Source organism: Canis aureus, chromosome 31, assembly GCF_053574225.1.
Source record: "Canis aureus isolate CA01 chromosome 31, VMU_Caureus_v.1.0, whole genome shotgun sequence".
Classification (NCBI taxonomy): domain Eukaryota; kingdom Metazoa; phylum Chordata; class Mammalia; order Carnivora; family Canidae; genus Canis; species Canis aureus.
In genome coordinates this window covers 21,760,795-21,896,426 of record NC_135641.1, presented here as the reverse complement: position 1 = coordinate 21,896,426, position 135,632 = coordinate 21,760,795, and the positions used below count along the sequence as shown (strand labels likewise).

Sequence of the window (135,632 nt, the reverse complement as noted above, 5' to 3'; positions counted from 1 at the left end):
AAAAGGCTCAATTCCTCACTATGCAGATCTCTCTATAGGGATATTTGAGTATGTTTATGACATGAACTGCCTTCCTCTAGAGTGAACTATCTGAAAAGACAAAGCAGAGAGACTATAATGTGGTTTTTCTTTTTTAATGAACTAGCCTCCAAAGTTACACACTGTCACTACCATCATGTCCTATTGGACTCACAGACAAGCCATGATTCACTGTGGTGGAATATTACAGAAGGATATGAATACCAGGAGGTGAGGGTCAAGGGGAACCATCTTGGAAGTTGGCTACCAGCAAAATTGGTTTATCATTTTCTTTTCTTGACCTGATCTTGTTTGGTTAGTATCAAGAACATACTAGCCTCAAAAATTAAAATCCCTGTTTTAATTCTCTGAAGCAGTTCTTTAAAGCATCAGTAAAACCTTCTATAAAATTTATGTCTTCTGAAGGGGAGATGTTTGATTAATTATACAATTATTATTGGTTATTCCAAACTTTCTATTTCTTCTTGGGGCAAGTTTGATTATTCACATTTTTTGCAAAAAGCATCCATTTCTTCCATGTTGTCAATTCTATTGACTTAAAGTTGTTCTATTGTTCTCTTACTATCTTTACATTTTTCTACTCTACTTCTAGTTATGCCAACTTTTGTTTCTAATATTGCCTGTTTGTGATTGTTTCCTTTTTTCCTTGATATGTCTTGATGGAAGTTTATCTTTCTGTTACTTTTTCTTTTTCAAAGAGCTACCATTTGGGTTTTGTTTCTTTGTTTTCTATTTTGTTAACTTCCATCATTTTTACTCTTCTCCCCACTCTTCTTATGTTACTCTCTTAGACTTTTCTAGCTCCTTGTACCGATCGCTTAATTCATTCTAAATCTGTCATTTGTAATAAATACCTTAAAATTTAGAATTACCTCTGTTTTATTCTACAAGGTTTGACATGTAGTACTTTTGTTATCATTTAGTTCTGAATATTTGGTCATTTCCATCTATTATCTTTTCTAACTCATTTACTTAGGAGTGACTTTTTACAGTACTAAACATGTGGGAGATTTCATACTATTTTTAATGTTAATCTCTAATTTACTTTAATTTACAAAGAACACAATTTGCATGATGTTGACTAATATCCTCTTTATTGTGGCATGCAGATACTAGTTCATAATTATTCCATGAGTACCTTAAAAATATATTTGCTCTGAATTTGTTACATATATTAGACTAAGCTTAATCATTTTGTGGGAAAATTATCCATATACTTATTATATTATTGCCTACCCAGATGTATCAGTGTCTGAGAAAAAAATGTGTTCAAATCTCTTATGAACAAAAAAGAGGGGAAAAAAAACAAAAAAATATATTTTTAAAAAATTTATAAAAGGAAAAGAAAAAACAAAAATGAAATAAGACCTTCTGTTATGAGTTGTGTTCATTTCTCTTCATAATTCCATCAATCTTTGCTGTACTGTTAATAGAGTTTGTGATTGTTATATCTGCTTGGTGAATTGTTTCTTTCCTTATTGTATAATAAGAAAATATAATGTCCTTTTACTCCTTCATTATTTATGCTCTTTACCTTGATTTTGTCTGATATTAGCATGGCTACACCAACTCCTTTTGAATAATATTTGCATAGTACATGTTTGTTCATCATATTATTTTTAACCTTTCTGTTTGGTTCTGTTTTGATGTGAGTCTTAAAAACACCTTATGTTTGGTCATCTGCTTTTACCCATTCTGATCATCTCTGAATTTAACTGGCCAACTTAATCCTCATATATAAAGAGTGGTTACTTAAGTATTTTAATGTATTAATATCTTTTTTTTTTCTGTTTAATAAATTTTTCACCTTTTCCCTTTCAAAAATTTTTACTGTTTTCTGCTAGACCAGTGAAATTTTTTATATTCTCTTACTTTTCTTCTTGTGTTTGGAAGGTATATATTGTATTTTAATTCTCCAGCTTATCCTTAATTCTTAACTTTTATATCTAATCATAGTTTATTCTAACAAATTTAAACTTGTTCCATTTTCTTCTTCCCGTACATCAAGGACACTATTACACTTTACCTAATTATACACACATCCTTAATCTTTTGTTATCTAGAACACTGTTGTCCCATAGAAATGGAAAACAATCCATATATGTAATTTTATATTCTCTAGAAGCCATATTTTAAATAGTAAAAAAAAAAAAAGCGAAGTTAAAGTTACTAATATATTTTATTTAACTCAATATATCTAAAATACCTTAATTTTGGGCAGCCCCAGTGGCTCAGCGGTTTGGCGCCGCCTTCAGCCCAGGGGGTGATCCTGGGGGCCCAGGAACAAGTCAGGTGTCGGGCACCCTGCATGGGGCCTGCTTCTCCCTCTGCCTGTATCTCCGCCTCTCTCTCTGTCTGTGTCTCTCATGAATAAATAAATAAAATCTTTAAAAATAAATTAATTAATTAATTAAAATAAAATACCTTAATTTCAATATGTAATCAATACTGTAAAATACTAATGATATGTGTTACATTCTTTTATTCATACTCCATCTCCGAAATCCAAAGTGTATTGCGCTCTAAGTGTAATACATCTTATTTTTGACTAGCCACATTTCAGTTGTCCAATAACCATATGTGGCTAGTAGCTACCATACTGAATAGTGAAGGTCTAGGTTTTAGTTTTACCAATTGTTTAGAGAAAGATAAAAATTGCAGATTTTTAGTAATGCTAACTCCTTTCCCAATCTCTATTTCAGAACCTTTTAAAAATAATTTTTCTAGAAAAATAATAAATTAAAAATACTTTTTCTTTTATTAAGATTTTACTTATTTATTTGGGAGAGAGTGAGAGAGAGAGAGAGCATAAGCAGGAGAGAGGAGCAGAAGGAAAGGGAGAGGCAGACTCCCTGCTGAGCAAGGAGCCCAGTGCAGGGCTTGGGGCTCGACTTAGACTGGCCACCCAAGCCAATTAAGTAATTTCAGAACCTTCTAAAATTGTTTTTTAGGAGCATAGAATCACAAAAGTAGAGAGACAAAAGGCTATCAATAATTTGGAATCTGAAAAGCAGGTGGACAAGGAGTAGCAGACCCAGTATACCAGAAGAAGCTGACACCAAAGCCAACCATATAGGAAATGCAGGAGCAAATTGAAACAGTGTATGCCATCCTGAGAAGTCCCAGGAACTGGAGACACTAGGTGTCTGAGAGTAAGGATGTGGGTGGCACTAAATACAGGACGATTGGTTTAAAATCTGTATGAGAATGATTATCCCAGCGGGCTACCAGAACATGGCAGACAGGCTGTGATATCTAGAAGACTCCTGTCTGGGGAACTGCTCAACCACAGAGAAAAGATTTATATATTAACATTTCAGGCTCATCGGAAAACGGCCCAGTTAGACATTCAAGAATGAAACCCACCTGGACAAACCCCACCCGTATACACAGAGCCTCCAGTCAGCTGTTCAGTGCTTTATCCTAAATATTGGCAAGGATTACCAGACATTTGAGCTTCCTCTGTGAAGACATATACACACATACATAAATGGAATTTGGGGAAATAAAGGCAATTGGAAACAGAGGGAGACTGCTTTAAAAATCTATAATTTGGGGACAACCCAGGTGGCTCAGCGGTTTAGCACCGCCTTCAGCCTGGGGTGGGTGGGAGGGCGGGGGTGAGTGGGTGGGGGGTAAGGAGTGATCCTGGAGACCCGGGATCGAGTCCCATGTCAGGCTCCCTGCATGGAGCCTGCTTCTCCCTCTGCCTGTGTCTCTGCCTCTCTCTCTCTCTCTCTCTCTCTCTCTCTCTCTATCTGTCTCTCTGTCTCTCATGAATAAATAAATAAAATCTTTTTTAAAAAATCTATAATTTGGGGCATCTAGGTGGTTCTGGAGTTGAGCGTATGCCTTCAGCTCAGGGTGTGATCCCAGGGTCCTGGGATCAAGTCCCACACCGGGATCCTTAAAGGGAGCCTGTTTCTCCCTCTGCCTATGTCTCTGCTTCTCTCTGTGTGTCTCTCATGAATAAATAAATAAAATATTTTTAAATCTATAATTAATATTCTTAGAGAGATAAGCAGAGATATGTAAGTAATAAAAATATAAGAGGAAAAAATAAAAAATTGAGAAGGAGTTTTAGAAATAAAACCTAGGAATCTCCCTGAAAGTAGAATAGAAAAAGAGAGAGTTTAAAAATAGGAGAGAGGGGTGGGTGACCCTGGGTGGGTCAGTGGTTAAGCATCTGCCTTTGGCTCAGGTCGTGGTCCCAGCGTCTTGGGATGGAGTCCCACATCCGGCTCCCTGCAGGGAGTCTGCTTCTCCCTCTGCCTGTGTCTCTGCCTGTCTCTCTCTGTCTCTCATGAATAAATAAATAAAATCTTAAAAATAAATAAATAAATAAATAAATAAATAAGAGAAAAATAAGATGATTAAATAATCAGTCCACAAGATCCAACACCCAAATAATAAGAAATTTCAAAGAGAAAATGTAGAGAGAAAAATATCAAGGAAATAATTCAAATAAAACTTCTGAGAACATAGCTTTCTAGAGTCTCCATGTCCTGAGGACAATTAATTTCAAAAAGACCCCACCAAAGCTTATAACCATTAATATAAAAACAGTAGGAATAAAAGAAAGAACCTAGAATTTTTTCAGGAGGGAAAAAAAATATCCTACATAGAAAATCTGGAATCAGAATAGCAATGGATTTCGTAGCTGTAACACCAGAAGCTAAAAGATAATGGAGCAGTGCCTTCAAATTTGAAGAAAATTATTTCTGACCCAGAAAATTATATTTACAGCTTAACTGTCATTCAAGTGTCATTGTCCATTGTCAACAATGGACTAGACCTTTTGGAGATGAAAGCTCTCAAAAAATGTACCTAGGTCTTATGCACCCTTGCTCAGAAAGCCACTGGAGAATATACTCCATCAAAATGAGGGACTAAACCAACAAACAGGAAGACACAAAATACAGGATGTAGGCTAAGGGATTCCCCAGGGAGATAGAGGATGCATGTTCCAGGAAGACAGCTGTACAGCCGACCTAGTGTGCAGCCAACCCAGAAACAGGAGAACAGACAGTTCTAGGAGATGTTCCCCAAGAAAAAGAGGAAGTTCATACATTACCTGACATGTTCAGGCATATTGAGAGGAAATGAGTCACTCATGAAATCTAAACAAACGAAAAGATAGACCATTATTATCACCAGAGAAAACAAAAAGTTGTACAAGAAATGTAATCATAACACAATATAAGGTTTGCAAATAGTATTGATATGGTAATAACAATATTAGCACTGAATAACTAGAAAGTATGAAGGAATTACTTTGAAAGGGAAAGGGTGGGGGATATGGGAGAGAGAAAAATAATATCATCTTCCATAATAGGAAATCAATATCTAAAATGAAAAAATAGGGGCACCTGAGTGACTCAGTCAGTTAAACGTCTACCTTCAGCTCAACTCATGATCTCAGGGTCCTGGGATCAAGCCTGCATTGGGCTCCTTACTCAGTGGAGAGTCTGTTTCTCCCTCTCCCTCTGCTCCTAACCCCTAATTTGTGCTCACGCTCTCTCTCTCAAATAAATAAATAAAATATTTTAAAATAAAACAAAATAAAGTTTAAAAAATAGAGGTGCTTGAGTGGCTCAATCCATTGAGTTTTGGCTCTTGGTTTTGACTTCGGTAGTGATCTCAGGATCATGAAATTGAACCCTGTTATCAGGCTTCATGCTCAGCACGGAGCCTGCTTGAGTTCTCTCTCTCCTTCCCACCCTTTCCCCACTCTCGCAATAAACAAACAAACAAACAAATAAATAAAGTCTCTTTTTATTTCATTAAAAAATAAATAAAATGGAAAAATATAAATAAGGTATATAGAAATACAGAGACAAATAACGACAGGGAATCCCTGGGTGGCTCAGTGGTTTAGCACCTGCCTTCAGCCCAGGGTGTGATCCTGGTGTCCCGGGATCGAGTCCCACGTCAGGCTGCCTGCATGGGGCCTGCTTCTCCCTCTGCCTGTGTCTCTGCCCCTCTCTCTGTGTCTTTCATGAATAAATAAATAAAATCTTAAAAAAAAAACAAATAACAACAACAAAATACTAGTTAAAGAGTTAAAGCTGTTTGCCTTTAGTGGTTGAGAACTAGGGTGGGGGTAAGATGGGACAAGGAGCTGCAGTTTTTTTTATAAGCTGTATTAATCATCTATCATTTTACAACAAAACTCCCAAAACAAATCAGCTTAAAATAACAATAAGCATTTCTTATCTCATTTAGTTTTTGTGAGTCAGAAATTCAAGAGGTTAGTGAGGTGGTTCTGGCCCAGAGCCTCTCCTAGGTTTGCCAGGACTGTAATCATCTGAAAGCCTGACAGAGGCAGGAGAACTCCCTTCTGAAGTGGTCCACTAACATACCTGGCAATTGGTGCTGGTTGTTAGCATGAGGCCTCAGAGGTCCTCACCATACAGGCCTCTTCTTGGAGATGCTTGAGTGCCCTTACCTCTTGGCAATTGCCTTCCATCAGAGAAAATGAGCCTAAAGAAACCAGGTGGAAGTGGCAATGCCTTTCATCATTTAACCTCAGATGTCACACACCTGTGATATGTAATAAGCACTGTTTTTGTGATATCCTATTGATCACACAGGTCAGCCTTATTCAGTGTGAGAGGTACAACACAAGGGCATGACTACCAGGAGGCAAGGATCACTGAGGGCCATCCTTAGAGACTTAGAGAATTCAGTGACTTAAAAAATGTGTATATCTTTAATAAAAATGAGATTTTTTTTGTTTTTTGCTTATAATCTATGCTCATTTAGATTTGTCAACATATTTTTATCAATTTCTGTACTTACCATTGTTTTTTATATTCTTTCTTTTCTTTCTGGGTTTATTCTTCTTCTTGAAGTACATCCTATAGTAATTCCTTCAATGAAAGTCTGTACTTTTTATGTATGGAATGTTCCTTTTTGCCTTTCATCTTTACTATAAGTTAGCTGGGTATAAAAGTCCAGTTGGCACTTTGAAGTTACTACTCCAACATCTCTGGCCTTGGTTTTGGCAGAGGCCAGGAGTTCCTCTGTAAGTGATCTGTCTTTTCTCTCTAGTCTATTGTAAGGTCTTTTTCTCTTTGCCTTTGATGTTCTGCAATTTCCCGAAGGGAATTTCTCTGCTACTTCTTCCTCATATACTGCTTCACTGTGGCTCCTTTCATTTTCTTCTTCTGAAACTCCTATTGGACATACATTGTCTTGCATGCAAGCTCTCCTTGATGTTTCATAACTGCTCCTATATATATTTAATCCTTATTTCTGTGTACTGCATTAGAGTTAATTCTCTAATCTTTTCTAACTCACTAAATCTCTCTTTGTGTCTAGTCTACAGTTTATTCTGTCTGTCCTGTTTTTTGGTGATCAAAGTTTTGATTTCCAAGATTCTAATTTATTCTTTTTATATCTACTTGTTCTCATTTCATTTCTATCTGCCTCCTTCAAGTCTTATTAATTTCCAAAGGATGTTGAGCCTTCATTTGCCTTTTCAAGCATCCTAAACATTATTTTCAATTCTTTATGAGACTTTCACAAAAACAATTCCATGTAGAATGAATTCATATTCCAAAAGTTGATTCTGTTGACCGTTTTTCTTACCAAAAGTATTTTTCATATATTTTGGTTTATAACCTCAGTGAGTTGGAGAATTTTTTAATTTTGTTTTTACTTCAGATTTTTCTCTGTCTTTGTCCTGAGCTGGGACCCCAGGCCCAACTGAAAACCAGGTCCTGTAATAGCATTTCAGAGCTCCCACTCTGTTGTGGTATGAGATCACAAGTCCAGGCACGTAGCCAGAGGGTGGCTTGGCTCAGTTCCTAGGCCAGAGTCTGCCTTAGCTTCCCACATTTCAAGCCCCAGGATATACATGGACAGCTGGTCTTTTTTTTTTTTTTTTTAACTTGCCTCTTTTCACAAGCAGAGGGAGACTTACCCCACCCGTGGCTTCAAGGAACCTGGCTGGTCTCTATCTTGCAGCGAGCATTTGAGCTCATTACTAGGAGCTATGCCTCTGGCAGCTATTGCTGCTTCTAGACCCCAAGTCCACCTTGCCCTCAAACCCCACTCACTACTTTGCATTTCTGATCTGCCTCTGATATTTGGAGATATCCATCTTGGTTTGGGGCCCAAGTATGTCCTTTTGTTTATCTTTTTTTCTATTTTATTTATTATTGCTATGTATTTAGAACAGAGGAAGCAGGCCACACCATGAACTCACAATGCCATCTCAGCTAGAAATTGAGAACTGAACTGCATGATTGCCATACTTATAGAGAAATCCCATGCTTCCTTCTTTTAAATGTAAGAGGAGAGGTCATTTTATAAAAACTCAGTAGGGTTTTATACATGAACTTTGCTAGGAATACTGTCTGAAGCAGTAGTTCTGAAAAAATACATTTCTTCCTCAAGTTAAAGGAAGCAGAGTCCATGTGTTCCCAGGTCACTCCTATGCTCACTCCACCACACATACTCTGGAAGTCGTTCTTTGAAAGGGGAGGCCACAGGATGCAGATGAGGCCTCATCAGCATCTACTTCTCTCTCCTCAGAGCACAGGGGGCCTGAAGATAACTGCAGGGAGTGGCCCTGGGACCAGTGGGCCACTGAAGAGGAACCAAGGTACATGTTTCCCTGGTGGCCATGAGAGGAAGCTGCAATGTCTGCAGCCAGGGAAACACTCACAGGAGTTAAGGTTTTCCACCCACTTCCTATCCAGGCGGGCCTGGGACCTGTGGAGATGGCAAAAGCAGCCCCAATATCTCAGTTAAGGCCCCAGGGTGGAATTCTCTCTGCTATCTCCCGTGCTGTGCCAGAACATAGCCCATCCTACTCAGAGCTGTTTTGGGAAGGTGTCTACTTCCTCCTTGACCCTTTAGAGTATCAGAACCTTGACTCTAGGAGATATTTGGTCTAGAGAACTCTTTGAATGAGTTCCTTAACTCAAATGTCCAGAATCTCCCATCAAGGCCACACAGAGGACTGTGGGAATGCAGTCTGCACAGTGGCCCAAAACATGGGCTTGGGAATTAGATAGACCTGACTCTGAATCCCACCTCTGCTACTTACTAGCTGTGTGTCTCCAGGTGACTTGCTTAACCTTTCTGTGTCTCTATTCCTTCATCTGTAAAAGAAGGGTGATACTGTATGTACTTTAATGGGCTGTGAGAATAGAACCAGATAATCAAATAACTCTCTGTCTCCTCATATGCGACCCCTGTTTCAGAGGTGCCTGGGCTCTTATAGCCCCTTCCTCTCCTGTTCCTGAGACCTGTGGGCTTGGGTCTGCTTCCTCTGGGTCTTGGGTAGCAGGAAAGGGGGGAATTTTTGAGCAGGAGCCAGGCCAGATGGAGTCCACATGGCAGAGGCCCCACATGAGGGCCAAAGTCCACTAGCCTAAAGCTGTCCCTAAGACCCACAAACTCACAAACATACCCCTGACTGCTGGTGCCTCGGTGTCCTCCTGTTTAACTATTTTCCCCTCAGGGACTGCCAACCATAGTCTCAGAGAATACACAAGGAATTCTGGAGCCCCTGACAGAGGTGCAATTCAAGCACAGCCAAACTGGGCGTTCAGCAGGTCCGTCAGTAAATTATTAGGCACATGCCCTGTGCTTGGCTCTGGGGCTCCAAAGGAAAGAAGGTGATCCCTGCCCTCAAGGCATTCACAGCAGGGTGAGGACACTGACTCAAAGACTCTCTCTCTCTGTAAGGCTCTTTGCTAACTGCTTTAAAGAGAGTTGTGGTGAGCAGTAAGAGCACAGAGATCAGGGCCTGCTGGGATAGTCAGGCACAGCTTCCCTGAAGAGGGGCTTCTGACTTGGCACCTCACTGTGGAATAAGAATTTGCCAAAGACAAACATCACCAATTCATTCAACATGCTTTTGTTCAACACCTGCCTCCTCCTCCTCCAGTTTCGGTTCTGTGCACGAGGATTCCGTGATGATGAAGAGAAAGGCAGTCCCTGGCATCTTGGCCTGGCACTCATAGCTAGGCTATGGTGTTCTCCTGTTGAATATAAACAATTTCACAGAACATGAACATCAGACAAGGCCACTCTGTGGCCATGATGAATCTAGACAAAAACAAGCCCAAACCCTATGAGCCCTTTCGGACATCCCCGTACTGAGAAACCGCATTCCCCATGGTATGTGTTCTCCTTCACTGCAACCAGCCATAAATCCAACTTGCTCCACTGCAGATGGGTTCCTGGTGGTCTTTGGGTAGAGGGCATTGACAGTGATGACCAAGAGGTAGGATCTGAGTGAAGAGAATGACATGAGGGCCAGGTCAGGTGGAGACATAGGGGAAGAACATTCCAGGCAGATGGAATAGCTAGTGCAAAGGCTCTGAGGTGAGAATATGATTGGCATGTTTGGAAAATAGCCAGAAGGCCAATCCAACAGGAGTAGAAAAGTCAGAGTCAGCATTCCAGGCACAAGTAATAAACTGTGCAAAACTTCATGTAAAAGAAAGTAGGGGGACGTCTGAGTGGCTCAGTGGTTGGGTGTCTGCCTTCGGCTCAGGGCCTGATCCCAGAGTCCCAGGATCAAGTCCTGCATCGGCTCCTTGTATGGAGCCTGCTTCTCCCTCTGCCTATGTCTCTGCCTCTCTCTCTGCCTCTCTCTGTATCTCTCATGAATAAATAAAATCTTAAAAAAAAAAAAAAAAAAGGAAAGTTGGCCATTTCTTGGCAAGTATGGGCAGTTCCATGTGGCCAAACTAGAATGTCAGCATGTTTTGTTTTGGGAAGAGGGACAGGTACAAAGGAAAGACAGAATGAGCAGCCTTCGTTGCCTTTTTTGAGAGAGTCTTAGTAAGATAACCATGCGTCCTAATGTTCCGCTGGAGCCAGTCATGATGGCATTGTTTCTTTGGTATGGTAATAAGGTACATAGATGGAGGCATAGACCTTTTTGAACAAGGTCTACCAAAGGGAATTCCTCTTGATCTTGATTACCTGCTCATGTTATCACCAAGGGAGAGGAGAAAATAGATGCCGATTCTCTGGGCCTTTTGAGTGATCCTGTCAGCTTATACTGTGGATGTATGTCCACTTAATCACCTGTCCCCCTGGTGTAGGTCTAATAGGATTACTTAGGCCAAGCATTTGTGTGGTCCAATGTGATTTAATAGTGAAGGACATTGAACAAATTTTATCACCAGCTGCAATTTATGCCCTGGAAAGAATACCAAAAAAAAAAAAAGAGTCTGCCTTCTTGTTGCTGGCAATGTGAACCGGAAATTCCCTACAGTAGCTCAAGGCCTGCAGACCACAGGTGTGAAGACACACACACTACACCATCATTGAGCCCCAAGCCTAGCCAGCCCAGGGCTCAGGACTACTCAACAATTAGTTTCCCAGAGAAAGGGGTCTGAAAGTGATGAGGTTGTAACCAATACTGTTTTAGCATTAGCATTTAACTGAGAACAAAAGATACTGATGTATGCCTTCTCTCACCAATCTCTTCCTCCTGACTCCTGTGATTTTTCCTCCTCCGCCCCAGGTATTTTCTGCCATCGTGTGTCTCTTGCCCCCAATTCACCTGGTGTGTAGGGCCAGGCAGGCACACAGGCACAGCATGCAGGCCTTGGGTCCCAGGGGAGGCAATGAATATTCAAGGTCAAGATGGACCGAGCCACGGGGATGAGGGGCAGGGCCTATGGTCTTTCAAGTACTGCCCAAGGCAGGACCACCCCTACAGTATGCAGACCCTGGGCAAAGAGTTTTTATTTCCCAGGACCTGCCTTGTCTCTTTATGTGGTTCATGGTCAAAGTTGTCATTACTGGCTAACTTCATGAATCTTACTGGGAGGAAAAGGTAGCAAGGTTGTTACTACTCACAAGCCTTGGCTCTTCGGAACCTGTTTATATTGAAACGATAGAAACCTTCCTGTTTCTGCCATTCCCTAATACCATTTATTTAGTGCCAGCTCCATCAACCACACTACAGCCATGAGTGCTGGCTTCCGATGACTCTCTCAAAGGTTGTAATGGTGCTTCCTGGAAAATGGTCACAAATACAAGTCTCACCCAGAGTATGCAAATATATATATATATATATAAGCAACTACTTATTCTCAGATTACGTTAAATTTACCACTGGGGATTTTATAACATAAACAAAGAGCAGCACATCTTGGAACCATGACTTCTCTAGAATTCTTTACACCATAATCACTGAATTCCTAGAATCATATCTTTTTCCTGATTGGCCTTTCACAGACGATGGGAAGAAAAGGTGATGGGAAGAAAAGGCCCCATGGCCAGAGTGAAAAGAACAGTCTCATTCATGCTCACCATAACTGTCACAGCACATAAAGACTTCCACAGAAAAGATTCCTTGCTGTGAGCCAGTACTGAAAGTCCTTGGAGGAGATGAATGACACCAGAAGACTGCCTGACATGGGGTGTGGAGGCTTTGGAAGGCTGGGATGATGCCCTAGTGCCATTGGCAGGGTGCCCAGAAACACTTACTGCCGCTCCCGCCACCCTGGGGTGCTGCAGCCCTGAGGCAGCTCTGTGATTGGAGAGCTCCTAGGCAAGAGCCAAAGCAAGGACACAGACAGGTGAGCCCAAGGGTTGGCAGTTGACCATAGATGCCCCAGAGCCTTGAATTTGTCCTGTCTCTCAAGTGGCTCAAACTCATGTGATCACATGAGCCCACAAAAGAAAAAAAAAAAAATACTGTGCTGGCTAGCAGGAGCAATCCACTCACCAGGCTGCCCTCCTAGAAGTGAGGTCCATAGGACAACATCATTGGTATGAATTCTGAAGCTCTTCAGGGCCTCTGGTTCACCCACACCTGGAGTAAGGGGTCAGAAATACCCCAGGGGCAACCTGGGTGGCTCAGTGATTGAGCATCTGCCTTTGGCTCAGGTCATGATCCCAGGAGTCCCGCATTGGGCTCCCCACTGGGAGCCTGCTTCTCCCTCTGCCTATGTCTCGGGCTCCTCTCTGTGTCTCTCATGAGTAATAAATAAAATCTTTTAAAAATAAGAAAAAATAAATACCCCAAAGGAGAGTAATAAGATCCAGGGCTGGCATGGAGTCTCCAGGAGGGCAGCTCTGGCTACTTTTGATCTTCAGAGGGGAACGGACTTCTGGATACCATGATCCACACAGGCCTTATCCAGGCTCAGGGCACCAAACCCAGCCCAGACATCAAAGGAGGGGTTAAAACATTCTGAGGAAAGCACTAGGCCCTCTGCAGCCCCACCTGGGCCAGGGACCTGCTTCCCTACATCTAAGGGCAAGAACTGGCCCGAGAACACAGTTTACCTCCCAGTCAGGCTTCCGTGGCCTGTCTAGCCAACCTCATACCCACCTCATATCCCTTCTCCAACCCCAACTCCCCCTTGCAATTTTCCACCCCAGGGCCCTAAGGCCTTCACTTCACTTGCAATGTCTAATGCTTAAAGATCCTCCAAGGCTCAGCTCGCTCCCTGCTCAGTGTCAATGGGACTTTAAGCACACCTCAGTCTTTCTGCTAGACCATTAGAACCCAACATCTCTAACTGCGCAGGGCCTTGATTAGAATGGAGAGTGGGGAAGAGCCTAGGAAAGGAGCAGAAGGGCCCAAAGGAGGAGTCAGGAGGAAGGGCCCATAGTGAAAGACAGGTCCTGGCATCTGCAGGACGTCAGAAACCAAGGTGTCAATGGCACCAGTGCCACTGCTGCCCACACAAAAATGTGCCCATTGCACAAGGACACTTTGGCCCCTAAGAACTACCTCTAGGGTGCCTGTCTGGCTCATGATAGTCCTCTCTGCCTGTGAATTTCTCTGCCTACCTACTTACTTACCCCAAAGAAGTGGATCTCCACCAGCCACAATTTTCCTGTGTGACTCCATTCTCTGGCTGAATTCCCTCTGCAATGATTTGGGGGCTCAAACACTGCCAGGGAGTCTCTGTGCACGGCTAGGACTATTTATGAACCCCCACCGCCCTCCACAGTGGGTACACCACCCGTACTTGGAAAGACAGCAAAGACCAGTATCCAAAAGAGGGAATTGGAGCAGATGGGCCAAGATCGGGGGTATCAGTCAGGTCTCATGCAGAAACAAATACTGGAAACCCAGTTCAAACCATCTGGTGCAAAAGGGACACCCTGGCTCATCAAGTGCAAAGAAAAAGAATGATTTGCTTCAGGCGCAGCTGTATCCATGGGGCAGGGCTTTGTTCCTCTCTTCACCTCTTGACTATTTGGCTCTGGGTCTTCCCCATCATAGGTGCAAAGGTCCTTGAAAGTGCCAGGGAAATGTGGATTCCTCTCCTCGTGTCCACAGATCTGCCCACGGGACACCAGCTGACGCTGCTGGGACCTCACCGGCCCTGAGCAAAGAGGTGGGCCAAAGAAGGCTGGTGACGCTCTCCTCCCATGTCCCCGTGCATTTGGGGTGGAGTGGGCTGACATGCCATTGCCATGGTAACAAGAAGGCGTGGGTCTGGGCAAGCAAGGTGAGCAATCTAAAGTCCATGGACCGCAGACTGTTCAGAGCAAGAGAGCTGTACCTGGTTCCTCGCAGCCTCAGAAGGCCAAGCAATCCCCTCCACCCCCAAATGCATCTTTTCCTTTTAGTTAATCTTATTGAGGATGATCTCTGGTCTTTGTGACCAGAAGAGCAAGACCACCACATTCATTTGTTTTTTAAGATTTTTTTAATTTATTCATGAGACACAGAGAGAGAGGCAGAGACACAGGCAGAGGGAGAAGCAGGCTTCCTGTTGGGAGCCTGATGTGAGACTCGATCCCAGGACCCCAAGATCACAACCTGAGCCAAAGGCAGACACTCAACCAGTGAGCCACCCAGGTGCCCCCACCCCAATTATATATATATAAACATATATGAAAAATATTTTCATATATGAAAAACATCTGTTTTTCAGCAAGAATCCTGACACTCATGATTATTAACATTTTGGCTTCTTACCTTACACACACACACACACACACACACACACACATGCATACTGTGACCTGTGGAGTTAAGTGACACCACCCGGTAGGTGTCCTTGGGCCAACTAGGTCATCACAAAATACTTGAAGATATTAAAAGAAGTGTTTTATACCCCATGGGAAATAACTTGAACTCTAATCATATTTGGCCTTTACATATGTATTGTAGGCCATAACGCACAGGTGGGTGGGTGGCAAAGAGATCCCATAATAACAAAGGCTTATAAATGGAACCCCAGGAAAGAAATCACCACGAAGGAGGATGTGGACCAGATCCCACAGCACAGTGAGAAGGTCGGGGAGCATAGTGAGATCAAGGAGCCTGGGAGGCTGTACCTGAACTCTCCAAACTCCCCTCCTCCTGCTGGCATGTAAAGATCTGAGGTAAAAGGGGAGGAAGGGCATCTCATGAGGAACCTATTCAGCTGTGTTACTTTGGAAAGTTGCTTCTATGTACCTCGTTTTCCTCATTTGCAAAAGGGAAGTAGGATGGTAACACTAATGATCTCATGTGGTAGTTTGGAGGACCACATGTATCTTAAGCTTTCACAGTGTTCCTGGGTTCATGCTAAACATTCAGTAAATGGTCATGATGGTGACAATGAAGGAGAAGACCTGCCTCATCCCAGAAACTATGGAGTGAAACCGGGGCCAAGGGTAGGGAGAAGAAACCACTAGTAGGAACTCAACCTTGAGACACATACATAGACTTCCCCTTAAAAATGCTAAGCTGAAATGGGAAGATTGGGAGCCCCTTAGATCTGGGGATAGATAACGAGGGACTCTTTGGTACGGGCAGAAGAGTGAGCATTGCCCCATGACCCAAAGACAGAGGATGAGAGTGGGCCCTCTTCTGCCCATGGGCAGCCAACACCCAAGGTGAGACGCAGGAGGAGCCAGAGACCTGTGCTCACAGGTGCCTGGCAAGGAGCAGGGCTAGGAGCCGTGGCAGGGAAGGGGGGACAGAAGACAACAGAGCAGAGAGGCTGTGCAAGTGTCAACAGAGAAACAGGAGGCTGAGCTGCAGGGGGCCGCTCTAATTTAGTCAAGATGCACACACCACCCTCTGGACCCTAGAGCACCTGGAGAAACACAATAAGAGGAAGGCTTTGGCCCTACCTTTTGGCAGGTGATGGCAACTGGCCCAGCACACTGGGGGGGACAAACCAGTAGTCTTGCCCAGAACCCACAGTGTGTGGGGTTTAGGAGACTTTTGTGGGAGATCCCTGAGCGCTCTGAGCACCACTCTAAGATGATCTTTGCATGGACACAGACCACAGACCGTACCGTCGCTCCTTACCGTGGTATACCCAGATTATAGCACCCTTCCCTGGCTGGCTGCTCCAAGGACAGCTCTGCACTGAGGAAAAGCCAGCACATCTGCTGACCAGGCCATGGCCTGCCTCTCTCCTCATCCCTCACCTGCAGCACAGCGCCCTGGGGAGCCTTTCAAAAATGTTGCTGCCAGGATCCTCTCCCATCACCCAGAGACTCTGGTTTAGGGGCCAGGCATAGGTGTTCTGTAAAAGCTCTCAGGTCAGAACTACTCCTCTACATGATCTGTAGCTTACAGACCCTTGCAGACTTACAATGAAACAGATACGATTCACTAGAGAATGCAATGAACTGGATGAGGCCCTGTGAAGCCCTCCTTGGGGGACCTGGATCCTGGGCACTGACATCCCTTAAAACTGAAATGATCCTTAAACCCATGTTCCAGGAGTCACATCTGCAATCCAAACACTTGCTTGGCCACTTAGGCCACTTACTAACCATGCCTTGCCTAATCTCTCAGTTTCCTCTTCTATAAGTGGTAATAATAGTATCAACCCCAGGGCATGGTGGATGAAATGAAGAAAGCATGCATGGCACAGGGCAGGCACCTAATAAGTGACAGCCATTGTTATTCATGGTGTCTTTACCCCAAGCCAGGAAGATAGAATGAGCACATGAGCAAGGCTGCCATAACAAAGCCCCAAGCGAGGCGCCTGGGTGGCCCAGTGGTTGAGCATCTGCCTTTGGCTCAGGTTATGATCCCAGGGTCCCAGGATAGAACCCTGCACTGGGCTCCCTGCTCATCGGGGAGTCTGCTTCACTCCCTCCCTCTGCCCCTCCCCCTGGCTCATTCTCTCTCTCTCTCAAATAAATAAATAAAATCTTTAAAAACAAGCAAACAAAGCCCCAATTCAGGGATAACAACAGTTGAGGAGTCAGATAACACTGCCTGCAATGGCTCAGTTTCAGAACCAGATGAGACACCCTCCACACCCTCCTTTGTACCACTGACGGGCTTGCCCTGGATTCATTACTCATCTCTGCCTGCCTCTACTAACCTTTCTCTTCTGGTTCCTCCCTTCGCCATCTTTACTTCTACTTTCTTCCTTCTCCTCATTTCTACCCGCTCTTACCCCTTTGGTATCATCAAGTTTTGTGAGTTGTAAACTAAAGAAACCAACTCTTGTCATTGTAAGCAATACAGAAATTGGTAGGATAAGGAGGAAGAAGCAGGGACCCTCCAGAGAGCAGTAAAAAGGATGTCAAGATCTTGCCACCGACATCTGTCCACGTGCCACCAATGTTGATACAATGAAACTCACCTGCCACTAGCCTCAAACCTTTGGTCACGTAATCACAAGACTCAAAATCCCAGGAGAGGTTATCCAATCGGTTGAGCCCAACTCTCTTGCCCATTCACAGCTGTTCCAAAGAGGACAAGCGGTCCCTTCGGTTGACACAGTGGACCGTGGGCATGCCTTTTATCAAGACCTCTCTGAATGGAGAACTCAGAGATGGTGAATGATCTCCAAGCTGAATGATCACCCAGGTAAGCTTTCCAGGAGCAGAGAGGGCTAGGAGTTTTGATTGGTAGCCTCAAAATAACAGGTAATCTTCCACTACTATTTTTTCTCCCATTTGTATTACAGTATAATTTACATACAATAAAGTTCATCCTTTTTAGTATTCAATTCTGAGAGGTTTTGACAAATGTATACATTCAAGTCAACACCACCACAATCAAGATATAGAATGGTTTCATCATCCCCATAGAATTCTGTTGTTTCTGTGTGGTAAACCTCTCCCTTAGCCCCAGTCCCTGAGAACAACTGTCCATATAATTTTGCCTTTTCTAGACTGTCATATATGTAGAAACATCCAGTGTGTAGCCTTTTGAGTCTGGCTCCTTTCACTGAGTATAATGCAGTTGCGATTCATCCATGCTATTGTTCTCATTAGCAAGTCATTCATTTTTATTGCCGAGTAGTATTGTCCCATTGAATGGTAGACCTTGTTGTGCATCAAGTCACCTGGTGAACACATTTGGGCTATTCCCAGATGTTGACAGTTATCCATAAGGCTCCTATAAACATTCACGTACAGGGTTTCGTGTGAACATAGTTTTCATTTCACTAGGTAAATACCTAGGGGTGCAATTGCTCCATTGTACAGTAAATATGTGTTTCACTTTATAAGAAAGGACCAAAATGTTTTCCATACTGGCTGTATCATTTTTCATTCCCACATATGAGTTCCAGTTGTTCCACATCCCCACCAGCATTTGTCTAAAGCATCTTTTTGGTTCTTTCCTCACTTCATCAGTAGACTATCATCACTACAGACAAACATTCCCTGGACATTAGCTGTGTACAAAGCCCAGAGATGGCCACGTGCCCCCGCTTCTCACTTTCTGCTCTCCCCTTCTATCCAGGGCACAGAGCTCTGGGCCAGGCCAGGTCCTGAGGATGCTTGGGTGGGAGAGGGAACACTCTCCCCAGGGACCCTGAACAAGGACCCCTGCCGCCACTGACAACTACTTGCTGGCCCTACTCCTTCCCCATGAAATGCAGCTCCACGAACTCTAAATCCTGACCAGCCCAGACACCTGGTGGCTTCATTCTCAGAGATTTATGTTTAAGAAATACAGTTTGTGCCTCTGGATGCAACCCAAAGGGAAATACAGAGCTCCCCTATGAAATAATCCTATGGAAAACCTGAACCATAATCCAATCAAGACTCTACTCAGCTTTTAGTTTTACAAGAAATATAGGGGACGGTACTATGGTAAATTAAAAGGTACTATGAGGAGGCAATAAATACATCTAGATTGTGGATCATTCTGTAGAGACAAATAGTCCATTGTCTCCAACAAATCAATGGCAGGGGGATTGAAATAGAATGAAAGGACTGGAGAAATAGAATAAGAACAAAAGATACTCAGCCAAAGGCACTTAAAGAGGAATTCCAAAGTTAAACACAGAATTATATGACCCAACAATTCCACTTCTAGATACATATCCAAAAAATTGAAAGCAGGGACTCAAACAGATACCTGTACATCAAAGTTCATAGAAGCATGATTCATAATAGCCAAAAGGTGGAAACAACCCAAATATCCATCAACAGGTGAACAGATAAACAAAATGTGGAATATACCTGCCATGGGAACCTTATAACTTTTATGTTAAGAAGGGGATAACTCGGTGGCTCAGCGGTTGAGCATCTGCCTTTGGCTCAAGGCATGATCCCAGGGTCCGCGATCAAGTCTCGCATCGGGGTCCCTGTGGGAAACCTGCTTCTCCCTCTGCCTATGTCTCTGCTTCTCTCTCTGTGTCTCTCATGAATAAATAAATAAATAAATAAATAAATAAATAATATATTTTTAAGAATTTACACTAAGTAAAAGAAGCCCCACACAGAAGGCAACATTATACGATTCTACTTCCATAAAGTGCCTAGGGTAGGCAAATCCAGAGAGACAGGAAATATAATTAAGGTTATCATGGATGCGGGGGGGATGGGAAGTTATTTTTCAGTGGGTACAAAGCTTCTGTTTGGGATGATGAAAAAGTTCTGGAAATGGATGGTGATGATGGTTGCACCACACTATGAACATTCTTAATACCACTGAGTTGCACACTTAAAAGTGGCTAAAATGGGGGCAGCCTGGGTGGCTCAGCGGTTTAGCGCCACCTTAGGTCCAGGGCATTATCCTGGGGACCTGGGATCGAGTCCCATGTCGTGCTCCCTCCATGGAGCCTGCTTCTCTCTCTGCCTGTGTCTCTCCCTCTCTGTGTGTGTGTGTCTCTCATGAGTAAATAAATAAAATCTTTTTTTAAAAAAAGTGGTTAAAATGATAAATTTTATGTTATATATATTTTACCACAAAAGAGGATTTCCATTTTTTACTCACATCTTGAAAAATATTAAAAGATACCCATAAACACAGTCAATGGTAACATGTTAGAATCTCTGCTCTCCTGGGGCACCTGGGTGGCTCAGCGGTTGAATGGCTGCCTTTGGCCCAGGGCGTGATCCTGGAATCCCCGGATCGAGTCCCACATCAGCCTCCCTGCATGGAGCCTGCTTCTCTCTCTGCCTGTGTCTCTGCCTCTCTCTCTCTGCGTCTCTCATAAATAAATAAATAAAATCATTAAAAAAAAAAAAAAGAATCTCTGCTCTCCTTGTGCACTTCTCTCTTACCCACATACCACTTCTCAACACTTACTACCTCCAGCCCTGGAGCCTTCACCCCTGCACCCTACTTCTCCCACCAGGTGATTGGATAGGTTGGCTTAGCCTCACTCCCAGCAAGAAAGAATGCCTCCTCTTGGGCTGGAAAGGGGAAGGAGGATTAGGCTGGCTATGAAGAACTGACTTTCTTTGACAGAGGAAAGGCTGTGGTCACACCCACAGTAATAAGTCTTGTCCCTTCACGTAATGGATGCCTGAGCACTCCGTTTCCACCACCCCAGAATAACCTCACTGCTTCATTGGCAAGCAGAGTACTTCACACCTCCCTAATGATTCTCACGCCCATCAGATCCAATCATAATGCTGTCCCTGAGTGCCAACTCTATGCCAAGCATGTCACATACCTTTCCACAGTCCTTTTAACCATCAGGCAGATAACCATTATCATCACTGCTTTGAGGAATTGAGGCTCAGTCCAAAGTCAAATGACTTGCCCAAGGTCCACACAGCCAAAAAACGGCAGGCCTTAGATTCAAGCCACTATACCTAGCTGCTGCTAGTTCAAGACCCACCATATTTCTGAGAACTTTTCACAACCAAGTAACCTGATGAGATGGAAGTCAAGTGACCAAAAGGGTCATCAACAGAGCAGGCTTTTCTTGCTCCTCAGGTCCCTCCTCCCTTCACCCTCCCTCCACAAGATGTCATCTACTCCTCACAAAATGTCATCTACTGAGCCCTTCTCACAAAATGTCATCTACAAGCCCAAATCCACTCAGCTGAGTCTTCTTGGCAACTAAAATGAATACACACATTGCAAGCCATTAAGGTAACCACAGCTATGTGGAGAGAGCTGGTCCGGCTTCGGAGCAGCTTCTGACTGACCTCAGGCGGAACGGCCCCTCCTCCCTCAGCTTTGCATCCTGACTCTCTCTGACTGCTTATTTTCCAGCTCCTCACGGCTCCCAGCCCAGCTCCCAGCTGCTCCCAACTGTGGTTCATTGTAGGTGTCCCAGCTCATTCCTTCTTCATGAGAGACCCTGTCGCCAAGTAGCCACCCGACCTTATCCCGAAGGACAGGACAGAGAGCCAAGCTAGTCCCAGCAAGATGGTGCTCAGACCTCCACCTCCGCCTCCGGCTTCACCCAGATGAGGAAAAACAGGCATTGCCTCAAAACTCTGACAATCCAAGGCAAAGCTCACGAGATGTGTGATAACAGGGCCAAGAGAAGAAAAGAGGGATATAAAAATATAAACAAGGGTAAACTCAACAAAACACACACAAGGAGGAAAAGACTTCAAAAAACTTTGTATGCTCTACAGAGGATTTTTCCTAGGCTTTTCTTTAACCAAATTTTCTACTTCAAGCAACATTATTTTTATAATTTAAAAAGATGGTTCACTAGAAATACCATCTGCAATGTTCAAATAAATCATGGTATATTAATGTTCAGAAAAAAAAACTAGGGAAAAAAATCAAAGGTAAATGAGGATTATTTCTGAGTTGGCATTTTAATTTTATTAAGCAATTGACATTAAATTTCCTTCATTTTATGCTGTTCTGTTTGCCAAAACTCTTCCAGTGGAGAATCATTACATTTACAACCAGACAGAAATAAAACATTACTTTCTTTTTTTTTTAAATCCCATCAGGAATTCCCCCTCATTCATCTATCTCTGGAGGGAGGAGGGAAAATAAAAAAGCTGCTTCGGAAGTTCTCCAGCGGTGCCACTTCCATTGGTACCTCAATTGGAATCTATGAGAAAAAAAAGTTCCTTTGTAATGACCTCAGCCATGCTTTAAAAAAAAAAAAAAAAAAAGTAAAAGCCTCTAAAACTCATGAAAAACACAGTTGATGTGAATCATATGTCTGAGTGGCGAAGTTCCCGCAAAGCCGGGAGGGTGCACAGATGTGCAGAGCAGAAACTCCCCTCACACAGCAACTGTTCCTCCACAGAGCTAGCAGCTAAAGGTAAATAGCTCGGCCCCGTCAGCGTCCCTGCCTGGGAGGCTGCCTGGCAGGTCCCCATTCTCCTCCCTCCTCGCCCTTCGGTCACCCATCCTCTACCTTTTTATATACTCTCTCCTTGTCCAAAAGGAACAGGATCTGACCATAATCACTCATATTTGTTGACTGGTAGATTATACTCTAGCAGATGACCTAATATCTTAACCAGTCGTTTGCGTTTTAAAACTCCCATCTTCCAGTTGTGGAAAGAAAAACATCTACTAAAGGAATTTCAGGCATCAGCCAGCAGGTGCAGTAATGTCTGTGTCAACGGGAGAGGGGGACGAGTGTTGGGAGTAACTCTGGTCTAGACCTTCCGGGACCTGGTGTGGGCGGCCAGAAGGAAAGGTGGTGGTGGGGCCTCCCCCAGGTGGGCTCCCCACTCCCCTGGGAGGACAAGCTGGCACTGGTCTGGTTCCAGTTGCTGGAGCTGCTGGGGGAGAATGAGGTATTTTTCATCCTCCAACATCTGGAGTCTGCCCTGCCAGGAGGAGTCCACCTGGTACCTCCCCCCACCACCACCATCTTTTCTTTGCTCCCCTCTCACACTAGCCTCTTTCCTCAGAGTTTCCAGGAGCCGGTTTCAGTTTTCTGGCACGGAGCTTCTTTAGGTGGCATTCGGAGAGGTTTTCAAACTCCAGCCTGCCTTGTCTGCCAACCTGGAAACCTCCTATGTTTCATGTGACATTTTGGCCTCTAACATTTCCAACCACAAAATATGTGCTTGAATCGCAACCTCTGCCTTGGTAGAGATTTTACTGTGAGGTTCTTTTCCTGAATAGAACCTCTTCCCTTCCTCCTCCTTTTCCAGATTCGAAAATGCCTAGGTGGGTTGTATCTTGTAAGCAAACTCGTGCAGGCCTAACTGACCCATTAATGTATGTGACCTAATTGTACTCGGCAGTAGATATTTCTTAAACTCTTACTCGACTCACATTTCATATAGTATATAATTTTCTATAGCATATAATTCAAGCGTTAGACGAAATTTAACACAATTGAATCAAGAGACCATCCTCTATTCTTGTGGAGGTCCAGTTCTCTCCCTAATATTCCAAGGGACTTTTTTGTTGTCAGCATGCCTCTCACCTGGAGTTTGGATATCTATAGGCGTACAGATTTCACATGTATCTCACAATTATGGCAGGTCTCTTCCCTTCTCCTCTCCTGATAAGGAACTTAGCCCCATTTATAGCTTTATAAAAATCAACATATAGTTCCATGGTTCATTCTGTCCCCTCTTTCAAGTCTTTATCCAAATGTCAACCTCACCAGAGCATTCTGTGACCGTCCTCAACAAAATAATCCTCAGGTCCTCCTCCCCCACTTTCCCTTCTCCTGCTCTATTCTTTTTTTCCATAACACCATCTTCTTCTGGCAAATTACATATTTGACATATGTATTGCATTTATTGACTGCCTTCCTCAACTAGATTATAAACTCCATTTGGGCAGGGGTTTTTTGTCAGTATAATTCACTGCTGAGTCTCCAGCACCTAGAACAGTGACTGGCACAATAAAGATGCTAAAATAAATCTTAGTTGAGTGGATAAACTGCCATGAGGCATTGGCAGCCTGGCAGATGGGCTGAAAGTGTGGCATGACGGGCTTGTCTCTGTCCCTGCTACCTACAGAGCATCCTGGACCAGCAGCAGCAGCAGCATGGCTTAGGAGTTTGTCAGCAAGGCTAAGTCCCAGGCTTCATGCCAGCCCTGCTGAATCAGAATCTGCACTTAAATGATAGCCCCGGACGATTCATATGCACATGAAAGTTTGAAAAGCACCAGTCTGTATCACAATAATGCAAACAACTGAAACTTGGATCTTACACAGCTGTGTTCTTAAAAGATTTCCTCATACGCAAGAAATAGGTAGCAGTAGGGCTCTGGGGAGGGAACCAGGTTGCCTGGGGAATGAGGATGGATAGGAAGAAACTATTCCCTAGGAATCATTTTATGCTTTTTGCATGCAATTAGTAGCTATTTAAAAGTGAGTAAATTGATTACTTGTAAGAAAGAGTACATAATTAAAGGCCTTCTGCTCCTTCTCCATGGGATGTTTCTCCGTGGCCTCCTTTCTCTATAGACTCTTCTTTCTGCTTACCATCCCCCACCCTGACTCCCTTTCCAGATCAGTATAAAAAAGAGGCTTCTACTGCTACCCACTTAGCAAGCAGAAAGGACTACAGAAGGTTTGAGTTTTAAAGAACAAGTTCCTTGCTCCTTTAGATTCATGTAAGGAAGAATGAATCAGAAATAAAAGGGAACTGAAAACTCCATGATCAAACAAACACAGATGTAAGTGACAAATGCAGTGTGGATGCTTCACACTCTCACATATAACACATTTTAGATGGGTGTGTGTGTGTTTGCACGCACATGCATTCACATGCCAACACTCCCCAAAACCACCTGAAAAGACACAAGCTTGCCCCTGCTTCCCTCTCACTTTCTTTCATCTCCTCTCAGAGTGAGAGCTAGTCAGGACCCAAGTCTCTAGAGTAAACACCAGGGTTACCCAGGCCCACCTGGGTAGCAGCAGCAGCAGGTAGCTCCCAGGGTGCCCTTGCCATGAGAATAGAAAGTCACAGTCTTCCTGAGCCAGTCTCATGCACTGCTTCAGCAGCCATGCCAGGCGTATCTGGTCCACCAGCCATTGAGCTGAGAGAACTTGTCCATGGCAGAGCCGTCTTCCTAGTACCTGTGCTGAATGGAGACAGCAGCCTCTGCCCCCATGTGAATGGAGAAAGACCCAATGGGGTGCTCATTAGCATCTCCTCCTCCACTGTCACCTGCTACTTCCCCCATCCCCCTTCTTGTCCCACCATACAACTAGATAGTGAGGAGTCTCTGTCCCTGTGGTAGGATGAGGAACTCAGCCTGGCATGGGGGACTCCAAAAGAGGAAGAGGCTATGTCTCAGCCAAGGAGCCAGCCCAGCCAAGGCAGGAGAACAAGAAAACATGGTGAATGACTCCTCCCAAGGGACAGCTGGGGCCCTGGCCGGTCAAGAGACAGCTCAATTGGCCAACCTCTGCCGCCCACATGAGGATGGGATAGGCTTCTGTCCCACCCAGGACCCGTGAGCTGAGGAGCTGGACCCCACTCAGGGGCTCTAATCAGTTTGCTGAAGATAAAATCACTCAATGGCAACTTACCAAGTTCTCTGAGTTGGTGAGGATTTTTTCAAAATTTCTGGGGTTTTGCCTCCCCTAGCATTTTAAATGCAAAGGATCAGATTTCCCTTAAATGCAATCTCCTGGTTTCCCTATTTGAGCACCTTGTATTCCAGCTCCAGAGGTCATCATGCAAATACTCTCCACTGGGTCAAGGACAGCCATCACTGACTTCACAAGTGGGGACAGACGTGCTGCAGGGACAGGACCCAGAGAGGAGGCAGGGCAAACTAAAACTTAGAAAAATACCCAGTGATTTTCCCCCCTCCCAGGGATTTTTAAAGAATTGGAATGATTGGGATTCTTTCTTGCTGGCAGGTGACCTTTTCTTTCTTACTCGCACATTTGTGTCTTACCATCATTGTTCACAATGACTTACTTCTGTAATGAGGAAGAGCAACCTGGCAACTCCTTTTGTTCATGAATGCATATATCAAAGGCCAACACTGTTATAAGGGGGTGGCTCCATTCTCAGAGCGTAATCATCACACAATCCCTAAGAATTCCTCCCCCGTTTGTTGTGTTCTTTTTTAATTGAATTCTAACTGCACATGATATTATATCACCTTCAGGTGTACGATACTTCTGTCGTCTTCAGCGATGTATTTCCAGTATTCCGTACACATTCTTTTTGCTTTTGTCCTTCCCAATTGTCTCTGACTACCTAGAATATAATGAGCTAAAATGTGTCCTTCGCAGACCACCTCCTCATGCCCACTTTATTCCTTCATGAAACCTCCCCCTCTGCTACTTCCGTTGTGTCAGAAGAGTCACATTTTTTCTATTTCCCATTATTGTTTTGTAAAAAAGAGATGGAATGCAATAAAATAGTTGTTCTGAAACTTTTTTGAAGGCAACCAGTTCTTCTCTGGAATGCAGGTTTTTGCAGAAGTGGCGCCCAAACGGAAGGAGAGTAGGGTCTGGACTCCCTACTCCCAGGAGGCACCTGGGCTGCCCTGCCCTCCCAGCCCCACTGCTCCCTGTGCCCAGAAGGAGGCGCCTTCACACGCCAACTGGCAGGGTTTGAAAACCATGTTCCTAAGCCATCACCATCAAGTATTCAAATACCTGCACAGACACTGCTTGGAGGCTTGGCCCAATTGAGGACCAATGGGTGGCTGCCAGCAGCGCCACCATGCGATAGCTCCAAGTGGCTGTTCCTCACCTGACACCAGAATCTGGATGTGACGCATGAAAGCCGGCAAATGATGTCACTGCAGCCCTCATAAGCCACCATTCACAAGTCAAAAGTGGCAAAGTGGAAGGCTATACATGAAGGAGCCTTCTCCTCACAAAAACAGGTATGTCAGAGCCACCTCCATTCCTCCTCAGGCCAGACAGAGCCCCTGTATACTACCTCCCATCTCTTTTTAGCCCTGAGGCCCTGTCAAACCCTTTGCCAAGTAGAAGGCCTGACTGACGTAGTTAGAGATCAAACTTTAAATCCCACCAGCAACTGTTCTGAAACACTCTCCTACTCTACCCAGGAAAATGGGCTTCTACTCAGGTGGTGGTGGTAGAAAGGAAAGGGCCCTCTGAGTCTGTGCATTCGCCTAGAGGGGAATGGCTGGGGTGCCCTCTTGAGGTCTCTGCAGGTCAGGGCTTCCAGTCTGTCGCCGAGCTCCTCCTTGCTGTGCCCGGCTGGACTTCCGTGGTCACCACCACGCCATCTCCCTGGGGCTCGGCAGGGCCTTGGGGACTAGCCAGCCATGGTGGGAATGCGGGCTATGATGGGAGAGCTGTTTCAGGGACTGTTGTCTGAGGAGAACACTGCTCCGCCTGGGCACTCGGCTGACATCCCCTGACCCTGCTCTGAAGCCCTAATGGGTCCCATCCCATGGGGCAGGATCCCTGGGGCAAGACCGTTGAGCCACCCTGTGGATGTTCACTGGCTCTGCCCTTCCTCCCGTCTTGTGAGCATCAGTACCAAACTCATGTTAAATTGAAGGATCAAAATTTTCTTTTCAACCCTTCTTCCCTCGAAACTCCCTCGCCAGGGAGGAACAATATCATCAGCACAGGCATTTCTGGGCCACATCCTCCATCCCACCACACCTGGCCCTGTACTTTGTTCCCTGTGTTTCACCCCATGCCAACCCTGCTGCTGTCTTCCCTATCTGACCTTCACGATCCCCCCGGCTGACAAGCAGGGCTCTGGGCCAAGTCCAGTTTCCCTCATTCCTATCCTCCCTTCATCTCCAGCCAGCCTTCCCTACTCCCCCTGGCCATTCAGCAGCATATCACATCATTGAAACCCTTGGTCACACTCTTCCTCAGACTTCTCCCTGCCTTCCCTTTCAAACCAGCTCCTGGAATCCTACCCCAGTCAGAGTGCCTTTCTGACTAATGTGTGCCAGGCACAGAGCTACGGGAGTCACACGTTCTGATCAAATCTTGTGAGGGAAATACTAGTTTCACAGAAAGGAAACAGGGACTCCTGAAGGTTAAATACCTCAGCCAGTTAACAGTGGAACTGGAGCTTCCAGGGGCCAAGACAATAATTTCTTAAGCACGCATGGCATGCTTCACCCTAAACAAGAAGGCTATGATTGCCCTTTCCTGGTACTCGACTAGGTCATAAAATTCCATATTCACTTAATCCCATGCTGTTTATACAGAAGATAGATCTGCAGGTACATATATTGCTAGCTCGCTATCCTGACACTCCTTCCCCTCATGCCCCTGAGCTCTGGGCATGCCCAGTTGCTGCTGGCAGGAAGCGGGGTGGGGTGTAGGGAGAGGTCCTATCTTATTCCACATACATCACTTGGTACCAAGATAAGCTCAGCCAAGAACTGGGCAAGGGCCAAGTCCACTCTGATCCAGATTTGCCCCAGAACTGGTCCAGAACACAATTCATTTCCAGAAAAGAATAACAGAGATGTGGTTGCCTCACTTGAGACAGAAGAAGATAAGAGGCTGGGGGCACTTTTGTTTCTCTCTTTGGAGCCACTTCAAACATGGGGTCAGCAGAATGCCAGCCATGCATAGGCCAGTGGAAACCACACTTGCTTTGGCCTGCCTGAGTTCTTCAGGCTCTGGCCCATCTCAGGGACAGTCTCAGGCCCCACTGCGGAATCCCAGCAACCAACAACTGTGCTGCCCCTCTCCCTCTCCTGGTCTTTGCACGCTCCCCAAGGCTCAGAGAGAAAAGTCCCTAGAGCCAGGGCTCCACTCTCAGACCTTCTCCACTGGGGCCCACTCAGGTCCCTGGTCACAAAGACAACTTTTAGCACCGAGATTGAAAAAAAAAGTTTTAATAAATACAAAAATCTCCAATAATGACTCTGCTCAGCTCAGGGGCAGCAGGAGTGAAGTGGGGGGGACCCTTGGTGCTGAGTGAGGATAAATTAAAAATCCCAACAAGCCAGTGACATTATGTACAGAAAGAAAGGGGTTGGGCTTCCAGGGCAGAGGCTGGAGGGTGACGGGGCAGGAGCCGGAGTGGCCATGGCCTTGGTCTGCCCTGGCTGCCCCTTCCCCTTGTGGAGTTGTGGTTCCCAGAGGTAGTGGGGGGAGGGAGAAGAGGCAGAAAAGAGGAGCCAAAGGCACTGGGTTTCCCACAGGAGAATGCAGGGTCCTTGGCGCCACTCCTTCCCCCAGCCCAGGCCCCGTCCTCTTGGTCATGCGGTCTTCTGGAGGCTCCCTAGGAGCCTTCAGCTTCTTTCTCCAGCTCTGGAACTGTCCTGGTCTCTGGGGCTGCTGGAGGCAGAAGGGAGTCAATTTTGGAGCCACGTGATCTTGGTCTAGCTGCCTAACTCCTCTGAGCTTCAGAAATCTCATTTGTAAAGCAAAAGCAATCGATACCAAGTCTACAAGGCTGCTGTGTGGTGGAATGGAATGGCACTCGTGAAGCAGATGGCATGGCTCCTGGCAGGCAGCGGGTGCCGCCTTCCCTCCCCAGGCACCCACCGACAGCCCCCTCACTTACCCCGCCGAGATGCGCAGTGGGAGCAGCAGCGACTCTCCTTCCCTGGGCCGCAGGACAGTGGCAGTGAACAGTCATCCCGCTCACAGTGGGGCACCCCTGCCTGGTGCAGGACAGAGCAGATTTTGAGGGTACCCACAGGCACAGGGACACAGCAGTCTTCAGCCCCTTCAGGGAAGCCCTCTCCCAGGAGCCTTCCCTCCCTGGAAAGGTCTCCCCATTCTGGGCCAGGCCCCCAATACCCACCTCACACAAAGCACACTCCCCACTTACCCCGCATCTGCAGGTGATACAGCTCATCTCCCCAAAAGGAGGCACCGAGGGGTGCCAACTCTGGCTCTCTGGAAACCACTGCCCTGCAAAACGGCAGCCCCGGGGCCCATCGGCCTGCATGGGGTCCCCCAACTGGGGGTGGGCTCCTGACCCCACTGTTGGGGGGGGGAGGGAGGAAGAGTTCAGCAGATGTGAGTCCTGTGAGGGACACCAGGGTTTTGTCTTTGAATCTCCAACACCTAGCAGTTTCTGCCACTTAGTAGGTGACACGTTTAGATGAGAGGATGGATGGACGGATGGACGGACGGACGGATGGATGGATGAATAGTTGGATGGTTGGATTGAAGTAAGGCAGGGAGAGAGAGGGGATAGATGGAAAGGGCAGAAACTGGAACCCATTATAGCCCTCTAATAAATACATGCACCTTCTTTCCAAATGCAGGCTAGGCACGGAATGATGCTCAGTGAATGCTGAATGAGCTGAGAATTCCCTTCCGTCCACCCTCACCACACATCCCCTCACCCAGGACAAGGCAATGGGGTACCTCATCTGCCCCAAGAAGCCTCAGTGCCCACCCCCCTCACCTGGACACTGTTTGCAGCAGTCAGTGGGGTTGGCACGGATGGGCTGGGCACAGGCCAGCCGAGGACAGTGCACCTTCTCACAGTGCACCTCTCCAGTGCCCCCCTGCAGGGATCCATTGAAGGAGGGTGTCAGAAAGGAAGGGGAGCCTCCTGCAACCTCCCTTTCCTTTTCCATCCCTCAAATGTCATATTTCAATGACCTTTCACTCAGAGGCCCTGGACTGGTGCTTTATATACCTGAACTCAAATGCTCATGGTAGCCCTGCAATGTAGATGCTCTCCTATCTGCTTATAGGAGTGGAAAGGGAAGTTCGGGGAGCAACAGAAAATGCCAGGGCTATATGGAGCGAGTCAGCGAGCAAAGCCAGAAATCACACCCACGTCAGCCCTTCCCTTTTCCTGCAGGAAGCTGACTCTCAAAGCTCAAAGGACTTTTCACAGTGTTCTCATCCTTGAGCCTTCCGCACCCAGGCTGGGCTCTCCTCTTCTGGCAGCCCCCTCCCCATTTCTGCGGACCCTGCTGGGTTATGGCACCAGAGAGGATTGGGCAGCCATACCTTGCAGGTGCAGACAGCACACTTAATTAAGCCAAATGGGGGCACGACGGGGTGCCACCGGGTACCCGCTGCCCGCCAGCTCCGGTCACCATCAAAATAGCAGCCTGGGGGGTGGGGGGGACAGTGCCCAGCTGCCATGAGTACTGAGCTCATTGGCTGGGCCCACAATCAGGGCTGGAGTCTCAGGACAACCCCACACTAGTCTAACCACAGGGCCCATTTGTGGACCAGTGACTCAAATGAAGCCTAACATGTCATTCGGAATCTGTGCCCCTCAGCCTCCCTCTACCCTCTCCCCATATATAGTCTCACCCTTTTGTTCCTTTCCTGGTCCCACCCAACAGCTCCCCTGGATTCCCCACCCTTGCTCGCAGACTTCCAGCTCACCCTCTCCAGGGTCTCTGGTCCGTGACAGCCCTGGCAGGTCTCTGACATCTTGTTTCTCTGTGGACCCAAAGAAAGAGTGAAGGCAGAGGAAGACCACCGCCCTTCCCTCCCTAGAGACTTCATGCTACACGGTGGACCTTCCACTACACCCTGTACTCAGGCAGGACCCTCACCTGGGCACACAGGGCAGCACTGGTCCGGTGCCTGCACGGGGGTGGGACAGCTGGGTGGCGGGCACACCACCGGATCACAAATCACCGTGCGCTTCTGCAAAGAGAGGTGGGGGCTGGGGGCTTGACTGGGACCCTTGCCCCAAACCCAGATTTCAGTGCCCCCTTCCACCAGCGGAGCCCTACCTGGCAGGTGCAGAGCGAACAGAGCGGGTCATAGTTAGGCGCCCAGCGGGCCCCATGGGGGCGCTGCTGCCCCTCGAAGAAGCAGGTGTTGGGGTCTCGGGGCCGCCCGGGGCCGCCGGGTTTGGCCGGGGCGGGGGCGGGGGCGTCGGGGCCGAGCACAGCGGGCACCCCGGGCAGCGCAGCGGCCGCTGCATCCGGAGACCCGGGCGTCCACGCTCCCTCGGCCCCCGCCGCCGCCAGGCGCAGGCCGCCCACCTCGCACTGGTTGGCGATGTGCACCTGGGAGGAGAGGCGGGTTGAGGCAGCGCCCGGGCTCCCCCTTGCGTCTCCACCAGCCACGGCCAGCCCGCCTGCCGGAAACACCTCGACCTCTGAGCACCCCCACACCGGGGAAGATGCTAATAGCAGCAGCAATCACCCCCAACAACCAGGGACAGGATGGTCTGCTGCCAGCCTGGTCATGAACCTTCTCTGGCCTCCTGCTCCCAACCAGCCAGGGAATGTGATACTACCACTCCCAAGGCTCAGAGAGAGCGAGTGACTCGGGCAAGAGCACCCAGCCCGACTCTGAACCACCCCCAGCGGGCCACACCGCCTGCCTACCTGCCCGCGGAGCTCCCCTTGGGGGCTCCCCTTGGTGGTGATCAGGAGGGAGGCAGTGCCCTGTGCCAGGTGCCGCAGCAGCTCTGGCTCCAGGTCCTTGACCACGCCCTGGGCCTGTATGAGACAGGATAAGGGGTAGAAACAAGGCGTTCTAGGGCTGTGCCCACCATTCTTAATTCACAGCCGAGAAACTGAGACATGGGAAGGTTAAATAAAGTCTTCAGGGAATTGAAGCCCACTAGCCATGGTGTCAGGTCTCTCTGACTTCCGAGTCTGGTAGCCCACCCCATCTGAGGAGGCTTGCTTCATCCCACCCACTCCTCTGGAGGTCTAGGACATCACATACTATCCAAGAGAGCCCGCCAGACAGGGATGCAGGAAAGGAGGATGGATACTAGGAGGCTGGGTCAGATTCATAGCCAGGTGGCCTGACTCCCGAGCCCGTGTCAGCTGTGCCGTGCCAGGCTACCGGCTCTCTGCTTCCCCCGCCACAGGCCTGCACAGCTCTTCATGCTAACAAGCAGATCTTTTCCAAGCTGCCTCCACCAACATGTCCTCACCTCTGGGCCATAGAATCCCTTCAGCAGCCGCCGGGGCCCTGGCATCCCAGGAGGCCCGAGGAGGTGAGCAGTGACAGTGCCCTGTTCTGAGCCACCAAGCCCAGCCAGCAACACTTCATAATGCAGGTGACAGTGAGTGTCCAGGGAGAGCCAGGCATGTCCTGCTGCCTGGCTCTGCACAGGGGGTAACACCAAGGCTCCTGCCAGGGGCACGGGCAGTGCTGGATCCAGACAGAGGAGAGGTGACAGCTGAGGAGGTGGCCTAGAGCAGCCACTCCCTTCATCCCGGTATTCCCCATCTCCCCCAATACGCATTCCACAGATAGGCAGACACTGTCCATAGGCCCAGGCCTGGGGGGCAGCAAGTTTTAGACTCCTGTACCATGGAATCAGAGTCTCCCAGCAGGGCCAGGCTATACATCCCCACCTTCTCCAGATGCCAACCTGGAGCTCAGGCACAGAGAAAGACACACCAGGCCCTGGCCCCCTGGCCCCATTCCTCCCATGCTTGAGTCACAGATTAGAGGACACCGGAGTGCAGGCAACCCCCCACTCACTATCATGGCGTGCACTGTGTCCACTGTAGGGCAGGGCAGCCACATGCCCCCGCAGTTCTCCATCTGGAAAGTCCTTGGTGCCCACATTCAGGAACAGCTCATTCTGCAGCAGCATGTGAGCCCCTCGGGCACCCAGTCCAGGGCAGACACCCACAGCCTGGGGAGGGGAGGGCAGGGAAGGATGAGCCCTGGCTGTAGCCTGCTAGATTCCAGATGAACCCTTCTCAGCTTTCCCACAAGCCCAAGATTCTGAATGCCTTTCCATGCTTTGTGCACTCATTACGCCCAAAGCACACATGCATAACTGAGCAAGAACCTCGCAAGCCCAGGTCAAGTCCCTCCTCTGCCACTTCCTACCTATGTAACAGTCTTAACCTCTCTGATCCTTCACTTCATCATCTATAAAATGGGAACCATGGGGCACCTGGGTGGCTCAGTGGTTGAGCATCTGCCTTCGCCTTGGGTCGTGATCCCCGGGTCCTGGGATGGAATCCCACATCAGGCTCCCTACAGGGAACCTGCTTCTCCCTTTGCCTATGTCTCTGCTTCTCTCTCTGTGTCTCTCATGAATAAATAAATAAAATATTTTTAAAAAAAAACAGGAACCATGAAGGCCAAAAATAATATGAGAAAGGCAATCGGTACAGTATGTAGCACATAGAAAGGCTCAGTAAGTGGCACTTGTTGCTGACACATTTATAGTTATGTGGTCTCCCTGTTCAACTCCCTCTTCCATTTGATGTATGGTTGCTGAGGACAGGGGCACATCTGCTTTTCTTCGTATTCCAGTCCCTAGCCTGAGGCTCACCAAAAATGTGTCCAGGAAATCAATGTGCCAGTGAAAGAACCTGGTAGTGAGTGAATGATTCTCAACAGCTCTGCTTGTCCAACCTGGCTTTCCACGCCCCTGCATTGTTATTAACTCTGGTGCACGGGCCCTGTGGCCTGGCTCTGCCTGAAGCACTCACCATGTGTCCTCCCGGCTGGAGTCCAGCCATGTGGCACAGGACAGTACGCTGGTTTCTCCTCTGAGGCTTGGTCTCCAGCGTCATGGCCACCACCTCACTGCCTGTACCTACCACTTGTACCTGGTGGGCAGGGTTGGAGAGGGCAAATTGGAGTGGTAGAGAAGGCCTGAGGCCTGAACCCTGCAGGCCAAAGCCCCACCCTATCCTGCTGCCCTCTCCCTTCTTCAGCCCCTGACTCTTACCTGGTAGATCAGGGAGCCATTTCCTAGCAGTGTGAGGCTGGCTGAGCCGGCTCCACCCGTCTGAACTGGAACCAGGGCATCAGCCCCACAAAGGACACTTTGCAGGACTGCAGAGGGACAGAAAGGTGGCAGTGGGCTTGCCTCACAGCCATTCATACCCCAGGCCCCCAGGATTCCTCCCACACCCACCCTGGCCACTTGTCTGTGCCTCTCGGTTGTGTGTGCCCGGGGTGCCAGGCCCCACCCTGCCTCACCATCACAGCTCTGCCTGGCAGCAATGTGTCCACTGATGCGCAGCCCTGGCCCACCTGCCCTCTCTAGGGCCATCTGTAGTTCCCCCAGCACCAGCCAGTCCATCTCCTGGGCTGTCAGGTTGGGCAGGACCTCAGCAAAGCCTGGCTCCTGGAGACAGAGCAAGGTATGGTGGGTGCAGCAAGAGGCCAGAGCAGGGGGCAGCAAGAGCCAGCCCCTCACTCACCTGGACTGAGGCATTGGCCTGCAGCTCTCGTAGTAGCTGCCCCTGGTGTAGAATCTGGAGCCGCAAGGGAACCTGGGTTGGTCCTGCAATGGCCACGCATGTGGATGCCTCAGAGAGAGGTGCTCTCCTTACTCTCCTCACACCTGCCCCATCCCACTTACCCCCACTCCTGGATTCCAGCAGTCCACGGAAGAGCAACAAAAAATGCAAAGAGTCCTCTGTGTCACTGAGAGTGAGTAGGGCAATGCCCCCCATGCCAGGCTGGGGGGGGCCTTCTAGGGTCAGGATGGCACTGAAGGTCTCTGGGGGAGGGAGGACCAGGAGAGCCCATCAGAAAGTCCCCTCCTCAGCCCACTCCATTCCTGGGAATAGAGAAGACTCAGAACTTCACACCCAGGGACCCATATGCTCCCCTCACCTGCAGCCAGGGCCCGGTGTCGGATGAGAGGCCCCCAGACCTCCCCTGAAGGGTGAGTGGGTGTCACAAGTGCCACGTGCAGCTGTTCAGCCCTAAGGAGCCGCAGAGACAACCGAGGCACTGCCCGCCACACCCCACAGACCTGGAGCAGAGAGATAGGAAGGCCCTACTTAGACAGCATGCAACACGGGCCAGCAGGGAGGCCCAACTGTGGTGAGGAAGGACTATGGGAAGGGGCCCCCAAGCCCTCCTAGGAAGCTCAAGAAGGGGCCTTGGAACCAGATGCTGGGGTCCAAATCCTGGCTCAACCACTTACTAGCTGTGTGACCTTGAGCAAATCACATTCTGCTACTGAGCCTCAGTTCCCTCATCTGTAAAAGGGGCATCATAATGTCAGTGCCTTCCTCTCACTGGGCTGTTGTGAGGACCAAAGGAAGCAATGCAGAACACACTCTCAGTACAATGCCCAGACTGGATAAGCACTCATAAATGGCATCATCTCACCAGGCCATCTTGAGTGGGGGCTGCAGGGTGTTCAAACAGGACGCTGCCAGCAGAGTCTGAGAAGCGGATTCGAGTAGGGCGGTCCAGCCTGGGAATGAAGGTCGTGTGAGCATGGGCTCTGAGCCTAGTCCAGGAGCAGCTCCATCAGCCTTTCCCAACTCTCCTTCCCCAGTCCCCAGCTGACCCCTCCTCCCACCTTCCCCTTTCTCACAGCCTGTAGGAGATGGAGAAACGCAAGCTAGAGCGCAGCAGAGAGACTCGGGCCCGAGCCACGGCCTGCGACCTCGGCCCCGTCAGCAGCGCCACGAAGTCTGCGAGGAAAAGATGTCCCGAGTACCGTCACCCGCTACAGCAGGCAGCCCGGGCCGCATCCACGAATCCAGCTGCTGCCTGGCCCCTGCCTACCCGTGTAGCCATCTCCACGCGCCCGATCCTCGGAGCCCGGCTCCCCGCGGTCGCTGTAGCTGCGGTGCTCTGGGTCCCGCGGATACTCGAAGGCCAGGCCCGTCGGCTGCCTCTCGGCACCGCTGCGCTCTAAGCCGGGCAAAAGGGAAACACGGGCTTCGGCTGGGCACTCGGAGAGCCAGCTGGCGGTTCCATCTGCTCCGTCCGCCCCAGCCGCGTGGCGCAGGACCAAGTATCACTGCCCTGCGGTCCTCCCCTCACTGCGAGCGGGTCTTACCCTGGGGGCAGGTCTGGCAGCAGTGTCCCGGCAGCTGACGCGGCTGCACGCAGGCCAGGGTTGGGCACTCGGGTTTGATGTTCTTGCAGCTGACCCTGCCCGGGCCCCTGGCGCGGCGACCCCACTGAGGCTGCTTGCAGGGAAGATGGGAAAAGCGAGTGAGTGCAAGACGCCAGTTGGTGGGACCCAGGGCGAGCGGGGGAGGGCCACAGGACCAGAGCGAGGTCATCCCATGGAGTGAGGACCGCTCTGCTTCTTACAAGCTGCGTGACCCTAGACAAACTACTTAACCTCTCTGGGCCTTAAGGTCCCTATCTGGAAAATGGGGGCAGTAATAGTGTGTAATTAGTAGGATTATTCTAGGAGTTAAGTGAGAGACCAAGGAAACCGCTGGCAAAGAGCCTGACACATAGTGGGTGATCAATAACAGTCAACACCTGAGACTTGAAGGGGGCGCTTCCTCCCCACTTTCTCCGCCAGAAGAAAAATATATATTATACATTTGTGTATATACCTGCAGGCTCGCTTCCTCCTCCTCAGCAGCGCCAGCCCACTCCGACATCCCGGACCCGAGCGCTCCCCACCCCCCAGGGCCCCGGCCAGCTCCCCGGCAGTTGGATCCACTCACCGCCTCGCAGGCGCACAGCACGCAGCGCATCACCCCGAAGGGCTCCCCCAGGTCCGGGTGCCACGTCTCGTCCAAGGCATAGACCTTCCCGCCGAAGGAGCAGCCTGCGGGGACGGGCTTGGCTGGCGGCCGCTGTCCCACTCCCGCGGCGTGCCCGCCCTGGGCACCGCCGGCCGGGCCCTGGGTGCCCCCGCACCACGCGCCTCCCGACCCCCGCCCGCCCCCCCGGGCCGCCCGCCGCGCTGAGCCACCTGCGCCCGGCGCCCCCTCCGGGCGGGCGCGGACTTGCCCCGAGCGGGACTCTGCCCGCGCGCCCCCCGGGGCGCCCACCTACCTGCCGCTCCGCGAATGGGCAGCGGCTCCTTCTCGGGCCGGATGGGCAGCGCCGGGGGCTCGGGGCCGGCGCCGTGGGCCGGCCGGCAGCCGAGCAGCAGCAGCCCGAGGAGCAGCAGCGGGGCCGGCGGGGCCGGGAGGCTCGGCATGACGCGAACGGGACAGCTGGGGAGGCGGGAGGGAGGAGGGCGCAGGCGAGGGAGGAGGGAGGAGGGAGGTGGGAGGAGGGCCGGGCCGGGGGCGGTACGGCGGGAGGGGGCCGGGGCCAGGGCCCGGGCAGTGCGGCGAGGGGCTCGTCGGGCGGCGGGAGTCGGCGCCGGGCCGGGCGGGGCGGGAGGAGCGGCCGGGAGGAGCGCGGGCGGGCGGGCGCTGACCCGGGCCGTACGCGGCTCTAGTGCCCTGGGCGCCGGCTCTGGCCCGTTTTATGCCCCGCGCCCGGCGCCCCGGCCGGGGGCCTCCTCCTCAGCAAACGGGGCGGCGGCGGCGGCTCGGCGAGGGGCCGGGCTGAGCCCGGGGGGTCCGGCCCAGCAGCAGCGGCCCGGATCGCGAGTGGGGGAGGGGAGGGAGGGGCTGGGACGGGGCAGGGGAGGAGGGAGGGGCTGGAGGGGAAGGGGGAGCCAAGGGGGTAGGGGGAGGGGAGGGACCAGGGGGCGCGAAGAGGGGAGGAGAGGCGGGTCTGGAGCCCCCCGCTGCTGGCGGCCACAGGGCGGCTGCACCGGGAGGTGCGTGTCCGGCCCAAGACGGGAGCCCCAGGCCAGGGAGGGGCAGAGGCTGGGCCTGAGGCCTGGGCCGGCCACTGGGCTAGTGCTCGGTTCCTGCCGGAAGGATGAAGACTCCTCTTTTAAGGATGACAACGTGCAGGAAAGGCCCGTCAACTGATCTCCCCTACTGTGGGCCCACAGCACCTCTCAAACCCCATACTACCCACACTCACTGCCTGGCCTGTGTCCCTACCTCTTCGCTGAGATCTTTCCTCACTCTACTCTTCCACAGGACAGGGACTTAGCCAGAAAGAGTCCCCTCTCAGTCTGCGCCAGTATTTCTTTCCCTGTCGGTAACCTGTCCGCAGGCCCATCCAACCATCATTGTCCCCAGCCTGACATCCTTTCTCACCCTCTTCCCATCACCCCTGAGGACCCTCTGCCTCTCCACCGCACCCCCAGCCTCCTTTGTCTTGGTTGCCTGGTCATGACTGCCTCCCTGTCCCCTCCCACACCCATTTGCCCACCAGCCTCCCAACCACCCACCAGCCTCCCAACCACCCCAGCACCCTCCTTCCTAATCTTGGGAGGCATCTTGTCTGGCTGAACTGGAGAATTCCGGGATCTAGGCCATACTCCTTAGCTGACAGCCCCATCCTTGGGAGGAGGGGAAGAACTGGGGTGGGGGTGATGGGAACAAGGTCAGGCCAGGAGGCCCCTGAGGACAGAGACTGTGAGGAGACTGGGACTGAGGGGAAAGCAAAGGAACTAGAGCCAGGGCCAAAGGAAGAGGGGGGCCAGCAGGAGGTATTTGCGGGGGAGGTTCAGCAGCTGTCTTTCCTAAGACAGGGACACATGGGCCTGGTTATTCCTCTTGTCACATATGGAGTGGTAGGAGATGGAAGAGGGAGAGAGAAAGGGCAAGCTCAGGAGAGCTCGGGCACGGAGGTAAGTGGCCTTAGCTGTCTGAGCCATTGGGCCCCTCTGCAGAGGGGCACCTGAGCCCAGCCCAACCACCCCTAACATGCACCCCTCACCCTGCAGGCCTCTCAAAGAGTCCAAGCCCTTTTTCCATGACACCGACCAATGACAGGGTCTTTCTAATACAGGCAATACTCACATTCCCACTGGGAAAGGGAGAATAAGACTTGATCCCTATGGGGTTATATGAGAGAAAGGCAGGAAAGCAAGAGCCCTGGTGGCTCTCAGCAGCAGGTGTGTTGTCCAGGAAAAGAAATTTGGCCAATCAGGAACTGAAAAACCCACCAATCTAAAACCAGAACCCGATCTCTGTGCCTCTTCTGCAGAAACAAAAAATGTCCTGCCAGATTTCTCTTAGGAAAAAAGACCTGTTCCCCTCCCATCCAGGTTTCCCATCTCCTAGAAAAAGATGGATCCCCCTGTTGTAATCCTCCCTGCGGTGTGTGTGGGTGGAGGAGCTGGGCTCTGCTAGTGGACCATGGTCCAGGTAGGGGCTCCACGTTCAGTGCGGGTGGGAGGAGAAGCGTCACTTCCGGGAGCCTTCACCGGTATCTGGTGGCTCCCTGCTCTCTGATTGGGCAGAAGTGTCCCGGGGCAGGCCTGTGACCCTACTGCTGTGGAGGGGCTGTGCCCCAACACTATGCGTCTTCCTACCCATCGGATCCCCAGAGTGCTGCCTGCTATGCACCTGGGTCCTGGAGCCCTTCTCCACCGGGTGAGTGGCAAGCAGGGTTTGGAGTTAAGTGAGGGTAGGAAGGACAGGAAAGAGGAATTGGGCTCCCAGCTGGGGGAGGGGCAGGCAAACTGGAACCTACAGGCACTGACCTTTGTCGAGAAGAGTGTAGCCTTCCCAGAATGGGAGGAGCAGGACAGAGCAGGGGTAGGGGGTGGGGTGCTGGGTTCTGAAGGACTGATCACAGATTTAGAGGAATACAGCACTGTCCTGGCTGGCCCTAAGGAAAGGGAACATGTGCCCAGGGAGAAAATGAGAAAGGTAGTGCAGTTAGGGCCTAGGACGTATAGCATCAGGCTGGACACAGGCCCAATCCCCATTTGTACCCTGCCATTTCTAGCTAGCTTAAGGTTCTAAATCTCAGGACGGGAGACGCTGGACCCAAGAAGAGAGGAGTGGGAGGAGGGTTCATGCATGTTGACAGACCTACAGGAAATCCCAATATTGAATCAGGTGCAGGCCTCTTTGCACGACTTGTCAAAGAAGGAGGAGGCCATGTGGGGGGTCCTGTGAGGAACTGGAAGGGGTCTGCAAAGGGGGCAGGGAGGAAGATGTGAGCTATGAGATGGATGCAGTGGGTGTTCAAGGCGAGGTAAGCCATGTAAGGTGGGTGAGGTGCCTCACTCAGCAGGTGCCCATTGCTAGGCAGCTTGCCTCAAGTGGGAAGCTCCAGGACTATTAGCCTCTCTCTTTGCCTTGGATAACCCACTATTTTAGAACTGGAAGTGCAAAGAAAAATTCCAAGAGGCTTATGGGTGGGGGTAAATGGAGAGAGAATGAGAGGTTAATTGCTCCCATACCACTTTCTCATAATCTTGTAATCGCCAACCCCTAGTAGTCCAGTTTTGTTTTTGCCCAAGTCTCCTCCCCAGCTCCACTCCCCGAGCTACCCCTCAACACATAACACAGATTTGCTAGCTCCTCCTCCTGACTCTATATCCTGCTTTTTAACCACTTCTCCAGGCTTATGCCACAATACTCCTATTCCCTATCCTCATCCCATATTGTCTCCAACCAAAAAACCAAGGTTGCTCAGAATTTGAGGCCAATGAATGTGTGTGTGTGTGTGTGTGTGTGTACATATTCTGTCCACAGCCCCACATCAGAGTCACTGAGGAACCCTAACAAAGAGGAGACACTATATGCTGCAGTCACAAGGAGACCCAGGAGCAGAGCTTCCGCAGTTCCAGGTTGGTCAGCATCTCATGCCCTCCCAGCAGCTGTTCCCCCCCACCAGGCAGCCTTTTCCTTGACACCTGATTAAATGTTCATTATTCCTGTCACTTGCAGAATAGATTCCAGACCCTCTTCCTCAGCCCACCTGTGCCCCACTGTGCAAGAAGTGCCAGAGCCCAAACCGCCTCCATGGCCCCAGGAAGGATTCAGGGGAGAGGCCCCAACCAGGGAGCCACTCCTACCAGACAGCCAGGCCAGAATGGAGCTGACTGGTAAGGAACACCTGAGGGCCCTAGGGCCTAATCAAAACCTGGTTAAAGAGGAGAGACAAAGAAGAGGTGCTGCCAGGTGGGTGGGTGGTGGGGCGGACAGTGGGAACCCAATCTCCAGGAATAAGGCTTCTGAAAGGCAAATTCCCTGGATTTCAGGTCTGGGTCCTAAATGGGAATTCCTAGACTAGCACCTGACAATGGTTTCTTCCTCATCCACTCTTTCAACCTCACTTCTCCTCACCTAAGAGCTGCTCCTCGTGGTCATGCTTCTCCTAACTGCAAGACTGGATCCATGCCTCCCAGCTCCTCCTGCCTGTGACCCCCGTCTCCTAAATAAAATGCTTCGTGACTCCCATGTACTTCACAGCAGATTGGTGAGAATCTCCTGGCACTCTACCCTCTCTATCCATTAACTGGTTAGATACCCTTCCTCCCATCACTTCCTCTCATTCCCTGACCCAATCACTGTTCTTCCCATATTGTCCACCTCCCCATCACCACTCCTTGACAAGGATTATGATTTGCAATCATAATCAAGTCCACTTTTAAAAGCTCTAGTCTGAGGGATCCCTGGGTGGCACAGCGGTTTGGCGCCTGCCTTTGGCCCGGGGCGCGATCCTGGAGACCCGGGATCGAATCCCACGTCGGGCTCCCTGCATGGAGCCTGCTTCTCCCTCTGCCTGTGTCTCTGCCTCTCTGTCTCTCTCTGTGTGCCTATCATGAATAAATAAATAAAATCTTTAAAAAATAAAAAAAATAAAAGCTCTAGTCTGGGTATACAAGCCTATCCTGTCAGTGTGTCACCATACCCTCCCCTCCTCTTTATTTGAGATCCCTTCTCCACCCCGCCCACCCCACCACCCATCTTTTTCAATAGAGCCAGTGTCCAGACATTTACCCTTTGTCCACACCCGTCCTGCTGCCTGCTGTGGACTTTAGCTTGGGAGAATGGAAAACCCAGAAGGTAAGTAAGCCATCGCTTCCTTGGCCTCCCTAAATCCTGTCTTCATCAGTTTCCTCCTACTTTCCATGGATTCTTCAAAATTCCTGAGCTCTCTAAAAATATCTCCTCTTCTGCATGGCAACCCTAACCCAATCTACATTCTGCTGTGATGATATCCTCTAGACAAGATGACTTGCTGTCCCAGTATGTTAAAATAGGTTCAAAGCTGACCACCAAGAAAAGCTAGATGGAAGTCTCCCATGGCCATGCCATTAACCTATTCCTGTGCAAAGTTCTTAAGTTGGCATGAAGAAGTAAGACTGATCTGTCATCCTCAGATGACACAAAACTGGGAAGCACAGCTAAAATAACAAAAGACAGGATCAAGATTCAAATTGCTGAAAGGCTATATCAAAAACAAAGTAAAATTTAACAGAGATACAAAAAATCCTACATTTACTCAAAGTAATCGAGTAAAGTCCTATTCCAGCTTTCAAGCCACGATGCTCCCACTTCCCTTATATAAGCTTGTGGGCCTAGAACTGGAAGAAGATTTGGGAGGATTGAGTTGACCTCAAACTTAGCATGTCACACTATTAAAGCAGCTATTTTAAAAGCTAGTGATTCTAGGGACACCTAGGTGGCTCAGCGGTTGAGCGTCTGCCTTTGGCTCAGGGCATGATCCTGGAGTCCCAGGATTGACTTCCACATCAGGCTCCCTGCATGGAGCTTGCTTCTCCCTCTGCCTATGTCTCTGCCTCTGTGTGTGTATGTGTCTCTCATGAATAAATAAAATCTTTTTAAAAAATAAATAAATAATAAAAGCTAGTGATTCTAGGTGGCTTTATATGTTTAGCAACCACCTCATGGAAATATTCCTAAAAAACTTTTCTCTAAGTGGCCTGCACTTAACAGTTCTGAAGGAGTACTAGATATCCTCCTCTAGATACACTGCTGATTTATTCAGAGGACCATATAAAACTAGCATGTGTCCAGAAGGAAGAAGCAATCTGAACAGTGAGAGGATAGAAAACATGCTATGTGACGAATGGCAAAAAAACAAAAACAAAAAACAACAAAAAAAAATCTGATTAGTTTTGATTAGTTTGGATGAAAGTGATAGTCTTGTGGTATAGCTGGAAGTGCTTTAGTCTGAGGCTCAGGAAACCTCCTGGGAGGTCAGCTCTTCTCCCCTCAAGATCCCTAGAATCCCCCTTTTTCCCCTCAGGTCTTCTAGGGGAACTGGGCCAGGGACAAAGGGCAGTTCCTAGGGATCCCTTGCAGTGCCAACTCTGCCATTTATCAGGAAGCCTCTCTTCATCATCTTTATGATCTCTCTGATGGTCTCATCTCTACGTTAAATTTGTTAAAATCCTACGATCCTAAGATTTTGTTGCAGAAAGGTAGACTGGCAGCACTGGAAGTGAGAGGTAGCACAGATTTCAGCATAGGGTAAGGAGGAGAAAGAACTCTTCTGACTGAAATTAAGTGTAAGACCAGGCTGGGTTACCGGACACTGGAGTTGTTCAAGCAGAGGCCGATGACCAATTGTCGGGAGACTGTGAAGGAATTCCTGTGCTGGGTGGGACCTTGGTCCTGTCCAATTCTCAGCTCCTATGATTCATTCCACTGGCTACTCCTCTGGGCTCCCCACCCGTTATTAGCATGCCCTTTGAAGCAGGCCGCTTCTCCCTTCCATCTCTTTTGCAGGAGCAGACCAAGGCACAGGACGTTTTGGGAGCTGTAGCCCTTCTGCTAGATGGCGTCCTGGCAGCGCGGGGACAACTGGGACCCTCCTGCCTCTCTTCCCTTCTGGGACAGCTTTCTGGACAGGTCCGCCTCCTCCTTGGGGCCCTGCAGGGCCTCCTTGGAACCCAGGTAAGTCCTGAGTCAACAGGACTATATACAGAAACTGTCCTTTGCTGACTCAGTCCCTTTAGAAGACCTGAGGGAAGAAAGGAGAATTATGGGAATCATGAGGGTACTAGCACAGCTGACCAACTAAGGAGCGCTCTCTCCCAGCCATAAAGTCTGGGTGCTGGCGCCTTATCTTTCCCTGGAGATGTGGGAGCATGATATCTGGCCCAGGTCTCTGGCCTCAGGCCCATCCTCTGCCCTCAGCTTCCTCCACAGGGCAGGACCACAACTCACAAGGATCCCAATGCCATATTCCTGAGCTTCCAACAACTGCTCCGAGGAAAGGTGCGCTTCCTGCTGCTTGTAGCAGGGCCCACCCTCTGTGCCAAGCAGAGCCAACCCACTACAGCTGTCCCAACCAATACCTCCCTATTCCTCACACTGCGCAAGCTCCCAAACAGGACTTCTGGGTTGTTGGAGACAAACTCCAGCATCTCAGCCAGAACTACTGGCTCTGGACTTCTGAAGAGGCTGCAGGGATTCAGAGCCAAGATTCCTGGTCTGCTGAACCAAACCTCCAGGTCCCTAAACCAAACCCCTGGACACCTGAGCAGGACACATGGACCCTTGAATGGAACTCATGGACTCCTTCCTGGACTCTCACTCACGGCCCTAGGAGCCCCAGACATCCCTCCAGGAACTTCAGATATGGACGCCCTGCCACCCAACCTCTGGCCCAGATACTCTCCTTCCCCAATCCATCCTCCTCCTGGGCAATACACACTCTTCTCCCCTTTACCCACCTCGCCCACCCCCCAGAACCCGCTCCAACCTCCACCTCCTGACCCCTCCGCGACAGCCAACTCTACCAGTCCTCTTCTAATTGCAGCCCACCCTCACTTCCAGAATCTGTCTCAGGAGGAGTAAGGTACTCTAGCCCTGCCACCATCAGCACTGTCTCCATTGCAAAGTTCCCTTTCCAGGAGGGGAGGCCCTGGGAGTCAAGTTATACCAGATTTCCTTTCACCTGAAACCCAAAGCCCTGCTAAAGGGGGATACACGGGACAGAAAAGGGGATTTTTCACTGTATATTGTAAAACTTCAGAAGCTATTTTTTTTAAGCTATCAATAATATTCACCAGAGCAGCTAGTTATCTTTGGTCTATTTTCTGCACAAATTTACAGCTTACTAATTCTCTACATGCTCTTTTTCCTATGATAATTCTGCAAAGGGCTAGACCAGCCTAGCTTCTGAACAGAGGCAGAGACTAACCTTATGGCAGAAAACAGGGGAAAAAGAGCTTTGGTTTTCTACTCAGAACTAAGGTTAGTCTCTTTATTCCCTTTACTATCATTCTCAGTCAGTGGGACTCTGATCTTTTTTCCTTAGGAGATTTTTACTCTTGAAAAACGAATGAAAAATTGTTTCTCAGAAAAGCTGTCTCTACACAATCAACAAAACTGAACCTGTATAAATAAAGAATAAATAAGAACACCCGGAAGCTAACTGAAAAGCAAGGGAAAGATGTTCTTCAGGGGGCAATAGATCTCCCCCTTCCCTCCCCTCCAAAAAAAGTTAACAGGAAGCCTCAGAGAGCCTCACACCCCAGGTAAGGCTGTGCAGACAGTTCAGTCAAGACAAAACCTGGATGTGACAGCTGAGCAAACAGCGAGAGCTTCAGCAGCTCAGCAGGAAGCTTCACCAGGCACGGGTTCCTGCCTCCCTCCTGTGGAGGTCAGGGGGAAGTGCAGGAAGCGGCAAGAGCCAGTCTCCTAGGGCTCACACAGCGGGAGGGACAAGTGCAAGTTGAAGGCTCATTTCCCAATTCCCAGAAGTCCACAGTATCTAAGATGCAGCCCTTTGTGACCACCATGAACTCTGCTAAGGATTCTCTAGAGAAGAAGCCAGGCTTACAGGTCTTGGGTCTCTGCAAATAAATGCCCCCATGGTGCTTAGGGAAAGGTTTAAATTGCCCGCAAGCAAAAACTCCATTGCAAAGGTCAACCCTACCTCCAGATGCTCCTGTAGGAAAACTAACAGAAGGTTTTTTCCTCTTCCCTCCCTCCACGTCCCCAAAGGAGAGAAAAACTACCATGTGGGTAAAAGAGCTGAGATCCCAGAGTTTCAAACACTGCCACAAATACCCCACGATCACTAAAGGTATCCCAAAATAGAAGAATGAAAGCCAGTGTGCCAGGAACCTCCTGCAGGTTACCTTTTAGAGCACTCACACACCTCTACCAGGTTGGGATGATACCAGTCTAAGAGAAGCCAGACATGTTCTCAATGCTCACAGCCAGTGAGCAAAAGAAACAGCCTGGGCTGACTAGAGCCTGTACTGTCCCCAGTGTGGTGCACTGTGCAATAGATCACTCAGTAATTCTACTTATTAGAAAAGATGTCCAAGTCCTGAGGGAGGAAATACACCAACAATTAGAGTTCTGAGTAGAAAACCAAAGCTCGTGGACAAGGGTGACCAATTTAGACATCTCCAGGTGTCCTTCTCTCCCATCATGGCAGAACGGTTGCCACGGAGAAGGAATCGACAAATGCACAAAGCTCAAAAGTGTTCAAATCTCAGTGTGTCAGTTTTTGCATGAGTATAGTTCTTCCACACTATAAATTCCAGCACCTGGTCAAGGGAACTGTAAGTGGAAATTGTAATTTACTGAAATACTAAACTAAGCTAAACGTAATGATCAAATGAAGAACTTTATGGCACATGAAAAGAGTCAGCACCCAGAACAAGGTATGCCAAAGGGACCAAAAGGAAAGGCTTTCAGGGTTCTCAGCAATCAGATGAGAGACAAGGACAGCAAAACTGCAATAAGTATATGGCCAGTAAGTTCCGGGCATCCTGTATTGGCACTTGACTCACTTTAGGGCAAATGCAAGTTAACTCATGGGCTTCTCCAGTGAGAACTAATCTGTCCCTGTTGAGACTTTAACTAACCCTTCCCAAAACTTCCTCAGGCTGATTCTATCCCTTCTTCCCTTTACACAAAAAGCAAGACTGTTAAAACCAGAAAACTCTTCTCTATTCAACTGCATGCCAGTTCTCTCTTCTGCTACCCCGGGGCAGGCAGGATAGCATGCTATGCTACCCCACAAACTACCACTGGTAATTAGGTTCTCTGACTCTTACCTAAATCCATCTTTCTCCAACACCCCCAAAAATCTGACTCCATGTAAAAGTCCTAGGATTCCATAAAAATTCATCCCAACCCCCACTGCTTCTTCTATTCCCCTCCCACATAGTAAACCAAAGAAACACCTTTTCCTCCCCCCTGTAGAGATCATTCATTTTCAACCCATTTCCCTAAATACTGTTTCTAACACCTCATGTAAAGACCTGAAAATGATGGGGAAGGAAATATCCCCGGGCATCCCAGCAGGGGGACAGGCCCCCAAGGCAAAGTCAGGAGATCAAAAGAGAAAACTGCTTAATACACATTCTCAAAGAGAAAACTGCTTAATACACATTCAAAATCTTTCTGGATTGCCACCCTGAATTTCCCAAGGGAACTCAGAGTCCAGTATACTTTCTCAGAGACCTCAAAAGCCAGGCTGGAGAGCCAGTTCATATGCTGGAGTGCTAGTAGGCATCACCACTTCCGCAATTTTGTTCTTGCCCAGTTATAAGTTAGTGACTGTAATCAGGCTGCTCCATTGTCCTGGGTACTGGCATCAGACTGCCAACCTCATTGGTATTGCTGCCCTGTCCAGTTCACTGGTCTGTGCAGCAGCCGCCTGTTCAGCATCACTGGTAAGAACCCCCACCACTTATCCTCCCTCCAGGTCACCTATGAAATGTAGAACAGACACCTAGCTCCTCCACCTGTTCCTATACCCACCAAATCTGCTCTTCCTATTCTCTTCATAGTAGCATCCCAAGCCAGGATCTAAAAGCCTCCATCCAAAGCTTCCACAAAAATGATGAACATTTCCAGGCTGTGCAAGTGACTCATTCAAATCAACGTGATCTGACTTCCTAAGAGACTGGAAGTGTTGCAAGGACACAAGCGGGGCTCCTTGCCAATTCAAAATTCTATGCCAAATGGGTGGTATCTTCCGGGGCTGGGGTGCCCTCAAGAGCCAAAAGCACAGTACTCTCTCTCCCAGATAGAAAATCACATTGGAGGATAAATATTGGGGATAGTAAACCAAGAGGCTGAGACAACCCTAAACCCAGATACCAGGAAGCCAGAATAGATTCTACATTGACATGTGATCACCTGGCTGTGGGCCAGAAATAGAATATACCACAGGCAAATTGGGAAAAAAAAATGATTTTAGGGTAATGGAAAAGATTTTTTTTTAAAGGTGGAGAAAAGAGTCTGAAAAAGCAAAGTTTAATTAAAAAATCATATACACAAAACAACTTCTGATTCGTTTTAAGCTCTCCCACTGGGTCTTTCACAGGCAAGTTTCCCATTGAGTCCAGATCACCTAAAGATGTACCCCCAGAGAACAGTCAGCCAGCCCTTTCTGACCAGGTGGTCAACAGTAACTGCTTCTCAGGCTCGAAAGGATGTCCAAGGCCTGAGTGACTGAACAGCAAGGTTGGCTTCCTGGGTGTTTCAGAATGCCAGTTTCTTCATCAGCAGATAAACTCTGGAATCCACTTCAAATCCATGCAGGTTGTTGGCATCACCCTGCAGCCTCATGAGCAGGCCACCATAGGACACATAGGCAGAGCTGAAATGGAAGTCCCATGAGTTTAAGCTCTGGAGCAGCAGCAACCCAGTCGCTCTCCATCCCAGCTTAAGAAAAAGAGACACCCTTCTAGTGTTTTGTCATTAGGAACCAAAATTCAGACAAAGATGAATGCACAGATATGTGCAAAGTAGTGTTCTTTTTATCAACAAAAGTGGAAAATGCTACATGCCCAAAATAACAGAAATGGTCAAACGAATTAAGGTATATCCATTTACTGGAATGTTATGCAGCTATTAAATTGTTTAAGGAAAGCTTTAAACTGACACATGGAAACCTGTTTTATATAACTTGAAGGCAAATGAGCAGAAGAAAACATTGTAACAAACAACGTGATCTCAAGGAAAAAAGTACACAGGAAAAAACCTGGAATATTCAAAAATGTTTGTGTAAAAGGTTCCCAATGGGTATAGAATTATAGGTGACTTTTCTCGCTTCTTCAGATTACTTCTCTGCTTTTCCAATTTCTTACAAAGGGAACATACTGTTTTAATAAAATTTTAAAGAAGAGAAAAGAATAGTTGGGCAAGGAAACCAAAGAACTAGGGATTGGATTACAGAGTAGGGAAACACACACACAAATAAACAAATACCAAAATACCTAGCAGTTTAATCACTTAATGCTGCATTTAGTTCCTGAGGAAGCAACCTTCCTTTGCACTTCCCATATCAAGATCATCAGTTTCTCATTTGGACCCCTGAGCCCTGAGGTCCTGACAAAGGGCCAAGCGAGCAGCCTACATTTCGGACTGGAAACTGTTCCAGAACAGACAGTTTCCTTCTAAGTCCTACCTAGGTCTGAGGTGCTTGGGGAGAGACCCAACCCAGGAAACATGAAGCATGGCCCAAATTTTCAGAGCAGAGCTCAGATTATCTGAATAGGGCTGGGGGACAAGGGTTCTCACAAGACTATGGAACTTACAGACGCGTTGCTGCTTCAGTAGAAGTTTCGTCGCCCTCAATTCTGTATACTTTCCCATACATTACATACTCAAACTGGTCAGCCCTGTGGAACAGTAGGAGCAAGGTTATTCTTCAAAGTAGTAAACAAAAGTAAGAAGCTCTTTAAAAATGGTTAACTGGAAAAAAAAAAATGGTTAACTGGTAACTAAGTGTCACCATTCTAACAGACGTTTTCCAAACACAATGCCATTTAGTCCTCCCAGCAACCATATGAGCAAGGTGTGATCATCTGCACTTTACTGATGGGGAAACTGAGGCTGCAAGAGGTTAAAGCCATTCAACAAAGAACTGATAGGGCTGAGATTTGAACTCAGTAGAGCTCCAAAGCCCTTCCATCACACCAAACTCTCTCCCAAGACGCAAGGCTCACATAGCCTGGGTCACTTGATGGTCATCTCCTTAGCCATCGATAAGGTACAACCCACAAGCATGTAATTGCTGCCCTGGAAAAACACCTGGTTGTTAGAATTTTTTTTTTTTAAGATTTTATTTATTTATTCATGAGAGAAAGAGGCAGAGACACAGGCAGAGGGAGAAGCAGGCCCCATGCAGGGAGCCCAACCCAGGACTCGATCCCAGGTCCCCAGGACCAAGCCCTGGGCTGAAGGCAGCGCTAAACCACTGAGCCATGAGTCATCCAGGCTACCTGGTTGTTTGAATTCTTTTTTTTTTTTTTTAAGATTTTATTTATTTATTTATTTATTTATTTATTTATTTATTTATTTATTTATGAGAGACACAGAGAGAGAGAGAAAGAGAGAGAGAAAAAGAGGCAGAGACACAGGCAGAGGGAGAAGCGGAGGGAGAAGCAGGCTCCATGCAGGGAGCCCGACACGGGACTCAATCCCGGGACTCCAGGATCATGCCCTGGGCCGAAGGGACTCCAGGATCATGCCCTGGGCCGAAGGCAGGCGCTTAAACCGCTGAGCCACCTGGGGATCCCCATTGAATTCTTAAGTGCAGCAATTTCCTTAAGGTTGCTCAGATACTACTGATAATCATTTATTCCACAAATTAAATAAGGGTTTTTTCCTATACCACTTATCTACTTAGTCCTCAAGCGTATTTCAAGTCCTCCTTTCCTGAGAGGGAAGTACTTCACTTCCTCACCTGGAAGGCCTATCATCTGTGGGGTTGTATTCACCGTCATCCAGGGTACCATCTTCATATAATGTACTGGCTATGACCAACCGGAACTTGTCACCTGAAAATCATGGCAATACCAGAGGCTAAAGAACAGCTGAAATGTCAAAAAGCCTTCTGCTATTGTCTGTGTTCAATACTTACCCAAGTCTACAGGGTAAATCTGAATGTTTACATCTAAGATCAGGTCCATTTTGAAAGATTCACTCTCACAATGTAGCCGAGACACTGGAGGGAGGTAGAGAAAGAGTGGCATAGGTAATTGCCAGGCTCTGCAGACCCTGCAGACCCCACTTTGGGGGATTACATGCAATTGAGCACTCATTCGAACCCCATCTGCATCCACTAGCCTCACATCTGCTCTCAAAGAAGTGCAGACTCAATGAGAACCAGATATGCCAGAAGGAAAGGAGTGAAAACTATGGCAAGTGGACAGAATCCCAGAAAACAACCAAAGGTCCCTCTGGCAATAAATAATATCCAGGTTCTAGGCCTGCCTAGGTGATTAACAAACAACCTGACTTTAGACAAGTTATTCATTCATCCAAAGGTTTTGTCTTTTTTTTTTTTTATAAAGATTTTATTTATTTATTCATGAGAGACACAGAGAGAGAGACAGAGACAAAGGCAGAGGGAGAAGCAGGCTCCCTGCAGGGAGCCCGACTCGGGACTCCAGGATCACGCCCTGGGCCAAAGGCAGGTGCTCAACCGCTGAGCCACCCAGGGATCCCCCCAAAGGTTTTGTCTCAGGGCGCCTGGGTGGCCCAGTTGGTTATCTGCCTTCAGTCCAGGTCGTGATCCGGGGTCCTGGGATGGAGCCCCGCATCCGGCTCCTTGTTCAAGCAGGGAGTCTGCTTGTCTCTCTTTCTCTCCCTGCCCCTCCTCCTCACTCATACGCTCTCACTCTGCTTTCTCTATCAAATAAATAAATCTTAAAAAAAAAAAAAAAAAAGTTTTGTCTTTCTGTGCCAGCTGCTGTGCTGAGTGGACTATCAGGACTGTTAAGACCTGGTGTTTGTCTTGAAGAACATCTCAGTCTCTGGACAAAAGAAGAGACCCCCAAGGAGGCCCAGTCTGATCAACGGCAGAATAAAGAGCTGTATGGCAAGCAGCAATCCTAATTCAGAGCGGATGTCACAAAGGGCTAGAGATTCTCAGGACAATACAAGAATACAGGCTCTGACGTCGGACTAGTCACTGTGCAGCCTTGGGTAGCTTACTTAACTTCTCGGGGCAAAATGGGTAAGACACCAACTACTTCATGGAGGCTCCTGAGAGAACTGGGCAGGACGAAGTGTGTGTAAGGTGCACGCTACAGCGCCCCGCAGAGTGGGGAGCGACTGGAAGATGCACGGGGGTGCACCAGCACCATGAGAACGGGCCACCCAGGCACCGGGCCAGCCTGCGTGGAGCCAGGCGGAGTTCGGGAGACGCCGAGTTCCCATCGATCCAAGGTCTCCTGATGGGGATTCCTGAGTCAGGAACTGCCGGCAGGGGCGGGCCACGCGGCGTGGGTGGACCAGGGGCCCACAGGCGTGTCCCCGAGGAGGTTACCCCCTGACTCGGCCGCCCCTACGTCTACCTCCACCTTACCTCGGTCAAACTTCTTGCCCTCCGGGTCAATGTCTTTCACATCGAAAATATCCTCAAACAGGATGCCCGCCATGGTGAGGTGGCCACGAGAGTACGAGAGGGGCCGGGAGCGCGACCACGCCTAGGGGTACGCGCTCCCCCTCGCGTGGAGTCAAGGAGAGAAGGAGAGCGCGCGCCCAGAGAGCGGCCGCAGAGCCCTAGAAACACGCATGCGCGCGGGCAGGCAGCGCCGCCGCCACTTCCGCCGCCTGGGCCTCGGGGCTCGCGGACTTCCGCCCCGAACGACGCCTTCCGAGAGGCCTCGGGAGTGGGGGGCGGGACTCGGGGCCGGGTGGCTCCGCCCCGGGGCGGGGACCCGGTTAGTTCCACCTCCAGCCGAGGCGGCGCGGCGTCTCGCTGTACGCGGAGGCTCGGCTGCGCCCTCTTGAGAGGCCGGGTCGGGACGCCTGGAATGCGGGCGGGCCTACCCCAGCCCGGGACCTTGATCCTTGGCCCGGAGAAGCCCGGCGCAAACCTTCCCCTGCTGGTCTGCGTGCCCGCCGAGGGCACAGTCCACGCGGAGGGCGGACGGGGCGGAACTCCGCCCCCAGCGCGCTGACCCTGCGGGGCGCAGAGCCCAGTCCCCACAGCTGGCACCGAGGCTTCCTAGCCGGGCCCGGGCTGGACCGGGCTGGACCGGGCTGGACCGGCTTGGCCCTGCTGGATGTCACCCGAGCCGGCTCCGTCCCGTTTGGGAATTTGCCATGATGTCACTATGGGGAAGAGGAAAGCCTGCGCTCGTCCCTTCCCCTGGTACAGCACCCCCCTACCACTGCCCTCTTCCCCGGGACCCCACTCTCTTCCACTCCGCCTCTTCAGCCCGGCTGACGGCTGGCGTTTAACCCCATCACACAGCGCTGCCCCTGCAGCTTGGTACTACCTGCCCCCCGCCCCCCGCCTTCTCCCTTGGACGCTGATCTACGTGCCCCTTCAGGCTGGCACCGTCCGCTCCCACGGATACGAGCCCCCCCCTCCTCTCGGGTGCCGCTCCTCTCACACTGCCCCTTCCTGGGCACCGCCTCTGCCTCCCGCGGGCCCCTCCATCCTGGTACTGCGTCCTCCCGCACACTGCCCGTGTCCTGGGCACCCGCCTCTCCCCTAACACGCTCTCTCCTACATTGTCCATCCACCCTGTGCTCACGCCACCCTCTGCTCCATCCTTCTCCAGACCCTGAGAGAGAACACAGATCCCCAGGTGGCGGCGAGACGTCAGCAGCTACTCGAGTTTCTCCTTGGGCCCCGCCAGGGAAAAACGACCTCTGTACCCCCACGCCCGCCTTCCAGGAGCCTCCTCGCCAGCACCTAGACATCTCTCCCCTCGGGCCTCACCCCTTCACCTTTCCTCCCTGTCTCCACCCCGTACACCCCGCAGGCCAGGTTGCTCCAGGTGTGACTTCCTAGAAGAGGAACCCTGGAGAAGAGGAGGAGGGAAGAGGATGAGAGACACGGAGGGTCTCAGTTCCGAGCATCACGTCCTCACCCCCGCCTTCTGGGCCTAGCGTCCCCCTCCGAGTCCCTCCAGCTTTGCTTCTCACCCTCGACGGAGCAGAGAGGGGCCTTGCGAGGCCCGTCTGAGCCGCTGCCCGCCCCCCCACCCCCACCCCCAGAAGCAAGAGAAGGCGTCACTCCTGAGAGATTGAGCCCAAAGGGTGTGATTTAGACGGCTTTGCCGCCCCGGGCCCCAGCCCCTCCCGCCCCGGCACTGGGCGCCACCGGCCGGGCCCGGCCCATCCACGTGCCAGCGGGCCCGCCCCCTCCGCCCCCGGCGCCCCCCTCCGTCCCGGGCCTCTGCGCCGAGGGGGCGCAGCCTAGCACGTTCCAAGCGCCCCCTGCCGCCTCCCGGGTGCGCAGGAGGCCGCTCCAACGCAGACCCCCGCCCGGCTGGGCCGGCCCCTGCGGATGGGCGGGCGGGCGGAGCGGCACGGAGGGCACCGCCCCCGGCCCGCCCGCCGAGGAGGGAACGCGAGCGGGAGGCTGAGCCAGCAGCGCCCGCCGGGGCCCGCCGCACTCTGCACTCGGCCGCCCGGGCGGCAGGGACGGGACGGGTGCCGGCGCGGCTCAGCGGGCCGGGGACAGTCGGAGCCCGAGCCCGAGTCGCTGCGGGAGGCCGGAGGGCTGTAGGCGGAGATGGCGGCCGCTGGGGCCGCGGCGGCGGCGGCGGAAGGGATGGAGCCGCGGGCGCTGCAGTACGAGCAGACCCTGGTAAGCCCGGGCGAGTCCGCACGACGCTCCGGGACCGCTGCTCCGGGTTGCCTTGGAGGCGCGGCGCCGGGGGCCTGCCCTCAGCCCGCCCCGGCCTTCTGAGCTGGGGAAACCGAGGCTCGGGGGCCTGAGAGGCTGGAGGGCTAAAGGGTGGAAAGCTGCATCCAGCTGGGGCGGGGGCCTACGGAACGAGGACGTCAGGTGCTTATCCCAGGTGTCCTTCCCTTCACCACCCCCACAGAAACACATCTTCTTTGCTCCTCCCCTTTCGCACCTGGGTTGAGGTCTTAGCACCCCACCACCCCTCCCCAGCACCACTCGCACCCTTGAACTTCTCTCTTCCCTCCCATCTCCACCACCCTAGACATTCCCTCTGCCCCCACTAAGTGCGTGGCACTACGCTGTAGGTAGAAACAAGAGTGTGTGAAAAGACGTTCAGACCCAAATTAACCCCCAGCCCTGACCCCTGGGGAGCTGGCAACCCCGCCTTGGCAGGGACCCTTAGGGATTCTCTGGGGGGGGAAAGGCGGCCTGCCACCCTAGGATACAGGAGCTTTCTGGAGGATGTGTCAGGCAAGGAATGGGTGTGGAAATTGGGACCTTTGTCCATGCTAACTCTGGGTATCCAGCCCCCACCCATCTCAGGGGTGTCCCTTGACCTCACTAGAAGCAGGGGTCCTGGGGTTTTGAGCTGACTCATGGCCACCACTGTAACTTAGTGTTCGAGAAACATTTTGCCCCTTCTTGTGTCACTGGGCAGAGGACCCAAACTCTAGGAGAGGGAATGGGCCCTGTGGCTCCTCTTTACCAGCTTGGGTTGGAATTTGTCCAGGAAGGAGGCAGGGAGGGAACATCTCCAAGAGGAGGGGTCCTGGGCTGGGGCTGTGGCTGGGAGGTGCCCCATTATAAGAGAGGGACAGGATGAAAGGATGAGAGACAGGTGGTAAAGGTGGGGGTGGGGCAAGAAGTGGGGGACAAGTCTTTGGGTAGGGGGGAGGTGTCTATCAATCGGCACTGGCTGGGAATGGGGCTTTAGTCAAAGAAGCCAGGCACCTGACCTCTGAAATGGTGTGTATCTGTTGCACCAGCCACATCTCCACCTCCTTCGCCTGGTCTCTATCTCTGGAACGGATCCTCAGGGTCACGCTCTCTCTTGAACACGCTCTGCTCCAGCCTCTCCCCCTTCTCCTTCTAATCCCTTTGTCTTTCTCCCGCACACTCACCTCCCCCTCCTGCACCGTGTCCACCTCTTTGTATTCTACTTTCTTTCTCTCTTTTCCTCCTTCCTTCTTGCCCTCTCCTCTCCTCCTTTCTCTTCTCTGCCCCTTCCTCTGGCCTCACTTTTCGCCCTTTCTCCTCTCTCTGGCTCCCTCTCTCGCTCTCTCTCTCTCTCTCTCTCTCTGTCTCTATCTTTCCCTCCCTACTGCCCCCCCCCACACCAACCCCAGCCCCAACAGGAGCCCTTTGTGTCCCGAAGCTCTGCGGGTGGCAGCCGGAATCTACTCCTCCCCACCCCCCAACACACGCCCAGCTTGGCAGGTCTCGGCAGCGACTCTCCCGACTCTCACCCCAACAAGTCACAGCCTGGCCATCAGCCTCTGCCGGCCCCCAACCCACCACTGGGCTTGGGGCAGCTGCAGAGTGGGGCTGAGGCCACCAAGCGCTCTCCACCCACCCAGAGACTTGACCACTCCCAGCTGGGCTGGCAGGCTGGTGGGGCGGGGGCAGGCACTGGAGAATAGGGACAAGGGGATTAGGGTGGGTGGGAAGGGTGCAGCTGAGTTGGTCACAGGCTAGAGGCCCAGCAGGAACGTGATAAGGATTGAGGCCCCGCCTAGGCCGACTCAGCTACCCCCAGTTCCCTGAGGCCCTCATTGTTACCCTTCTGTCCTTGAACATCCTTATTCTCTGACCTTCCCTCCTCCCACTTTCGGACTGCCTAGGTTTTTCCATCTTTTCCTCCTCTGGGGCCTTCCCTCCCACTCCTCCTCCATGCTCCCCGGCAGGCCTGGGAGAAGAGGACTGATTATTCTGCTACCCTCAGCACTGTGCCCTGTACCTCAGCTGTCCCTGTCCCCTCCGGCCAGGACAGCCCCCAGAGTCTGCAGTGTGCATTGTTTCCACACCCCAAGCCCAAGTGGGGACTGTGGATTCAAGAGGAGGCATAGAATGTGGAGGCTGGGAGAAGGGGAGTTAGTGCAGTGGCCCCCACTCCGCCCACATCTACTAATGCCCCCATCATCTCTATTGCTCAGATGTATGGCCGCTATACTCAGGACCTTGGGGCCTTCGCCAAAGAGGAAGCTGCTCGGATTCGCCTGGGAGGGCCTGAGACCTGGAGGGGTCCACCTTCTTCTCGGGCTCCCCCGGAGCTCCTGGAATATGGACAAAGCCGTTGTGCCCGATGCCGCAGTGAGACCTGGGTTGGGGCAGGAGACCTGGCTGTGCTGTGCTGCGTTGACAGGGGCCATAGAGCTGCCCACTGGGAAGTTGGAGGTTTTGGGGGGAGGGGGTGCGCAGAGGTAGGAGCACTTTGGTGCTAGCCTGCCCATTCTTCCCTTCCCTGCTCACAGTCTGTTCCGTACGCTGCCATAAGTTCCTAGTGTCCAGGGTTGGTGAAGACTGGATCTTCCTGGTCTTGCTGGGGCTCCTCATGGCTCTGGTTAGCTGGGCCATGGACTATGCCATCGCTGCCTGTCTACAGGGTAAGGACAAGGACTGGCAAGGGGAAGGCTGGGAGGAACCAACCTGTTCCCTCCATGCCACGCTTGTCCAAGTATCTTGGCTACTTGGTCACTGACCGTGTTCCCCAGCCAGCCTGACTGCCCCCTCCTCAGGCATAATCACCGCCACGCCCACAGGCCACAATCTTCCTGCCGCCCCCTTACCTAGTGTGATTTTTGTCCCAAAGAATGCCCTCCAGGGCCCCCCTCAACCTCTCCTGCCCAGTTCTCTGCGATTGGTATTCCCTAGGACAGCTTGTCATATCAGTATGCCCCAGTGGCTAGGTGGGGACTGGGTGTGTGCACTCGGGCCTAGCAGCTCGTCTTCTCCCCACAGCCCAACAGTGGATGTCCCGGGGCTTGAACACCAGCGTCTTTCTCCAGTACCTGGCCTGGGTCACCTACCCCATCGTCCTCATCACCTTCTCAGCTGGATTCACACAGATCCTGGCTCCTCAGGCTGTCGGTACAATAAAAGAGAAGGGGAGGGTAGAGATGGGACCCCTTGAAATGGGCACAGCAGATGATTCTCCTGGAATTATAACTTCTCCAGGGTCCGGCATCCCTGAGATGAAGACCATCTTGCGGGGAGTAGTGCTGAAGGAATACCTCACCCTGAAGACCTTTGTAGCTAAGGTCATCGGGCTGACCTGTGCCCTCGGCAGTGGGATGCCCCTTGGCAAAGAGGTAACCTCGGGTTGGGGCATAAAGGAGTCCCTCCCAGTGGAGGAAGAACACAGACCAAGGTCAGGGTGTGTCCCTTACCCACTTACAACCTGTCCCCACCCCCCAGGGCCCTTTTGTGCATATCGCCAGCATGTGTGCTGCTCTGCTCAGCAAGTTTCTCTCCCTCTTTGGGGGCATCTATGAGGTAAAGGGGAGCCCGGGGTGGGGTAGAGGGGAGGGGTGGGCTGCCAAGGCTGTGCTGATGCCCGTCTCCAACCACCACTACCACTCTTGCCAGAATGAATCCCGGAACACAGAGATGCTGGCCGCTGCCTGTGCCGTGGGAGTAGGCTGCTGCTTTGCGGCACCTATTGGAGGTAGGCAGTCAGTGGAGCCCCCCAGCTCTGCCCTTGGAAACCCCTCCTGTGCCTCTCTCATCTGGCCCTGAGTCCTTAGGCCGGGCCCAGGCCTCAAGTGGCACTCTGCCTCACCCCCACCCAGGCGTCCTATTCAGCATCGAGGTCACCTCCACCTTCTTCGCCGTGCGGAACTACTGGCGGGGCTTCTTTGCTGCCACCTTCAGTGCCTTCATCTTCCGGGTCTTGGCAGTCTGGAACCGTGATGAAGGTTGGGGTGGTATGGGGTGGGGGGACCTGGGGAATGAGGAGAGCCCCTGAGATGGCTCAGGTGGGGGCCCAAACACAATGTCGGTCTCCCTCTGCTACTCTTCTTTCCTTTCAGAGACCATTACTGCTCTCTTCAAAACCCGATTCCGGCTTGACTTCCCCTTCGACCTCCAGGAGCTGCCAGCCTTTGCTGTCATTGGGTGAGGAGCTCAGGGAGCCGGGGTGCATCAGAGAGGAGGAGGTAAGGAAGGGAAAAACCCCTTTTACCTCAATCCTTCTTCCCTCTCCAGTATTGCCAGTGGCTTTGGGGGAGCGCTCTTTGTCTACTTGAACAGGAAGATTGTCCAGGTGATGCGGAAGCAGAAAACCATCAACCGCTTCCTTATGAAGAAGTGAGTTGGACCTGGGCTCCTCTCTAGTCCCCTTTGGGTTGTGCAAGGGTCACAGTGGGGCGGGAGGGCCAATGACAGGTGAGATGGCAACTAGTAGTTAAAAGTGCCAGTTAAAGACGGTGCTTCATTGAGAAAATCAGCCAGTGGTGTTTCCCAGGATAATTGAACATTTAGGGTTTTATATGGATTATCTCAAAATTGGCACTTTGGGTGGGTTTTTTTTTTTTTAAGATTTTAATTATTCATGAGAGACAGAGAGAGGCAGAGATACAGGCAGAGGGAGAAGCAGGTTCCCTGCGGGGAGCCCGATGAGGGACTCAATCCCAGGACCCTGGGATCACACACCGAGCCAAAGGCACACACTCAACCACTGAGCCACCCAGGTGCCCCCAAAAATTGGCACTTCTAAATTTTTAGTCAAGGCAGTTTAGATTAAACAGTAAGACTTCCACGGGGCACCTGCCTAGTTCAGTCAGAAGAGCACACAACTTTTGATCTGAGGGTTATGAATTTGAGGCTTATATTGGGTGTAGAAATTACTTAAAAATAAAATTTAAAAACATATATATTATAAAAGAAGACTAAGCCTTCCTTAGGCTCTGGGCCTGGCCAGATGGCAGCACTCCCTAGAGAGTGTTAGTTTTCCTCCTGTTGAAGCACGGAGATGGGTGAGATTTTTTTTTTCTCTCTAGAGCATAGCTCTCTCATTTGTGACCTTGAGGGTTAGGAGTGGGGAGGCCTGGGATGTGACTTCTGTTGGGACTGACGTCCTTCAGAGAAAGGGCAGCCCACTGAACCTGCTCCCTGTGGCACCTTTGGTCAACTTCACGAGTGACCCCAGCTTTTCCCCAACACCAACCTTCACTCTAAGTCACCACAGAGAAACACAGAGGCAAAAGCTTTTCCACACTCACACAATGCGCCCTTCAGCTGGGGCTTCTGGGAGCATGGGGAGGAGTCACAGCTAGGAGGTGTCCAAGAGAGGGCTGGGGGTGGAGGGTTTGGACTTTCTGCTACCTACATAGGGAGTCTCGAGCCAACAGAAAGGCATTTGGGTTTATAATAACCCCAGATGGCCACCATCCTTGAGGCCATCATGTCATGAACAGCAAAGGGGATCTTCTCTCCCAACTGGGTGCTTTTATGTAAGAGCTGAGACTCTACTGTGATCTCAGCCCTGAGGTATGTGAGGGCACCCAGCCTATCACCAGTCTGTAGTAGGTACACCACCCATGTTTGATGCTGTGAAACCTACATCCCTAGACGCCTGCTCTTCCCGGCTCTGGTGACCCTGCTCATCTCCACTCTGACTTTCCCCCCTGGCTTTGGACAGTTCATGGCCGGACAGGTAAACCCAGGCAGAACGGACACTTGTGCTTTCCCTTGGGGTACATCGCTTCTAAAGCCAACGGCCTCTGTTCTCCTGTGGGCCCCTTCCCTTCATCCTGGCTGTTCCCCGGGCTGAGGCACACCTGTTCACCTATAGCTCTCACAGAAAGAAACTCTGGTCACGCTGTTTGACAACCGGACATGGGTCCGCCAGGGCCTGATGGAGGAGCTAGAGCCACCAGGAACCTCACAGGCCTGGAGCCCACCACGTGCCAACGTCTTCCTCACCTTGGTCATCTTCATTCTCATGAAGGTAGGGCTCCTTCCTTGTACATATAGCGGATGCTGACCTGGGCTTACTAGGTGCCAGACACTGTCCTAAGCACTTTCCACAGAGTCATTCCTTTTAAGTCTCACAGCAGTGCTACGAGAAAGGTACTGCCGGTAGCCCCGTCCTAAAGATGGGAAGTCCAGGCACAGAGAGGTTATATAATTGGCCCAGAGCTAGATGACAGAGTGAGATTTGAAGCTAAGCCATCTAGTTCTGGAGTCCTCACCCTTCCTTCACCTCTGGGGAATTCTGGGAGAGCTGGGAGTTTGTGGCTGATGAGAAGCAAGTTAGGCTCCTCCAGGTGGAGCTGGGGACTGCCTGAGGGTTGGGGGTGCCTCTGCCTGTTTGAACCGCCTCCTGCCTGCAGTTCTGGATGTCTGCACTGGCCACCACCATCCCGGTGCCCTGCGGGGCCTTCATGCCGGTCTTTGTTATCGGTGAGTCCACAGCCACCTCCTCTCCAAGCCTGCACCCTCCCCACCCGCTGGCCAGCCCCTCTCTGCCTGGGAGCGGGTTTTGGTCCAGCCTCAACCCCTACCCCCTGCCTGTCCCCTGTACTGAGTGACCCACTGGCCCCTCCCCCACCTTCTGACCCTCTCTCTTCCTAGTGCCCCTGCCCTCCCCCTCCACTACCTGTTTCTCTTCCCACCCCCCATCCCTGAAGGAGCAGCATTTGGGCGTCTGGTGGGCGAAAGTATGGCTGCCTGGTTCCCAGACGGGATTCACACTGACAGCAGCACTTACCGGATCGTTCCTGGGGGCTATGCAGTGGTGGGTGAGTGCTCCAGGTCCCCTTGAGCCGCCACCGTATCTGAGGTTCTGGTGCCCCCTGCTGGCAGGAACCAGCCTTCCCTCAGCTGCAGAAGCCAGTCCCTCGCTCTGTCTACACTGGGTGAACCTGAGGGTCCCTAGAGGACCATCTCTGGGTGGGGAGGGTCATGTGAGACTTGGGCAGCCTGAGGAGACTGAGGGTGGCTATCTCCAGGGGCAGCTGCACTGGCAGGAGCAGTGACACACACAGTGTCCACAGCCGTGATCGTGTTCGAGCTCACGGGCCAGATTGCCCACATCCTACCCGTCATGATCGCCGTCATCCTGGCCAACGCCGTTGCCCAGAGCCTACAGCCCTCACTCTATGACAGCATCATCCGGATCAAGAAACTGCCCTATCTGCCTGAGCTGGGCTGGGGCCGCCACCAGTATGGAGGGCTGGGCGACAAGGGGGGTGTGGGTGAGGGTCAGAAAGACCCCTCTCAGACCCACCTCCAGCAAGGTCCTCAGACAGTGAAGCTCTACGACCATCCACCTTGCTCCCTCCTAGTCAGAGCTGCCCCACCCACACCTGATCAGACTGAAAGCAGAAATACTCCTTGGCTCTTAGCCCTGGTCCCCATGACCTCTGGGGCCTTCCTTATGGCCCTGGCATGGTGGTGCTCTGGGCTACCCTCCCCATCCTGACCACAAGCCAAATGCTTCCTCTCTCTGCCTTCAGGCAGTACCGGATGCGAGTGGAGGACATCATGGTGCGGGATGTTCCCCATGTGGCCCTCAGCTGCACCTTCCGGGACCTTCGGTTGGCACTGCACAGAACCAAGGGCCGCATGTTGGCCCTTGTAGAGTCCCCTGGTGAGACCAGGAGGGGATCCCAGCGCTAGGGGCATCTCTCAGGGTTGCTTCTCAGGAAGGGGGAGGGAGCAGGAAGCTCAGAACCAGTGTCCTTGGTTCTAGAGGGAGCAGGCCAGCATTTGCCAGCCAGGAGTTCCCTCTGGTGTGTGGCCTATGTCCAAGGCCACACTCTGGGTGTGAAAGAAGGCCAGTGGGGGTGGGTAGGAGGACCTCATCCCCAGATCCTGAGTCCTCCCACCTGCTCTATCCAGAGTCCATGATCCTCCTGGGCTCCATTGAGCGCTCGCAGGTGGTGGCGTTGCTGGGGGCCCAGCTGAGCCCAGCCCGCCGAAGGCAGTACATGCAAGAGCGTCGAGCTGCCCAGACCTCTCCACCATCTGATCAGGAGAGTCCCCCTAGCCCTGAGACCTCCGTCCGCTTCCAAGTGAGGAGGAAAACCCCACAATCACACACACTTCCTGAATGTCATGTAGACTAATTGGGAGGGCAACACAGAGGTGATCTGGGGCTCTAGCCTCACCGGCCCCTTCCCGCCCATGCAGGTGAACACAGAGGACCCCGGTTTCCCTGCAGCCCGGGAAGAGACTCACAAGCCCCTGAAGCCTGCTCTCAAGAGGGGGCCCAGCAATGCCATGAAATTTGGGGAGAGTCCCACAGGTGAGCCTGTCCCCCACTAACAGAGCTAGAACACGGCCCCTGAGATTTTGCTTGAGCGTATCCCAGGTAAAAGGCTGCCCAGAGGGGCGAGGGGTTACACCAGGACACCTCTCCTCTTGCCCTCCTCACCCGCTGGTCCCCTCCCTCGAAGATGACATGCCCCCCGCTTTCTGCCTTGTGTTTGGGACCGCAGGCAGCATGGAGCAGGCAGGCATTGCCCTCAGGAGCCTCTTCTGTGGCAGTCCACCCCCCGAGGCTGCTTCAGAGGTGAGTAGTTGAAATCCGTCTCCTTCTTTCCAGCTCTCTGTCTCCCTGATGCTGAGACCACCTCTCCATTTACCCTGCAAAGCCTGCCTCCATTCTCCCTGCCCTCTGCCCTCCTAGATGTCAGCTCTGTCCCTGCTGCATGCCCTTCCTCTCAGCCCCACTGCTTACCCTCACCGCCCTCCCTGTAACATCAACTCCTCTTTTCTCTGGCTCTAAACAAGTTGGAGAAGTCAGAATCCTGTGAGAAGCGCAAGCTGAAGCGGGTCCGAATCTCCCTGGCGGTAAGTGCTCCCTCTCTTCCTGCAGTTTAGGATCCCTAGCCGGGTAGGGCTGGGGGCTAGCAGCATAACCCTCCCCACGCTGGGGAGCAGATACACCCACCTCGACCTCTCTTCAGCCACTAGCTGCCAACCTCCCTCCTTCTCTTCTAGAGTGACTCAGACCTGGAAGGCGAGATGACTTCTGAGGAGGTAAGGTGTGACTGGACTCTGGCCCCTCATTTTTCCTGGCAGTGTTCAGTCATCATCTTGGCTGCTGTCCCCATGGGAGGGACCGTGGGGTGAAAGGGGGCAGGCCAGTTTTCAGGGAGGTAAGAGAAGCTATTGGCCCCATCCCTCTTTTTTTTTTTTTTTTTTTTTTTATTTATGATAGTCATCACAGAGAGAGAGAGAGACAGAGGCAGAGACACAGGCAGAGGGAGAAGCAGGCTCCATGCACCGGGAGCCTGATGTGGGATTCGATCCCGGGTCTCCAGGATCACGCCCTGGGCCAAAGGCAGGCGCCAAACCGCTGCGCCACCCAGGGATCCCTGGCCCCATCCCTCTAATCCTCTCAGTCTCATCCTCTCAGATTCAGGAGTGGGAGGAACAACAGCTAGACGAACCTGTCAACTTCAGTGACTGCAAGATTGACCCTGCCCCGTTCCAGCTGGTGGAGCGGACCTCTTTGCACAAGGTAGGGTCAATGGCCAGGGGCTGGCCTGGGCTCTCAGGAGCACAGGGTGGGGATCTAGGTCTTCCCACAGCTTGGGCTCAGGCCAGTGTGTGTGTGGTAGGGGAACAGAACAGCAGAGGGTGGGCTCTTTGCTGAGATGTTTTTCAGACACATCACCTCAAAGGATGGGAAGCCAGGAGCCAGGGCCCCTTAGCCTCTTCCTGCCTACCATGGAGCCAGGCCTCATTTTTCCTCTGCTCAGCCTTGCCCCCGGGGAACTCTGGACCAAAACAGCAACAAAGACAGGGTTTGAGCTGGGTGGAAGCCAGAAGGCCAGGCGAGGGTCAGAGCCAGGCGGGAGGCTGCCAGCACCCAACAAGGCTGATACACTCACACTGAAAAAAATGGGTGAGAAACAGGCAGGATAAGAAAATCTAATAAACAAGCTAACAAACATCCAAGTAGGGGTGGGGACACTGCAGAGAAGAGATAAACAGAGATGTGAAACACCCAGTGGGGGGCTTGGAATGTCAGACCCCAGAAAGTCTGACTTAATGTAGGCCAGAAGAAAACTGGTAGGGACACAGGAAAATCGCTCAGTAGAAGGGCAAACCAGCCTGCAGAAGTGGGGAGAAAACTTGAGTGCAGACAGTTTGGAGGGTGGGGCTGACACTGGAGAGCAGAGGGGACTCTCCAGCATAGAGCAGGGGCATCATCCAGGCATTTTCAAACTTCCATGCGAAGGCAGGGAATGCAGGCAAACCCGGCAGGGTGCTGGGGTAGAAACCAAGCGTTTTAGCTAAATTGTTGACAGATTGGACGTGTGAGCCTCCAAGACACAGGGGCTGCCAGCAGTGGAGGAACACTCCCAAGGTCTGCAGCTCTGGAGGTGCAAGCTGTGCCTAAGAGCCAGCCTATCTCGGACAAGAAGGAGCTAGGCCAGAAAGAACAGGGCACAAAGATACAGAAAAGCAAAAGGTAATTAAAAAAAAAAAAAAAAAACAGCAAACGGCAATAAAGGAACTTATAAACCTTTGGGTAAAGACCTCAGATCAAAGTAGGGAACTACAATGCAATTGCAAGAAAAAAATATATAGGCCTGAGAATACACTAAGTTTTTATTTAAAGCCTTTCTCCCTAAGACCACTGCAGTTTTTCTATCATCTTACTTAGTCCTCACATATCCCATAATGATGATAGGGATAATAACGCCATTTTTTTTTAGTGTTTGGTGTGCGCCAGGGACTTGCTAAGCTCTTCACATGTTTAATCCTCACAACTGGACTGTAAAATAGATATTGCGATAGTCCAGTTGTATAGATAACACTGAAACTCAGAGAAGTTAAGCAAGTTGCCCAAGGTCACACAGCTAGTAAGCAGCACTATCAGACTGGAATCTAAGACAGTCTGACCCAAAAGCCTAGGAACTTAACCTCTTTAATACCCTGAGAGACTGAGGCAGTGAGGAGGTCACTTGCCCAAGTCAGTACAGCAGAATGAAGCCCAGAGCCCAGATTTCCTGGCCCCAATCCCAGGATTCTTTCAGAGGGCCGTGTTGTTGTCCCTCTCCCGTCAATTCACTGTTCCCAAGCCCAAGATGTGCAGGCCCTCCAACAGGCTCCCTGGTGTCTAATTAAAGTGAAAAAGAACAAAGTAGGTGTTTGTTACAAACTTAAAAATTAGAGGAAGAGAAGAAGCCTTTGAGGAACTGGCTAACAAAAGTACAAAGAACTGGAAGTGATAAGAACATAAAAGATTAGAATTCAAAATGTCCTTGCAGGCCTGAAGAATCAATTAGTAGTAGCCCAGTCAAGTTCAGGAGGAGAACATTCAGGCTGAGAGGGAATCCACTGGAAACTATTTAGGAACCTGGGAGACTAGAGCTGGCCAGCCATGGCAGCTAGATGCCACATTCATCCTGAGGCCACCTACAGACAAGCAGTGGAGGCTAGGGTGCCAAAGCTAGGCCAGCTGGGCTCTACCCAGATCCTCCGTCTGCCGTGCATTAGGTAGCTTTGTAGCCTTGGTGAATTTCTTAGCCTATGTTTCACTTTCCTTATCTGCAGGATGCGGATCAGAGTGCCTACATCATAGGTTTTTCTTTGGATGAAGGACTTGATACAGGAGATTTACAACAGTGCTGGCCATAGTAGGAGTTCAATATATGTAAAGGACACCGAGAGGTGGACAGCAGGGTGACTTGAGAAGGCAGTGTAGCCAGGGAAGGGTTGAAGTGTGTAAGAAATTGAGGTCTTCAGGAAAAGAGTGATTATGGGAGGCTGGAAGCTGGAGTGCCTGGCTGAATCTGAGGCTGGAAGGACCGGCTGGGATGGCCTTGGGAAGGGACTTGTGGCCATTCTGGGGAGTCTGGGCTCTTGAGAAAGCTTGGCAGAGCCAAGTTGGAGGGGAGACCAAAAACAGAACCAGTGAGGGTGCTATGGCCTGGTCCTGGTAAGGATGGTGAGGGAGTCCGACAGCCAAGATGTTGAGGATGATCGGCAGATCGGCAGCACTTGGTGACTGCCCAGGACCAGTGGTTTGCAAACCAAAAGGCATATAAGCCTGCCAGAAGCTCATTCTCATTAGGATTGTGGAGAAAAAGAAAAATCCAAGGAATGATTTAATAAGATGCTTGGAAGAAGATAGAGGGATTATTAAATCATAAGGAGACAAAGCTACAGAATTACTGAGACAAGAAATCTCATAATAAAGATCTGTTTCCCTCTGAAGTCAGATGAGGAAATTAAAGGAAACGTGTAGCACATAGGATTCAAGTTGGATATGAGGAAGTACTTGCTAACCACATGACAGTTACGATAAAGGTATTGAAGGAGCACAGAAAAATTTAGTCTACAACTGAACTTCTGCCTTTAGAAGTATTGTCATGCCTTAGCTGGAGACTTAGGAAAGTTCTGGAAGTCCTCTAATAAAAAATTTAGCAACTGTTTAAGAAAATATTTTTAAAGCTTTAAGATGGTTATAATGAGTGCTGAGTAACTGGTACTCAAAAAGCTGGGTTATTAATGCCCATTTTGATTCAAACACTAAGCCAAGAGGCTTACAAACTCACAACACTGCAATAAGTGATAGGCCCCAAACTCCAGGAACTGCTGTGTCAGTAGGGTGTTTTTCAAGACATCTGGCCCAAGAAAATCTACTTAGACTACAAGGGGAACTAGTTGACAATTTCTGAGCCCTGGGGATTATTACATTTGAAAATTGAGGCAAGAGTCCAAAACAAGAAAAACATGGGAGGATGTGGATAGCTGTTACTTCCCTGGACTTCAAGCTACATCTCAACAGCACTTGGGATGCTGCTTGGGCCCCAGAAAAGGCAAACTGTATGCAAGACAGTGCTTCAGGCCATGACTGAAGTGTCAGAGCCAGGGTGAAGGGACACTTTAACTGCCAGACAACTGGAGGCAAACGGGAAGCATGTGTCAGCCACAAAGTCCAGGGCCAGTACCCTTAAAGGATATGGAACCTCCCTCCTAGGTACCTGTGTGACTGATTGGACATCTGCACAGGACTGGGGCTTTGCTTCCTCCTCCTGTGGTGTGTTAAAAAAGCTCCTTCTGGAGCTGCAAAGTCCCTTCACCCTGAGCCTCATGCTGCCTCTCCCATAGAATGGGTATCATACTTCCAACAGGACTGAAATCAATGGCTGACTTCAGAATGACCTAGCCCAGTGCCTGGCCAATCATTAGATGTCACGTTTGAACAGTTGCTCTCTCCTCCATCATCCTCCTAACATGGGACAAAGAATCCTTTCTCTGTTTTTCCATCAACATAAGCAACATAAAGATTCCCACCACCAAGTTTCTGAGGCCTGGCTGCAGAAACATTCTCATGATTCTTTTCCCTCCAGTGGTCATCCCTTCCACCCACCATCTATGGCACCCCTCCTGTTCCCCACTCCACCTGTCCTGGGCCCCTCTGGCCAGTAATTTAGAACTGTCCCCTGGCGTATGACGTCCAGTGTGTTTTCTCCCAACCCCGCAGACTCACACCATCTTCTCACTACTGGGAGTGGACCATGCTTATGTCACCAGTATTGGCAGACTCATTGGGATTGTCACGCTAAAGGAGGTGAGATGATAATAGCCATCAGACCATTTCTGCTTCGAAAAAGTCATGTAGGCTTGTGTCCAGCCCACCTGGGGGTGGAGTCTGAGCAAGGAGCTCGGAGTCCGTGCACCTGACCCTCTCCCCTTTCCAGCTCCGGAAGGCCATCGAGGGCTCTGTCACAGCACAGGGCGTCAAAGTCCGGCCACCCCTCGCCAGCTTCCGCGACAGTGCCACCAGCAGCAGCGACACAGAAACCACGGAGGTGCATGCACTCTGGGGGCCCCGCTCCCATCATGGCCTCCCCCGGGAGGGGAGCCCTTCTGACAGCGATGACAAGTGCCAATGAACCCCTCAATGGGTGGCCTGAGATGACAGTGGCCATGGCTGTTGGCCCATCCTGAAGCTCTCCTATTCCTTCTGCCTTGGGAAAGGAGGCAGCTACACTAAAGGCTGGAGCCGTAGCCCCCCTTCCAGGCCTGGGGTGCTAAGTTCTTCCTCCTGGTTCATCCTACCTGGAATCTGACCCAGTGCCCACCTGCAGCAAGTATTCCATGGGCAGGAAGATCAGCATCCCCCTGGCAGGATAGGGGTGGAGTTACTTGACCCCTGAGCCCCCTCTGAGGGGGAAAGGGGTAGAACTAAGATGGGTTTATACTGGAACCTCCTCCAATGACCAGATGTATATAGAGATTTACAAAGATTTTTATATTAATTTAATAAAACAAATTCTTAAATAGAACAAAATAAACACCTAATGAGCCACTTATATATAGAATGCCTGTGCCCATCAGCTCTTGTTCTTACCTTGGGCCCTCTTATCTGCCAAAGCCTACAAGGCTCCAAATTCTGCAGCTACCCACACCCCCCTACAGCCCATCAAACTCCAGAGCTCACTGTGTAGAATACAGGATCTACAGAGGCCTCCACTGCTTAGTTATCAATACCCTAGCTGGGGCAGAGGCCCTCGGTATTGTAGCTTTGGCCTTTCATTCAGCCAAGAAAGACACTACACTCTTCCCTCCCCAGGGACAGACACTCCCACATGACTGTCACTTGTTGGCACGATTCCTGCTCCTGCCCCAGCCGGGCTCAGGCATCAGCAGACAACTGCCCAACCACCCGTGTGGCCCCCTTGTGGCCCTTTCTGGAAGAACATCAAAGTCCCAGCTCTGTAGCAACCCAGAGCCTCCCCTTCCTTCTCCCAGCTCCACTCTGAGAGCTCTGTGAATGGGGCAGGCAGGCAGGCTGTGAGCCGCTTGGACTCTGCCCACACACCCTACAAGGGGCCAGTAAAAGGGTAGAGGGCACATGATTTCATCAATCCAGTGCCTCCCAGAGAATATCCGACTGAAAGAACAGACCAAAACCCCTCTTTCTTTAGGAAAAAGAAGAAGATTTAGAGATGATGGAGAGGCGAAGCACAGCACGAGCCCAGCTGGGCGAGGGGCCCTTGGGGGACGGCTCAATCCTAGGCTCCAGGAGGGTAAGAGCCAGCCCGCCCTGGGGTAGGGGTGATTCTATCAAGCACTGCACATGGACTCAGAGGTGGAGAGAAGCAGAGAAGAGAGAGGCATGGGGGAGGGGGAGGAGGGGCCGGGCTCCCTCCCATTCCACCCCACAAGGCCCAGTCACAACCACCCCCTTCGGGGTTCACATCATCCAAGGAGGAAATGTGTATGTGGCGTTTTTGATTTAAGAACATGAACATCACTGTCTGCCACAGCTGTAGCCATGCCCCAGGGGCCCCGGGCAACCCCCGGCAAACCCCAGGAGTGGGGGCAGGACATGCGCCCCCAGCCTGGCCCCTGCCTCCTCTCCAAACACTTTCATGCAAAACACACAACGGAGGAGTGAGTGCTCCCAGGAGCCCTCTAGGCTTTGGAGCTCTGCCGGAAGCCTCCAGCCCGCACTTGGGCACAGAGGCTCTGCCCCCAGCAGCAGCAGGGAGACACATGCCGCCACCAGGCATGATGTGGGTCACTGTTCCTCCGGCTGTGCCTCATCCTCGTCTAAGGACACCACCCCAGAAGAAGCTACATCAGAGGCTTGCCGCTGCCGTTCCCAGCTGCCCACTGGCGGCGGACAGAGAGGCTGACAGTCCTTGCAGGGGGCTGGCTCCTCCTCGGCGGGGGAAAGGCAGGACTCCATGAGGGGCGAGTTGTAGAGCGAGTCCTGGGCCTCCAATGGGCCCAGGCTACGGAAGGCACTTTCCCGGCTGGGGGGCAGTTTGGCGAGGAGCAGCTCGTCGCCCAGCAGCTGGGAGGCCAGGCGGGCTGGGGAGCCCAGCAACCCGTCCTCTAGGCTGCACAGACTGGAGCACAGGGTCTCTGGGGACACGGTCTGCGAGCAGTCGCTCTCAGGCTCCACAGAGCCCTGGCGCATAGGCCTGGAGAATCGGTGGCCCGTGAAGAGGTCCTGGAGGTGGGGCCCCAGGGGCAGCTGCCCAGCCATATCTGCAGAGGGAGAGACAAGAAGAGAGCCCTATTAGCCCCATTTCAACTGGCCAACCTGGAAGCCACGTTCTCCCCACACCACCCCTAGCTCTGGGAGGAGCTAAGTAACTTTGGGCATGTCACAACATCTCAGTGCATCCATCTCCTTTATGGTAAATTGGGGAATCTATTATACCTACTTATGGGGTTGTTGAGAGAACAAAAGAATACAGCACACAGTAAGAAAGCAATAAATGTGGGGATGCCCTGCACGGCCGTGTGCTGGTGGCTCACACACAAGGGGAGCCCATCCAAGGCAGTGAGTGAAGACTGGAGTTCAGCCCACCCTTCTGCTCACCAAGCAGCATGGCCTAGCTTGGGGCTGTGCCCGCCAGAGAAAGAGGTGCTTTTTTTCAAATTTGCACAAAGGTTCTACGTGGGGTAGTAGTGGCCTTGGATAAATGTTAGTTATTATCATTATACCAGGAGTCAAAGCAGGCCTGGAACTCAATCAACAAGAACATTTGTGGTTCAGGGCTCTGTCTTGGCCTCAGGCATCCCAATCAGTCACCTCTGGACCACAGCAGAAGTCTAATGTATTGCCAGTCTGCTCTGCTGTACTGCCCTTGGAGAATCTGTTAATTAGCAGGAAGGGTAGGGGCTGGTGGAGGCAATCTTCAAAGGCAAAGAAGTATCGGGGGTGGGGTGTTGTGAGGCATGAGCCCAGAAGCTACAGAGAAAGTCAGCCATGTGTTCTGGGAATGGGAAGATGAAAGGAGGGCCGTGCACAGCTGCACAGCCCCGCAGCGTCCCCTCTCTCTGTGAGCATTGGCCCAGAGAAAGGCCCAGAGGCAGGTCTCGGATGGAATTCGAGGATGCTGAGCCTGAGCCAGCATGGCCCTGTGGGCAGTCCAGGCCCAGCACGCCTTCCTGTTTGCCTGGGGCCATGGCCCTGTGAGGCACTATGCTGCCGCAGCTCATCTGTGCTGCTGCAGCTGGCCAAAAGGCCGCCCAGGAAGGGAAAGGCAAGGCACAGCAGACTCTCCCAGAGATGCAGCTGCATAGAAGGTGTCCGTGAGGTCTCTGGACTACACGGCCCAATGGCCCAGAGAGACAGAAGGCTCAGCATGTACATGAAAGGAACTCTTCCATTTCCAGCTGCTGACTGCTCACCCAGGAGCATGGAGAGCCCTCTTGCCCCCAGACTGTCAGCGACTGCGTGGCCAGGGTCTGTTCCCACCCTCCCCTTCCAAAGGCTGAGCTCTGAATCACAAGGCCTCTCAGGCAGTCTCACCCCAGCTGGGGGTCCTAGCATTGCCTACCCCTTACCTGAGTCAGTTCCTCCAGTAAAGTCCTCATCATAGGATTCATCAGTGGAGTCCTCACCATCCACTGAAGACCACGCCCGAAGCTTGGCTTCTGCAATGGCAAATTGCTCAGCCACTCCTGTCAGGGAGGACAAATAATTTATTAGCAGAGAAGGTTCACCAGCAGAATTCGTTAGCTGAAGAGCTACGACGACGAGGGCTCAGGTTGGAGACAGGAAAGAAAAGAGATGGGCGTGTGGAAAGAGCATCCCAATGACAAACGTGTAGCTGACCCTTTCCTGTCCCCACCTGCTGCAAAGCGAGCCTCTTGTTCACCCTCACTGAGGTCCGAATAGGAGGAAAAGGCTGATTCCAGGGCAGCAGGTGAATCACTTGGCTTGCTCCAGCCCTTCCACTCAATAAGGTGAGCCACTCGGCCCTGGGCCATGGCCGTGGGCTTGGTCACGTGGTCCTTCACCACCTGAGAAATACCTGCAGGTGGGGCAGAAGGAAGAAGCCTGGTTAGGGCACAGGCCAGGGAGGGCAGTGCAGGGTGGTGGTAGCTAGGGTCCACTCGTGCCTTTGGATGGGAGGAGGGAGCTGAGATTCCTCTGAGAAGGGGAGGAAGAGGGAGATCCCAGCAAGAATGCACAGGATACAGTCCCCGGGGGTATGTGCAAAAGGAAGAAGGAGGGACAAAGTGGGCCAGAGGTATGGCAGGGCGGGGTGGTGGTGGTGGGGGTTGCGTACCATGCAGGGAGGATCTGGCCAGTGCAGCAATCTCCTGGATAGTTAGGGCTCTCCGGGACTTGGGCAGCATCGCGACTGTGTCTCCAACATTCACCTTGGGTGACAGCATCAAAAGGTCAGTGCTCCTCTGACAGCAGCATCCCCCTACATGCCCATGGCCCACCCAAAGTGTCAAGGGGATATGGAAGCTGGGAAGGGAATGTCAGGGCAGTACTTAGGTCCCAGTGGCCACTGAGATACGTAAGAGGGAGAGTAAGAAGTCAGGATCAGCAAGCTATGTCCTCTAAAGGAGCAACAGAGATTCAGGCTGACCCAAAGGAACAAAACTGTAGCTACCACCCCCACCGTCCCAGCTCCCAGAGGGAGGGAGGGAAGGACGGATGGAGGGAGGGTGGGCGGTTGGGAAGTCAAGAACCATGGAAGGGGGCCTTTGAGAAGAAAAAAGGAAGGGATGCCATAGGGAATCCTATGGCATCAAGGACTTCCCCCAGGTTCTCTCCTCTTTGCCCCTCTCCTCCTCTCAATCTTCAGACATCCCAATCTCCTAGCTGTTTCTACAGCCTACCACAAACTCAGCATGACCCAAACCAAACCCAACCCCTTTTCCCACATCTGGCCCTGCTTCCTGACTTCCTTGCACTGCAACACCCAACCACTCTGCCCATTCAGCCTAGTTCCCAACCTCAGCATTACCATGAACTCTCCCTAAGCTTTTCTCCTCCCTGCTGTTCCCACTGCCACTGCCCTCCCTTCCTTGAGCCCTCAATATCCCAGGTCCAGATGAGCACCATTGTGCCCCCTCAAGCTCTTACAATTCCAGGCGCTTCTCTCAGCCTAGAACTAGAACGTTGTGTAAGTGTTCCTCTCACTCCTCCCTAGAGCTGGCTGGCTCTCATCTTTCAGGTCTTGGCTGAAACAACACTCCCTCAGAAAGGTCTTCCTGGCCATCCTACCAGGTGTCCATCCTCCCTCTGTAGCAAGTCACCAACCTCTATGAACATACCCTGTGTGTATAATCATGGGTCTACTCCATGTGTTTCCCTATCTCTCATTGGTCTCCCTTACTGGTCTCTAGCCCTTGGAGGAATTTGGTCTCTTTTGGTCACTGCTGCACTCCAGCATTTAGCACAGTGCCCAGTACAGAGTAACCTTTCTAAATACATAGGCTGAATGAATGAGGCAAAGTATAAATGTAAACAATTTTCTCCAGAGTGCAACTGGTCACATGTCCCTATTTAAAACCTTTTCCGGGCTCCTCCACTGCCCAGTGAAATGCTAGCTTCACAGCCAGGCACTGAAGGAGCCCACTCTGTGAGGGCCTGCCCCTTTCCAGGCCTTGGAATCCACCATCTGATCTTCTCTGCCCAAGAAAACCCCACTTCCACCTTCCCTGTCAGCAAACAGCCCTCCTGCCTCCAGCCAAAAGAACCCAGCTCTCCCCTGGGCTAAGAACGCCATCCTTGCCTGACAAAATGCTCCCTACCATCTAAGGCCTGACTCAAGTGTCGCCTCTTATGTTTTCAGTACAGTTTTCTCTGTCTCTTCAATACCCCACCCCACCCCCACCCCAGCATTGCCCTCGCATCTCTCCTGAGGGATCTCGGGATGGCAGGGCCTGACTCTGATTTACCTGGGCTCCTTCCTCCACTTGGCACCTGGTTCAGTGTTCCCTGGCAAGCCTCGCAAACGTTTGCCTCAATGAATGAATGAAATCGGAGATACGTGCCCCCTCCCCGGAACTGTCTAGCTCTCCAGATCAGGTTCCCACCCTTCACAAGAAGGGCCCCACCTGCTCGCTCCCTTGACCTCAGGCCCACCCTCTGCTCCCCTCCCCCTCCCTCCCCCGTCTCAGTACCTGGCTTACAGGGGCCCCAGGGTGGCGCCGTTAGCTTCCGGCCAGGCCTGGGGGGAGGAGCACCTGCTGGGTGTTTCCTGGCTCGCTCTCCCTCCCTCCCCTCACTGCCCCCAGCCACCGCCATCCGTGCCGGCGCTCCGCGCAGCTGCGGCCCAGGCCCAAAGAAAAGGTGTGTGTCTCCCTGGCAACCCATCACCATGCAACAGGGTCTCCCGGGATACGGCCTGGGATGCGCTGACGTCAGCGCCCAAGGCGCGAGCAAAGCCCGCCCGCTGGCTCCACGCCGAGCCGAGCAGACCGGCGCGGGGGCGGCCTTGGGGCCCGGCCGGCCGGATAGCGCCTCCGCTCGCAGGAAAAGGGAGCCAGAAGCAGGCTGGCGAGGCGGGGGTGGGGGATACAGATCCCCTTCATGTGAATGCGGCCCCCCTTCCCCCTACCAATACCAGGGGCCCAGCACCTCTGGCAAGTCCTGGCTGTCCACGGAGGAAGGGCGGGAGGACCGGCTCCAGCCTCGGAGGGTCCGAGCAGATCCCAAGGAAGATAGAGAGAGGCCCCGAGGAAGTTCGATCCACTCCACAGCCCAAGCAGGGTCCGAGGCCACTGAGGGGTGGGGGAAAGGCTGTTCACCTGGGCTCCCACTTCTGTCAAAATCCCCATTTTCATCCGGCGCTGCCGTATCATTCTCCTCACCCCTCCCCCACCTCCCAGGATATCAGCAACCACCTGGTGCTCTCCACAATTCTGAAGACCCCTATCCTACATTCCTGACCTTCAGGCCCCTGGGGCCACTGTGTGGCAGCCCACTGGGCCCCTTCCTCTGGATGTATTTTGCCATCAGAACTCTAGGGATGAAACCTAAACTTTCATAAATTCTGAAAATCTTGGGTTTTTCGGCCAACCCATTCATTCATCTTGGAAAGCACACCACGTTCTTCCACCACCACCACCATCACCACCGCCATCCTTCTCCCCACCACCACCTTGGATCTTTTACAGGCTTGGTGCCTTCTTTCTCTTGGTCTTTCCTCTCGCCAGCATCAGCTGGTATGCAGCTCTTTTCTCTTCTGACAAATCCATTATTTTTTCTTACTTTCACCCCCTCGTCCCCTAAGGCTTTTTTCCTGATGCCCTGTCTGGCCCCGGCCTGGTTGTTCCTGTTTCATCCTGGTTCCCAAGATCTAAGCCAGAGTAATTGTCCTTTTGCCACCTGAGCATCCTACTTCTCAGCTTCCCCTCACCTCCCAGATCACATCTACATTCCCTGGTCTCACCTCTGCGACTTGTCTGACAAGTCCATCGTCCTCCAGGCCCTTCACGCTGCCACAGAAACATTTTGCCCAGCACAGAAATCATAGGCATGCTGGCTGTGTTGATGCAGAGAACCAAAAGCCCAGAACCGCTCCAGGCTCAGCTCCCAGTTCTATTCTTATTTTGGCTCCGGATGCTGAGCCAGTCCCCTCCCCACTTGGAACCTGTGCCTAGTCACATAAGGAGAAGACTCCTTCCTCTTGGCTTTGAGGAGGTGGGAGTGCAAGGGACCCAGCAGAGCTCTCTAGAGCTCAGGGAGCTGAGGCCCTTCCCCTAGACAGTGCCAACAGGCAATGTACATCACAACTGACCTTTAGCTGGAGCAGCCGTCTCTGTCCCTGAGCCTCAGCCAGCTGGTGGTCCCCAGAACTGCTACCAACCAGAAGGAAGACACAAGGTTACAGGCCATCCCTGGCCCCCAGCTGGTACCTAATCAGGGCTCTCAAAGCCAGTCCTGAGGTCAGCCAAACCCTCCCCTGACTACAGGAGAGAATGACTTCCTGAACTCCAAGCTTTAGCAGGGCCAGAGGGATCAGAGCAGTCTGCTGCTTCTCAGCTTCAAAAGTCATGAGGTTAATTTAGGACTACAAATCCCAGAATTCTTCATGGGAACCCAAAGAAAGTACAAATCTCAGCCAGAGTCTTAGCTCCAAAGAATCTTAAGTACAAACCACACTAAGACCTGTATGACTAACCACCTGCTCTGAAAGCCCAGGACCCATACCAAACCCAGCCCTCAACCTCACAAGTGAGTCCCCGCCTGGCCTTAGGCTTGGAGAAATCCATGACCCTTAGGTAGGCTGGTGGACCTCAGATGCATAGCGCTGAGGCCAGGCCCCAACGTGCACCACCATCCATAGGAACCAAGATCCAAGCAGCAGGGATCGCCAGTTGTAGGAAGCCCTAATGGCCTCTCTGTGGGCTCCTCTTTCCCACCACAAGGTAGGATGATTTTGTTGGGAGTGGGGGAAAGGAACAAAAACAGTTATTATGGTGATCATGTGCTCACAGGTGCCCCAAAGGGGGCCTCAGTCCCCTTCATCACTCATCTGATTCTGAAGGAAGCAGTTAAGTTTTAGCCAAAAAACTCCATAGTGGGGTGCCTGACAGGCTTTGCAGGCTACCTTCTTAAGGGGGTTGGGGCACAGCTTAGGAGAGGCAGGTTCCCAGCAAGGGCCACTCCCAGGGCACGGGAGAGGAAAGGTGTGGGCCGCGGGGGCGGCGGGTGTGTGGGCGTGGAAGGCCAGTGGCCGTAGACAACTTGCCCCTCCCAAGGCTGTGCGCGCCTCCTGCCCCCCTCAGCGGTGTGAATCCAGGCGTAAAGCCTACGGGTCTACACCGCAAAGCCCAGAAGCAGGCAGGCCGTGGGAGCGAAGCCGAGTCGATTCAGCCCCCTCCCCGCTCGGCTCGCTCCCTCCTCCGGCCGGGCCCGCCTCCCCGGTGCAGGCTCCTCCCTCTCCCCGACACCGGCCCCCTCCTCAAGGCCCCCACCCACCGGCGGCCCGCGCACCGGGCAGCTGCAGCCCGACTCCCCCACCGGAGCCTGGCCTCCGCCTCTTACCCTGACCCGCCGGACTCCGAGAGCCGATGCAGCCCATGGCCGGGCACCCAAGCACGCTAGCCCGCGCTCGGGGCCCGGGCCATCGCCTTGCAGAGGGTCGGGCCGCGGCCGCCGCCGGGGAGGGGAGAGCCCGCGAGAGGGGAGGGGGTGGGAGCCGCGTCCGCCGCCGCTCCCCGGAGAGGGAACCGGGCCGGTGACGTCAGCGCGGGGGCGTGGCCACCCGCGTCACCACCCAAGGCAGGCGGGGCGAACGCGTCACCGCCACGCAGGGGCGGCCTGGGGCCGAGTCCGGAAACACCCGGTCCTCTCCTCCCAGGCCCTGGGGAGCCACCCTGAGGGAAGAGGGTGCGCGGGAGCTCATGGGCGCGGGCTGCCCGGCATACCGCGTTGGGGTCAGACTCCTCGCGTTCAGCCCTTCTTGCAGAGGGGACCTTGAAGCCATAAAGGCCTTCTTGGCCACAGCAGCGTGAAACCCAGGGCCTCCTCCGCGCACAGGTCCGTCTGCATCACATTCTTCTAGGAGAGTAAGCCCAGCGAGTGTGTTCTGGAAGTACTCCCACAGCTATTTTTCTTCTTCCCTACCAGCTAACAGGGAACCCCACCATGTCGGTTTCAAGGGTCCAACCCTCCAGGAAAGTGGACCCTCCAATCCCCACAATCATGGACAGGGGAAGAGGCAAGAGGGGTGCCAGGTTACAGGAACAGTGCTACAGTGCCAGCTCTGGAAAGGAGGCTGCCCACCTATCCATACCCCTTCTCCAGAGGGAGCAGGCCATAAAGCAGAGAGGCAGTGAGCTTAATTGAATTCATGTTTAATAATTACAGGCACCGTGCCCCCCCCTTCCCCCTGCCCAGGCAGCAGCAGGGGTGGTGCAGGGGCTGGGGCATATGCCCCCAGCAGCGAGGACGGCAGTCCCATGAGTGATTTTCAGAAAATAAAAAAGGACCCCAGGGGCAGGCGGTGGTGCCCCCCCCCCAAGACACACCAAATTTCAAGACTTTATATATAATATATCTCTGTGCCCCAGGGGGAGGTGAGGGACACCTGGCAGCATCCTGGAGGGGGGGCCCCAGGCAGCCCCACGCCATCCTGCCTCTTCAGCCATTTTATTAGCTCAGACACATCGCACTACAGGCACCCACTGCCACCGCCGCCGCTGCTGCCGCCCCCCCTGCAGTCCGGGCGGCTGGCCGGGCCATCCGAGTGTCCATGGGGCTCCAAGTCCCCGGCCCCACCCGCCCTCAGTTGTGGTCAGACTCCTCCTCCTCCGCCTCACGAAGCCACTTGAAGAAGGCTGTGACAGATTTAAGGGCCACACCCTTGCCCTGTTGCTCAGCAGGGTCCTTGCTACTCTCCCAGCTGTAGAAGGCATCCTCTTTCACCACATCCTCGTCATACAGCGCATCAAAGAACATCCGAAGCAGGTCTGCAAGCAGGCAGGAAAACAGCAGTTAAGAGTTGTGCTGCCCACAGCCACCCCATTCCACTCCTGGGCTCCACTGTTCGAACAAGGGCCTGACCCACCATCCTGATATCTGTGTCTGACCATTCCAGAGTGACTAGGTGGGTCTCTAGAACAAGATGTTAATTTCATGATCGAAGAGACTAGTGCATAGTAACAAGTGACAGCAAAACCTTAAAACCTGTCCAAGATTCACCTCAGCAGCTTCACTCACAATATATTAAGAAAAACTATACAAAGAATTGGTACTCCTCATTTTGGGAATGATGTTAAGTCCCAGAACTATCACTCACCAAAGTCAAGGGTTTGTATCCTGGAACATTCAACAGCCCCCATCAAAGACCCTGGAAAACTATGGATCCCAATTTCTTCTCACTTTCTACACATCTCCTGAACATACATACCCTCTCTGGCCTTGACACTTAAATGTGCTGCATTCTTTCCCAGGAACATCCTTTCTCTTGTCACCTTCCCAGTGAATTTCTTTAGGCTCAACTCCAGCACCCCTTGCTCTGACCCTCTTTCTCCCCAACCTGGCTACTAATTAAGTCTTCCCAAGCACTTGTCCTATAAGCCCTGAACACAACCTATCCCAAAGCCCACACTTTTATAATCTTTCCAAAAGCAAAGGGACGCCAAGTTGTGAATATAATTTCTGGAATCTAGGCCTAGATGAAACACTGACAGCCATCTATGAGAAAGTGCAAGCCAGGATGTTTCTCAGGGTACACACATTCAAATTCACAACCACTGCTCTCCAGACCCACCCTACAGCAGCAGAGCATTTATCCCAAACTTGTGTTCCAAATCCCATGCACACCTACCCTGGGGATCCTACATAATCAATTATCCACTCTGCCCTATATTTTCAAGCCCAAGTTTATCCCATCTAAACACAAATGGGCCTCCTTTACAACCATTATCTCTTACACTCGAACAAAAGATTTTTGTCTTTGGACAAAAGATTATCTAAATCCAAAGACCTTGTCTACACTTAGCTATTTTCCTTTCTTCCTGTCTCAGTCAAGTATTACTCAGTCCTTTCCAATCCAGATTACCCTCTGCTCTACCAAATACTATTTATACCAGAGTGGCCTCCGTGTGTTTACACTCCAAAGGCCCTAAAATATTCAGGTCTGTTCCTATGAACTCTCAAGCAGCATCTACCATCATTGACCACTTCCCGCTCCTAAAATTACTGTCCTTTGTTCAAAGCGCCGTCTTCCTCTGATCCCTACCTGTGGGTCCTTCACTTCCCTCAATGTTCTATCCTAGGATCTCATCACTTTGTCTCAGGCAATCTATATCCTCTGGTAACTTGCACATGTATTACTCTGTGCCAGCTTCTCACAGATCAGCTGCCAACCCTGACCTCTTCCTTTCCAAATGAATTCCAATACCCAGCTGTCACCTGACATCTCTGATTACCTGGACCAGGGACCACAAAACTCAGTATGACCAAACTGGACTTGATCCAGTGTTCCTAACCCCATAGGGTAAATGGTACCACACTATCACCTCACCTGCTAAAAGCATCCTGAAAGTCATCCCTCTCTCATCACCTCTTTCTCTGACCCCAGTGTTACATTTTAACTGTAAGTACACCCTTCCTAGCTCCACTGCTACCAGCAAGTTTGAGCCACCAGCAACACAACCCGCTTCTAATTTGCCGCTCTTACCATGTTTACATTCATCCCATTTCAAACCACTCGTCCTACTAAATGGCCAGAATGAGCGAAAAACTAAAATCCCACAAAGCTTTCTCCTGTCCTTAAGCTGAAGGCTAAAACTCATCCCACAGCTCAGACAGCCCTGCATGACCTGGCCCCATGTCCATCTCTCCAGGCCCATCTTTCCTCACACACAACTGGCTGCTATGCTCAACCACACTGGCCTCCCTGAGCAATTCTTTTACCTTGTGTCAAGTCCTTTCTGCCTCAGGGCCTTCCTTTACACACAGTTTCTTCAAGTATCCCCCTCCCATTTGTCATTTGGCTGCCATTTTCAATTCCCACTCATTATCCCTTACACTAGGTGTCCCCAGAGAGCACCCCACAGGACCCATGTTCTAACACTCATCACCACTGTGTTGTTAGACTCCATGCCAACACAAGACCTGTGTTCAACTTAATCACTGCCAATGTCCCAGTGTCTTAGCACATACCTATTTGCCAAAGGCATAATCTCAGGCATGTTAACTAAGCCTCAGTCTCACAATATGGAAAAGGGGTAACAGCATCTACCTTAAACAACAGTTGTGAGAATTAAATGAAGGAAAGAAAAACCTCTCAGCCCCCTGCCAGACTGCAAGAGCATTCGGTACTTAGAAATCATTATTGCAGGCAGCCCGGGTAGCTCAGCGGTTTAGCGCCACCTTCAGCCCAGGGCCTGATCCTGGGGACCCGGGATTGATTCCCACGTCAGGCTCCCTGCATGGAGCCTGCTTCTCCCTCTGCCTGTGTCTCTGCCTCTCTCTCTCTGTCTCTCATAAATGAACAAAATCTTAAAAATAGAGAACTCAAAAAATAACTTAAAAAAAAAGAAAGAAATTATTATTGCAGGGCACCTGGGTGGCTCAGTCGGTTAAGCATCTGCCCTCAGTTAAGTCATGATCCCAGGGTCCTGGGATCAAGCCCCGTGCCGGCCTCCCTGCTCAGCAGGGAGTTTGCCTCTCCCTCTCCCTCTGTCCCTTCCCCTGGCTTGCTCGCTCTCAGAAATTAAAAAAAAAAAAAAAAAGCTGTATCACTTTTCACCTCCATGCTCAAGGCATCTAATAGCTGGCTAGGCACAAAAAGGGCAGTCAATTAACCTTCAAAGCTGAGTCTTAACTCCTTTCACTTGTAAGCAAGGAAACAAACAGTGCAGGGGAAAGCAAATAAACCACCAGGATGTTTTGCTCTCTGGGGACCACCCCCCTTTCTTGGGTTGAGACCTTTTCCACAACTGCCCCCTGCTCTCAGGCTATGCAACCACCCACACGCCCTGCAGCCTGATTCTTACTGGCAGGCTGTTCTAAGGTCACTACAAGGGCCTGGAGGGCATAGAGTGCCTGCAGCTCCTTCTGCTCATCACACAGGTATTTCTGTAGCAGTTTCGCTCGAGCTTTCAGCACCGCAACATCCACTCGGAGGGGCGTCTCAACTACAGGGAGGAAGACAGAGTTAAGTGGACTAATGCACCCTCACCCTGGTCCATAACTAGGAGGCAAAGACTAAAACTTCCCTCCCTCCATTTGTCCACTGGGCCCACCCTTGCCCCACCATCTCCCTGGCTCCTCTTACAGATAATTGCAGAATAGCAGACAGTTGTCATGAGGGCTCGAACTAGTGTGTTGGATGCTACCTGCTGCTCACTCAGGTTGGCCTGTGCAGAAGAGAAACAAATGACCCTAGAGTTCAGAACTATGCCCCTACCCGCACACCAAGAACTGCCTCTCCTTTATTCGTCTCTCCCAATACCCAGGAGAAACATACCTCTATCCAGTCAAACACCCGCTGGTTACTGCTGCCCTCCTTCAGCAGCTTCTCCAACTGTCTGTTCAGCTCCTCGGAGGAGAGCATCCTTTGGCCAGGGGCTTCTGACTCCTCACCCAAGGTATACTCCACCTTCTAAATAAGACCCACAGTCAGAAAAAAACAAACAAACAAAAAAAGACCCACAGTCAGGAGGTTAAGTGTACCACGTAAGTGTGCTGAAGCAAGAGGAAGAAGAATGGCCAGTCCCAAATGCTAGAATTAATCTAACTCTAGCCGCAAACCTGATCAGCGACGAATGCACTGACATCCTGGCCTTCAGGTAGGAATTCCTTCCAGCTGAGTCCAGCCTCTCGCCACATCATCCCCACCTTTTTGGGACCCTAGAAAATACAAGAACAATTTAGCAACCTTCTCTCCCTCCAAGACCTAGCTCTGCAAATGTCACCCAACAAATATTTACTACAAGGTCACTATGTGCCCACTAGGGGCTTCAGGATGTTACAGAAGTACCGAAAAGACACCATCTATCCATGCCTACAGGCTAGTACCAGATACAGATATCAGCCAATAATCACTCAAAGACACAAGAAATCACCTACCACAGTGCTAGGAAATGGCAAGGGCAAGGAGGAATAGCCTAAGAGCCTCTAGAGAAGAGGTCAATTAGCTTTCACAGGATTACCTTTACTGAGAAAGGTAAAACACCAAATCCAAATACCTCAACTTAAGCCTTCCACACTCCTCTACACTTCTTTTTCTAGAATAGCTTAGTTTTTCATTATTCCAAGCTATAACAAATGTTCATGAGACAGGACATCTCACAAATAATAAGCCTTTTTGGTTACCAAGTCCAAAAAATTTAAGCAGCAGATAAATCCCCCCACACAACCCCAAGGCAAATCAGAAATCCTCACAAACAGTCTGAGCCCATTTTCTGTGAAGGGACAAGAGATTCCAGAGGCATTACTCTATAATAACAGATATTCAGGGGTGCCTGGGTGGCTCAGTCAGTTAAGTGTCCGCCCTAGGCTCAGCTCATCATGATCTCAGGGTCCTAGGAACAAGTCCTGCCATCGGGCTCCCTGCTCAGGAGCTTCTGCCTCTGCCTCTCTCGATCTACCAAATAAATAAAATCTTAAAGTTCTATGTGTATAATAACAAATATTCAGAATGACATTAATCCTTAATAAGACTACCATACTTCACAAATTTTAAAAATGCTCATTCTGAGGCCACTAAAACGAAGTCCTCTCACAGTTGATATATTACATTTAAGCAAATGATCATGTCTTTTCTTTACTAACAGGGTAGCAATAACATATCCCACAACCTGCTGTACCACAGATTCAATGAAATACACACTAGTTCAACATGCCTCTCTCTTTTTTCAAATACAGACTATCCTAACACAGGTTTCTACCTAAAAGGATTAACAGAACACTGAAATAGCAATTCTTTTCCACTCATTGTCCAGGGCCCAGATCCTGGGGGCAGCTACTATACTCTATAAAGTGCTCTTCCCAGCTCTCACTGCCACAGAGTGCCCCGCCCACTGGCCTTTCCGGTCTCTCTGCTATGACATTTGCTAGATACCACTTAACTTTTACAAAGCAGTTTCAGCAACTTTCTGGGAAGCTTTGTCATGAACATTACCAAAGAGAAACTCCTTTGCAACCTCACAGTACTCAAGACACTCCATTTCTACTATTTTATTTCACGCTTTGCTTCACACTGTTTTTATTAAGCTGTCATTTCTTACTTTTCTCTTCCAGCCAGTTTCCTAACTGTGTTTTATTCAATGTGCTATCCCCAGTGCCTACTATGTGGTTGGTACATATTTAAAAAAATGTTAGTTGAATGAATGATTGATTGAATCAAAGAATCAATCAAGGGCTTAGGGTCTCAGACTGTCACTGTCCTCCAGTCTTAGCCAGAACTCATGACAGGAACTGGTCTGAGAGTGCCAGCGCCAGCCTCGACATTTCCTTTCTCAGGTACCAACACAGCACCACCCTCGCCATTAACCCCATCCCACCAAAGGACCATGAGCCATCAGGGTCACAGCAACTGGCCAAAAGAGCATGGTCGGAAGAGAAGTCTCTACACATCACCCCCAAAAGGCTCTTACTTACCATACTTTTGCATAGGAGCCCCAGGATCTCCAGCAACAGAGAAGCAGCTTTGCCCAGGGGTCTCAGAGGTTTTGTAATCTCCCTATAGAGAAAAAAAGGAAATTACAGAGTGTTAATGGCCCACTCAGTCAGTACACTGCCCCATCCCTCCCCAAATCCAGGCATTGAACCTGCCATATGTACTCCCCCTCCCCAGCTTTCTTCTTGTCTTTACCTCCCCTGAATCCCCAAAGGGGGCTTACCTGAACAGCTCCCCCATAGGTACCCCACCTTCCTGCAGAATGGGCGTTATGAGTTCTGCTAGGTAGAGCCACACGTGGGGGATGTCAATTTCCATGTCTTCAGCCAATTCTAAGATTTCATACAGCCTGCAAATGGAATTCAAAGTCAGGGCATTCTAGGGGCACCTGGGTAGCTCAGTCAGCAGAATATCTGATTCTCAGTAATCAGCTCAGGTCATGATCTTGGGGTCCTGGGATTGAGCCCTGTCTAGCTCCATGCTCAGTGGGGAGTCTGCTTGAGGTTTCTCTCCCCTTCTACCCCTCCTTCCACTTGCCTGCCTGCCCTCCCTCCCTCTCAAATAAAAATAAATCTTTTAAGGAGAAAGAAATCATACATTCTAGGAAAAGTAAGCTGGACCCCCACCATCCCTCTGTGGCAAGATGACATTGTTAAAGGATCCACTGTGGAGACCCTCAAGAACACTTCCTAGACATGGGGCAATTATCTCAAGCCAAGGCCACACTTTTGTCCTTACATGGTACACTCTACCCCTGCCAAAAGTAATGCTAACCGGGATGGCTATACTCTCATCCAAGGTTCCACAGATCCTACACAAAGAAAGGAAGTCTGTGGGATGTAAAAGTAGAAGGCCCTCAGAAGACATACCCTTGGTAGTACTGAGCAGTGGAGAGGTGCCCAGCAGAGAGCAGCTGGTGCAGCAGCCGCCCCATATGCTCACGAGCAATGGTGCTGCGCTCCAGTGTTGACTCAATGCCATGTCGCACAAAGATGAAGAGCAGGGAGGGTGAGGCCAGCTCCTGTACACACTGCACTGCCTCCTGCAGGAGTGTGGGCAGAAGGGAGAGGGCAGTCACTGTCTGGTCCTAACCCCACACTCCATGCATGTCAGCACATGTCCCTCCCTGGCCACCCTGCTGTCACTGAGACACCTCCCACTGCCTACCTTCATATCATTGAGATGGAGATATTCCTCAATGATGGCCTTGGATTTCTTCTCCAGCTCTTCCTCAGAAAGCGCAGCTTTCGGGGGACTCACTGGGGGCAGGGTGGCTTCTCGCTTCACTGAAGGGGGGAGAAACAGATCAGAGACTCTTCAGTTCCAATTTTCCTAGCAAGAAAGACCTGGAGCTCTGAAGACTGGAGGCTGGCTAGTCCCAAACCCACACCTTACCTTTCCCTTCCTCTCCCGGTCCCTTACCGGCATCCCGCCCACGGTCCCGATCCTCTGTGAGGCTAGCTGCCTTGCGCAGTCCCTCAGGCTGGGAGGGCCGCTCTCTACTTCGCTCCTCCACTTCCTTGCTGAAGCTCCGCTTGGTGGCAGGTGTCCGAGAGCGATCGAGGCGGTCCCCACGGTCACCTCCCCGTTCACTCCGCTCTAGGCGGTCTCCCCGGTCCCCAGCTTTCTCACCTCTTTCCCGACTCAAACTACTCCTGGAGAAAAAACAGGCATGTCACCTCTCACCTGTACTGCCTAGGCACTCTCCTGTAGAACTTTCCAACAAGCTCAGCAATCATCAGGCATAGTTCCTGGAATCTGGAAGGTGCCCCCATCTAGCCATGGACTATGAGCATTACAGATGTGAGAATTCCTATGGCAACCACCAAAGCCCAATCCCAGTACTCCCCACGTGAAAAACAAAGACACTCGCAGGGGAAGCCTCACCTCTGTACCACACGTCTGCTGTCTGTGCTTTCTGTAGGTACTGCTTGTTGAAGGGCTGAGAAGCGGTTCAAGGTACTAGTAGCTGGACGAGCAGCTTCTGATGCTGGGGAGGCAGAAAGCCCACATCAAAATCTCTTCCTACTTTCTTCCATTCCATCTCCTACTCGCCAGTTTAGGACACTTGGTCCTACTCCCAACATGAACACAGTTCATTCAGTCCCCCTCGTCCCAAGCATAAGCCTCCTGTTATTACCCAACCACTTTGTACAAAAGCCTCTCCTACAAATAAGGCTCTGCCCTCAAATAAGAGGATTCCTAGGCCCCCAGCTCCTTACGATGGCCTCAAGTACCTGCATCAGAGGGCTTGGCTCCTGAGCCTCCACTGCTGCCCTTGCCCCAGCTCAATCGCCCTCCAGGTGCAAAGAGCTGGTTGTTAGAATCAATGGAGCCAGGCTGTGGAAGGAAACGGGAGTGGAGTGGAGCATCAGTCTGATCTGGCCAAAGCCCATAGCTACACAGTAGCAAATGGCGTAGACCAGGAGCCAGGCAAACTTTTCCTCTAAAAGGCCAAATAGTAAATACTTAAGGCTTTGCATATCATATAGTTTCTATTTCAACCATTCCACATGGCCACTGTAGCACAAAAACAGTCACTCGCAATACTTAAGGGGAATGAATTTGGTCATGTTTTCTAATAAAATTATGCATGCTGAAATTTACATTTTGAGTAATTTCATTACTCAAATAATCCATTTTATTTTTTTCAACAGTTAAAACTGTAAAAGCCGCTTCTTAGCTGTGGAATGTAGAGAAGGAATGGGACAGATCTGCTGTGCGAGTTTGCTGGCCCAGACAGATGTGAATACATCTTCTTGAGCTGGCAGTCCTGTCTCTAGGAGTCTAACCAGTTAGTCCAAGAGGAAAGCCATCACCTTTTCAACCTCAGAAGTAAGGAGATAAAGATCCAAATCTATGTTCAATGCCAACTGATCCCTCTTTTCCCTCCAATGACCACTACCACTAGGTAGTGACGCCCTCCAATACGCCCCCCTACCTTCGTGATCTTGGTGAGTCGTGAGGTGTCGATAGGGCGGCTGCCCTTGCTGATGGGGACTGTGTTCCAGCCACCATCATCCACAAGTGGGAGGCCACGACCTGGGACAAAGAGTATATTACAATAATGAGTAACTCCTAGCCCCCCGATCACCTGGGGCTACCCCCAGACCCCCTTCCTCAGATCCTCAGTTCCATCATGTGGTCTCAGTGGCCCAGACACGTGGCACTAACAAGAAGTCATCAGTGGAAAGTTTAACCCCTCACTCTGCCCCCTCGTAACCGGAGTCCCAAACTCACTAATGGGTGGGCCTGGAGGGCCACCCCGACGCTTGTCACTGCCCTTGGCCATTAGCTGCTGCACTTTTACGTGCTCCCAGTGCTCCTCCATCTCAGCCTCCTTGTGGATCTGGTCAATGGTCTTGGGACCCTGGTCCCCACGGCGTGGCACCCAATTGCTCTGTGGGGACAGAATGCCAGTCACAAGGTAATCATATCAGAGGGCCAGACCAAGCAATGTTGGATACGCATACAGGCAGCAGACCAGCAGTGAGAAGGAGAGGACACACACCCGTCGCAGATCCAGCACGTCTTGCAGCATAAAGCGGATTCGGGATGAAGTCTTCTTTTCCTTAATGATTTTTTCCATCTGGTTGAAATACTGATCCATTCGGGGCTAGGAAGAAGCAAAAGGATCAGGTCAGGAGCTTGTGACACCTTACCTTCAACTGTAGGCCCGGCCCCTCTTTAGACCCTCAGGTCCATCACTGTAGCTCGATGACTCACACCCGGCAGCCCAACAAGGAGTCTGTCAGTGGACAGCAAGCCCCAGGCACTTGGCACTTCAGCCTGTCCCATTCCCCAACCCAAGACCCTCACCTTGGCTTTTTCAAAGTCCAGATCTTTGCCAATGGTAGTGAGCAGACGACAAAGGCATTCAAGGGACTCTTCATCATGATTCTTAAGTAGTTTAACCACACAGTCATGCATTATAGCCTCTGTTAACATCTTCAACTTAAACAACTCCCCAATAAACTTGATATTCCCTAAAGAGCGCCGCCGGGCTATGTCTCGAGCCTCTTCCAACTCTTCCTTCAAGCGTCCTCGTTCCTCTGCCTGACAGTTATAGGACAAAAATCCATCAAAAAGGTACCTAGCCACTGGGCTAAAATCCTTCTCTCCACTATCTAGATTCCTAACCCCAGCAGCAAGTATTCCTGTCTTAAGGCAGAGAAAATCCCCAAAACACCATCACCCCCAACTTCCATTTACTTCCCCACCCCCTATTCTATAGCAAAGTAGCATCTGGGTGGACTGTGGGGTTAGTGGGTTTTCTCTCACCGTGGCAGCTTCATCCATCTCTTTTTGCTTCTTCTCAAAAACCTCATCATCATCTTTGTCTTTTTCAAACTCTTTCTGACATCGATTCAACAACAGTTTTCGGAAGTTCACAGTCACCGTTGGCTTTTCTGTAGTGGGCACTTTCAGCTGTATGTCAAAGAGAGTATCACGTTAGTCCTGAGCAGGTAGGCCCTCCAAAAGTCTTTAGCTATCTAACCCAGGAAGATCCTCAGCTCCCACTCTGCCACCGCCTGGCTGCCGTTAACAGCGCAGGCTGGAAGAGAACCAAGAAGCTGGACTCAAGGAGTCTTAGGAAGAGAAGTAGGAAACTAGACCACAATGTTTAGTAACAATGGAAACTAACCGCCATGAGGCAGCGGCACATGTTGGCATAGGCCACAGAGAAGTTGGGCTCTGAAATGGCCTTCTCGAAGATGAGGTCAATGACCCCTTTGAGGCGTTCCTCGGTGTCAATGGCCAGCTGCGTCACCTGCTTCATCAGCTGCTGGAACATCTGGGGTGTCAGCTTATTCAGGATGGAGCGCACCCTGCGGAACAGGTCCTGGTAGAGGGAACAGAGAAGACACAATCCAGTGAGGTTCTCAGAAGAGGTCGCTGGGAGGGATGAGAATGGTAAGGACTCAGATACTGGTGATAAGGAAGACAGAAATGAAGAGGACAAAATTGGCTCAGAGGACAGACTTTGAAGAGAAGACATGGAGAGCAAAAACAGCACTGATCATTACCTGGGTTTTGCTGCCATCAGCATCCTCTTCCCCTCGATCCTTATCAGCGGCTGTCCGCTTGCTGCTGGGCTTCCAGGCTTTCTCTGCTTTGTTCAACTTTATATCTTCAGTCATTAACACTGTGGCAATGATCTTGCGGGGTTCCTTTCGGGGGCCTTGCTGAGAGCGCCGGGGTCCCAGACCAGCCTGCTAAGCAAGGGGTGAGGACGAGTGAAGACACAGAGCTAGTCAGCACAATCTGTGACACCGCCACCACACATCACTAAGGCAAATATCCTCCTTCTCCCCAAAAGACAAAGGAGCCATCCCCCAACTACCCTTGACCATCCGCCCCTCTCACCAGTCCCACTCACCGGCCCTCGGGGCAGCTCCCCACCTGGCCCACCCCTTGGGGGCCCACGGTTGCTAAGGGCTGGTCGGCCAACGTTGGCAAAGGAAGGGATGAAGTCTGGACCACAATTTATGCCTTGAAGTTTCGTGGGATCCAGTGGCCGCAGTGGTGTTTTATTGGCCTGCAAAGAAGACAGGGAAGGCATGAGAAACAGACTAGGGCTCTTGACTACTCTTTCAGGACCTCAGGCTCCTCTCCTCCCCTAGCCAGCCAGCCCCAAATGACTCCTCCCCCTCAAGCCTACCAACCTTATCCAACACCACATCACTGATATGGGGCAATCCCTCCGGCTTCTGCATACTGGCAAAGATGAACTGAAAGCCAAGCAGGAACTCACGGTCATAACGCTTTTTCTCCTCAAGGTTTAGAGGCTTCCACTGATCTACGAGGAAGACGAGATGAGCGAATCATACCTTTGTCTCCCGGGGCCCTGGCAAGAATACCCAACCCTGCTCAGCCCTTCCTTCAGCATACCTGACTTATACTCATACTTCTGTTCCCCGGGCTGGATGTTCTCAGCATTGTGAATTTTGTCTTCCTTTGAATCCCAGGTCTCGTCTGCTTCCTCAGGCCTCGGCGGTCCACTGCTGCCCTCAGGCTCCGGGCCAGGACTAGTGCCAACAGGAGGCTGATTTTCCACTTCTGGTACTCCTGGGCTCACCTGTAGGTCACACGTAGGACACGTAGGATATTTCATTTTGGTTGCAGTATGACTAGTGTTCATACCCAAACTCTGTCCTCTCCCCTCCATTACTTTCTGCTCCTTTACCTCCTTGAAGGCATCTAGAAGGTCTCCCACAGCCTCCTTCTTATTGAGCTCCTTAATTTTCCGTCTCTTCTTTGGCACAGACACCGCCACTATTTGGGAGGTTAAAAAAAAGAAAAAAAGTGGGAATAATTTATGGAGTACCCCTACTCCCTGGGGAAATAAAAAGCAGCAGCTACTCCACAGTATTTCATCTTTCCATCATACCCACTCCAGACTATTAAAATCCCTTAATCTTGGAATTTTATCTCTTAGGTTCATCAAAGGGTTTCTATGACCCAGACACAGTGCCACACAATTGAGAGATCATCAATGAAAAGAAAGAAAAAGCAAAAAACAAAAAACACCTTTCAGCCCAACCCACTTGCACCATCCAGCCACACCTTACCTTGGGTGGTAGCTGCTGCCTCTAAATTCTGAGACAGGTGGGCTGCAACAGGGGTGCTCTCTGGGGGGAGAAGTTCCTCTCCTCCCTTCTGAGCCTCAGCATCTCCAGCTTCTCCTTCTTCCTCCTCTTCTTCCTCTTCCTCCATTTCCTCCTCCTGAGCTGGGGAAGTAGCTGGAGGAGCCATAGCTGGAGTGGCAGAGAGGACGGTGGGGGGAGCCACTGATGCTGTAACCTCCTTGGCCTGCTCCTTTGGCTCACTGACTGGGCTTAAGTCCACAGCTGGTGGCGAGGGGGCTCCGTTGAGCAGTTCCTCAGGTTGGGCAGTTGGAGCAATGGGCGTGGGGGATTCGGAAGGACAAGCTGGGGGAGGGAGAGGAGCAAGCTCTGGGCTCGACTCCACCTCTGGTTCCAGATCCTCAGATGGGACCATGCCATTAGGTTCAGGAAGAATTTCCTCTTTGTGAGATGCAGAGGGAGTGGGAACCTGGAGAGGACTGGAAGAGAACTCAGATTCTGGAATCGGTTTGCTAAGTGTCACTTCTACTTCCAGTATGGGTTCAGCGAGGGGAGTGGGTTCTGGAGAGAGGCAATATGGCTCCCCAGTTTCACGGGGCATGGGGGTGGATTCTTCTACAGACATTTGGATCATCCCCGTTGTCACAGTGTCCCCAGGAATGGAGAGGACTGCGAGATTAGGCTCAGACCCCGGTTCCAAGATTGGGGGTGGTGATGGGGTCGGACAAGGTGATGAAGGCTGGGATTCTGAAGGGCTGTGTTCTGGGCCAGGCAACCCCGGCCGGCTCCCAATGATTGCTCCCTGGGACCGGTCATCTACACCACAGGAAAGACAAATCATTAAAGGCAGGTCACTACTTTTTTCCTCCTCCTGCCAGCCAAGACATTCCCAGCCTAATACCCCTGCAACATTCTCCTACCTAAGGCCTTTCCCCTTCTCACCCCAAATCTGGCCCACTTGCAAAATCCCACTACCTAAAACCCAAGTCATTCTTCTCTGGCACCCAGGTCAAGTTATCTACCTCCTTAGCATTTGAAATAGTCACACTCCTTTTCCCCATAAAAGCTCTGCCCCACCTGCTTACCTACCTGGCCGGACAACAACAGCAACCTGGGGTGTCTCCCCATTAGCTTGAGGCTCCAGACCACCTCCCGTCTGCAGGACACAAAGGGTTACCAAAGTTTGCCCTGAAGAGGCCCACAACCCTTCTCTATTAGAGCCATTTCTACTTTCACTCTGCCTAAAAATCCACGGAAAACAGGGAAATAAATCCTTTCATTGAAAGAGAAGATCAAAGAACGTGGGAACTCAGGTCAGAACAGCCATCCTAGGCAAGAGCCTCGCTCAAAGATCAGACAATACCTGGGGAGGGGTGGGTGTGGAGGCGGTGCGGGCCCCAGACATGATCTCCTCCGTGATATCCTTCCCTCCTTGGTTTGGATCTCGAATTCGGATCTGGGGAAAGAAAGCTCCGGGATGAGTGGAAAACCAGGAGGAGCCCACCTCTCCACCCTGCCCCACTCCTAAGACTCTAGGCCAACCCCCCACCCCCCACTGGGTAGCAGGTGGGTGGGTGCCAGAAACCCCATGAGTTCTACTGTTAACCCATCTAGCTAATCTTGTACTCCCTACCTTGGCCCCCACCCCTAAGAGACTCTTGACCTCACAGAGCAGTCCTGTACATCACAATGCCCCTCCCTCCCTCAGCCCTGCGCCACCAGCAGTCCCCAAGTCACTGGCTGCACACCATGGGTCCCAGGACCCCCATCTAGCACCCAAGCAGCTCACTTGTGGCTAGTCGGCCTGATCTCTGGGGGCAGGGCCCAGATCCAGTGGGTGGAGCCAGGGTGACTCAGCGGCTTCCCCAGCCCTGGCACCCTATTCTGGGCACCACGCCCAGGGCTTGAGGATTGAGCAGAGGCGGAGGCCTCAAGAGCTTCCAGGACTGGGAGGTGGGGGGTGGGGCCACAGAAAACAAACCATTTCCAAGACAAGCCACCAGAAACCCAAAACCAAGCACAGATCTTATGGACCCCCAGAACCTGGGTCTCTCAGGAACTCCTGCAGCACTAGCCTCCTCAGTCTTCCATGAGCTACTTCTACACTGAAGTCTTAGTACCTTACAAAGAATCTGAGCGCTTCACAAACCTCCATTCTCTAACCACTCCCAGCTGAAGCTCTCCTTCCTCAACTTTCTGCTCCCTGACCCACAATGCGCTTGACCTTGATTCTCCCTTTCCCAGATGTCCCAGAGCCCCTTGCTGTTACTCACGGTCTTCCGCTCCCTCTTGGGAGCAATCTGGGGTGGCTGGTTCATCAAAACTGAGGCGGGGGCCACACCAGTGGGAAACTGCTGCACACCCTGGGCTGGGTAGTAGGCGCCAGCTTGAGGGGCAGGGGGACAGACACAGAAATGAAGAATGGTGGCAGCGTCAGGGCCCAACCATATACAAATGCCTGCTTGAATACCTCACACCTCCCATCTCAGAACCTCTCATCACCCACAGTCGGCCCCTTGCCCTGCCCCACCCGCCTCCCCAAGGGATTTAGGTGTCTATCAAAGCTGGGGAACCAGTCTGAACTGCGTTTACAAGAATTCCTGACACTGCCATACACACACCTTGTAGGCAGGCACTCCTTCTCCACCACATACCAGCTACCACTAGCAGGACTTCTGTTTCTCTTCTACCCTAGAAGGTATTATGTATGCCCCCCACCCCACCCCCAGCAACACACACACATGTATTCTGAGGGAGCAGTAACTACTTAACCTGAAACAGAATCAGGTCTTTGGCTGGGAATGAGAAAAACAGATTTGCCAACCCTGTTCCACTCAACCTGAGTCCAGTTCCAGTCTCCAGCCCTTTGCTAAGGGGCAAGGAAACAAAGAGTAACATTATGAACCAGGCCCAGGATGTGGAAAAATTAATTCCTTAAAGCAATGGTCTCCAAAATGGGATGTGTTCTTTAATCTCATCCATAATCTCCACTTGTTTTTGACAAGGAACATTAAGTGTGTTGTTTAAATGATGCATATGTATAAACAAACAAAAACATACATGTATTAGAGGTACATACTCAAAATTTTTCCTGATGATCAAAAAATTTTGGAAACCACTGCCATAAAGAACAGACTAATCCTTTCCTAGAATATAAATGAAAAACAGCTACAAAAACTTCCCAAATTCACGTTACATGGGCTCCCACCAACCACGGAACAAGTGTCACTGGGAATGTTTATTAACAGGCCCCTCAAACTTGTATCTGATCCTATATTCTTTGGCATGGCAAGGAATTCCAACTCTCATCAATAGGATAAAATGCTCCCTGCTCCACCCCCCCTACGCACCCAACACCAGTTATATATTAAGCACCAATCTCTACTACCTACTAACCCTATCATTTTTAGATCAAGAAATAAGGCTAGGAAGGATCTAGGAATTTGTAGGTGAGTTTAGGTGCTCCCTGGGACTCACTCTCACCTGACTCCTTCCCCTGCTTACCGTAAGTCCCAAACTCTGTAGGGCTTGCACTCGGATAGAAGCCTGGGGCTCCTGGCTGTACAGGATACTGCTGTGTCGGGACAACATATGTGGAACGCCCCTGGTGGGGAAGGGGGAAGAGGAGGGGAGAGGAGTTGAGGGAGCTATGAGTACCCTATCAGGCCAAAGAGAATGCAGAGCAAGACAGGACAAGCCAACTGTGGGCAATGACCAGAAGTAGTCCCACCTCTGGAGAAGAGATGGGACTGGAGGATCAGGGTAAAGGGAGAGGAGGATTGAGGTTTAAAGGTTCCATGGCTTCCAGCCCCCAAGCCTCCAACCTCACCTGTCCAGGGATGTAGTAGGCCCCTTGGGAGGCTGAGTAGGAGATCTGGGAAGGGATCATCATTACTTGGGATCCAGCAGGGTAGACATGGGCAGCTGGGCCAGGGCGGGCGGGGGCTGCACTCTGCACTCGGGTGGCTGCACTGCTCGGGGGCTGGGCCCGGCTAGGGTAGAAGTGCTGTCAAGAGGGAGGAAGGCAGTTGGCGTTGGGAAAGGGAGGAAGTGGACATCCAAAATGGCCACTCCGCCATGTCTCTAGTCTGGAGAAAAATACTGGGGGCTTTGGAGCACGGGGGCCAATCCTCACCCACTTAACCAAACTGATGGTTAGGTGGCCTCTTGTACTCACACATACCCTCCACACTGAGGTATGCGCTTTGCACTCCACGAATATTTACTCCCTCACTACCGTGAATGCTCATGTCACCTCTACCAGGCTACCCCTCTGCAAAGGCTTCCTAACACCCAGATGCATCATGCCCAAGTAAAGCCCTTTTGAGCAACATACTCCCCAGCATGCATTGCTCCACCCTAAGGTACAGAGGAGCTAACCACTAACATGCAACAATCTCCCAGTTCCCAGATTTGCAATCTGCAAGATCTAGCCTCTAGCATGCATCAGTCAGTGTCAGACTGAGAACCTTAACAGCAAACATGTCCCCACCCTGAAGACCCCCCAGTCCCTGTGTCTAGCCCTTGACTAGGGTAGAGGTGAAGGGTGAGACCGTGAGAGGGTCCAGAATTAGCAAAGGGGTATTACCTGCAGAGACCTGAATCCTCCCTGAGAGCACATGGGGACAGGAGAGAAGAGAATTATCCCCAAGGTGATGAGAGAGAAAACAATGAAGGAAGTAGGACAAGAATGTCCCCACTTAGTGAGGAAGAATTTAGGGAACAGAGAAAGGCAAGAACCAGATGGAGTGTTTATCTCGCCACAGTCCAAAGAGAAAGAAGGGAAGGGGAGCGGAGCGGAGCAATCACAACCTCCCAGGAAAAGGAGGAAATAGGAACAGGAGTTGGCAGCAGGGCCCGAAGCGCTGCTCCCAATTCTCAAGGCACCAGGACCCCTAGTAATGCCACCCCCACCGACTACATACTCCCCAAGGGGCCAGCCACCGTAAGTAATCAACAGCACAAAGTGCAGAGCCGCATGAAAGAACACAGAGCAACTGTCAGGAAATTGGGGCAGGTACAGGGCCTCCACAGTTTCCATCCTCGGCCCAAACTGGCCTAAGCTTTCCATGGCTCCCACCCAGGCCCCCTACTCCCCTCCCCAGAGCCCCTCACCTGGCGGGGCTGAGAAGGCGTGTTCATTTGTGTCGCTTGTGGCGTACTGAACACCACCGGTGCTGTCTGCCCCGGGGGAAACGCAGGCTGAAGGGGGGAGACCAGAGTTCAGCAAGAGGGGAAACCCGGGTGGGGCAGAAACCTAAGCTGGTAAAGTAAGGGGAGCAGACCTGTGGCAAGAGCTTCAGCAGTCCACATGCCCCCTCTTCCCCATGACAGCCCCTGGGAACAGCCCAGGGGCCCTGTCTCAATTTGGCAGCAGGAAGCTGCACTTTGCCCTGACACAGATGGGGGTGGGAAAATCCAGAGGTTGGAACCTGTTCCTGACCAGCTGCCTGATCTCCCCCACCCCCACCCCAGTCTCTGCTAATTCCTCCCTAATTACCTGCGGGAGTCCAGGGGATGGGGCAGGTGGGGGGCCTGTGGGCTGTGGAGCTTTGTTCATTTCATTTGGTGCCACATCAGGGTCCCCCCAGCACCTGTTGGGAAAGAGTGGAGCTCGGAAAGGGGAAGGGACCCAAGCTGAAGGCAAGCGGAGTGGGGGAAGGGTTGAACCAAGGGCTGGGTCCCACACCGAGTCCCGGAGGTGCGACCGGGGTGAAGGAGCAGAAAAGATCCAGCTTACGTCCCCACCAACACGTTGTCAAACCCGCATCACCTCCAACCACCCCCCTGGTCTGCTCAAACAGCCCCCTCACTCACCCCCTCGGTTAAGAATAAGTCCACGGTGCGGCCTACAGGTTCTGGGCATCCGAGGGCCTGGGGTTGGGAGGTGAGGGGTATCAACCTGGCTCCGCGGGGCCCAAGACCAACCAGACCGGAAATTCCAGGTCTCGCTGGCACCAGGCTCCCGGATCACAAACGGAGCTAGCAGCTTCGGCCGTGGTGTCCCCACCCCCCACCTGGGGACACCGGGTTCGGGGCCAGGCCCGGGGGCACACAAGGCACGCCTGCTGCGGGTGGCCGCGGGGGCGCCCGCACGGGGCCGGTCGCGAGGCCTGCCGCCGCCCAGGACTGGAGGCCAGGAAGGGCGGGAGTCGGGCCCTAAAAGGCCAGGCGGGCGGCGGCCGAAGAGAAGCCGGTTCCTAGCAAGCGAGGGTCGGCCCGGAGGGCGGGCGGGGCCGGGGGCTCCTCCCTGCCCGCCGCTGCCGCCTCCCTCCCCTGCGCCCTCCCTGCGCAGCGCCGGCCAGTGCCAAAGAACAACGTGTCACTTCCCGGCGGCCGGGCCGCAAAGGGGGGAGGGGGCGGTGGGCCGGGAGCCGCGGTGCCTGCGCCCGCGGGGCCCCCTCGGGTCAGGCCGGGGCGGCACCTCGCGGCCGGCGAACCCGGCGCCCCAGCAGCCCGCGGGGACCGCACATTCCGGCCCCGCGCTCCCCCACCCCCACCCAGCAGCCAGGCCGGGCCAGGCCGGGCACACGTGGGCCAGGGATCGGGCCCTGGCGGGCCGGGGCCCGGGCTTGGGCCGCGGGGCCAGGGCGCCGGGGCGGCGGCGCAGGGTGGCCGGTCCCGGCCCGGATGGCGGCGGATGCGGGGGGAGGGGGTGGGGGGGCCGGGTCGGGCCCGGACATGGCGGCTTTACCTTCAGTCTCCTTCAGTCCGCGCGGCCGAGCCCCACGCAGCCGCACAGACGTAGTCCACAACCATTTCCGGCTCCCCGCACAGATCCCGCTCGGCGGCCACCGCTTCTCCGCAGGCGCAGCCGGCGCCCCCACGTGACCGGCGCAGGGGGCGGAGCCGCGCCCGGCGCCGCGGAGTACGGCCCGCTCGCCCCGCCCCGTCACGTGACAGCCGCTGCCCGCCCCCTTGTCCCCTCCCGAACTTTGGAACTTCCAGACCGACCCCCCTCTGCGTCTCTATTCCGCGGTTCTTTTAGTTCATTCATTCTTTGAACGGGCATTTATTGAGTGCATGCTAAGTACCAGGCGAGGTGCTGGCGGGGGAGGGAGGGCGTGCTGAGAATGCCGAGATTTGTTACTCGGTCCTGCCTAAATAAGTCACGATACAAATGCGCAAAGAAGTACACACTGGGCAGCCTTTGAAAATAAAGCGATTGAAATACTTACTAAGTTGAATGCGAGGCTAAAAAGGATTGAAACATTTTAAGGAACTAGTTAAGAGTCGATCTTTTGCTTTACAGAGATCAGCCACTCCCAGGGAGGGACAGAAGTCAGTCACGGAAAATTCAGAATAACGAAGGAAGAAGTAATCCCAAAATTCCTGCCCTGCAGCCAAAAGACTTTTGGCACCCGGAGGAATCGCCCTAGAGCCAAATCCAGGTACTCAGATATCCCAGGTTTTAATCCAAACCCTACTTCCTGGCCAGGTCACTTACTACCTACTATTACCTATTCTTGTAAAATGGGAAGGCTGGAAACCAGGCAGTCTGGCTCAAGTCCGAGCTTTTAACCGCGGTGCTTTCTCTCACAATAACATCCACACTATTGGATTGTGAAGATTAGAGTTAATTTATGTGAAAAGGGCTCGAAACGGTGCCTATGTGCTTACATACGTGGCAAAGACACTCTTGTGCACGATCTGTGGGTGTGCATGTGTGTATGTGCACACATACAATCTCAGAAGAAAACATTTTCTCTGTACCAATGATAATGTGGTCAATTAATATATATGACCTATGTGATCTCAATCTTCACAATTTTCTATAAAAACAGATTGCATTGGAGCACCTGAGTGGCTCAGTGGTTGAGTGTCTGCCTTTGGCTCAGGCGGTGATCCTCCTGTCCTGGGATCGAATCCCACATCGGGTTCCTTGCAGGGAGCCTGCTTCTCCCTCTGCCTGTGTCTCTGCCTCTTATTTATTCACAAGAGACAGAGAGACAGAGAGAGAGGCATGAGTGAATTATTCACTCTCATGAGTGAATAAATAAAATCTCTTAAAAATTGTGTTGTTCTTACCGCTGTATATGAGGACCTGGAGCTCCAAAGGACAGCAAAATAAATTCATGCAGGAGGAATCATAGTGAGTGAAAATGCAGATCTAGCGTTCTCTGACTCTTCATTCTGTGACTACTCTTCTCATTTCTTTCTCCCTAAGCAAGCTAATATATAAAAATCAATTACTGCCCACCTGCCAATCTGTTCCTAACCTGAAACCTATCTCTCGAACTCCAGTTACAACAAGGTACCACTCCACCGGATCATCCCACCGGCATCTCAAGTTGTGTATGCCCACACAGGAACCTGTCATCTCTCCTTACTCAACGGTCCTTCACTGCAACTTTGTACATGTTAGTGCCCATGTATTCTTTTTTAATATTTTATTTATTTATTTATCAGAGATTCACAGAGAGAGGCAGAGACATAGAGGGAGAATCAGGCTCCTTGTAGGGGGCCCAATGTGGGACTCAATCCCAGGACCCCAGGATCACACCCTGAGCCGAAGGCAGATGCTCAACCACTGAGCTACCCAGGCATCCCCCTGTATTCTTTTTTAATGAGTAGTGCCCAACCTGAAAACCTAGGATTCATCCTACATTCCTTCCCATCCATGTACTACCTCTAATCAGTCACTAGGTCCTCTTGGTATTTGCATCAAATTCAAGTCCTATTGATTTTACTTTTTTTTTTTTTAATTTTATCTTTAAAAAAATCTTTCTTCTGCCCTTCCCCATTTCTAATGCCCTAGTTCAGGTATCTGTTTCCTTTGCCTGGTCTCCCAGACTCCATGGTGAGCTTCCTTACCCAGATAACTGATGTGACTTCCCTGCTCTTATTCAGTGGTCTCCACTGATACTGTCAATATCTTAGAACAAAGCTCTTCTATTTTTTTAAAGATCTTATTTATTTATTCATGAGAGACACAGGGTGGGGAGAGGCAGAGACACAGGCAGAGGGAAAAGCAGGCTCCATGCGGGGAGCCCGATGTGGGACTCAATCCTGGGACCTCAGGATCACACCCTGAGCCAAAGGCAGACACTCAACCACTGAGCCACCCAGTCCTCTCAACAAAGCTCTTCTAAACCTGATCTGAGGCTGTGTCTCTTTTACTATATCTCCTACCACACTTTTTCCTGGCCTTGCACACTTAGCAAACTATCCATGATTTCTGAAAATAAATAGCCTTACCGCCTGCCTTCTTTTGGTACGTCCTTAGCGATATTCTATCCTTTTCCTCTGGGCAGACTCATATTCCTCCAAGTCTCATTGCCCTCAAAATTCTCCCCTGACCTACCTGGGCATTTACGCTCTATTTCAAAGATTCCAGGGTACCTTCTTCACACCCCAGTACAGTATCTATAACAATGTATCACAATTGATTTCTTTTCCATTAAGTATGCTTTTTGAGGATAGGGTTTTGTTTTTTTTCCGCTATCTTTACATCTCCATAAACCAAAATAATGTCCAGCACAGAGTAAAACTGTTATTTGTTGATGAATGGTGAAAGGTTGACTCATTATGAAAATTTTATTCTAAAGCACAATAACTGATTTGAGAAAGAACTGTTCTTTTTTTAGACTATTTTGCAGCTTACAAATCCCTGTTTTTTTATTTTTTTAAGTTTTAAGTAGGCTCCACACCCAACATGGGGCTCAAACTCACAACTGAGATCAAGAGTCACATGCTCCACCAAGCCAGCCAGGGATCCTTGCGAATCACTTTCTAATTTATCTTTTTTGTTGTTGTTGTTTAAAGATGCATTAATTTGAGAGAGAGCAGAGAGGGAGAGAGAAAAAGAGAGAGAGAGATCATGAGCAGGGAGTGGGGTAAAGTGACAAGCAGACTTCCTGCTGAGCAGGGAGCCCAACATGGGGCTTGGGATCATGACCTGAGCTAAAGCAGATGCTTAACCATCTGAGCCACCCAGGTGTCCCTAACATCTTTTTTTAAGATTTTATTTTGGGGGCGCCTGGGTGGTGCAGTCAGAAAGCATCCGACTCAGGTTGTGATCTCAGGGTTGTGAGATCAAGCCCTGTGTTGGGTTCCGTGTCCAGTGCAGAGTCTGCTTATGTTTCTCTCTCCTCTCCCTCTTTCCCTCTCCATGACCCACTCTCTCTCTAAAATAAATAAGTCTTTAAAAAAAAGGAAAATATTTTATTTTTTAAAGATTTTATTTATTCACAAGAGACAGAGACAGAGAGAGAGAGAGAGAGGCAGAGACACAGGCAGAGGGAGAAGCAGGCTCCATGCGGGGAGCCCGACACGGGACTTGATCCCGGATCTCCAGCATCAGGCCCTGGACTGAAGGCGGCGCTAAACCGCTGAGCCACCCGGGCTGCCCGAAAACATTTTAAGTAATCTCAATACCCAACATGAGGCTCAAACCTACAGCCCCAAGATCACGTCATATGTTTCACCGACGGAGCCAGACATGTGCCCCTCTAATTTATCTTTACTTCACCACTGCTGGGTATCAGGGAAAGCAATGATCACATCCCCTTTTACAGGTAACAGAGGCTCACCAAACATGCTGATTTGCTCAAGACCACACAGGATCCCATTAACAAGGTTTGACGGGTCTACTGACTCCGAAGTCCAGTACTTCAACTTTTTACACAGGTTTTTTTTTTTTTTTTTTTTTTTTTTAATTTATGATAGTCACAGAGAGAGAGAGAGAGAGAGAGGCAGAGACATAGGCAGAGGGAGAAGCAGGCTCCATGCACCGGGAGCCCGACGTGGGATTCGATCCCGGGTCTCCAGGATCGCGCCCTGGGCCAAAGGCAGGCGCCAAACCGCTGCGCCACCCAGGGATCCCTTACACAGGTTTTTATACAGGCCGCCAAATAAGAAGAGAGAAGACAAGAGACACTAATCCGAAGTTGCCATTCCCCAGCTAGCCAAAACCTTGGATTACAATGGGGTCCACAAATCTCCAAGGCTACAAAGACAGATTAATGTAATAAGGGTGTAGGTTTTGGAGTCAAACTTAAGATTCCAATCCTGGCTCCACCACTTACTATGTGACCTGGAATTAAGTTACTGAACCTCTCTCCAAACTTTATATTCCCCATCAAAACACTGGGATAATAACCTACCTTTCAAAGCTGTTTTGAGATCTCTGAAGTATGCAGAAAAATTATTCTTTCAACATTTATAGAAGACCTATCATGTGCCAGGCACTGCTCGGAAGCTAAACCCACAGAAAGTGTTGGTTAGCTAGCTATGATTATCTGGCAGAGCCATATGTTCTTCTGCACTGCATCCACAGGGGTCCAGGCCCCAACTGGCAGCATAACTATACTCATACCAACCCCACCAGGAAGCAGCACTGAAGATCAAAAATGATTACATTCCACTCCTTTTTTCCCATTGCTACACTAAGAGGAAGGTCAGGGTCAAGCTTTCTTGCACTCAGTTTTTGTCTACAAAGACAGCACAGAAGTAGACCAAATCTCTCCAACAGCAAACTTCCAAGGACAGAGGATCACATGAGATAAAGATGTCCCCTTCATTCAGTAGCACAGAAGTTAGAAAGACTGACTCTGCTGGGATCCTTAGCCCAAAGTCAGGGAATGATGGGCTTGAAGTGGGAGTGCACTGGTGGGGTGGGGATGGGAATGGGATCCACAGCCCCTTAAAGTTATTTTTATAGGACAGCCCAGGTGGCTCAGCACTTTAGCGCCACCTTCAGCCCAGGGCATGATCCTGGAGATCCGGGATCGAGTCCTGCATCGGACTCCCTGCATGGAGCCTGTTTCTCCCTCTCCCTCTGCCTGCATCTCTGCCTCTCTGTCTCTCATGAATAAATAAATAAAATCTTAAAAAAAAAAAAGTTATTTATAAGTTTGTATTAAAATGTGTGCATATGCAGCTCCTAGAAAGAAAATCCATTATACTGATGAGCTTCTCAAGGGTCCATGCCCCTAAAGATGAACCACTATTTTAAGATGATTAGGAAGGAGGGAAGAAGGGCAAGGAGTTTAATTTGTTCCATTCAGGACAACCTCCCTGCTAGCCTAGGCTCAGAGTTGCTGTAACAATGGCTCCTCACATAGACTCCCCACCCTGGTCTGGCCTCCAGCCACAATACCCCAGAAAACAGACATAGAGGGACCTTGGGGATAAAGGTCTTTATTCAACAAAGTTATCTCACTTAGTAACAAAATAACAGGAGGTTAACAGGAGCAGTGTCCACATCTGGCAGCAGGAAACACGGCCTGCTGACATATCAGTGGCAGCTCAGCGCCCCTGGTAGCCACTTAGAGGTCATAGTTCGGGTTCTTCCGAAGGATAACAAAACCTTCCAGAATGGGGGTGACAGGAAGAAACTCCTCAGTGGCCAGTTCTGCCCTCTCCCCGTGGGCCAACAACACTGGGGTTGTGTGTGTCTGGAACCCCGTGATAGTCTTAGGCTTGCCGGCCTGGCCCACCACATCCACTGCCTGTAGGGTGAAGAAATAAAAATAGAGGTGTAGCAGATGGGAATGCAGCAACAAACCAGTGCCCATACCAGTTTCAGAGAAGCAGGTATGTGTGCATTCTCCAAGGTCTACAGCCCTCCCGCTGTTCAAACCCTCACCTGGCCCACGCGGACAGACACGGGTAATGGCCGCAACTCCTCATCGAATGTAACCAGCATCCGGGGCTGCATGGCAGCCACCAGCCCATACAATACATAGTGCGATTTGCCGAGGATGACTGAGGAAAGAACAGAGGACAGTTAGATGCATCAAGGCAGTCCTGACCTGAACCGTGGGACCCCACCCCAGCCCTGACTCTTGAACCCTTCAGTGTTTCAGCTGAACCCACACTCCTCCCCTCATATACCCTACCACAAACCAGAGATCCCCCCACCTTACTCTGCCCATAGATTTGAGACTTAATCATTAATTTCTCTCAGTCACTTAGGAACAGACAGTGGGCTCAGCACTTTATCTTCAAAAAAAGAAATCTCTGTGGGCCAGATCAAAAACACGGGAGATAAGCTTCATAAGGCCCTTTACAGGCCCAAAGAACATCAGGAACCCAGAGTGATGCAGGACTAACTTGGGAGTTGGCTCCTAAATTACAAGGTGGCCCTAGTAATTTAGGGTAGAGACAGGGCCATGTGCCACTATAGGACTCTTGACAGGAACTCACTGTTACGGACATCCAGGAAAGAGACAAGCACAGTGAGTAGTCCAGCCACGGCCACTTGACTCATTAGCTGCCGATCACTGTGGTAGGGACACAGGGTGAGTGTGCCCTTCCCTAAATGTGTCAAGCCCTGGGAAAAAAAAAAGAGAGAGAGAGAGAGAAGTAAAGATCATATCTGAGGAGACGTCACCTAACCTGGCCATATAGAAACCCAACTGATTCATATCCTCTCTCCCAGCAAAACTCAAGGTCCCCTTCATGTCACTACATGTCCCCTTTCCATGACCACAGATACTTCCCTTGGCACACCTGAAGGAAAAGAGTTCTATTCTTTACCTGTGCCAAGCGCACCATGAAGAGGTTGTTGGGGTCCTTGGCATGATACTGGGCTAACTGGCGCAGCATTGCAGCCAGACGGGCGTTATTGGTACCTGGAGATGTTAACCATTACATTGTTGAAAAAAGGGCCTCAAACATTCTTTCAAGCTATTTCTGATCTTTTTCCAACAGATACTCACCACTACCCACCATCCCCATGGCAAAGATGGAGTTGTAGGAAACTTCTGGATCAGCATCATGAGAGAATTTGCTTAGGGTATCCAGGATGTTGAGTCGTGGATTTGAAACAGAGATTAGGGCCAGTGCTAAAGGCACAGCCCTTCGGAGGGTAGGCTCCCCATATCTCAGCTGGTAATAACAGAGAATAACCAGAGCATCACAGAAAGCAGTACGACAAACTCAGTTATAGGAATAGACTAATGGATAAAAGGGGCCTTAATCCAATTTTGCAGAAAGGGCATAGTAAAGAGACTATTTCTCCACTAAGAAAACCTATCAAGAAAGTCTCCTCCAGGGATCTCCAGGCACCTAAACCAGTATATTCCCATCTCCATGCAATACTCACCAAGTGGCCAAAGGTTCGTAGAGCCATCTCTGCACCAATTTCCTCCCCCATAGCAATAAGGGCAATCCCCAGCACAGCCACTCCCTGCAATTGAAAAGGCAGCAGAACCCAATAAGCGCAGGGAACAAAAAATTCACCCTTGACTCAATTCCCATGTAAGAAAAAGCTGTCCCATGGTGGCACATCTTGCCCTTCACATATAGAACCCAACCTCACATCATCTCAATACACAGCACCACCCAGAAGTGCTCTAAAACAAACCCAAATCCTGCACCCCTACTCCTCTACACACTTATCTTTTCTCAGAGCCTGACTCAGAGTGCCCAGCCACCCATAGAACCTGATGTGCTCCCATGTCCGCAGGGGCTTCCTTCTTGTCCTTATCCTTCTTTTCCTTCTTGTCCTTGTCTTCCTCTTTTTCCTTGGAGTCAAAGTGTTCACTACAAATATGGAGCAGCTGCTGTACCTTCAGCACATTCCCAGAGCCTGCAAGGTACATTCCCATGGTGGTAAGGATGAGAAAAGACAGGGAAAAAAAAAAAAAAAAAAAACAAAAAAACAAAAAAACACACTCCAGGAATAGAAGCTAAAGAATCTAAAGATTAGAACAACTGAGAAAGGAGAATACATTTGAAAAGAGATATCCCAGACAGAAGTAAGGAGTCACAGGAGAAACACAAAGACACAGACCTGCATAGGCACACACATCTACTAATGTGTTGGCAAAACTGCGGAATGGCTCGGACACAACTTCTAGCGCTGCCAGGATTGCTTCGATGGCCTCACCCTTGCCTACAGGAAAAATTCAAGGTATCAAGAGGACACTTGTTTCCAACCAGCATAGTTTGACACATAAACCCCCGTCCTCTGTTGTACCCAGTTACTGTCTGCCTTTGCTCAGAGAGACATCCCCTCACCCAGGTGGTTGAGGCCCAGTCCAAGAGGAAGCCAACGGGCATAGGTGTCCTTGAGCTCAGTCTCTGACTTTTCCATGATGGTCTGAAGGATAGTGGAAGTGACATCTCCATTGCAGGATCCTACTGCTATCATTCCACAGGCTAAAGCTGTCACACCTGCCACCTACAAATAGGAATGTCAGTATAATTCCTACAGACCACTGTAACCACACTAAGTAATAATCTCTTTCGGATGATAGGTCAAAATAACAAGAGCAACCATTCACTGAGTATTTACTAGATATCAGCCAGTATGCCAACTCTTTTGTGTACTATTAACATTTAATCCTCACAACAACCCCATGAAACAGGTCCTGCCATTGTTATTCTTTTACTGATGAGGAAAATGAAACCTGAAGGGATTGAGTTATATGTCCAAGATCACACTGCTTATAAGCAGAGGTGGCACAATTTGAATCGAAGTCTGTCTTTTTTTCTTCTTCAAGGTTTCATTTATTTGACAGAGAAAAAGAGAGAGCACAAGCAGGGAGAGGCTTGTGGGAGTGGCAGGCAGAGGGAAAGGGAGAAGCAGGCTCCCTGCTCAATGCAGGACTCGATCCCAGGACCACCTGACCCAAAGGCAGATGCTTAACCGACCAAGCCACCCAGGCACCCTGAACTGAGGTCTTCCTGACCCAAGCTATACTTTTAGCCCCCATACTATGTTTATCTATCACTAGAATGACTCTGCATAAGTAAGAAAATTGAAGGTTGGGGGCACCTGGGTAGCTCAGTCGGTTAAGTGTCCCACTTGGTTTGGGTTCAGGTCATGATCTTATGAGTTGTGAAATCGTGCCCTGCAATGGGCTCCATGCTCACTGGGGAGTCTGTCTGAAGATTCTCTCCCTCTGCCTGTCCCCCCACTCGCACACGCAAGCGAGCTCTCTCTAAAACAAATAAATATATTTTAAAATTTTTAAAAATGATTTAAGGTTGGCCAATGACTAAAACAAGGAGTGAGAATCAGCCACCTCAAGCTGGATTAAGTTACTCCCCTCTCTAGTCTGAGTACTTCTTCATGGACCCCAAGGGTTAGAACTCAATACCAAAATGTTAACTTTTTAGCCTCAATACCACCTGAGGCTTAAAATTCCAGTTCCAAGAGATTTCACTGAAGTGATACACACACCCCTATAAACAGAAATATACACTTTTTTTCACTACTTATCACAGAGAGTGATAAGACTCATAGCACTTTCCCTACCTCCCCTAAATGTCCAACAGCCTCTCCTCACCTCCATACTAGACTTGGAATCTCCCATCACAGGGAGCAGCAGTGTTAGAACATCTTCACGATTGGAGCCAGCATAAGCCAAGCCTAGCCTGCAAAAGCCAGGGAGAGGCAGTCCCAGACACACAATCAAGGACAGGACAAGGAAGGAACAAAAAGAGGATTAATCATTTATTCATCATTTCAATCAATAGTCACTAAGAACCAAATACTCAACAGACATGATGGTAGTCCTTGGCAATACAAAGGTGAAAAGGACCCAGTTCCTGTTTTCACAAAGCTTACAGGTTGAATACTAGCACAAGAAGCAAGAAGCCTTACCCAAAGATGGAACCAAGTCTCATAGTGTTGCTGTTGTGAAGAACATAGTCTGAGAGCAGTGCCAGAGCAGGGTCACACTCATTCCGGACCCCAGAGTTCACTATGCCACAGGCCAGAAGGGCTCCTGACTGCAAAATGCAAACAGATCCTTCACTCAATCTATTCTGCCATAAAGTATACAACATGGACTTCATTGCAGTTTCCACCTTAACTGGAATGAAAAACCAGGTAGACCTTACCCATGATAGGGAGGCCCTGAGTGCTCTAGAACGTGGTAGGAGAATGTCCCCATTAGTGGGCTATGCCCAGAACCAACCTTGATGTAGTCCTCAGAGGAGTACAAGTACTTGTCAATCTGGGTGAGGCCACCATCCACATCCCACAACAGAATCATGCCAAGAGATGCAGCTGCGCTCAACATGCCTACACCAAGGAAAAAATCTATCAGACTTAAAATGGTTCTAATCCTAAGAAAACTGTTACAAAGAGCTCTGTAAAAAAATGGTCCTGGGGATCCCAGTCACATTAACACCTGAACCTAGGAGAATAACAGAAGTGACCAAAGCAACATAAAGTAGCCATAAAGTTATACCATGGTCTTTGTTCTTGTAAAGCCATTTGTTGCCATCATCAGTCAGCAACTTGTCCTGGCCAAAAGCTGCGTTCACAAAGCCATTCACAAAAGAAGAGGCCAGGTTCATGCGGGCAGAGTCCACTTGAGAGCCACTACCCCCAAACCCTGCACGAGAGAAAGAGAAAAGAAAAATAAAAAGGTTTAGAGTAGGACAAGAAAGGAACACAGCATGGTGGTAGTCTCTGGCTCTGAACAGGCCACTTAGGATCCCCTATCTGAGACGCCTAGGTGGCTCAGTGGTTGAGCATCTGCCTTTGGCTCAGGGCATGATCCCAAAGTCTGGGATCGAGTCCTGTGTCGGGCTTCCTGCTCAGTGAGGAGGCTGCTTCTCCCTCTGCCTATGTCTCTGCCTCTCCCTCTCTGTTTCTCATGAATAAATAAAATCTTAAAAAAAAAAAAAAAATCCCCTATCAATGCCCCCAGTAGTGACTTAGAGAAAAGGTATGTGTGAATTCTTAGCTCTATGGGATAAATATGTTGGGCCATGTCATCACTCCAAATACAAGGGATGTAATTAAGGATCCTCCAGTCCTCACACACATGGAGGGCTACTCACTATTGTTCTCCAGGTGGGTTTTATAGATGTCATCAGGCACCTTGGGCTCCATGATGTCCAGCTAAAGAGAAGTCAGAGAGTCACAACTGCTGCCCCACTATCCCCCCCGCCCCCCCGCTGTTCTTTCTGCTATCCCACTGAGTAACAATTCTAACCAAAGAAAGTCTAATCAAAATTATAGTCAGGGAGGTGAAATGCCAGGTAAAATTGCAAGTGAAGAAAAGCCTTAACAGAAAAGGGCAAAGAGTCTCACCTCCCGAGCTAATGCCAAGAAGTTGCTGTTGAGCTGCACATTGGACATGATCTCTGTCAGGTCCTCATACTCCTCCACATCTTCACTGAGCTCCAGGAACACACCGTGCCGGCCAAGCATGAATGCCATCTGCTTCTGTACTACCCTGAGGAAAGCCATCACGTCTGCTTAGCCCCCATCAAGAAAAGCCCCTCCAGCCTTAACCAGCAGCTACCAGTCCCAGCTCTTCATGCAAATGCTCCATCTATGAGCTCAGCAATCCCTACATACACATCCTTGCAGGAGGTGAAGATGTCTTCTACTAGCTCCATGTCATTGAGCATCAATGCCAATCTCAGAGCTTCAGGAAAGCGACTGAACTTTCGGAACACGCCCAACGCGCAACGTAGTAGGGCAGAATTCTCAGGCTCGGGCACGTAATTCACACAACTACAGAGACAGAAACAACAAAGCTGTCAGGGAGTTCCAGATGTCATTCACCCCCTTTAATTCACCTATGCAAAATAAATACCGCATGGCTACCATATACCAGGCATTGTGCTAGATGCTGGACCACTAAAGAGACACGAAGTCTCTGTCCTCAACAAGCTCACAGACACCCACAAATCAACTGCAGCCTCATTCCAAGAGAACAGAGGTGGTACAACTGACAGAGAAATGCTGGGGAGGCTAGGCCCTCCACCCACCCCTACCGTGCTCACTCACCTGGTAAGATAGAGGCAGACCTTTGCATATGCATTCTCATCGATGTCCTTCTCCAGCATATCCACCTGCTCAATTTCCATGAGCAGGTCACAGGCCTCATGCTCTGCATTGTGGGCCATGTTGTAGGGGACAATCTCCTTCACCAAGGTCAACAGTGGTTCCCGTTGTGATTTTTCCGCATCATCTAGCTCCTGCCACTCCTTGGCCACTTCCCCTGCGAGATGCCTGTGGATAGGCCCATGACCATTAGGAGGGATACAGCTTCACTCCTGTGGCCCAAGGAATTCAATATTTGGGAAATGCAACACCCTGGTTCTCTAAGACAGATAGTATCCCAAGACAGAACTCAGAATTAGGTCTCAGAATTCCTTTTAGATTCTCAAGAAGGAAAGGTCTTACCTGACATACTCATGACCCCATGATGCCAATTCCTCCTGGGAGCCGACCAGTCGATACTTGAGGCACTCACGTTCCCCACTCATGGTCATGGCCAAAACAGAGATGATGTCAGCAGCAAAACGCTGTAAAGAAACCAGTGCTTTAAAGTCAAATCCAGGGGAAGGAGAGTGGGAGACTATAGAGTTATGACTACCATCACTATCTCCCAAATTAAGTTGTAACTATCCACCAATCTCTATATTAGAAATTTACATGCTTTATCTAATCTAAGCCTCAAGATAACCCTAAGGTTGGTGTTGCTATCTCCCTTTGAAACCAATACGGCTGAAGAATGATAACAAGGAGAAAACAAAAAAGATGGGAGACTGAATTTTGTTCTAGTTGCAATAATAAATTATTAAAAGGTTTTAAGCAGAAAAGATTTTCACAATCTAAAAAGATCACCGTGGCTGCTCTGTGAAAGACAACCTGTATAAGTCACAAGCAAAAACAAGGCAGCCAGTTTAGGAGACCACTGAGGAACAAAAGATTTCCTGGATTATAGCTATACTAGTAGACAGAGAAATAATTGAACTAGGAATTTATTTTAGAAATAAAACAAGTGAACTAACATGGGATATGATAGAAATAAAAAAATCAAAGCTAAACATAAGTTAAAAACAGATCATGAGGGGTGCCTGGCTGGCCCAGCATGCAACTCTTGATCTTGGGGTCATGAATTCGAGCCCTGCACTGGACACATATTACTTTAAAAAAATCATGAAAAAAAATTCTAAGATCCACCATAAATGACAAAAAGGTGTATTCTGAGAAGGTCACCCTCCCGTCAGCTCTTGTGCCAGTATTTTGACTATGATCAGCTCAGTTCAACCAGCTCAGATCTCAGGTCTGTTAGGCTTCCTATGATTCACCAGGAGACCCCTGGGCTAGATGAAAAAGTATTACTAAGCTAGGCTTCCATCAGCTTCTGAAACAAGTTTACCTTATTCTCCCCGGGGGCCATGTTCTCATAGATTTCCTTCAGTTTGCCATAGTGTGGACGCAAAAATTTGAGAGGCTTGGGTACTGAAGTCATGGAAGTTGTAGAAGATCGAATTTGCCTCCGCAGTTCCTCCAGGGCTGGTCGGTACAGGGATGTGTCCTTCTCCTGATCAGGAGATGTTAGAGCTCAGACACAAACGAGTCCCATTTCTCAAGTCATAACACAGAGGTGTTTAACTAACAACTCCCTTAAGAAAGTAATTGTGTCTTATTCATCTGTGATTCCCCAACTCCCCGCTCCCTGCCTGGTACCAAAAAAAAAAAAAAAAAAAAAAAATCCCAGTAAACAGTTCAAGAAAAAAGCTACAAAGTCTTTCAACTATCCTTTGTCATTCTTTTCTCTCACATCATCATCACAACCCTAAACAATCCGTCTTTCCTTATACCTCATATAGGAATTGTTGCCCCAAAATGTAATAAATCAAACAGGCAGGAAAGATCCAAATATGTACCCACTCAAGTCCACATCATGACTCACCCCTAGCCGTTCCACAAGCATCTCCAGTTCATCCTGCAGTTGTTTGTCCTCCTCAGACTGAGGGTTGGGGGAAGAAGTTCGTCAAGAGAAGGAATCCCAAACACATCCTCCTCCCATTCACCCCGGGGCAGGTAGAGGTAACCTGCCTCCTTAGGAGGGATCAGGTGGACAAGGAAAGAGCGCAGAAATGGCACCCTGGCGGGAAGGCAGGTGGGAAGGCAACCTGGCATCTAGGCCAGGCTGCTTCAATGCCATACTAAAAAACAGGGGTGACAATGTCCGGCCCGGGCCCACCTCACGGGTCAGTGGTGAGGGCTGGTGGGGTCGGCAGAGGCGAATGCGCAGAGTGGAGGATGAGGGGCAGGGAGTGCGAGGAGCCCCGAGGATCGCTCCATCCGCCCTCTCCCGGACGCTGCGGGGCCGTTGAGAGTCGGGCCCAAGGCCTGCGGACCCGCGGTGACTCAGCCCCGCGGCCTCCTCCGCCGGGTCCCGGGGCCGTGCCTCACCAGCTCCTGTTCTTTGTCCTTGTCGCTTGCATCCCGCCGTTCCTTGCCGCTCGGCTTCTCGTCCGCACTGCCCGGGGCGGTCGCTGGGGGTTGCTGAGGCTGCAGCGGAGCCTTATCCCGTCCACCCTCCTCCATCGCCGCCGCCACTGCCGGCCAGCTGCGCGCGCACCGCTCGCACCGCCCGCACCGCCCCGTTTCCCATGTGGCTTTGCGCGCGTGGCCGACGGCGCCCCGCCCCCTGAGCGCGCCTGCGACCGGAAGCGCCGCTGGGAACCTTCCACCGCCGCGTCGCGGGAGGCCCGGCCCTCGACCCCGCCCTCGGAGGCCGCCCCCAAAACTGCAAGTTCTAACCGCTCACGCGCCCCAGGCGCCGCCCCGGCTCGGACCGGGAGTTTCCGGAAGGCCACGCTGCCGTGCAGTCTGCGATCCGAGTCCGCTGGCTGCGGTAGGAGATGAAGAGCCGCGAGCCGAGGGACCGCCCGCGGGGTCTCCTTACTCGCCGAGCGACCGGTACCCACAGTGACACCGCAGTCGGCTGCGTGGTGGGACAGACGAACAAGACCCTTCACGTCCGGAATGCTTGATCGCCGCCCGTGTGAGATCTGCAACCTGTATCTACTTCCGCCGCCGCGGAATATTAACCTCGTAACGTCTTACCCCCGGGTGAAGGAGAGTGCTCGGGTACCACCTGCCGCGTACGGCCCCCACCTTAAATCCACCTGCGGAGCCTGGTCGGAGTCCATCAATACAATGTGGTCCTATGCTCCGATGCTAAACTCTAGAACTAAAGGCAGATCAAGACACAGGCTTTGCCTTCTTCAATCTCTGTCTTTTGGTCTTTCCGTGATTTGACTTAGAAGGGGTGTGAAGGACACTGTTGAAGTCAGGATTAGTTCTAGATGATACATAACGTCCTCTCGGCCGTTTGAATTTGGTAAGGCTGTGTCCCGTTTCCACAGAGGAAATCAGGTAGTCAGTAGTAGGATCAGGATTTGAACCTTGATCCAGTCTTCCAAGTTCCTGATTGTTTGAAGCAAAACTCCATGTTTTTTCTTAAGTTTGGGGCTACATGTATGCATCCAGAAGGTGAGAAAAGGGGAAGTAACTCCTCCCCCTCATCTGGTGGGAACACTCACCAGTTGACCTGGGGTCTTCATTATGGGTTCTGGGGCGTTAAAGAATGCAGAAAGTATTTGTGTTTTTTTGTTTTTTGTTTTGTTTTGTTTTGTTTTGTTTTTAGAAAAACCTAGGACAGCATTGTTAGCACTGAATGAATGTTGGCTAAATATATTTAGAGATAGAATTGCATAGCCTATTTTAAAACCTGTTGCTTTTTTCATTCAGTGCTTGGATTCTGGGGGTGAATCTCCCATTTCCATCACCAGTGACTTCCCCAGCCCTGGTCTGGTGACAGAAACCCTGTAGTCCATGACTGTTCTGCTTATTCCATCTCTGGCTTCAAGAATGTCATGCTTTCTTCAGTCATCCGTAGAGATATTTCTCCTAAATCTCTCCTTCCATGACTTTCCTTCTATCAGGTCTCAGATTTTGTCTTCTATACCAGTTGTATCCCAACCAGTACCTTAGAGAAGGGGTGATGTTGTGGCACAAAGCACAGGCTGTTAATAGTTGGTGCCTCCAGATGAAAAGTATATGAATGTTCGTGTTACTATGTTTCAACTTTTTGTAGGTTTGAAATGTTTCAAAACAAAAAGGGGGAGGGCAGGAACGTGAGTTTTAGGGAGCAAGAGACCTGGCCGTTGCTAAAGCCCCTGACTAGCTGTGATACTTGGGCAAGCTTCCTAACCTCTCTCAGCCTGGTTTCTGCCTCTATGAAATGAGAGTAATAAAGTATCTCCCTTGTAAGTTGTGTGTTGAAAATGAAATAAGGCAATGTATATAAACTGTCCAGCTGGGTTTCTGGCAACTGAAAAGGAGCCAGTTGTCATTCTCTAACCACCTCAAATCTGCAGGGCTGAGATAAACATTCTTGCCCCCATCTCCCTGCTTCCAAGTATTCAAGCCCCCAGTCCTTTCTAGCTAAACAAAGATGTCTGGCAGCTATTTCCAAGGCCACGTAATAACATTGATGCCCTGCCTCAACCCTCCTTTCAGTCACATTGCCCAGAAACTTTTCTTCCTACCATTTGGCCAACTCTGAGCCTTGTCGTGGCCAAATAGCTCTCTAATTGGGGACGTCCCCTCACCTGTCCCTTTCCTACCACCTTCCTTTAAACTGCATCCATAAGCCATCATGCTGTCCCCAGACTCATGGCTTGAGCTGTAGAGCTGCACATCTTATGGATGGTTCCACTCATTTGAGAACCTTTCAACTCAAAGCATCATTTTTACATGACACCAGAAGTGCTCCTGGCAGGACACCGCCTTGCACGGTTTCCACGGGTTCCTACTTTCTGTGATATTTCTTAAATAGATTGCACTGTGACCCTTGTGACTTTTGATCTCCAGGACTTGTCTTTTCACACGTACTGTTACACCTTGCCTTTTTCAGAGGCTCCTGGGTGGCTCAGTCAGTTAAACGTCTGCCTTTGGCTTAGGTCATGATTCCCGGCTCAGGTCATGATTCTCAGTTCTGGAATCCTGATCGGTTCTGGAATCCTGATGGTGGGCTTCAGGCTCCCTGCTTAGCAGGGAGTCTGCTTGTCCCTGGCCCTCTGACCCTCCCCCTACTCATGTTCTCTCTCACTCTCTCTCAAATACATAAATAAAATCCTTTAAAAAAAAAAACTTCCGTTCTTCAGACTCTCACCTTTCATCATGGCCCTTTGACCTAATCATCCTAAATATTTCATCATTTCTGAACATGCCTTGGCCCTTCAAGAGATGATTGACCTTTTCACATTGTTATTGCTTCTATACATGCCCTTCCCTGTTTTTTTACCTAGCAAATTCTCCCATCCTCTGTACTACAGCTCAATGTCACCTGTCTAGGAAGCTTTCCCGTTCTCTTCAAGCTATTCATTTCTTCCCTGTGCTCTCACCATGCTTGATACATCTCTCTCTCCCCCTAGACTCTGAGCTATTATAGGACAGGAACTGTTTCTTATTCCTCTTTTGTCCCTAGTACCAACCTAATGCCTAGCTTATGGTAAGTGTTGATAAATATTTATTGAATGAATGAGTTCACTTTGCATTCATCTTCAGGTCATCCTTACATATAATAATGGTCCACTGAGGGCTCTTTAGAGCTCAGAGCTGGGCATCAAGAAACTGTTGAGATTCTCTATTTGTAAGTCATGATAGGCCCACTGAAACTGTGCTTATTTTATGAGAGATTCTTTTCCAACCTAAAATTTCCAGAGTGTTTCCAAGTGTGAAATCATATTGTTTGACATTTGTTGCCTTATTGTGCTTGGGAACTGATCAGACTTCTCAATAGGGCAGTATAGGGTATGGCCCAGCACATTACCAACAACTGCTCTCATGTGTCCACCTAGGAGCACCACTCTTTTTTCCTCCTTCTGCCTTAACACACCAGATCATATCGCAGATGCATATTCATCAGTTTGGCAGGGCCACTAAGGGTGAAGATTCCATCTGTCAGCTGATGTTCACCTTGCCTTGCCTTTAAAACCAAGCACCTGCAGAGTGTTCAACAAACAGGTGCTACCTGGCTTAATTTCAGCTCAACATGTGTTTAGGTTTCCTGCAGCTACCTGGTTGTTACATATGCCTGGCCCAGGGGAGCTGGGTAGCACGGAAATGCACCTGCTGGTGATGGTCTGATGTAGAAGTGCAAGGACACTGACCAGAAGACAGATTTCTATGTATGAGTCTAAACTCGGTCATGACCTAGAAGACTAAATGGTGGTGATTAAGGGCATCTGAGCTCCAAGTCTGACTTTAATGCAATTTGTCTTATCTGATATTGGAAGTTATGTAATTTTTTAAAAAAGATTTTATTTATTCATGAGAGACACACAGAGAAGCGGAGACATAGACAGAGGGAGAAGCAGACTCTATGCAAGGAGCCTGAAGTGGGACTTGATCCCAGGACTCCAGGATCACACCCTGAGCCAAAGTCAGACACCCAACCACTAAGCCACCCAGGCATCCCAAGAAGTTATGTAATTTTTTTCTCTTAGTTTCTCCACTTGTACAGTAGAGGGAATTATAGAACCGTCTTATAAGTTGTGGGAATTTAGTGAAATGATTTTATTTTTATTTTTTATTTTTTTATTTTTTTAGTGAAATGATTTTAAAGTACTTAGCACAGGCTTAACAAAATTGGGACTCTCAGAATATGAAAGCTGACCTTTGACCTTTTTGGAAATAGGGAGTTTCAATGCCAAAGTGGCCCACTGGTCAGCATCCTAAACTGTCTTCTAAAATCAGATATAAAGGGAAGGGCTGCCAAGCCTCTCTCCTCACTAAGATCTCGGACATTATAAATATTCTCTGTGCAACACTCAAACTTCACATGTTATTTCTCAACATTTCTTAATATTTGCTAAGCCCATGAATTCACTGCTTAGAACACTAATGCTGAGCTAGCCCTCGGAGATCATCTCATCCAACCCATCACACAGCTGACAAGTGGCAGAGCTAGAGCCAGAACCAGGTTTCCAGATGTGATGGCCTTCCTCTTTCCAATATACTTTGCTGCCCCTCCCAGAGTCATAATCTCAGACATTCAGCCATGTTTTCCCTCAGTCTTAGGGTTCCTGAGGCCACAGTCTTCCTTTCTAAGTAGCCAGCACCTCCATGATGGGGGGCCCACATCCAGCTCTTTATGAGGCTAGGACACATGGGCCATCACCCAGGGCCCCAGTGGTAATCACAGCCAAAGCTTCACTTGCCCTCAACAGACCCACCTCTACCTAGACTTTGGAGAACACTGAATTTTAAAGACAATTTAGATGACTTTCCACTGTCCTGCTCTGGTTCTCATTTTCCAGATAAAGAAACAGGCTCCTAGAAGTGCGATAACAAGCTCAATCTCATAAGGCTATCCAATCTTCAATTTCAAGCTAGGTGTCTTTGGCTGCAGTGAAGTGCTTATAGTTAGATCTGCATTTATAAATATGGTTGCCATGAGGCTCAGATGAGCTCATGGAGGTGAAACTGCCAATAGAAGAACCACCTAAGGGAAGAGGCCATCTTACTCATTTTTGCATCACCAGTGCCTGGCACATTGTTGGTAATCAATACACTTAAAAAAAAATAAATCCATGAATGCATATATTATAAATTAATGAATGAATTTAAAAAATGAGCCACTTAGCAGAGGTGCCTGGAACACAAGAGGTATTGAATAAATGCTCCTTTCCCTCCCTTGCTCTGGAAGGTGGCAGCCAGGCCCTTAGTCTCTGTGCCTGGTACTTGGTAGGCCTTGATGAGTGCATGTGGTGGGATAAGTGACTCCCAGGAGTTCTGAGCCTTCAAGGCCATGGGGAAATGCATGTCTTCTCAGCCATAAGCAGAAGCAAGTGCTCAGAGCTCCAGGTAATGGCATGTACCTTGGCCAGGGCTTCCCTCCACTGCAGGATAAGGGCCACTCATCTTCCAAGCTGACCTCGGCCCAGTTGTGAGCCAGACTTGGTGTTAGGCCTGGCTGCATGCACCAGTGGAGGTCAGAGGCAAATCCTTCCAGGTGTAGAACAGCCAGTGATGGGGATATGACCACCCAAGGAGGTATTCCCCCCAGCCAAACTTGACGTCATTCCATTCCTCCATCCTGCCTCTCCTCTGTCTTCTTGGAGTTTCATATCTTAGTTCCCTGTATCTGGTATCTGGTGACTGAGTATCTAGAAGAGTGGCCTGGAATATAGTAGGTGCTAAATAAATACTGGTGGAATGAGTAAATGAATAAACGAAAACAAGACTGAAGGAAGAGACAGTCTGGCTGATGTGTGTCTATTTATTGGCACAGGGTCCTATAGGGCCAACACCCCTCCATCCCCACCCTCTTCCCTGTAAAAATAAACTCTGTCCTTCTCTCTCCCTGCTCTATTCGCTTTTCTGCTTGGGTCAGGGAGGCCCAGTCCAGCCCCTATGACTTGTGCCCCAAGACACAAGAACCAGCATCCCCTATACATACACACCATACATACTTCCCCTCTGAGCCCAGGGAAACTGGGAGGCAGCAGGTGGCCTCGTAAAGGCTCTCAGGCTTCTACTAACAGCTGAGCACAGCTGGTCTATCAGTGGGGGTTGGCAGCAGTATTGGGAGAAGCAGCATAAGGAGCATGGGTTGGGGGTAGCCCCTGAGAGTGGAGCTGAAAGGAGCTGAGTCCACTCCCAAGTGCGCACTGAGTGGGCCTCAGGGAGAAGTATGGGAGGCACACCACCCAGGCCCTGTGTGGTCCAAATGCAGCAGGTACAGCAGGCCCCGAGGCCACCAAGTCACATGATCTAAGAGGCACACTCCTTTCTGTGGGAGCTGGTGCCCCTCTCCCCTCCCAGCCTCTTCCAGACAGGGTGACATGGAAGGATGTCACAGTGAATGGTGGGGGCTCTGCTGGAGGTAGGGGTACCCCCAAAGCAGAGGCACAATGTGGTGTTTGAGGAAGGATCGGGACTTGTATCACCTATGGTGTGGAGGGGCCAGACCCAGCCCAGCTGGCATGTGCCCTCTCTAAACCTGGACCGAACAGCCCTGCTGGGCGAGCTGCCCCAGGCCTTGGCAACAGCAAGCTATTTCTCCCCAACCCCAGGTCTACCACACCTCACACAGCTGCCCTGGGTTCATGGGGGAGCCGACAGGGCAGCCGAAGTGTCGCAGGAAGTCCCGGGAGTTGGAGAGAGTGCCCAGCACGCGGAAGCGGGCGGGGCTGTGGGGGTCAGTCACCAGCCCCTCGTGAGAGCTCTCGGGTGTGCGGACTGAGCACCACACCTGCGGGCCAGGACAGACATGGGGACACATGGTGTCTAGCACAGGCAGGGCCACAGAGTTGGCTGCAGCAGAGCCATCCCAGGGACGCAAACCACCACAACCCCAGCCCCTTGGCTGAAGAGACCTCCAGGATACAGCCAGCATCTCATCTACAACCCCTTGTTATCAGCACCAAGGGAGGGAAACGTGCCCGCCCTCCCAAATTCCCAGAGCTGCCCTGGCCACTGGGTTGCCCAGGATGGGTGGATCTGAGGGGAAGAACCTCGGCCCCCAGAGGCTGCTTGCGGTAGTGCAAAGTACCCCAAGGAGATCTCGCCTTAGTCCCTGCTCTGCCACTTACTTTCTTTCTGGGCATCCCTGGATGAGCCACTTTCTCCCCAAGCTTTAGTCACTTCCTCCAAAGCCACCTCAGAGGAACATGGTGGGGATCAATCCCGCACCCTACCCGCTGCCCCTCAAGCAGGGCAGCCCCACCCTTCGGGGTCTGCAAAAGCCTCCTGGAGAGTTCTTCCTCAGGCCTTCTTGCATGCTTTCTTGAGCCCCAGCCTCGAAGCTCTGAGCACCAGACCTTCCCAAACCTCCTTCCGCACCCCAACTTCAGTCCCATTTCTCAGTTGCTTTCCTGCATGCCCCAGACTTCTAATGACCTGCCCAGGACGGAGCAGGAAAGGGGCAGGCCCCAGATCTCCTAGGAGGGCAGTACCTGGGCAAATCCCACAAAGAAGAGCTGGTGATTGGTGAGCCCCACGGCTGGCAGCTGCTGCTCTTCCCCATGCTTGCTCAGCCATGCTTTGTAAGCCTGGGGTCAGGCACAGGGGTGGCAAGTCCATCAGGGGTTGCCCACCACCTCCACCCACTGCCCACCCCACCCCTCCCCAAGGGCAGGCGAGCCTCAGCCCCTGGATCCCAGCCGGGCCACTCACGTTATAGGCAGCCTTCAGCCCCCCGTTGTCAGCGATGTTCTCCCCCAGCGTCTGGCGCCCATTGAGCCTCTCCCCGTTGACCTGGTACTGGCTGTACTGTTCCTCCATGCAAGCTGTGTGATTCCGGAAGGCTGCCAGGGACTCATTCTGCCACCAGGGCCGCAGGTTCCCTTCCTTGTCATATTCGCGACCTGAGGAGAACTAACCTTTGCACCTCCCCAAGACTCAAGCAGCCTTCCAGCAGCCTGAGTCCACAGACTCCAGGGTCCCTGTGACCTGCTCCCAATATTCCAAGGCTTTGCAAGAACTACTGGGAATTCTAGGCTGGAGGGGGCAACTCCATGGGCCTCTACCTTGGTCATCAAACGCATGTGTCAACTCATGGCCCATCACCACGCCGATTCCACCAAAGTTCAGGGCCCTGGTAGGTGAGGAATGCTGCATGAGGACATGGTGGGGGAACTTCTGGATCCCACCTCCAGCCCTGTGCCCAGCTTCTCCACAGGCCCAGGCCCAGCACCCAACCCCTCCTACTTCAGACACACTTGGGGTGGTTACGAGTGTAGAAGGGGGCCTGCAAGATGCCGGCAGGGAAGACAATTTCATTCTTGGTTGGAAGGTAGTAGGCATTCACTGTCTGGGGGGTCATGCTCCACCTGGGAGAACAAGAGGAAGAGGCTGAGGCTCCTGATTCTCTTGATGCCCCTCCCACCCCAGCTGCTCTGACCTACCTCCTGCAAAGACCTTGGGCTTCTGGTTTGAGATGTCTTGCCCCACCTTCCCCAGCCCTGGAAATCACCCCTACCTCTCCTGCTGCCCCAAGTGTCTAGCCCTCCATGCTCACTGGTCCCGGCTGGGAGGCTTGCGGAGCTGGTCAGCCATCACCTTAGCAGAGAAATTGTACAAATTCAACATGTTCTGGAAGAAGGAATCTTCAGAGACTTCGTACTGTGAGAATGGTGGGAAGCAGAAAGCAAGCAAGACAACATGTTGGAGGAGAGAATAGCCCCAGTTTGGTTACTAATTAGCACCTCTCTGAGCCTTAGTTTTCCTCAACTGCAAAGAGGAGTGAAATATTAGTTAATAATAGTCGCCATACTTAAAGACTATTTATGTTGCAGGTGCTTTATTGTTTTACATCCTGCCTCCTTCTAGGCTCACGACAACTCTATGAGGTTGGTACTAATAGGATCTCCATTTTATAAATGAAGACACTGAGGCCCAGAGAAGTTATATAACTCGTCCAAGGTTACACAGGTAGGTCGGAGTAGAAAGAGGATTTGTGAACACTGCATTCTACTGCTGCCTAGCCTGCAACCTGGCACAGAGCCAGCAAGTGAACAGCATCAGTTGCCTGCACTTGCCTCTGAAAGGAGCCAACAAGCACCTCCTCCCCCCAGGGCTTGAGCTCCAATTACTCAGCTGAGAACAGCCCCCTCCCACCCCCACGACAGGGATGAAGTTCAGCACTGGTGAGGACAGGTACTCACCCCATCATAAACATCATCCAGCTCTTTGGGATCCAGGATGAAGTCCGGGAAACCAATCATATCATATATAGCATCTGCCTGAAGAGACCAGGCTAAGTAAGGGTTTCCCTGCTCTGGCTCCCCCCAAAAAACTGTATCCTCCATCCCCACCTGAAGATGGCGCCCCAACCCTGGCCATGGCTCACTTTCTCCTTGGCTGCCTGGCGGGTCTTCTCATCCATCCAAACCAGCTGCCCCAGGGCTTCCTCAAAGGCATTCCGGATCTCGCTGATCATCCCTTCAGCCTGGGAGGAAGGGGGTGCAAATTGGCCTCCCACTTGCACTGATGCATTTTTTTTCTCCCCACGCACCCTAGTACCCCACCCCTGTCCTTCCAGGGGAGCATGCGGGAGGGCCCAGACTTCAAATGAGGCTGCGTCTTGGGAAGGTGAGAAGGAAACACCATTTGTGAAGGTGCTGAGATGGTGGGTGGCTTTTTTTCTAATTAATCAAAAAATTTAAATTGACAATAATTGAATTAATAGAATTTAATATAGTGTGTTGAATTTTATCTGATTATGGAAGGAAGGCATCAATAGCAGAAGATTTGGGAAATTGAGAAGAGGTGGGGATCCCTGGGTGGCTCAGCGGTTTAGCACCACCTTCCCCCCAGAGCTGATGCTGGAGTCCTGGGATCGAGTCCCACATCAGAATCCCTGCGTGCGTGGAGCCTGCTTCTCCCTCTGCCTGTGTCTCTGCCTCTCTCTCTTCTCTCTCTCTCTCTCTCTCTCTCTCTCTCTCTCTCTGTCTCTCATGAATAAATAAATAAAAAATCTTTAAAAAGAAAAAAGGGAAGAGGTGAAGAAGGAAACAGACCACGCACGTATAATCCCATCACTCAGAGATAACTCCTTTTAACATTCTGATTATCTATTTTGAGTGTCTTTCCCTGCCTGGATATACATACAGAACATGGAATTACATTGTGCAACATAAGATATATCTTGTAAACTACTTTTTTTTCACTTAAAAATATATCATGAGTTTTAGGCTGCCTCATAATCCTCCCTAACCACAATCTTTCTTCTAGTCCCTATGATTAGACGTTTAAGCTGTTTTCATTTCCACCTATTATAAACCACACTGCAAGAAACATCCTTGCAGATAATACTTTAAGCATATTCGTTAGCATCTCCTAATAAGTAAATCTTGTTTTCCTAATTCTATAAGCAACATAAACTCATTGTCGAACATTTGGAAAATACAGAGAAATGTAAAGGACAAAATGCCACCCAAAAAGTAATTACTGTTCATTTATTGATGAATTTCCTTTCAGTTCTTCCCCCTCGCTTCTTGTACACATGAATGAACAGTGGATTTTAACTAAAACAAGGAGTAGGGTTGGAAGAACTTTGAAAACTCACAATTTCCTTGCTTTGCCGATCGAACGTGGCCTTCACAAAGAGGGAGCCCAAAGCGAAGCCAAGTGCGTCGTCCGTGTTGGAGATGCAGGTCTGCCACCTTGGCATGCAGGACTGTAAGGGACAAAGAGCCAGGCCTCCCAGAGATAGCTCTGTTCTCCAGTCTGAGGGCCTTTCTCTTCTCTGGGGCCAGCCCTCTCGGCTCTGAGCAATGGAAACCTGAGTTTCAGGTGCTGTCGTCTCTCCCGTAGACTCCAGAGAAGATAAAGGGCAAAACTGAAAAGTGTACCAACTCCAGCAGCAAAACACCAGGAGGAACATGTGTGCTCCCCACTCTGTGCTCAGTGCTCTTCTCCTCTTAAGTTTCTAAGAGGCCCACTGGGGTCCAGAAGTTTTTTTGCTCAGCTCCATATCCCAGTCTTATAACCAATCAATCCCCTGTGCCAGAAACCCACAAGTCACTAGCTTCCTCCATTTCCCTACCCCCACATTCAATCTATCACCATGTCTACTACCTCGACCTCTTGGTCCTCTCTCTGTCCATCCCTCCACTACTTTCTTGCCCTCAACACTAACATTTCTGGCCCAAAGATTGCAGTCACCTCATAACTAGACACTCTGACTTCATTCTCATCCCCCTCCCCTGCCGCTCCCCTCTATCTTCCATTTAGCTGCCGGAAAGATCATCCAATACATAAATCTAATTGGGTTATTCTGCTTAAAATCATCCGATGGTTCCCCATTATTGAAAGAATCAAGGCCCGATTTCTTAACAGAGCATTCCGGTCCCTTCATGGACTGCCCCAGGCTGACCTCACCACCCTCGGCCTCTCAGGTGGCCTGTTCTCCAGCTCATAACAGAACATATGCAAACCTATGGTGTTCCTGGCCTCTGGGAATTTGCACATGCTGTTCTTTCTACCTAGAATGCTCTTTTCCCTTGCTCCCTTGGTAAACTAATTCTTCAAATGTCACCTCTTCATAAAAGACAGTCCTGATGCCTGTCCCTCTCCTAAGTAGGGTGTACTATATCCTTTACTCTGTTCTGTAGCACAAAGGTCTTTCACACAACGTGAGCCCTTATCACCCTAAAACACAATGTTTGTATACATCTCCTAAACTTACTGGGGCATCTTGAAACTAAGAACTACATTTACTCATCTTCTTAACCATCACTGTCAAAGCTGAGTGCCTTTGCATATGATGCACTGGTGCCCCACTTTCATCAGCCCAGTCCTAAAGACACCCTGCAAGCTATTCTTATTTCATACACCAGGAAACGGAGTGTCAGAGAGGTGACACACCCAAGATCCCAGAGGCCAATAAATGGAGGACTTGGAATTACAACCCGAGTCATCTTGATTCCTACACCTTTGTTCCACACTCTCCCATGAGGCAAATGGTGTTTGACACACAGTAGGTGTGCAGCACCAGCTAGGCTGTATGGAAGGCGGGGACAGAATCAGAAATCCCACCTTCTTGGTGCCATAGAGAGTCTCCAGCAGTTTCTCCTGTGCAGATTCAAAGCGGTGGTCCAGGCTTGAGGTTGTCTTCTGTACCAGATTCCAAATCAGGTAATTGTTCAGGACACTGGCATCCAGACCAGAACATAAGGAAAGGGCAGGTGGGGTACCACTTCCACCCCAAACCTGCTCCACAAATGTGGAGGCAACAGAAGTCCTGAGAGGCATATATAGGAGCTGTCCCAGAATCCCTCTCTCTCTCACCCTGGGACCACACACCTGCCTGCAGAAGTCAGTTTGGAGCAAGGTGTGGGAATAAAGAGCTTAAGTGGGGCCCCTGAAGGCGCAGGCTAGGGAAATAGCCTGCAAACATTCTCTTTTGATGTTTGGTAGGTCCAGGACCTTGTCAAATGCTGCTCTGTGTTTGATTGTGCCAGTACCCCATGCCCGGTCCCTGCCTGGACTTGCGTGGAGCTCTGAGCCCCACCTCCCACACTTTGGGCTCTCCCCAACCTTGGCTCTGTGTGGTTGATGAGCTCTGACACCTGCTGCAAATAATCCGTTCCATACACCACCACAGGTTCAGAGTCACCCAGCTCCAGCGGTGACAACAAGAAAGACAGAAACTCCAGCCAGTCCACAGAGGGTGCCAGGGCCTACAACAACAACAAAAACAACAACAACAACAACAACAACAACAAAATCTCAAGCCTCCTTGCCTGCCCGCCTGGCTTCCAGCAGACCCTTCCCCCATTGATATACGGAAGCCTGGGAGCCCTTCCCATTGCCATGGTAACATCTACAAGAAGCTTGGTAGCCTCTTCCTGCAATAAATCCTTTTCCAGGCCTGAGTGCTCCTCAATCTGGGAGCCCAATCATTTATTATACAAGAAAAAAATACCCTATGTAATATTCAGCTGGGGCACAGATACTAAAATATTTTTACAACAGTTGATAAAACACTCCCTCGAAGGATGCCTGGGTGGCTCAGTGGTTGAGCATCTGCCTTTGGCTCAGGGCGTGATCCTGGATTCCCGGGATTGAGTCCCACATAGGGCTCCTTGCATGGAGCCTGATTCTCTTCCCTCTGCCTGTGTCTCTGCCTCTCTTTCTGTGTCTCTCACAAATAAATAAATAAAATCTTAAAAAAAAAAAAAAACACTCCCTTGACCCCATCCAGAGTCCCTACATAACTGGTCTCTCCTTCAGAACCCCCCTCAGCCAACCTCTCCATAATCCAACTAAAGGGTTGATTCCTGGCACAGTAGGGGCCCTCCAGGAGATGCTTCCAAATTTCCTTTGATTGTTTTGTGGACATCTTGTGCAAATTGTTAGAGAGTTTTAACATAATCCCTCTATTCATCCCCACGCAACATAAAAGGGGACCAAGGAATGGCCTACTGAGAGGTGATCTAAAATGGATAGTGACAGTGCAGCTGGAAAGCTCAGAAAAGCAAGCAAATGAGGAAAGGATTGGCTGCCTTGGGAAGACAGCAGGAAGGAAAGCTGGGAGGTCTGCTCCAGGGGCCGTCCCCCCCAGTTGTCTCTGTTCCCCCACTTGCCCCACCTGCAGCTCTGCAATGTTCATCTTATGATAGATCTTCTCCTCATCGCGCCTCTGGTCCTGGGGCACTGTGATGTTGGCCAGTTGTATCTCCAGCTCCAGCACCTGCCGCATCTGCTCCCGTGTGGAGGTTGGCCGTCCACCCAGCAACATCCCCAGCTCCTCCATGTAGTCAAGGTAGGCGGTAAGCACCTGTCAAGGCCCTGAGTCATCCTCAGAGCCCAGCAACAGATCCTGCCCGAGGCTGAGAGGGTCTGTTCTGGCCCCCACCTCTGCTTACCATCTCTTCTGCTGACCCTCCTCCCAGAAACTTTCTTGAACAATCCTGTTTTGTTCCTGTCATACTGCCACCATCTCCTTGGATCTTGTTTATTTATTTGTATACTTATTATCATCTATTTCCTCAAGGAGAAGGTAAGTTCAAGAGAGCACTCTTCTAAGTTACAGCAGCTTATTCACCCCTCCACCACTAAGGGCTAGAATGAGGCCTCGCACAGAACAGGCACCTTGTAAATATTTGTCCTATAGATGGACCTGCTTCCCACACGGCTTTGCCTTCTCATTTCCTAAAGCCCTTCTATTTTTTCAGCATCTCAGTGATCACATGCCTTCACTTAACAGCTGAGTGGACCCCATGGGGAATTTAGTCCACGGTGGATTTAATGGCCTTCTGTCTCCCATCCAGCCAGGCCTCAACCTTGCTGCTTTCTCAGCTCCCTTCTAGTCTCTAAGGAGGAGGAAAGTGCAAAAAAGAAATACATAATGACCACATGTATACACATGTATCCGGCTCTGCTGGGGCTCTACAGGTAATGCAGCTTTCTTCCCTCTCGCAGCGACTCCATAAAGTGGGTATTCATCTCATTTCACAGATGAGGAAAGAAGCTTGAGAAGGCTACATGATTTGGCTCATATCACAAATGAGCAAATGGTAGAGTCCAAATATGGCTCAGGCCTGGCAGTTGCAGGACTGAGGCTCCAGGACTACATGGATCCAGTGCAAACTCATGTTGCTTCGGCCTCTGCTGACACTTGAGCTCAAGTGACATAGGGGTTGCTTTCTCTGTTCTCCACTGTAGTCTCAGGCTCTAGCACAGCATCTGGCACATAGTAGGTGCTCAACAAATATTTGTTGAGTGAAGGGATGAGAACCTGCAGACAGCCCCTCAGCACTGCTTGGCACCAGCTCCCTGTGGCCCTCCTCCCAGGGATCACTATTCACTCTGGCCCTGAAGCCCCACCCTGGGCTCCCTTAATCATCAAAGGCCATTTCCTCTTCTACTCTATACCTCACTTACCCTTTCTCTCCCTACCTTTAGCTGAAGACTTATACTGAGGCTTTCCTGAACCCTGTTTTACTCCTGTGTAAACCTTTTATGCTACAGCTTCCCTTAGATGCTGGCACAGACTTCCTGCTTGAGACAACCGGCAACACACTGAGAGCTGAATTAAAGCTTTCTCCTACTGATTCCCAATCGTTGAACCATGTGGTTTTCTCCTACTTTCTCAAAATTCTCTCCTCTCCTGACTCAGGTGATGCTAAACCACACATCTGTTCAGGCCACTCCTTTTCGGATAAATGCTAAATCTGATCCACAGTGTTCACGCACACTATGAATCTATATACCTGTCCAGAAGGACTTGGCCCACCCACTCCCCTCTCCCCCCTCTCTGGTCCCTCAATGGGTTATATGCTTTCCTACCTCAGAGTGTTTGCATAAGTTCTTCCCTTTGCCTGAACTCTCTCCCTTCATGGCAGCCTGCCCTTATCCTAGGACTAGGCTGGTTCCCTGTGACACTCAGTCTTGGGATGCTGTACTTCTCCTCTGTGACAGTCCCAGGATAACTGTACACAGTGCCACTTCATGTCTTCTCTCCCACTTAGAGGGCAAAGGCAATCAATGTCTTGTTTACCACATGCCTGGAGGAGGGCCTGGTTGAGGAATGCTCAGTGTTTGAGAACCAAAGAAAGGATAAAGGACTGTCCCAGTTGTTTTACTCGATGGCTGCCTACCTCACTGGCTCTCTTCCTCCCACTGCCCTTAAAATTCAGGGCTCTCCTTCTTCCCCTTCTGTATTCTTCCTCTGCCTCTCACTTCTCCTAAGCCTTTGCCTGCGTTTTTAAAGAGATGCCCCACAAGCCCTCGGCTCCCTCCAGGCTCATCCCCAAGACTTTACCCAGCTTCCACAACTGCCTGCTGACCTCCTCAGGTACCTCACAATCACACATCCAAAATGAGTGGTTCCCACTACCTAAGTGTCTTCATAAGCTTGTATCCACCCACTCCCCCAAATAAGCACCATAGGAGGTAAATGTCATGATCCTCATTTTACAGATTAACAAACAGTTTCAATTTGCATGGAGCTGCAGGGCTAGGATAAAAACCAAGGTCTGACCCCCAAACCTGCCCTTTTCCTGTGATGTCACACTGTCTCCTCCTCCCCAACGTGCTCTGAGCTGATTCTTCCTATGGGCATCCCTGGTTCTCCAAAGACTCCTTCAACTCACTGTCACTCAGACTTACAGTCTCTTCTGTCTTTATCCCTTCCTTCTTCTATTCCTCTCTTTGAATACCCCAGTTACCCCACAACTCACAATTTACACTTGATTATATCTCTTGCATCCCTCTGCCACTTCCCACATCCAGGCCCTAACAGACTCAGAGCCTAGAGTACTACTGACTCTCAACTCCTCTGCAGGCTCCCTCACTTGCATCAACTTGTCACACCAAGCACTGCTTACTGGGCTGCTCTCTTCCTGCTCTGGAGCATGCAACAGCTCTTGGGGGCCTCTACAATAAACTCAGTATGGCATTCCAGGTCCCCTCCACAGCTAACTCTTACCCACCTGTCCAGCTTCTCATCTACTTTGAGCTCCACATTTTGCCAAACTGGACCCCTTCTCATGGTCCAAATATAACTTAGCTTTTCGGGATCCCTGGGTGGCTCAGCGGTTTAGCATCTGCCTTCGGCCTGGGGCATGATCCTGGAGTCCCAGGATCGAGTCCCACATCGGGCTCCCTGCATGGAGCCTGCTTCTCCCACTGCCTGTGTCTCTGCCTCTCTTCCTCTCTCCCTCTCTATGTCTCTCATGAATAAATAAAATCTTTAAAAAAAAAAAATAATAACTTAGCTTTTCCTTCTTCAAGATTTTATTTAAACTCTTCTCATTACCCCGCAAGGCCTCACCCACTCTTAGATATTCTAGAGTGCCCTGCTCAGATGCAATCTCATTAGGAAACCTCCAACTACCTGAGTCTTTCCTGAGGCCTAAAGATCCCTCTTTTGAGCCTGTTCTCAGCTATCTTGGTCCATGAACCCATCTACACTGAAAGCTCTGTGTGGCAGTGGTTCTGAAGGTACATCTCAGAATTCCCCCATTGCACATGGCACACAATAGGCGCCTATAAAATGTTGTCCTAGAAGAATAAGGGCAAGGAATGAAAGAAGGGAAGAGGGAATATAAGGAAAGAAAGAAAGGAGAGAGAGAAACAAAGGAGGGAGAGAAAGAAAGCTGGAAGGGAGGGGGGAAGGAAAGGAGGGAAGAGTGAAGGAAGAAAGAAGGAAGGAAGGAAGGAAGGAAGGAAGGAAGGAAGGAAGGAAGGAAGGAAGGAAGGAAGGGCAGTTGGCTCACTAGGTGACAGGACAGGCTCACCTTCCCCACAATGACCCTGGGCAAAGGGAAAAGTAAACAAGTATCAGCACAGCCCAACAGAGAGGTGGGGTTGGGTGTTCTGAGAATGCTCCTTACTTTTTCATTGGCGGTCCTGTTTAGGTAGTAGTCTCGAGAGGGGAGAAAGAGCCCAGATTGGTCCACCTGCAATAGCAAGTCAAGGAAGTGAGCCTTCCCCCAACACACACTTGGACTTTCAGACAGGGGTGGTGGCTGGAGCCACCCCAGCCTGCCTGTCATAGGGGAGGAGAGTCTGGGCTCAGCAAATGGTCAATAAGTCCCTCCCAACCCTTCTCCAAACTGGTACCTGGATAACATTGCTGTTAGAGCTCTTAGAGTCGGCACTGACATAGACAGTGAAGAAGGGAGTAGCTCTGTAGGTCCCTGCTACTGCCTTCAGCACTTCCATGAAGTTGTCCTGGTCCCAGGGTCCGGTAATGTTCCAACCACCAATCTGAGTAGAGACCATAGTGGAAACTATGGCAACAGGGGCCACATCCTCTCCCAAGACCTATCCTGACCTCCCCCAGGGGTCCTACCTTGTCAATGAGGTCTCGCAGTGGCTGGGCTCCCAGTTCCTCGATACGCTCCACCTGCAGGCAGGAGAGGTAGAAACGCTGTGTCTTCCGCTCAGCTTCACTGGTAGAGTTGAAGGTGGTGTTTTCTGTGGGGTAGAACACAGGTCCAGTTGGTAACTATGCTAACTGCCAAAAGGGGTCCTGGGCCTTCGCTTGGTCCCTCTCCTTGCCCTGCTACGGGGCAGTCCTCCTAATGTAGACCCAGGAAGATCATCTGAACAACAAAGAATGACTTCCTCTCCCCTGTCCATGGAAACCCTCAAAGATCTCTAAGCACTACAGACTCCCTCAGGCCCACAACACCTCAACAGTGATCCAAGCAGAGTGCAGAGTGGAGTCCCTTCATTATATACTCAGAGGTCTGTCCCCTCGAACCCATCTCCACCTCTCAGGATCCCCCTGCTCTCTGCATCGCCTGCCCCAGGAGTGTTTGTGGTCATCCACTTGTTCATTCAGTCGTGGATATTTACTGAAGATCTAAATGCAAAGCCCTGTTCCAGGCATGACATTGACTTGGCACAATGCCTCCCTGACAGCCCCACTCACCAAGCAGGTGCTTCAGTATGGCCTGGTTTTGGTCCCAGAGGCTGTTGAAGGTGTTCCAACGAGAACGCCCATCGGGCAGAGGATTTCTCTGAATCCAGCCACCACAGGAAAACTGGTAAAAGTCCTCACAGGGACTCACCCCGCGGTCCAGGGACTCCAGGATCTTTCCAGCTACTCGAATGCAGGCCTCTGTGAGGCAGGTGTTGTGGGATGGGTCTGTGGCAGGGGACACGGAGTGGGGGGTGGGGTTGGGAGGCTGTCATTGGGTCTGAGAGAAGCAAATGCTTTGGGAAGGGCCATGACAATAAGAAGATTGGGAGGAGAGAGAAAAGCTGGGGGGAAGACTGGCCAAACCAGAGAAAATCTTAGTGGCCCTGGAGCCCCCAGAGCCCCCACGGCTTGGAGGACTGGTGCTACCTACCCCCGTGGTACTGGACCCCCAGAGCCACCAAGCAGCCCAGTAGCAGTGCAGTCAGCAGTAGAGAGACAGCGGCTAAGACCAGCTCCAGTTGGGTGTGGGAGCCCAAGAAGTCTCTTGTCCTCTTCCGGAATCCCACCTAGGGAACACAAGGTGACAGCGAGCTAGCAAGCTGCCGGGGGGGATCCACCATCACAGAAGTCCTCCCAAAGGGTTTCCAAAGCCATGGAGCAAAGACGCTGAAGGGCTTAACTTTGAGCACAGGGGCAAGGAGGCAGCCTGAGTCAAGCCCTGAGCCTGCTTAGTGCAGCGTCATGGCTTCCGATGGCCTCAGCAGAGTTCCAGCGCGGAGGCCAGAGACAAGCCGAGCTGGGGGCAGGGGACCCTCTGGGGCAGCCCAGAGCTCCCGGGTCTGCCGGCGGCACGGCAGGGCTGGGGCCTTGAGAAACGGGGAGCCCCTTGCCCACCTCCACGGCGTCCGGGGAGGCCCCGCCCTCTACGGGGGTCTCAGGTGCGTCTTCCTCCCGCAGCGTGGTCCGCTCGTACTCCACCATCTGCCAGACAGTCGGGGGCGCCCGCGGGGTCAGGCCGCGAGGGCCCTCTGCCCGCGGCCCTGCCCCGTGCCCCTGGCCGGGCCGGGCCCCTCCTGTCCGCGGGGAGGACCCCTCTCTCCGGCCGGCCCCCGCGGCCTGGGCCCCTCCGACCCGCGCCCCCTCCGGCTCGCGGGCCCTTCTCGGCCCCTCGGCCTCAGCCCCTCCGCCCGGTCCTCTCCGCGAGCCGCGGCCCCTACTCACGTTGCCGCCGCCGCCCAGCTCCTGCAGCGCGACGTTCATGGTGGAGTAGGGGCGCGCGGCACCCTGGGGCTCCCGGCGGCCGGCCCTCGCCCAGGCCGCGGCCTCAGCCCCCCGCCCCGGCCCCCGGCCCGGCCCCGCCGCCGCCCGCCATCGCCGCCGCCCCCGCCGGCCCGGCCCCCTCCGGCCGCGGCGCCGCGCCCGGGCTGGGGGGAAGGCGCGGGGAGGAGCGCTCCTGCCGCCGCCCGCCGCCCGCCGCCCGCCCTGCGCCCGCGCCGGGACCCCCCTGCCCTTCGGGATCAGCCTGCCCGGCTCCCGGCAACACCCTCTTGCAAGCCACCCGTCCTTTCCATGCCTTTGAACCAGGCCCAACCCCTGGTGCTATTTCTTGGCCCAGTTCCCCAAGTTGCAGGCCCTCCCCACCCCCTTTAAGCACCTTTAGGAAATTACGCTCTCCGGAGGAGCATCTGCCCCCAGCAGTTCACACAGCACCTCTTCAGCACCTCTTCAGCCAGCACATGCAGAGCAGCAACCGGGGGCGACCCACACACAGGGCGTCCACACGGAATCTACCCAGAGAGCACGCAGACCCAAAGTGCACAGGCAGGCACTCAGCCCAACACATGGTTCCCCACCCCCCCAAGACACACATGCACAGTGTACGCACTGCACACTCACCATGTATACACCTCTACAAGGCACCCAGAGCCGACACACACTGCACTGTCCTGCTGTACTCACACGGCACACATGTACAGCACACGCGTAACCCACACTCTGACTCTACTCTTACATGTTGCTTCAAGATTGCACTTTTACTCCTCAAGATAATTGTTGTCATCAGATCATCTCACAAAAGGAGGGTTACAGATGGTGACAAATTGGCAGGGAAAAAAACAGCCATGCACAGATATTTAAAGAAAAGACGTGTTAACACTTCTAACTTGAGGAAAGCAAAGCATTTTATTTGGGAGGTTTACAAGAAAAAAAAAAAAAAAACCCAAGCAATATTTAACTGAAAGGCAATAGCGTGGCATCTATGCATCTGCCATCTGCCTTCCATATTGTCATTCCTTAATCAGGCCTGGTGGTGTTGCAGTCTGCTGCACTGAAGAGAGCCTAGTGTTTGTTGCCACAGTTTTTAAAAAAGTGCCTGATCCACCTCCTTCTTCCCCAACCGACTACATGAATTTGACCAGAGAAGGCTCAGAATGGTGGCAAATCCATAATCCATTTCTCAGCACTCACCCCAGTCCTCAGCCTGCTGCATGAGATTCTAACATGGGCTGCTCTTGTGGTTGAGAAAGGGTGGATAATGAATCAATCAGGTTGAGAATGTTTTATTTGGCAATTACACACACACACACACACACACACACACACCAATTACATGTTCTCAAATAGGAGACAGTACAGTGTTATAGGTAGGATGAATTCTGGATTCAAACTCAATGTCCTCACTTGTAAAATTTAAGTAAGAATAGCACCCTTGTCAAAGGACAGTGTCTGACACATAAAGGGCACTCAATGTGTGAGCTGCTATTTTTGTGTTATTGTTAAAATCCTGTAGATAGAAATGAGAATTGTAAGGGGCTGTTCTATTTCCTCCAGGTAGATGGGTTCTAGGTCAGTTAGGGGTTCCCTGAGCAAGAAGTTTTCACATTCAGCCATACTGGGGTCATACTGGGATATCTACTTGGAACAAGTTTCTGGAGCTGTTCGTGTTCACTCTGATGACAGTGTGGCATCACAGCACTTACCTCTTCCCCTTGTCCCTTATCACCCCCAGGAGTGGATGAAAGGAGATGTGGCAGCAGGGGCAGTCTTGGCCCATGGGAAATTCCACCACGGCATGACCGTGCGAGTGTACCATAGTCCTACTATGTAAGGACTTCCTGACAACAGGTGCATTAGAAATAGTCCTTATGGCTCCTTGACATAAGGAAAATAGCAAGCTTATAGCACTCTAGCATATGCCAGCCACTGTCTAAGTGCTTTACATCTCATGGTATGAAGCTTTTTTACAGATGAGGAAACTGAGGCTTAGAGAGGCTAAGAGTCACATGGCTAGTAAGTAGCCGAGCTGGGATTCAAATCCAGGCAGTCTGACTGCTTTCTGGAGAGAACTTTGTCAACATGAATCAAAAGGAGGATATATTTCCTCCCAACATTAGTTGCTAGTCTTCTGGCACATTTTCTCTGGAACAGTGAGGGGAGAACATCAGTTCTCAAGCCAGACAGACTTGGACTGAAATCTGGGCTCAATTCTTGATCAGCTGTATGATCTTTACCAAGTTACTTGAAAGCTCAGACCCTTAATTTTCTTCATCTGTAAAATGGGAACAATCACCAGTGTCTTGGAGAGTAGCTGTGATAATTACATGCAGCCACATAGGAGAGAGCCTGGTACCTAGTTTTATGGTGTTCTCAGTTTCACTAGGCTTGGCCTAAATGCATATTTCCTTTCTATCCATTCTCTTTCCTGATTCAAATCATTTATTAGGCTCATAACTATTCCTAACTACATGTTAAATACCCTAGCATGAGAGACTTGGAATTTGCTCTATTTTATAATTCCATTTTCTTTCCTCTGTGTTTATCATCTTTGCCTCTTTTTTCCTCTCTCATTCTATTATTTTTTTCTCTATCTTTTTCTGCTCTTCTTTTCCTATAGGAATAATTTCTTTCTTTTGGGTTTTTCCCCCCTCTAAAGTGATCGTGAATTGAGAGGGAATAGATAACGGTTTACCTGCTAAATTTACAAGCCATGTAAATTTATTATTTTTTTAAAAATTTTTAAAGATTTTATTTATTTATTCATGAGAGACAGAGAGAGAGAGAGGAGAGAGAGAGAGAGAGAGAGAGGCAGAGACACAGGCAGAGGGAGAAGCAGGCTCCATGCAGGGAGCCTGATGTGGGACTCGATCCCAGGTCTCCAGAATCATGCCCTGGACTGAAGGCGGCGCTAAACCACTGAGCCACTCGGGCTGCCCAAGCCATGTAAATTTAGCCATGAAGATAACAAGATACATTAATGTCCAGTGTTGACAAGGATGGGATATATGGGCACTCTCTACATTGTTGCAGGCTTACAAATTGATATAACTTTTTTGGCAATATGAATCAAAAGGTGTAAGTATATATCCTCTGAACCAGAAAGTCTAATTCTGGGAAATCGGTCCAGGAAATAATCATTATCCATAGGATGTATATATTAGTTAGCTTTTGCTGAAGAACTAACCTCCTCAAACTTTGTGGATTAAAATAGCAAACA

General features: G+C 50.7%; 8 protein-coding genes, 2 long non-coding RNA genes and 2 other non-coding genes across 52 annotated transcripts; 4 read left to right on the top strand and 8 right to left on the bottom strand.

Moving 5' to 3' along the window:
* Positions 1-12,252: 12,252 nt before the first annotated feature.
* Positions 12,253-22,374, top strand: LOC144302513 (uncharacterized). Of its 3 annotated transcripts, none has more exons than XR_013369410.1 (4): positions 12,253-12,599; positions 14,261-14,489; positions 17,686-17,812; positions 22,111-22,374. It is a non-coding gene; the product is annotated as an uncharacterized LOC144302513 (long non-coding RNA). The 3 variants fall into 3 exon arrangements; XR_013369408.1 differs by having other exon boundaries at positions 14,261-14,375; positions 22,111-22,365; XR_013369409.1 differs by lacking the exon at positions 14,261-14,489 and having other exon boundaries at positions 22,111-22,362.
* A 6,506-nt stretch (positions 22,375-28,880) lies between these two features.
* Positions 28,881-37,862, bottom strand: CHRD (chordin). 8 transcript variants are annotated; one of them, XR_013369403.1, is made up of 23 exons: positions 37,700-37,862; positions 37,366-37,469; positions 36,738-36,870; positions 36,461-36,589; positions 36,267-36,366; positions 36,056-36,143; positions 35,552-35,693; positions 35,295-35,435; positions 35,134-35,216; positions 34,910-35,057; positions 34,656-34,762; positions 34,414-34,533; positions 33,446-33,602; positions 32,889-33,109; positions 32,329-32,442; positions 31,726-32,004; positions 31,543-31,636; positions 31,370-31,426; positions 30,983-31,086; positions 30,426-30,528; positions 29,841-30,038; positions 29,571-29,670; positions 28,881-29,341 (listed from the first exon to the last, which is right to left on the bottom strand). XR_013369403.1 is itself a non-coding variant. In XM_077879908.1 (23 exons), exons 1-23 carry the CDS (start codon positions 37,845-37,847, stop codon positions 29,286-29,288), a joined length of 2,883 nt encoding a protein of 960 aa, XP_077736034.1. In that variant the 5' UTR covers positions 37,848-37,862; the 3' UTR covers positions 28,881-29,285. The 8 variants fall into 8 exon arrangements, 4 of the variants coding, with proteins under 4 accessions (XP_077736034.1, XP_077736036.1, XP_077736035.1 ...); XR_013369404.1 differs by having other exon boundaries at positions 28,881-29,338; XM_077879908.1 differs by having other exon boundaries at positions 29,841-29,995.
* A 495-nt stretch (positions 37,863-38,357) lies between these two features.
* On the top strand, positions 38,358-48,978 carry THPO (thrombopoietin). Of its 5 annotated transcripts, none has more exons than XM_077879916.1 (7): positions 38,358-41,303; positions 41,404-41,561; positions 41,808-41,935; positions 42,439-42,525; positions 44,215-44,382; positions 44,626-44,706; positions 44,823-48,978. In XM_077879916.1, exons 2-7 carry the CDS (start codon positions 41,549-41,551, stop codon positions 45,204-45,206), a joined length of 861 nt encoding a protein of 286 aa, XP_077736042.1. In that variant the 5' UTR covers positions 38,358-41,303; positions 41,404-41,548; the 3' UTR covers positions 45,207-48,978. The 5 variants fall into 5 exon arrangements, with proteins under 5 accessions (XP_077736042.1, XP_077736040.1, XP_077736041.1 ...); XM_077879913.1 differs by having other exon boundaries at positions 38,363-39,347; positions 41,209-41,303; positions 44,626-48,978; XM_077879912.1 differs by having other exon boundaries at positions 38,363-40,095; positions 41,209-41,303; positions 44,626-48,978.
* Positions 48,699-53,014, bottom strand: POLR2H (RNA polymerase II, I and III subunit H). Of its 2 annotated transcripts, XM_077879917.1 has the most exons (5): positions 52,778-53,004; positions 51,329-51,412; positions 51,152-51,245; positions 50,001-50,084; positions 48,699-49,060 (listed from the first exon to the last, which is right to left on the bottom strand). In XM_077879917.1, the coding sequence occupies exons 1-5, from the start codon at positions 52,848-52,850 to the stop codon at positions 48,943-48,945; spliced, it is 453 nt and encodes a 150-aa protein (XP_077736043.1). In that variant the 5' UTR covers positions 52,851-53,004; the 3' UTR covers positions 48,699-48,942. The 2 variants fall into 2 exon arrangements, with proteins under 2 accessions (XP_077736043.1, XP_077736044.1); XM_077879918.1 differs by lacking the exon at positions 51,329-51,412 and having other exon boundaries at positions 52,778-53,014.
* Positions 53,015-54,848: 1,834 nt separating this feature from the next.
* On the top strand, positions 54,849-69,411 carry CLCN2 (chloride voltage-gated channel 2). 2 transcript variants are annotated; one of them, XM_077879899.1, is made up of 24 exons: positions 54,854-55,018; positions 57,274-57,430; positions 57,592-57,723; positions 58,079-58,207; positions 58,295-58,428; positions 58,535-58,612; positions 58,706-58,784; positions 58,909-59,034; positions 59,149-59,233; positions 59,324-59,425; positions 60,689-60,773; positions 60,912-61,067; positions 61,453-61,522; positions 61,750-61,860; positions 62,071-62,284; positions 62,578-62,711; positions 62,963-63,135; positions 63,254-63,368; positions 63,562-63,635; positions 63,857-63,916; positions 64,067-64,105; positions 64,485-64,589; positions 68,571-68,657; positions 68,788-69,411. In XM_077879899.1, exons 1-24 carry the CDS (start codon positions 54,944-54,946, stop codon positions 68,980-68,982), a joined length of 2,715 nt encoding a protein of 904 aa, XP_077736025.1. In that variant the 5' UTR covers positions 54,854-54,943; the 3' UTR covers positions 68,983-69,411. The 2 variants fall into 2 exon arrangements, 1 of the variants encoding a protein (XP_077736025.1); XR_013369399.1 differs by lacking the exon at positions 68,788-69,411 and having other exon boundaries at positions 54,849-55,018; positions 64,471-64,589.
* On the bottom strand, positions 69,323-78,043 carry FAM131A (family with sequence similarity 131 member A). Of its 8 annotated transcripts, none has more exons than XM_077879902.1 (7): positions 77,850-78,040; positions 76,600-76,660; positions 75,438-75,580; positions 73,126-73,219; positions 72,685-72,867; positions 72,398-72,514; positions 69,323-71,089 (listed from the first exon to the last, which is right to left on the bottom strand). In XM_077879902.1, exons 4-7 carry the CDS (start codon positions 73,193-73,195, stop codon positions 70,614-70,616), a joined length of 846 nt encoding a protein of 281 aa, XP_077736028.1. In that variant the 5' UTR covers positions 73,196-73,219; positions 75,438-75,580; positions 76,600-76,660; positions 77,850-78,040; the 3' UTR covers positions 69,323-70,613. The 8 variants fall into 8 exon arrangements, with proteins under 8 accessions (XP_077736028.1, XP_077736029.1, XP_077736027.1 ...); XM_077879903.1 differs by having other exon boundaries at positions 76,600-76,657; XM_077879901.1 differs by lacking the exon at positions 76,600-76,660 and having other exon boundaries at positions 77,850-78,043.
* A 602-nt stretch (positions 78,044-78,645) lies between these two features.
* Positions 78,646-98,371, bottom strand: EIF4G1 (eukaryotic translation initiation factor 4 gamma 1). 12 transcript variants are annotated; one of them, XM_077879887.1, is made up of 34 exons: positions 98,221-98,371; positions 97,344-97,400; positions 97,027-97,120; positions 96,642-96,728; positions 96,115-96,135; positions 95,356-95,532; positions 95,031-95,130; positions 93,800-93,912; positions 92,890-92,982; positions 92,616-92,682; positions 91,512-92,342; positions 91,127-91,215; positions 90,832-91,018; positions 90,606-90,739; positions 90,320-90,478; positions 89,967-90,155; positions 89,585-89,782; positions 89,221-89,367; positions 88,759-88,995; positions 88,451-88,555; positions 88,180-88,339; positions 87,881-87,981; positions 87,177-87,279; positions 86,827-86,929; positions 86,335-86,594; positions 86,107-86,225; positions 85,809-85,981; positions 85,163-85,288; positions 84,921-85,002; positions 83,070-83,168; positions 82,786-82,920; positions 82,594-82,675; positions 82,313-82,453; positions 78,646-79,276 (listed from the first exon to the last, which is right to left on the bottom strand). In XM_077879887.1, the coding sequence occupies exons 3-34, from the start codon at positions 97,084-97,086 to the stop codon at positions 79,092-79,094; spliced, it is 4,863 nt and encodes a 1,620-aa protein (XP_077736013.1). In that variant the 5' UTR covers positions 97,087-97,120; positions 97,344-97,400; positions 98,221-98,371; the 3' UTR covers positions 78,646-79,091. The 12 variants fall into 12 exon arrangements, with proteins under 12 accessions (XP_077736013.1, XP_077736018.1, XP_077736015.1 ...); XM_077879892.1 differs by having other exon boundaries at positions 86,362-86,594; XM_077879889.1 differs by having other exon boundaries at positions 89,967-90,152.
* LOC144302797 (small nucleolar RNA SNORD66) lies at positions 88,056-88,131 on the bottom strand. The gene has a single exon (XR_013369854.1). It is a non-coding gene; the product is annotated as a small nucleolar RNA SNORD66 (small nucleolar RNA).
* LOC144302798 (small nucleolar RNA SNORD66) lies at positions 91,371-91,441 on the bottom strand. The gene has a single exon (XR_013369855.1). It is a non-coding gene; the product is annotated as a small nucleolar RNA SNORD66 (small nucleolar RNA).
* Positions 98,372-103,651: 5,280 nt separating the features above from the next.
* On the bottom strand, positions 103,652-112,841 carry PSMD2 (proteasome 26S subunit ubiquitin receptor, non-ATPase 2). Its single transcript, XM_077879871.1, has 21 exons — positions 112,657-112,841; positions 112,151-112,207; positions 111,614-111,778; positions 110,632-110,753; positions 110,233-110,457; positions 109,798-109,956; positions 109,528-109,672; positions 109,275-109,335; positions 108,677-108,823; positions 108,401-108,507; positions 108,085-108,212; positions 107,768-107,855; positions 106,494-106,656; positions 106,267-106,368; positions 105,917-106,062; positions 105,577-105,660; positions 105,191-105,359; positions 105,009-105,103; positions 104,676-104,802; positions 104,116-104,234; positions 103,652-103,978 (listed from the first exon to the last, which is right to left on the bottom strand). The coding sequence occupies exons 1-21, from the start codon at positions 112,789-112,791 to the stop codon at positions 103,796-103,798; spliced, it is 2,727 nt and encodes a 908-aa protein (XP_077735997.1). The 5' UTR covers positions 112,792-112,841; the 3' UTR covers positions 103,652-103,795.
* Positions 112,588-118,516, top strand: LOC144302502 (uncharacterized). The gene is made up of 2 exons (XR_013369397.1): positions 112,588-113,590; positions 114,001-118,516. It is a non-coding gene; the product is annotated as an uncharacterized LOC144302502 (long non-coding RNA).
* Positions 118,517-118,523: 7 nt separating this feature from the next.
* ECE2 (endothelin converting enzyme 2) lies at positions 118,524-133,151 on the bottom strand. 8 transcript variants are annotated; one of them, XM_077879875.1, is made up of 20 exons: positions 133,037-133,054; positions 132,795-132,927; positions 132,035-132,121; positions 131,571-131,706; positions 131,150-131,365; positions 130,565-130,689; positions 130,333-130,479; positions 130,104-130,169; positions 126,356-126,544; positions 125,302-125,444; positions 124,801-124,915; positions 123,329-123,529; positions 122,111-122,209; positions 121,926-122,003; positions 121,280-121,383; positions 120,981-121,091; positions 120,789-120,856; positions 120,436-120,626; positions 120,216-120,311; positions 118,524-119,512 (listed from the first exon to the last, which is right to left on the bottom strand). In XM_077879875.1, exons 3-20 carry the CDS (start codon positions 132,119-132,121, stop codon positions 119,336-119,338), a joined length of 2,349 nt encoding a protein of 782 aa, XP_077736001.1. In that variant the 5' UTR covers positions 132,795-132,927; positions 133,037-133,054; the 3' UTR covers positions 118,524-119,335. The 8 variants fall into 8 exon arrangements, with proteins under 8 accessions (XP_077736001.1, XP_077735999.1, XP_077736000.1 ...); XM_077879873.1 differs by lacking the exon at positions 132,795-132,927 and having other exon boundaries at positions 133,037-133,151; XM_077879874.1 differs by lacking the exon at positions 133,037-133,054 and having other exon boundaries at positions 132,795-132,974.
* Between the last annotated feature and the right edge of the window lie 2,481 nt (positions 133,152-135,632).

What these genes read in the sequence shown, in the direction of transcription:
- CHRD (XM_077879908.1), bottom strand. Translation starts at nt 37,847, where the DNA reads ATGCCGAGCCTCCCGGCCCCGCCGGCCCCGCTGCTGCTCCTCGGGCTG. An exon ending in TGCTGTGCGCCTGCGAGGCG is followed by an intron (nt 36,871 to 37,365) that starts GTGAGTGGATCC and finishes CTTCCCTGCAAG; the next exon opens with CAGCCTCAGTGGGGTCGCCG. An exon ending in CCACTGCGCATCTCGGCGGG is followed by an intron (nt 29,342 to 29,570) that starts GTAAGTGAGGGG and finishes TTCTGCCTCCAG; the next exon opens with CAGCCCCAGAGACCAGGACA.
- THPO (XM_077879913.1), top strand. An exon ending in ATGTACTTCACAGCAGATTG is followed by an intron (nt 41,936 to 42,438) that starts GTGAGAATCTCC and finishes CTTTTTCAATAG; the next exon opens with AGCCAGTGTCCAGACATTTA. An exon ending in GAGAATGGAAAACCCAGAAG is followed by an intron (nt 42,526 to 44,214) that starts GTAAGTAAGCCA and finishes TCTCTTTTGCAG; the next exon opens with GAGCAGACCAAGGCACAGGA.
- POLR2H (XM_077879917.1), bottom strand. Translation starts at nt 52,850, where the DNA reads ATGGCGGGCATCCTGTTTGAGGATATTTTCGATGTGAAAGACATTGAC. An exon ending in GATTTACCCTGTAGACTTGG is followed by an intron (nt 51,246 to 51,328) that starts GTAAGTATTGAA and finishes CATGATTTTCAG; the next exon opens with GTGACAAGTTCCGGTTGGTC. An exon ending in ACAGATGATAGGCCTTCCAG is followed by an intron (nt 50,085 to 51,151) that starts GTGAGGAAGTGA and finishes ACTGTTCCACAG; the next exon opens with GGCTGACCAGTTTGAGTATG.
- CLCN2 (XM_077879899.1), top strand. Translation starts at nt 54,944, where the DNA reads ATGGCGGCCGCTGGGGCCGCGGCGGCGGCGGCGGAAGGGATGGAGCCG. An exon ending in CCGTTGTGCCCGATGCCGCA is followed by an intron (nt 57,431 to 57,591) that starts GTGAGACCTGGG and finishes CCCTGCTCACAG; the next exon opens with TCTGTTCCGTACGCTGCCAT. An exon ending in CCTGGCTCCTCAGGCTGTCG is followed by an intron (nt 58,208 to 58,294) that starts GTACAATAAAAG and finishes TAACTTCTCCAG; the next exon opens with GGTCCGGCATCCCTGAGATG.
- FAM131A (XM_077879900.1), bottom strand. Translation starts at nt 76,339, where the DNA reads ATGCCTATGATTTCTGTGCTGGGCAAAATGTTTCTGTGGCAGCGTGAA. An exon ending in ACAGCCAGGACTTGCCAGAG is followed by an intron (nt 73,220 to 75,437) that starts GTGCTGGGCCCC and finishes CTGTCACCCAAG; the next exon opens with GTGAATGTTGGAGACACAGT. An exon ending in GGCCAGATCCTCCCTGCATG is followed by an intron (nt 72,868 to 73,125) that starts GTACGCAACCCC and finishes CCCCACCTGCAG; the next exon opens with GTATTTCTCAGGTGGTGAAG.
- EIF4G1 (XM_077879887.1), bottom strand. Translation starts at nt 97,086, where the DNA reads ATGAACAAAGCTCCACAGCCCACAGGCCCCCCACCTGCCCCATCCCCT. An exon ending in TGGACTTTGAAAAAGCCAAG is followed by an intron (nt 88,556 to 88,758) that starts GTGAGGGTCTTG and finishes GCTTCTTCCTAG; the next exon opens with CCCCGAATGGATCAGTATTT. An exon ending in GGGTGTTTGACTGGATAGAG is followed by an intron (nt 82,676 to 82,785) that starts GTATGTTTCTCC and finishes TCTTCTGCACAG; the next exon opens with GCCAACCTGAGTGAGCAGCA.
- PSMD2 (XM_077879871.1), bottom strand. Translation starts at nt 112,791, where the DNA reads ATGGAGGAGGGTGGACGGGATAAGGCTCCGCTGCAGCCTCAGCAACCC. An exon ending in TACGAACCTTTGGCCACTTG is followed by an intron (nt 105,360 to 105,576) that starts GTGAGTATTGCA and finishes TGTTATTACCAG; the next exon opens with CTGAGATATGGGGAGCCTAC. An exon ending in TTTCCTGGATGTCCGTAACA is followed by an intron (nt 104,235 to 104,675) that starts GTGAGTTCCTGT and finishes TTCTTTCCTCAG; the next exon opens with TCATCCTCGGCAAATCGCAC.
- ECE2 (XM_077879872.1), bottom strand. Translation starts at nt 132,400, where the DNA reads ATGAACGTCGCGCTGCAGGAGCTGGGCGGCGGCGGCAAC. An exon ending in GGGGGTCCAGTACCACGGGG is followed by an intron (nt 131,366 to 131,570) that starts GTAGGTAGCACC and finishes CCCCTGCCACAG; the next exon opens with ACCCATCCCACAACACCTGC. An exon ending in CTAACAGCAATGTTATCCAG is followed by an intron (nt 130,170 to 130,332) that starts GTACCAGTTTGG and finishes TTGCTATTGCAG; the next exon opens with GTGGACCAATCTGGGCTCTT.